Source organism: Barbus barbus, assembly GCF_936440315.1.
Source record: "Barbus barbus genome assembly, chromosome: 47".
Lineage (NCBI taxonomy): Eukaryota > Metazoa > Chordata > Actinopteri > Cypriniformes > Cyprinidae > Barbus > Barbus barbus.
The window spans coordinates 11,407,582-11,551,760 of NC_136725.1; the positions used below are offsets into that span (position 1 = coordinate 11,407,582).

The 144,179-nt window shown below is 36.9% G+C and overlaps 6 protein-coding genes across 7 annotated transcripts; 3 read left to right on the top strand and 3 right to left on the bottom strand.

Annotated features, from left to right (window-relative positions):
* Positions 1–9,738: 9,738 nt before the first annotated feature.
* On the bottom strand, positions 9,739–15,982 carry LOC306866189 (ras-related protein Rab-38-like). The gene is made up of 3 exons (XM_079411272.1): positions 15,732–15,982; positions 12,459–12,739; positions 9,739–11,540 (listed from the first exon to the last, which is right to left on the bottom strand). The coding sequence occupies exons 1-3, from the start codon at positions 15,940–15,942 to the stop codon at positions 11,388–11,390; spliced, it is 645 nt and encodes a 214-aa protein (XP_079267398.1). The 5' UTR covers positions 15,943–15,982; the 3' UTR covers positions 9,739–11,387.
* A 2,558-nt stretch (positions 15,983–18,540) lies between these two features.
* LOC306866185 (metabotropic glutamate receptor 5-like) lies at positions 18,541–39,795 on the bottom strand (the record flags this gene model as incomplete). Its single annotated transcript, XM_079411267.1, has 8 exons — positions 18,541–19,495; positions 21,219–22,158; positions 25,260–25,386; positions 26,302–26,470; positions 26,679–26,925; positions 28,447–28,682; positions 34,066–34,315; positions 39,111–39,795. 8 exons carry the CDS (start codon positions 39,793–39,795, stop codon positions 18,613–18,615), a joined length of 3,537 nt encoding a protein of 1,178 aa, XP_079267393.1. The 3' UTR covers positions 18,541–18,612.
* LOC306866188 (cysteine and histidine-rich domain-containing protein 1) lies at positions 39,792–50,868 on the bottom strand. Its single transcript, XM_079411271.1, has 13 exons — positions 50,673–50,868; positions 50,264–50,313; positions 50,096–50,152; positions 49,850–50,007; positions 49,534–49,637; positions 49,389–49,447; positions 49,219–49,289; positions 48,986–49,091; positions 48,623–48,742; positions 48,375–48,437; positions 47,901–48,026; positions 41,993–42,041; positions 39,792–39,849 (listed from the first exon to the last, which is right to left on the bottom strand). The coding sequence occupies exons 1-13, from the start codon at positions 50,734–50,736 to the stop codon at positions 39,809–39,811; spliced, it is 1,068 nt and encodes a 355-aa protein (XP_079267397.1). The 5' UTR covers positions 50,737–50,868; the 3' UTR covers positions 39,792–39,808.
* LOC306866187 (importin subunit alpha-5-like) lies at positions 41,761–46,278 on the top strand. Of its 2 annotated transcripts, XM_079411269.1 has the most exons (10): positions 41,761–42,065; positions 43,280–43,420; positions 43,492–43,577; positions 43,657–43,925; positions 44,079–44,161; positions 44,453–44,716; positions 44,787–45,020; positions 45,537–45,719; positions 45,853–45,999; positions 46,146–46,278. In XM_079411269.1, the coding sequence occupies exons 2-10, from the start codon at positions 43,283–43,285 to the stop codon at positions 46,233–46,235; spliced, it is 1,494 nt and encodes a 497-aa protein (XP_079267395.1). In that variant the 5' UTR covers positions 41,761–42,065; positions 43,280–43,282; the 3' UTR covers positions 46,236–46,278. The 2 variants fall into 2 exon arrangements, with proteins under 2 accessions (XP_079267395.1, XP_079267396.1); XM_079411270.1 differs by lacking the exon at positions 45,853–45,999 and having other exon boundaries at positions 41,973–42,065.
* Positions 50,869–51,350: 482 nt separating the features above from the next.
* LOC306866190 (protocadherin Fat 3-like) lies at positions 51,351–109,179 on the top strand (the record flags this gene model as incomplete). Its single annotated transcript, XM_079411273.1, has 31 exons — positions 51,351–51,413; positions 51,998–55,297; positions 61,073–61,390; positions 66,007–66,068; positions 69,466–69,780; positions 69,873–70,083; positions 70,620–70,691; positions 71,308–71,444; positions 71,886–72,161; positions 73,159–73,369; positions 73,580–77,674; positions 78,185–78,381; positions 78,547–78,700; positions 79,713–79,946; positions 80,268–80,660; positions 81,309–81,523; positions 81,809–81,946; positions 82,231–82,374; positions 83,919–84,116; positions 85,112–85,389; positions 86,553–87,094; positions 88,597–88,728; positions 89,170–89,327; positions 90,811–91,285; positions 91,413–91,566; positions 97,582–98,381; positions 99,934–100,035; positions 101,188–101,247; positions 106,209–106,247; positions 106,505–106,570; positions 108,617–109,179. Exons 2-31 carry the CDS (start codon positions 52,015–52,017, stop codon positions 109,177–109,179), a joined length of 14,022 nt encoding a protein of 4,673 aa, XP_079267399.1. The 5' UTR covers positions 51,351–51,413; positions 51,998–52,014.
* A 17,205-nt stretch (positions 109,180–126,384) lies between these two features.
* Positions 126,385–142,989, top strand: LOC306865410 (melatonin receptor type 1B-B-like; the record flags this gene model as incomplete). The annotated part of the gene is made up of 2 exons (XM_079409994.1): positions 126,385–126,580; positions 142,142–142,989. The coding sequence occupies 2 exons, from the start codon at positions 126,385–126,387 to the stop codon at positions 142,987–142,989; spliced, it is 1,044 nt and encodes a 347-aa protein (XP_079266120.1).
* Between the last annotated feature and the right edge of the window lie 1,190 nt (positions 142,990–144,179).

The window sequence follows — 144,179 nt, forward strand, 5'->3', positions numbered from 1 at the left end:
TTGATCAAGTTTGAAAACACTTTTAGCTTTTAGTATCTCTTATGAAGCTGCAAACTTTGAGAAAAATATTGTGAATGAATCAAAAGGCAAACGCTTTCAATCACTGCTCACCTCATCACTACTAAATATTTGATCAGCTCTCCGTAGCTTGTTCATCTCAGAGACTTCCAAATTCATTCTTTCTCTCTTTTAATTACACTCTCTTCCTATTAGACATGTCTGGAGGGCAAGGCCCAAGAGTGCCAAACAGAACAGAACGGGACACATTATGTCCTCTCTCATTCACTGGTGTTCTGTCTAATTACAGGAAAGAGCTGATTTCTACACCTCTGCTCTATATGCAGAATCCACTAAACCTAAACTGCAGACGGTTCTTGTTTCTCTCATAACCGTTTGGATGCAGACTGAGTCATTTTAGCTGTCTTCTGATCCCTCAGCAACCTAAACAGAGTTAAACATCACACATTTCCGCTGAATGGACCTCATAAACCTGCAACATAACCATAAAATCTAGGACAGAATGTCACCCCCACTGACTTTGTCTGGTGCCATGGAGTGGATGAAGAGGCCGAGGCAGACAGGAATGAGCTTATTGGAGCCAGTGAGTCACCAGAGCAGCCAATATAGGGCATTATCTCTGGCCATGACACTGTTATTGTGTTTTGTGGAAAAAGCTGCTCTTTTCTTGGTCACTTGGGTCTGACTGTAGTCTTACTGTCTCGGGTTCACAATCATGGGCTTTAGGCTAGTTTTGCTGCAGGACCTGGATTTTACACTGGACATTTAATGGTGGCAACAGAGTAAAACAATTTTGTCACACAAAGGTTAACAAAAATATCCTTTAAATCAAACATTTTGTTCATTTATGGGTCCAGAAATATGAGCCTTTTAATTAACCATGCATTATGTAAAAACATAGCAAAAGCTATCATAGCCTGTGCAAATCAATGGGGATATTTGTTGCTATGGCTTCATTTTTTGGTAAATTTGTTTAAATTTGATTATATATAAAATATTAAATAATTAATAAAATAATTAAAATAAAATGCAATCAATATAAAAATATTATTTATTTATAGTTTTATTTTATTTTAATTAATTAATTGGTTTCCAGAAAATAAATGGTCTGCCTGGCCACCTAATAATTTGAGTATTATTAATGCTATGGTATTTGTTAATATTTTGAATTGGCATTTATTTTTAATATTGATTTATTTTGTTTTAGTAATTTGATTTTATTTTTTAATTTGATTTTTTCAAATTTGTATTTATCTTTAATTCATATTTATTTGAGTTTTAGTAAGTTTAGTACTTAGTTTAGTAGAAAAAGTATTTCAGTTTTATTTTAATTTTTAACATATTCATAATTTATTTAATATATTTATTTAGTTGCCAATTGTCATTTAAGTTTTTACAATGCAATACAATAATTTTTAATAGTTTTTAGTTAACAAAAACAACAATGCCACCAGGTTTAGATCATTTTATTATTTCAGGTTGCAGTTTATATAGCAAGTTCAGTTTTATTTATTTTTTTACTACAGACATTCTTCCCTTAATCTAGTAGTACATGCAGAGCAGACTGGCCTCAAGAGCTGTTGTAATTCTCAACAGGCAGCCTATATTGGACAGATGTGCTCTCTGAGCTCTGACTGCGTGTGCAGGCATACTGTACCATCTGTACCTCATTTCACATGAATCTATATTCTATATTGAGCACTGGCTGCTCTTGATTCACTCTAGTCCGTTGAGAGTCCACTCTGGGGTCTATTTCAAATGTCCCACTTAATGATGGAAGGAGGTGTGCTAGTCTTGCCTAAAGGAAATGAGAGACCTGTCGATTGAAGAAAACGGCACACAATAGAGATCCCTGCAACTCTGTTGGATTGAAAATGATCAATGAGATTCAAAATATGAAGCATCATTTTGAAACCAAATCTGTCTTTTTTTCCGAACTAACAAAGGATATATAATCTTTGAAGTATATTTTGAAGGGCTTACCTAACACTGATAGATCTCATTCAGGAAAACAGAGGCATGTCACACACTTCAGCAATAAAGATTAGGTCTTCAATCAAGTCCTGTGCTCTGAGCGCTTGACTGATGTCACCACACATCCTCCAGCACTGCACTTTGTGTTAGCAGCGTGTTTTGACTGACATACATTTAGAGGGCTGTCAAACGCCTGTCACTTCAGACAGCAGACAGGAAGTGTTTTCATTGTTTCCTGAAATACTCCTGAAAGTTGATCCAATAACAGACACAACCTGCATCATGACTCCATTCATTTCCTCCTCATCTTTAAACAGAAAATTAAACTACAGTCATTTACGCAATAGGAGTGACTCACCAAGTTTATGAGAAGATTGACATTTTGACGCATTTGGAGATTGTACTAGATTTATAGATTTTCTGAAAAAATGGTTTGTGGGTGGTTGCTAGGGTGTTCTGAGTGGATTCTAGGATTGCCATGCTGTTGCCAGTGTGTTCTGTGTGGTTGCTAGGGTTTGTATATAGTTTTTCTGAGTGGATTCTAGAGTCACTATGTGGTTGCTAATGAGTTGTGGTCAAATAGTGGGGTTATTATGTGGTTGCTATGGTTGGTTTTAGTTTGCTAGGATGTTCTGCGTGGATTCTAGGGTTGCTATGCAGTTGTTAGGGTGTTATGAGCCACTGGTGGGATGGCTAGGGTTTTCTGAGATGGTTCTAGAGTCGCTATGTGGTTGCTAAGGTATTCTAAGTGGTTTCTAGGGTCACAATGTGGTTACTAAGGTGTTGTGGTCAAATGCTAGAGTTGCTATATTGTTGCTAGGACGTTCTAAGTGGTTGCCAGGGTTGCTCTTATGTTTCTAGGACATTCTGGGTTGATTCTATAGTTGCTATGCAGTTGTTAGGGTGGTATGAGTGGTTGCTAGGGTGTTCTTTGTGGTTGCTAGTGTTTGTATATGGTTGTTCTGAGTGAGTTCTAGAGTCGCTATGTGGTTGCTAATGTGTTGTGATCGAATGCTAGGTTTGTTATGCAGTTCCTGGTGGATTCTGAGGTTACTATGCAATTATTAGGGTGTTGTGAGTGGTTGCTGGGGTTGCTATGTGGTTGCTAGGAAGTTCTTTGTGGATTCTAGGGTTGTCATGCAGCTGTCAGTGTGGTTGTATATGGTTGCTCTGAGTGGATTCTAGAGTCGCTATGTGGTTACTAGGTTTGCTAGGATGTTCTGGGTGGATTTTATGGTTACTATATGGTTGTTGAGGTTGTGAGTGGCTGCTAAGGTTACTGTCCAATTGCTTGGGTTGCAAAGTGGTTGCTAGGTTGTTTTGAGCGGTAGCTAGGGTTGTTGCTAGGTGGTTGCTTTCTGAGTCAAGTAAAAGAATATCATGTAATTAATTAATTAATTAATGTTAGTTATCAGAAAATCCTGTTGATAACCCTGATAATGGAGTAAACACTGGAAGTCTAAGTTGAATCTCTTTAAAGAATGAATTTCTTTAAAAAGCATTTTTAAGCCATCAACCCTGCTCACATCTACCCACTAACTAGGTCAATGTGTTTTTCTTGCTAATACCAGTCAAAGCGATTAACTACTTTACAGAGAAACCGTCTGAGAAAAGAAGAGAATGGGCATCATAATGCACAATATCTGGCTCTTCTTAAACACCTAAACCCACACAGCTCTCATACATCTGGATAGCCAAGTGTTATGAAGTTCATAGATCAAAGCATCTTTTTAAAAGTAAATGAGCTCTTGTGTCTGTTATAATTTAATCTCAGCTGATCCAACAAGAGAGACCACAAACAAACATTAAACAATGATCAAATATCATATTCCTATTAGAGCAGTGCAAGTAGTGCAAATTGTCCCTTCGCGTGGAATTTGATTGACAGGCGTTCTGACCAATCATAACACTGAAATTGTCATTTTGTCCGACAAACAAATGAGACAGGAGAGTAGATTAACATGGCGTCTTTCTGTGGTTGAAATAAAATACATTCTGATCTTCTTTCATGTTTAACATACTTTAAGTAAATATGAAAAGACGATCGGTTTACGTGTGCCGCTTGAACCGAAGCGCTACAGCTATCTGTCACGACACATTACATTAGAGCCACAAGATGGCATTTATTGTTTGAATTTCTTTAAAAAATTACCAAATTTGAAAGCTAAGACTTTGTTTCATACCAGAAGTAAAAAATGCAAAAAAGGCATGAAGATCTGATGGTTGAAACGTTGTAATAAAAAATTTTATGGAGCAGTTATAGCAGTGTGTGGACATTACTTTTGTATTTTGCTTCATACCAGAAGTAACCTGCTCTGTCTTGTCTGTCGGCATGTTGTCAGTTTCTTCTTTGCTCCGCGGTCTTTTTTATTGTGAGAGAACATGATGTGCGCCGTGAGAGCAGCATGGCTTGTCGGACTTAGCAACAGTAACTAAGGAGGGTGGGTTTTTGCAAAGGGTCTGTATAGAATGGAGGAGGACTGCATACTGCACAGTGTACTACTGACTACTCTTTAAGAATAGTTTGAATTGTGATAAAATAATACATTGCTACATTGCTGTCACATGAACATTGTGTTTAAGTCATTGAGTAGTGTCAAGATGTATCATATGCATTATCATGATAATTATGGTTGTTCTTTATTTGTACAACAGTTTGTATAAAAATGACATTTTTGGCAGTATGAACAAATAATAGATCAATGAAAATTGACATTGGTTAATTTAGATTGCATTGTGGGTTTTAGTATTCCATGCGATGTTCAGATTTTAGCAAATGTGCAAGATCATCCAAGTTTTGTATGCATATAGAACATGTAGTACATAGTGCACTGCATACAGCAAAAATAGTGTGTGATGGAATGCTATTCTAAATATGATATCTTTCTATAGTTTCTCACACACAAAGTTTCTCCGTCCATGAAACCTCCTGTGAAACAGTCTATTTTCTCACATTTGCTGTGACACTGACTGATAAGATCGGGACACGAGATGAACTACAGTTGGATATGTGTTCTCTTTCTGTTAGTTTTAATCTTTTACCTATCTTTATCTCTCTGTCTGTCAACATTTTTCCTCTCACTGTGTGAGTGGTTTGAATTGCACTACTGACTACCAGATGGATGGCACTCCAGATATAAATGTACTTCAAGAAGTGAGAGAGACATTTTAGAAACTGCTGTGTCCATGCACATATTGCCATTTTTAAAGGCAAGATATCTCTATTTTTACACATATTTGTGTGTGTGTGACCCTGGACCACAAAACCAGTGTTAAGTGTCAATTTTTTTAAATTGAGATTTATACAATATCTGAAAGCTGAATAAATAAGCTTTCCATTGATGTATGGTTTGTTAGGATATGACAATATTTGTCTGAGATACAACTATTTGAAAATCTGGAACCTGAGTGTGCAAAAAAATCTAAATATTGAGAAAATCGCCTTTAAAATTGTCCAAATGAAGTTCTTAGCAATATTTACAGTAAGAAATTTACAAAATATCTTCATGGAACATGAGCTTTACTTAATATCCTAATAATTTTTGGCATAAAAGAAAAATGGATAATTTTGACCTATACAATGTATTGTTGGCTATTGCTACAAATATACCCCAGCGACTTAAGACTGGTTTTGTGGTCCAGGGTCACATATATATATTTGATATTATTAATAATATGTAATAACATAATGTATTCTATTTTAACATATTTTGCCCATATTTGGTCTTCCCGTTCCTGTCCTCGTTTCATGTCATCATTAGTTTGTTAGTCCCCACTTGTGTTATTAATGATCTAGTTTAGTCTCCCCTTCACCCTGTGTTTCTCTGCCTCTGTGTCCAGTCTGATCGTGATTCAGTGTTTATCTGTATCTCCAGCGATCCCTGAGTCTTTTGAAGAAGCTCCTTGCCTCCTCATTCCTGGCTCCTACGTGTGTTGTGACAGTATCGTTATTGTTACCTATTTTTTTTTCTCAAGAATTGTGAAAGATGTTTTAGGGCCTGTACTGCCCATTGTCTTTTTATATGCAATATTTATTAATTTATTCTTTTTCTTCTACCACAAAACTTGCTTCAGCATTTTTAAATCTTGATTTTTTTGTTGGAAAATCTTGCTTGATGTTTAGTCTGGTCCAATATCCAGTAATCTGCTCTAATCTGCTCTAATCTAATCTGTTCCTTATGTAATATAAGCACATCAAAATCTTATTTTCAGGCTGAAGCACTACATGAATGCGGAGAACTGAGACAAATCACAAACAAAAACACTAGTAATGTTTTTTTTTTGGCATCATAATAGCTACCATGTTTATTTTAGCAGTGCATTATTTCTTTGGATGTATCATGGCAGTACTATCACAATCCTTGAAGTGCCTTTGAGTACATCATGTCCTATACACGGTTTTGCCACAGTATGGGGAAAAGTCATGAGAAAGAAAGGGCTATTTCTATTGCTATAAGTCTGAACAATGCAAAGTATGTGAGTGGGAGGATGTTTATGTGTGCTCATCTCCATCTAACCGTTTGGGTGTGTATGTGTGAGTGAGTGAGTGAATGTTGCTCTATATGAGAGAGATTCAGCGGCTGTGTCAGGCTGTGTGGGTGTCTGTGTGTGGGATGCTCTCTCTTGCAAAGCTAATGTGAAGTGTTCAGAGAGCTCAAGAGAAGCGCATAGAGCTTTTAATAAACATAGGTAGCCATGCAAATGTCCACTCCCCCATAAACGCCACATTTAAAGCTCCTCTATTCTATTTCAATAGCACCACCCAAATGCCAATTATGTCATTAAACATCTTGTTTGATCTAAAAACGTCCTGTGCAGGATGTGCAAAATTTCACCCTTCCGACTCGATTTTCTGCTTTCATCTTTATCTCTACGTATCTGCGAGAGTTGCAGAAATCGACAAAGGCATGGGGATGTTTCAGCAAATTAATTCGGCTGTTTAATTAGACTGTTTTTGATGAAGTGCTGAGGAGGAATCTGCAGCTGGTGTCTGTCACAGTTAGAGAGGAGTAACACCCTCACTCCCTCCGTCACATTCACTCGTTTTCTCTCACCCACAATCCTTCTCATTCGCTCACTCGCTGGAATCCAAAACTTATAATGAGCAGTCTGCCTCCAAAGCTAGTTCCTGTGCATAAATTATTTTAGCATGATATTCTGCTGTTGAAATCACTGTAATAACGAAAGGAACTATTTTAGGCAGGCTAAATGTTTGGGAAGGACTTCAAATGTAACGTTTTACGACTTAAACAGCGCAATTATTATTGTTGCCTATTTAGAGTAAAATTTCTTCTTTAGTAGAATTACCTTGATAAGGTATTTTCATTTTCACTGTTCATGGAGACGTCTATTTGACATCTGCATTAGGCCTAGGCTACGTCTATAGGACGTTTCCTATCAGATGTCAAATAAATGTCTATTAGTTGTCTTTAAGATGTTTATGATTTAGAATGTATGTAAAACGGACATCTTACAGACATCTGTCAGATTTTTGTAAACAGCAGATGCTTTCCAGATCAAGTGATCTTTAACAGACATCTTGCAGACGTACGTGTGCTAGCTATAGCCTACGTAAATAACACTATAAGATTCCAGCGATAAGTAATCTGTCAAGCAGTTGATAAGTACAAAATCTAATTTGTAAATATTAAACAATTTTAACATTATTAAAAAAAGTGACTGAGTTACTTAACCAATAGCTACACCCGATTCACTAAACGAGTCACACTGTTTTTTGAGTGTGAATGGGATTTGGAGCCTCATGATTTAGGCTAATTGTCATACTCAATTATAATTACATTAAGTAGAGAAGCTTGATTCAGTGACTCATTTTGTGTTCATAACGGAAAAATACTGGCCTACTAAAGCAACAACAAACAAAGCGCTTTGCGTAAAGGCTTCTGAATGAATCTTTTTGGTTTATAAATTAAAACAGAGTCATCTAAGTCACCCTCCATTAACAACCAACCCCAACTCCCCTGTTTTGCTCCTTGGTGCAACGAGACGTTTTTGACATATGAGTTGTTATAACTTCAGAATCTGGGTGTAATTTTTGACAGGTCCATGTGTTTGAACAGTCATGTAAAATCTGTAGTTCGTTCATGTTTTTTCCATCTTAGGAACATTGCGAAGATCAGACCTATGGTTTCAAAAAAAGAGATGGAGATGCTTGTTCATGCATTTATGTCTGCACGGTTAGCAATATTCTGTACACTTGTTTGAACAAATCTTCTATGGATCGATTACAAGTTGTACAAAACGCGGCTGCAAGGCTTTTGACTAGGACCACAAGGAGGTCGCACATTACCCCTGTGCTTAAGGCCCTTCATTGGCTTCCCATTGGTTTTAGAGTGCATTTTAAACATTTGGTCATTACTTATAGAGCCCTGCATGGTCAGGCACCTTCTTATAACCATGATCTATTACATGCACACTCTCCTGGCCGGTCTTTGAGGTCTTCTGACATAGACCTTTTAACTATTCCCAGAACACGTCTTAAGACAAGGGATGACTGTGCTTTTTGTGTCATGGCTCCAAGGCTTTGGAACTCTCTCCCCTTGTCATTGAGAACTATGTGTTCTGTTGAAACTTTTAAAAAACAACTAAAGACATATCTTTTTTGGATAAGCTTTTAACTAACAATATGGTCTGGAAGCACATTTTTGTGATATTTGGTGGTATTTGTACAGCTGGTACTTTATCTTCTTTTGATTTTAATCGTTTATTGTAAAGCACATTGTGACTCCTTGTCTGTGAAAGGTGCTATATAAATACATTTTACTTATAACTTCAGAACACTAAACTGTCCAAAAATTAATCAAATATGCACAATTGACAGAATTTCTTTTTTCTTCTTCTTCCTCTGTTTTTTTTTTTTTGTAGACTTATGAATATGCCCAGCCACTGCAGCCAGTCAGGGTGACCTTGTTCCAGGACATTTTTTTTCAGGAGTTTTACTTTCAGAATAAATGCATCATCGTGACTAACAGCCCAAATAACAGCAACCAAATAACTCGCCAGTTTGGAGAGAAAAACGACATGTTTAGAATATCTCAGGCTAGTTTGAGAATGAGAACCTTACTTTTCATCTCACTCTCTCTCTCTCTCTTCTTGCTCAAGCTCTTATGTGGAGAGTAATGGCACTCATATGACTATGAGCAGGAGGCAGGCCTATGCGTTTTTCCAGCAATCTGTGGTAGTCAAATGTAATTCCTGTGAGAAAAGCAGATGCATGTAGTCCATTAATAGGACACAGAGGTTCTCATATCACTGTTTTCCTCATCCATGAACACCTTGTGCAGCACAAATAAACAAAACACACTTATTTGAGCCTCATTCTGAACGCATGTTTAAAAAAAAAAAGAAAAAAAAAGTGAGAGCTAGGCACATTATTAATTAAATCAGTGTGTTCTAAGTGAATTCTCTAAATTTTGGGCATCTATAAGTGTTTCAGTAGAGCAGATTTCCAGGAAGCTGGTATGAAGTGCCTCCTCGTGCTCTATAAGGAATCAAAACACAAAGATATAGCCTGCAGAGGCAAAAAAAAGTGGCATGCAGTTGTCATGGTGATAACAGAGTAGAATATAGTTGTAGAAAGAACTACAAGGCTGTTATTTGTCTAGCCTTCCCACAGTCCGTTATCCCACCTGAGAGATCACGTTTATGTTGTTATACACCCATTTAAATATAATTGGTGATGATAACTGTTATATTAGTAGTGCTAATCCTGCAAGAATGAAGTCAGTCAACAAAACAAAGGATTTTATTTTATTAAGCTACTCTAAATGTACACATTATATGCACATTTTTCATTGAATATTTGCCATAGCATAAAAATGTTTCTTTGTTACATTATATTGCAAAATCTTACAAAACAAAACAGACTTTCATATCTTGATGAAATAACTCACGGATACATATTCAACGATACAATACAATCCCATAACACAACACCTCCCACACAGACATATAATATATGAGAATAAAAACTCAGTGTTTGCAGCAGGTCCAGATGGATATGGAAAGGCAGTAGATCAATATACACATTAAAGGATTTGAATAAAGCACATGGTGATGTAGGGAATCATGGGAGATTTATATAATGTCAATGAGTCATACAGTGAATCACTGCAAAGGAGATGTGAGATGCAGAGAGTGAAATAGGAGAGGGATGAAAATGGAAGGATGGTAGTAGATAAGAAGTGCCAGGATGTTCAAGGAGACAGAGCGGATGAGGGAAGAGGTTGGCAGCTCTCTTTTTCAGATATAGTTTGAGAAATTGGTTTAGTGCAAACAATTAAGAGACATTTCACTTTAATTATAAATAGGTGTTATTGCAGAATGCATGTTCATATCCTGTAAATTAAAACCACAAAAAGCCCGTAAAGTAGTATTTATCTTAGCATGACAGTCCTTTAACACTGTCAATATGGTAAAATATGCATACTATAGAATATCATAGTAAACTGGTTTTAATGCTGGTTAAATGCCCTGTCCATTGGTTGTTGACTGGATGAAGGCAGACTGAATATTTAAATTAAAAATTTGCATGGATGAATTGTTCATAATAAGATCAATGCATTTAGAAAATATGTGAATTTTCATGGCAACTTTCACAAAATTAAAAATAAATTTATTTAAAAATTAAAATGAAATAAACAGCTTTTAAAATCAACTGCTGTCTCTTATGAGTAAACCAAAGCACAATATTGATGACTCCTACTGACTGACTGAATTTTGTCCACTCAAATGCTCTCTAGAGTGAATATTTCCCTCCCACTAACACTACCTGCCACCAATTAGCAAGTAGCAAATAACCGCCTGTTTCAAAAGTGAAAATGCATAACCCAAACGTAACACATCTTTAAAATGTTTAGTGACATTAGATCAGAAATATAGCTGAAATGCAGAAGCAAATCACTTCTGAAAGTATCTTGACAAGGGTGTTGCACATTAAAGACAGTCCAAAAAGTATAATGTTATTTTTCAAATAACACTGGGGTTATTAAAACTCAGTCCACCAGAAATAGTAACTATATTTTGATGTACATACTGATAAAACCTTTCTGTTTCTGAAAACATAATCAGCTGTCTGTGTCGGTCAGGAAGATGTTCTATAATCTCTCATCTTGTTCAGTCAAGCGTGCCAGTCCAGAACTCCCCAGGTTTTGTTAGACATAAATAACACAAAAAGACCAAAAAATGAAAGTGCAGCTTCAAACATAAATACATTTACTCTGTGTGCAAGCTCAAAGTGTCTGTAGTTTAATGCTGTAACTAACGGACAGATCTCTGTGGTGGTTGCGGCTCATCACTGGTTGACCACCAGGGTGTGAAGGTCATCCTCTTCAGTCCAAGGACCACCAATACTGCTGCCATAGATTGCTGCCACCTTCTCAGGGTTTGAAACATGCAGAACAGGTCATTTCTTTATCAGTGTGGAGCTGAGGAGAGATGGTATCTGGAACCACTGATTTCAAGATATCATTCTCAGTGGCAATTATGTGTTTCACAAGGAAGTTGGCAGCTTCATTAATGTTGATGTTTTCCTAAAAGTTAGAGAGAAGGAACATACATGAAACATTTTTTAGACAACCAGGTTTCAGATAGTTTGATTTGATCATTTGGAAATAAGACGCCATTGAACTTGACCTGTGAACAGTAATGAATTATTAAAACCATAAAAATGCTACTAGATGGAGGTTAATTTAAGTCTGCTTGGACAGTTCATTAAGGATGAATGGATAGAAGTGCTGAAATATATAAATAAATAAATCCCTTTGAAACCTCTCTATTGGATTTAATGAGAGCGTCCCGATGTACCAACAGTCCATTCTCCCGTTCCCCCTTAGCAACTGCTCTGCATGTGCGTGGCAGGTCTAATTAGCATGCAAATATTAATAACCTTCAATCAGAAGCTTTAATCAAGCACTAAAGGCTCTGACAATACAAGTTCTGTCAAAAGATATTTATTAGACCGCTGTCAGTGGGATAGAACAGCCATTTTATTATACATATAGGTGGTCCTTGCTAGTGGTAGCTACCATGTTGAGATCACACGACAAACAAAATAATCCTGATAGTGATCGGCTACAAACAAACTCTCCCAACACTTTTAGCTGCGGAACAAATTTATTAGACAATAGGTGTCCGTTTAAAATCTAAGATCTCTCTATAAATGATTACTATATTTACATACCAAGGAATTTACATGGCACTCCAAATAATACAAGTGTGCATATAAAAATCAAACAAACAAAACACAGTATTACCTTGATACCATGTCTTTTTAGTTTAATTCCTACATGAATGCACTAATTAGAGAATATACTACAATGGCATATCAATTTACCATGGTATTAGCATCTGAAACCATCACTATACTATGGTACTATAGGTCAATAGACAAATATTCTCTGTCATTACTGTTGCTTCATCTAAAATCATACCAAAATCTTATGCCTTACCTTAGCAGATGTCTCAAACCAGCCCACAAATCCATTCTCTTTGCAGTACTGGTCCATCTTCAGGCTGTTGTTAGTCAGAAAGTCTCTATTTTGGTCGCACTTATTAGCCAGGAGCACTGTGGCGATACTCTGGCCATTTGAAAGTGTTAATTTTGAGTCCAGATCCTCCTTCCATTTGGAGACAGCCTCAAACGTGGTGGGTCTGGAAACATCAAAAACAATGAACGCCCCCATGGCCTCCCGGTAATAAACCCGCGTCATGTTCCCGAACCGCTCCTGACCTTCCAGTGCAGATCGAGAGGGAGAAAAAAGGTATAAAAAAACTGAAAAAAGCACGACACAACAAGCCAAATACCACTACTATTTAAAGGTTTGCGGTTGGTAAGATTTTTTTTTTTTTTGTTTGAAAGTTTCTTATGTTCACCAAAGCTGAATTTGTTTGGTGGAAAATACAGTAAAAAAAAGTAATATTGTGAAATATTATTACAATTTTAAATAACTGTTTTAATATATTTAAAAAATCTATTCCTGTGATGGAAAAGCTGCATTTTCAGCTCTTCCAATTTTCAGTGTCACATGATCCTTCAGGAATTATTCTAATATGCTGATTTGGTGCTATGGAAATATTTCTTGTTATCTATGTTATAAACAGTTGTACTTTTTTCATAGTTTTTTAAGGATTCTTTGATGAAAAGAAAGACCAAATGAACAGCATTTATTTGAAATGAAAATCTTTACTGTCTTTCGATCAATTTAATGTGTTTTCACTGAATTAAAGTATTAATTTATTGAGAAAGTAAAAAAAAAAAAACGGCCAAAAACTTTTGAACACTATGCTGAATGCATAAATTGCTTATACATAGTAAGATATTTTAAGTAGCAGCTCATGGTCTCAAATTCAAGAGCCTGTGCTTGCAGGCTAAATAAACCTATCATTATTAGATTTAGTATAATGAATCTACTGGTGAAGAACACATGACTCTTTACAATTCTTTGTGCATGCACTTTCCTGCAATGCACATCGTTCTGACCGGTATCCACAGCAAACAGGAGTTGTTCTTATTCAATCGAATATGCTCGTTACGACTGACTTTTCCAGCAATTGGCACATTCCATCTGTGCACCTTTCTCTTGTCTGACTCTGAATGCAGCCACTCATCTGGGCTGCCAGCATTATAAAACATTCCCTAGGACAGCTGTTTCTCTCAGCTTGTTCTGTTATTTGTTCAAAATTAGAATCAGGAGATGTGTGTTGATCTCCGTGGGTCTGACAGCAGTCTGCTTCGCACTTGATGGACCATGAAACAAGAAATGCTGTATTGGTTTTGTTAATCCATATGGCCGTTTGAGATATTGCACAGGTGTTGTACAATGAAATATGAACAACGAATAAATCATCAATCAAGTCTAAATAATTCTTGCCTTTGCTTAATGTGTTTATGAACAAAATGCAATTTTCAGATTTGAATAAGAGTTTTTGCTGCTATCGATGACTGAATGGGAATGCCCATTCAGAAAGTGGTACAGTCACCTAACTTGACAAAATGTGCATGCATTTGATGAAAACTATTAGTCTCTAACAAGGAAAATGAACTCAGCATGTTTCACTTCATGAAACTGTAGGTCAGATGACTTCCTGGGCAGCAATGAGGTGTATATGAAGCTCACGAGGAGTTTATGATGATGCATGACTACTGAGTCATGTCAGGATGAGAGTTTAACAAAAAGCCAGTCCTAACGGGAACAGTATAGTAATGATGAAGAACAAACCCTTGAGGTCCTTAGTCCGGTTTAGACTTACTGTACTGCATTAGGCCTCATACACCTTATCCTAACTAGACTTCCTCAAAAAAGTTTTTGTTTTTGCTATTTAATTTATTAAAATTTGCTAAACACTAAAGTACCATTGTTACCACAGTTAGTTAACCTACTACAACTACAGTGATAGGCTACAAACAAACAATGACAGAAAGATTTAGCTTCATATACAGTAGCCTACAGTTTGAAGGCTATATACTAATTACTACAGTAGTAAGAATAACTCTGTCCCATGTTATTTTGGTGCAAACTGAAGTTACCATGGTATATACTTACGTTTATATAGCCTATTAAATAAACAAGTAAACATCTTAAAGAACTACATTGGTTTTCCATGTTGGCTATGTTTCTCAAAGTCTTTTTGTTTTTAAAATATGCTGATGTTTCGAGCAGGTGTGCTGTTTTAAAGTGAAATTTACCGAGGACTGAGAACAGTAATGCTGGAAATACACACTTCCCGAGATTTTCCGACAGTTTCATCCACGTGCTTCATCTCTCAATCTCGCTCACATGAGAGACCTTTCCAAGCGGGCACGCGGAAAACCAGTTCTCAGCGGCGCGTGCCCGACACGCGAGGAGCGAACAGGAACGAGCACAAGTTCATGGTTTGGGATATTTTGTCGCAGAACAGGATCAACTGACATTAACGACGTTAAGCCGTAATGGACTAATTTGATATTGACAAAGAGCTGCTTTTTACAGTTTCACGGATCTTCACCTTACAAAACCAGCCCTTAGGAAAATTAACCATGATTTTACTATAGTAAAAGTGTAGTAACCATGTCTATAGCGGAATGATTAACATTTGTATAACCATACTTTTATTACAAATACCATGGTTAAACCATGGTTAGTGTAACAAAATCATGGTTAGCTGCTGTTTTTTGTTTTGTTTTATTTGTAGTAAAACTATGGTTAATTTTCTTAAGGGAAAATAACTAATAATTTATCAACGTTACAAAACTTTCTCGATTTTTCCCTATAAAATGATAACGTTAACAATATTTTACCTTAAATTATTCCTTATTAAATTATATTACATAGAAAAAAAATAATTATAAGGTAGTCAAATTTGAACTTTTAATAATAAAACCTTGAAATTTCTTGTAAAATAGTCCTATACATTTTTAACCTATGACCTATAACTTACAGTAGCCCATTTTCCATTCAAATGACTAATATTTTTACAGTTTATGTCGTGTTATTAAAGACACTTGTGGCTAACCTCTCAGTTTTATTGTAGTAACTGTAACTATTACATTTTTGCTGAATCTATGGTTACCGTATTAACTGCTTTTAAGGAAAAATATACATGAATATTTAGTGACATTTCCATCAAGCGAATTAAGATGTGTTAAAAACAAAAGCACCTTTTGCATTTCAGCATATTTTTAATAAATGCTGACACGGATATGTCTTGGCTTTGACACACTGCTATAGCCTACTTTCTGTTACCTGCGATGTCCCACAGCTGCAGCCGGACCGTCTGTGAGTCCCAGTTCAGAACTTTGAGCGCAAAATCCACCCCGATGGTCGCTCTGTAGTTAGTGGAGTACGTCTGATGCACATACCGTTTGATGATGCTGGTCTTCCCTACTCCCAAATCACCGATGACAAGGATTTTGTACAAATGCTCTTTCCGATTGCTATGCATCGCTGAGGACATTTGTGTGTCCAGAGTTTATCGCACTAACTAGTCATCTGTCATTGAACTTAAACTGGCACCGCCCAGGGCGTGGGGACACTTGTGACCAGCTGTCGGACAAACTCTGTTTTAGTGCTCGTGCACTAAATATCCTGCCAATTCAGAGTTTGGCAAAGCTATCTATCTATCTATCTATCTATCTATCTATCTATCTATCTATCTATCTATCTATCTATCTATCTATCTATCTGTCTATCTGTCTATCTGGTGTTATGTAACTGTCTGTCACTATCTATCTATCTATCTATCTATCTATCTATCTATCTATCTATCTATCTATCTATCTATCTATCTATCTATCTATCTATCTATCTATCTATCTATCTATCTATCTATCTATCTATCTGTCTGTCTGTCTGTCTGTCTGTCTATCCTAACATAAAGAGAGAGAGAGAAGTACATAAAGGAGAGACTATAGAGGAGGTGTAAGTGCATTCCACACTTAATCATGGAAACTGTGAAAATAACACAACCACGCAAACTCCAGTCATGGTGCATAGCATCTCCAAAGACTTCATTTTGTGATTATATGTACCCACATTGAATATATATATATATATAAATAATGATTAAAGTAAAAACATTTGTAATTGAGTCCCCTTTTAATAACACTCAGGTAAAACCAATATTTTTACACGCTTTGAAGAGAAATAAAAAAGGCTTATCCACACCATAACTAAAACCTCGAAGTAACGGAATTATATTGCAAGCTACATTCATCCCACTGTCACAAAGCTTAATCCACTATGACCATCATATTGAATCAGCACAAATAGTTAGTAGAAAAATACATCACACGCACACACGGCTGAAACCTACATTCTATGAATGTCTTGTCAGAAAAGGCAAAGAGCGAAAAATGCAAAAGACTTTTAGAAAATGTACAAAAGTTCTCAAAAGAACATTAAGCACTTATTTCAGCTAATGGCACTGCTTTGCATGCAAACATGTGACCTTAGTACATTACACCTATTCAAGAAGAATATTGCACATTGATTAAAAGAATAGATGTCTGTTGGTAGGTACAATGTGCATTCCTACTAAGTCTAAACAGTTTAACTTAAATAAGTTCATAAAGTTCATACAAAAATCCTATCTTTAATTGGAGACTTTCATGTGGTTTATAGGCTTTATCAATGAAAACTGTAATGCCCTGTGTGTAAGAATCATGTCCACAGTGTAATAAGAATGTGAATTTTGTTTTTGGCTCATCTACTGTATGTATGCATTTGGAACAAAAGCCTGAGTGGATTAAACAAGGAAATGATTTGCAAATGGAATTATTATATTTTTGGAATCGGCCCTGCATTCATATATATTGCTTTATGTATAAATAATCTGTTAACTTACATAACTCTTCAAAAGTTTGGGGTCAGAAAGTTTAAAAACAAAAATGTTTTAGAAAGAAGTCTCTTATGCTCAACACGGCTGCATTTATTTGATGAAAATACATTAAAACAGCAACACTGAAATATTATTACGATTTCAAAAAACGGTTTCTATTTTAATATATTTTAAAATGTAGTTTATTCCTGTGATGGCAAAGCTGAATTACTTCTGAATTACCTTCAAAACATCATTGTAATATTCTAATTTGATGCTTAAAAAACCTTTCTTATTATTTTCAATGTTGAAAACAGTTGTGCTGCTTAATATGTTTGTGAAAACATTATTTTCAATATTATTTTGTTACTTTTGGTCAATTTAATGTATCCTTGCTGAGTAAAAGTATTAATTTCTTTCAAAAAATCTTGCTCACCCCAAACCTTTAAGTGGTAGAGTAAATAGTTGATTTTTATTGAATCTCCCATTAGTTTGTATCATTTTCTCAAATGCCATCTTTCAAATTAAAGTTAAAAATGTATTATTAAATACTTCAAGTAATACTGGGACATGTTCATATAAATAAATCCAGTCATCTGAAAGACATATTATCTATATTAAAGTGTTAGATTTGTTCCATATCTGAATAAACCTGCCCTTACCACTATTTGATTTATTATGAAAAATATAATAATAAATATTATTTTATATGATGTTATATAAAGTGGCAGAACATGCAACCTCTAAACTAGGGAAATAACAAAAATGAACAATATTTAAACAAACTACTTCGTGCTCAAAGGCTTCATTTGGTCCTACATTCAACCGTTTGCGTTTCCGTTGTATGTGAAGAACCGTGCAAGATGTTCAGGCATCTTGCTGACAGGCAACAAGAGAGATAAAAATGTCATCGCCTGAGGCAGGAGTTTTGTAATTTTTCCCACCTATGTAGATTGATGTTGTTGGAATGTTATTAAGTAGCTGTAAAGCCATGAAGTACACAAACTGACCAACATCAGAAACTTCTTGCCAAGAAGGACCATAAACTTGTCAAAGCGCTCTAGTGCACAAGAGCATATCAAGTACATCCTTAATTATCTGAAGAGCAGTTTGGTGAAGTGCCTTCCCCTACGCAGATCGGGATTTTGAGGACGGGCTGGATTCCAAGCACCATAAAACGCCCTCAGCGAGTGCTTCTATATTAAAAGTTTACACTCCTTGACTTTTACAGCTGGGTTTTGCAATCTAAGCAGATGCAGGATCTCAGTAGCTGCCTCTCGGTCTCCTTCCTGCGCTCCGAATAATCTCTCAGAGCGAAGAGGAGCTCTGGCTGTAGTGCCGAAGCATCAGCTGGTCGTATATCGGGGAGCAGGGCTCGCACAACGGCAGCTCCGAGGTTGGCGATGTGGGAGATTCGCTGATCGAGTCCACGGATGAGTCTCTAAACGGCGAAGGTGGTGTCAAGGCGCCCAAGTCCTCAAAATCAGTGGTCCTGACTGCACACGAAGAGTCGTAGGTGCTGTCAAAAAGGCTGGCAGGTGAAGCCCGGCTACTCCCACCGGCGATGATGCCCCCAGCGATGCCAACCGCGGAGCGAGGGTTGGTGTTCGCTGCGGCCACCACGTCTGCGTAGGTGGTGACGGTGGTTGGATGCGGCCTTTCTTGTGGGTGGAGACAGAAAGTAGGGGAGCAGGGTCTGGGGACCGGGGCAGTGGCGGCGTTTACGCCTGTTCCCGGCGGTGAACCGGGCAGCATCATGCTGTTGAGCTCACTGATGTTAGCCGTGAATCGACTGACCACACAGCTGATCTGATCCATGATGCAGGTCTGGGACGGGGCGCCGAGCTGCAGGCGCTCCGTCAGGTATGAGGGTATAGCCACTACTGGCGCGCGCTCTTCGTCCCGCTCTTCCATTTCCCGTCGCTGCATCGAAGGCCGCTGGCACACGGTCAGCAGCGGCGAAGGGGTCCGGGGGCAATAGGTTACAGGGTAGCGCTGTTTTTTTTGAGACCCGTCGTATGCCAGCTTCACCCCAGGGTCTGGAGGCCGATCACAGCCCTTTGAGAAGGGCTTAATAATGGCCGTCTGGTTGGCCTCTTCTTTTTTCTTAATGTGGATTGAGATCCGCTTCCACAGGTTTGGCCTGTAACTTCTCTCATTCTGTGCCCAGGTCACTGTTTTGCCATTGGAACTGTTTAAAGAAAACAGCAACGTGTATTTAAAAATCTGTATATAAATAAGTTATACAAACTATAGATTTTTATTAGTATTTTAATATATTTACACAGTCACACCCAAAATTATTCAGACGCCAGATATAATTTTTGATATTTTTTTACTAGTGGGTACAGTACACTATTGTTTTATTTATGTGAGGATTAACCTGACTATGTTTTGCTCAAGTGTTTTTTTCTTTAATTGCTAATGCGACCTTTTTACACCACAGACTGAACAAAATTAAGCATTGCTTGGCAATTGGTTGACCTAAATTAAAATCTAATTGTGTACTTAAATTTAACAGCTGACAGCTATTCAACCTATTTTATTACATACCTTTCTATCAAAGTTATCTGACATTATCAAGATGATATTTTATTGCCATTTTCTAAACTATAGCGAATAAACTGTGATAATGTGAGATAACATTACAAATATTATATATATATATATATATATATATATATATATATATTATTCATAATATGGGACTTTACCGACATGTCTATGAAACAAATTTGAGCTGATATGGCTACTGATAATAATCACTACAAGCTATAAGGAGATAATGTGGAAAAAAATAAGAGAAAATTGTTAATTGACTGCAAAACACCATTTAGATAAACACCCACATTACTACACAGTGTTTTATGTAACAATAAGAATGAATAGAGGGTTTTGTGCCTCTGCGTGATGATAATAAGTAACTTGATTGTCATGAAAATGATGCTAAAGTACATGCTAGCATATATCAATTGAATAACTATCTGCCTTTAAAACACATAAATTTAGACTACACTTATGGACTTTAGTATGGATTTATTCAGGCCACAGAATCACCTTTTTTAAAACGGTGAAGAGAGACCATCCTCACAATGCTGCTACACCCTTGCTGCCACATTACCCCTGTAATGTGTAACACTTACACCACAGCTTAAAGGCAAGAGAGATTAGATCCTGCTATTAGCCATTCCATTCCATCTATTCCAAGCACAATTACCACCCTCATCCAATCCTGTACGTCAGACAGGAAATCTCTAACTTCACTTCCCCTAATGCACCTGGGGACCCATCGACCCAAATGTGCGTAACTCCGTAGTTGCTCCAGGAATGATTCACAGGCATACAGGGTAATTGGTTGGGGCTTTTTTTTCTCTTTCGAGGGGAATATTGACAGGTTTTTTATGTGCTCTAAAATATGCTCAGTTGGGGAGTTGATTCATTTTCAGTCTAAACTCATTTTCATCCTCAAAAGAAACCTTTGGTTTATTGTAACCTCTCATACATTGACTAAAACGCTAATATTTTTGGTAATTGTAAAAAAACTGAAAAACCAAAACAAAACAATTAATGTGAAAAAAATTCTAAATAAATATTATAATATTAATAAATAAATATTAAAATATTTATATAATAATTAAAATAATAATATAATAAAATATTATACATATTAAAATATTAATAAATAAATATAAAAAATAAATATTAGATGAAAAAATAAACTACAAATTAATTACCTCTTAATAGTAATATTAAAAAAGAAAAACAAATAAAATTGACAAATGCATAACACATAACAAACTAACTAAAAATGCTAATTAAATGAAAATATAAAACATTTATATTAAACTGTAATAGTATCAATAAAAAATACTAAAATATAAATAAAAATCAAATAACACTGGCCTCATACTGACCTGACAGTGTCTGTGCCAGAGCCTCGTCGTCTGAACAGGTTAGCCAAGCTGCTAGACCGGCTAGCGGCTGAGGCAGCTTTCCCATCACCCACGTGCATCCTCACAACCGTCGATGTGGTGAAAGCACTGCGTACGTTCCTCTCAGGTTTGGCCAACATGATGTAGACTTTGGGCACAAACATGCAGCACAGCGCAGTGGTAGCACTGAGGCTAACGGAGAAACACATGGTGATTATCTTGTAGTTTGACCCAAAATAAATTGGCACGAAAGCCAGCCAGATAATGCAGGTGGTGTACATGGTGAACGCGATGTATTTGGCCTCGTTGAAATTGGCAGGGACGTTGCGGGTCTTAAACGCGTAGAAGGTGCAGCTGAGAATAAGCAGCCCGTTGTAGCCCAACGGCGCCACCACTCCAAGCGTGGTGGTGTTGCAGATGAGGTGCACCTCGCGTATGGACGGATAGTCGTAGATCACTTGTGGAGGTTCCATGATGAAGAGCGCCACGATTATGCCCAGCTGAATCAGGATCAGGATGAAGGCGATGACCAACTGGGCGCAGGCGCTCATGAAACGAGGCTTCTTGGTGCAGATCTTCTTCTTGCTGCCTGCAAGGATGCGAGCAATGCGGTTGGTCTTGGTGACCAGGGCCGAGTAGCTCATGGCCGGCGAGAGCCCAATTCCCAATCTCTGCAAGTAACAGTAGGCCACGTGCGGTTTGACGATGAGGCAGAACGTACACAGGTAGCCCAAACAGATGCCAGCCAGGATGATGAAGCACAGCTCCCTGCTGGAGGACTTCACCACCGGCGTATCATGGAACCTGATGAAGACTAAAGTGACGAAGATGGTGGCGAGCAGGCCGAGGCAGGCGAAGACCACGGCGGCGATTGGCTCAGGATCCCCCCACAGAAGGTACTGCACTGGGATTGGCTCACAGCCTGAGGGGCATGAATTAGAGACATAAATGTAATTAGTAGGGCTGATTTAACATGTTAACTGGAAAAAAAAATTAATGCATTAAAAGTACTTTGGAAGTGTAATAGGTTACATATTACAAGTTACCCTATTTAAAATGTAATAAGTAGTGTAACTATTTCAATTACTTTATTAAAGTAATGTAACTAATTAAATTTGATGACTTTCCTAAATTTCTCACAAATGTTTTTAACTGTTAAAGGCCCATTCACACCAAGGACGATAACTATAATGATAACGATAAAGATATACTTCTAAAAATCGTTCTCAATATTAAAAAATAGAAGAGTCCACACCACAACTATAACGATAAAGGCACAGAGAAACGATATCGTGGAAATCACTTTCAGAATGATTTTTTCCAGCTGATGACCCAATCAGAATCAATCTTGTTATAATGAGCTCGAGAATTTAAAACAGCAGACGCGCATGCGCTGAGAATAAACAGACGATAACGTTCGCTGGTGTGGACACTAATATCATTATCGTTATAGTTATCGTGTGAACGGGGCTTTAATCATTTGGAAACATTTAAAGCAGGCAGGGTTAACCGTACAGGAGTACTCAGCACTGATTACTGTCAGACATTCAAAATCCTTTTTCACTAGAATTAATATTATAATAATTTAATTTTAAAGCACAGTCAGCATAAAATTATACTTTAGCACCTATTTTTACATTGAGATTGTTCTGAGGTTAAATACTGATTTAAAATCATAATAAGAAAATTTTGCATAGCTATAACAGGAAAAACTGCCATCTAAGAATGCCTTTGAAAAAAACAGTTAATCTAAAAAAAAAAAGCATAAACCCAAATAGGAAATAAAACAGTCATTTGTCTTATTCTGTCTTAAACTCCTGAAACTCTGGTGTCTATTTTGAAGCAGTCAATGCAATTCGGGAAAAGAAATCAATCATATCTGTATGTGTGTGAAAATATTCAGTTTTAACCCCCTTTGCAGGTAACTGTAATTTAATAACACATTTTTGTCAGTAACTGTAACAGATTACAACTATATTTGTTTTGGGTAACACTTTATTTTAAGGTGTCCATGTTACACGTTACATGTACTTATTATGGTAATAACATTTAATTATGCATAATTACATGCAAGTAACCCCAAGCCCAATCCTAACCCTAACCCTATAGTAAGCACATGTCGTTAATTAACATTACTCAGTACTTAAATGTATAATTTAACACAGATAACACAGTAAAACTAGAGGCTGAATTACCTTACAACTTTATAAAACAAAAAAAGAAAATGTGCAAAAATAAACAAAACCATCCGTTCAACCAAGCGCCATGCATTATGCATTAGAGGCTGACAAACAAGTGCTGATATATTTAGCATGTGCGATTTGCATCAACAGACAGTGAATGAGGATGAAACTGAGTCTTGGTTTGGATAGCTTTTAATGAGGTTGGTCAAATGACACTGGAGGTTTGGTTTGTTTTTACAGGTCAGATTCACAAACTAGCAACACCAAGAGCTACTCTGGAAAGTGACGGTTCTGATTATCAAAGGCTTTTGTGAAAGTGCCTTTAGGGTAAGTGAGCGAACTCGGCAGCCATATTTGTAATGCCCCTGGGCAGCTATTTTTAGTCATGCTCTGAAATCTCTATAAACATTTGTCGAAATTACACTTCAATAACTTGTTTCAATCAGGAATAAAATATGATACCAGCTGCACCATAAGCTGTACTTCTTAAGCACTAAAAACAGCATTTTTGAGGCTGTTCCAGCTAAAAAAAACTGGCATTAATGCTCATATTTGAGTCTAAACATGAACATTTTACAATAAGGTTCAATTCATTAACATTAGTTTGAATCAACATAATTAGATTGAATTAAAAGAATTATGAATAATACACTCACAATGACCAAACATTTTTACAACATTTATTAGATCAGGGATTCCCAAACTTTTTGGCAGCTGAACCCCTTCGAAAAAAAATAAAAAATTCTTGAAGTATTTCAAAATATTTTCTTGAAGTACCCACTTATATTTTAAGTAAATATTTCAGTAATGTAACAACACATTTTCATGGTCAGAGTTCTCTGATGTAGTTTTTTTTTAATACATTTTTTTATTTTGTTTTTATTATTAATTAATAATTTCCATATTCATTTTACATTTTTATTATTTAATTAACTATAATATTTTCATTAAACCCACTTTTTGGAAACCAAGATTAACATAACATGTTAAATTATGAATGTACTGTTGTTTATTATTAATTCACATTCATTCATTTACTAATGTTAATTTATACAACTCAAAATGTTTAAACTATCTTAGCATATGTAGAAATTAACATTAATCAATATCAATAAATGTGTTTATTAATTACTAATATAGCTCATACTTCATGATATCTAATGCATTAACTAATGGTAAAGTATTGAGATTATTATGAAGTGCAGATTCTTTATATTCTCTTATATATAAGCATTAGCATATATGCAGATTTGTTGAACCAGCCTGAAAAATAAAAGTAAAAAAAAAATTAATTGGATGTTTTAAAAGTAATTTTAACATTTTAATTTCTCTGTTATGGAGTCTTTGTCTTTGTACAGTGAATAAATGCTGTAAACAATAGTATACAATCCAAAAACTACTAAATTAAAAAAGAACTGCAGGTACTCAAACTCAAAACCACCTGCTACTAAATGTCGAAAATGGGCATTAAGGCTCTGCTGCATGAACAGCAGAATGGCCTCGGCTCTCAGTAATGTACTACATGCTGAGAGACTGCTGCTTCAGGGCTTACGCTTGACAGCAATTCTGGAACATTCTGATGGGGACCCCCGCCAAGTCCAAATCTCTGTTTTTGGCATTAAGTTGCAATGGTCCAGATTCTCAAATAATGCTCTAAGAGATAAATGGGTCTCCAATGTTATTCTGTGACCCAGATACTTATATCACACACTGCTGTACGAGATGATAAGCTTATGTGGCTGGTCTGAGAAGTTTAGAATCATGGGTAAATGATGGCTTTGACTTCTGGATGAACTACAAGAAGAACTACATTTTGCTCTGAAGGTGGATGTAGATTCACCTGTGAGGTCATCTGTAGGCCAGAATCCAAGCTCACACATACGACAGGTGTATTCATCAAACACAAACTCGTTTTCTTTACACGGAGTGCAGGTCCAGCAACAGCTCACCTCACCTTTACGGATAACCTGAGGTGGTCAGAACAGAGAGGTCAAGTTATGTAAGTTATAGATTTCTGTGAAGAAAATACTTGCTCTCAAAGCCGCCACCACAATGCCAAACTGTTGTGGGTGGTTGCAGTGCACTGCTATGCGGTTGCTACAGTGTTCTAAGTGGTTTTTAGTGCATTGCTGCGTGGTTACTAAGGTGTTTTGAGTGGTTGCCATGTGGTTGCTAAGGTGTTGTGGGTGCTTAAAGTTCTACCTCCAAATTTATATTATAATCTGCTCTCTAAATATATGGCTTAGGCTCCTGTGTCAGCATAAATCAATGGGATATTAAAAAAATAAAAAATAAAGCAAGTAATACTATTATTCAGGAAGGATACATTAAAATGATAGTGATAGTAAGTAATAGCAAAGTCATTTATAATGTTACTAAAGATTTACATTATTGAAATAAATGCTGTTCTTTTGAACCTTCTATTCATTAAAGAATCCTGAAAAAAAAGTATAGTTTCCACAAAAATATTTAGCAGCTGAACTGTTCTCAACATTGTGTATTAGAAATGCATAATAGAAAAGAATGATTTCTGAAGGATCATGTGACACTGAAGACTGGAATAATGATGCTGAAAATTCAGCTTTGCATCAAGGAATAAATTACATTTTAAAATATAATAAATACAAAATAGTTTTTTTAATTTTAAAAAATATTTCACAATATTACTATTTTTCTGTATTTTTGATCAAATAATTGCAGCCTCTGTGAGCATAAAAGACTTTCAAAAACATAAAAAAATCTTACCAGCCCCAAACTTTTGAATGGTAGTGTACAATAAATATGCACATATACACTTAAATAAAACACATTTAATATAAAAACACATATACACTGACATTACACATTTTCTCCTCCAAAGATTCCTTTACTGTCTTTTTCACCTTTATCTGAGCTTTTTCACAGGGATCACTGCACACCGATCTTTTGATGGCACTGCTGTTGGCCCAAATCTCCTCGTCATCCATCTTCAGCCCTCTGTTGTCCCAGCTGCCCACATGGATGTAGCTATAGTCCTCCTCACTCATCTGTTTAAAGTTCATGATTTCATACCTTGAAAAACACACATAAAAGCACTGTTATGGGCATGAAACTTTTAACCCAGCATCATTCATGTTTTGCTTATAAAGCCATTCAGGCTGAAGGAAGGTATTTTTGAAAATCACAATGACATCAACTAGAGATTGTTTTCATTCTCTTTGAAAGGAGTTTAGAAGCACATTCTGACTTGTGTTTGGAGTAGAATATGAATGATTCCTACCTCCCTGGGGAGTCTCCGTTCTCATCAAACAGCACTACTTCTCCCGAGACGCCAGAGAAGTTTGTCCTCATGAGGAATTCTAAGAGTTTACCTCCATCAATCGGCCGCATGGCTTCACACAGGCCTGCGTAGCCAGGACACAAAGACTTCTGCATGGCATGTAGGCCATAAGCCATAGAGTAGATGGCATTGATCACAAAGCCCATCTTCGTGTCCTGAGCGTACTGGTGTCGGAGCGACTCTTTCTCTATGAGATGGTGTAGTGAAAACAAACAACAGAACAAACAATATATTGAGTTGTAAAGGCACTTTTTGTAATATCTATTCAGTGCTTTCATCTGCCACAGTAAAGTCTTTGTCCACATTATATTTTTGTTGATAGGTACATGATTAGATAGATGAATAAAAGGACGGATGGACAAATAGATGAAGTAGTGGAAGGACAAATGGATGGCTAGATGAATAAATGATGAATACTTGAATTAACAGATGAATTGATGAAAATGAAAGAGTGATAGATGGATGCATGAGCAGATGAAGCAGTGGAAGGACAAATGGAAGTATAATAGATTAATAGATTGACAGATTGATGATGTATATTTGAATGAATAGATGAAATCGTGGAATGAAAGATGGATGATGGATGAATAAAAGAATGAATAGATTAACTGATGGAATGAAAGATTTGGATGTATGGATGAATGGATGGATGGATTGTGGAAAGACAAATGGATGAATAGATGAAAGAATATTTTGACACATTATTGGATGGATGATCTATACATGACTGAATAGATGAAATGATGGAATGAAAGCTGGATGGATGGATGGTTGGTTGAAAAACAGACAAAGCATTGGAAGGATGGATGGATGGACGGGTGAATAGATGAAATAGCGGAAGGACAAATGGATGGATGGAGGGAAGGATGGGTGACTGGATGGATGGATGATGAATAGATGAATGAACAGATGAATTGATGGAATGAAAGATTTGGATGTATGGATGAATGGATGGATAGATAGTGGAAAGAGAAATGGATATATAGATAGATGAATATATTGACAGATTAATGGATGGATGATGTATACTGTACATGAATGAACAGATGAAATGATGGAATGAAAGACTGATGGATGGATGGATGGATGGATGAAAAACAGACAAAGTATTGGACAAATGGATATAAAGACGAACAGATCGACAGACTGATGGATGGATGATGAATAGTGGAATGAGAGATTGATGTATAGATATTTGGATGTATGGATGAATGGATGAAATAGTGGAAGGATGGATGAATATATGGACATTAATATATGGATGATGTATATACAGTATGAATGAATAGATTAAATAAGGTAATGAAAGATTGATGGATGGATGGATGGATGGATGGATGGATGAAAAAGAGAAAAAGTATTGGAAGGAAAAATGGATGTAAAGATGAACAGATCCACAGATTGATGGATGGATGATGTATAGAAGAATGAATAGATTAAGTGATGAAATTTTGGATTGATGGATAGTTGGATGGATGGATGAATGAGCAAATAAAACAGTGGAAGGATAGATGATTGAATGAATGAAGAACAGTTGAATGAATAGATAAGCTGATAGGTCGATGGACGGATGGATGGAGAGATGGACACACAGACAAAAAGATATAGAGAGAGGATGGATGAATTGATGAAAGGACAGATATCCAGGTAAACTGTCCCAAACTCATGTAAGCTGTGGTGAGTTCATGTGAGCACATCTTCCACTCACTGGTACAGGTCTTGTTGTATTTGGTGCTCTCTTGAGGATGTCCCTTCAGCCGGCATTGGAAGCGGTGCTGCCAGAACTCAGGGAACCAGGGGTTCCGGAGGTTCGTGTCCGGCTGCAGGTTCAGGTAGTAATCATCAAACCATGTAACGTAAGCAGACTGCAGCTTGATAGTGATTCCCCCTGCTGCCTCCCTCTGGAAGCCGTCAGTGACATCATAGCGGTCTGCCCAACCATCGCTGTAAAGTGTGCAAGAGACAAGTGAGTAATGAATGGCTTTTATATAGAACAAACCCCCTTGAGAGACAGTCAGGGAGCCTCCCGGTCCAAACTGACCCACATAACAGCAAAAGCCCAGTAGTTATGACCAGGTTACTCTATGAATTAGGTCTTGAGGACACAGCTGGCCAGTTTTCCATAGTGACAGATTCATAATAATTACAGATTCTCTCCATTAGATATATGTGCTCCAAATCTTCACCATTAAGCATCAAAGACAACAGACGAGTCGTACCTTCTCCTTTCATACAAACACAAGAAAAATAAACTACACTTTTCAGCATCCACTCCATCTATATGTTCTTGAACACTTCCTAAACTCATTGCGCTAAATGTTATACAACTCAGCAGTGTGTGGGCGGTATCATTTTTGTTCTCATGGTAGGTAAGGAGAGGCTTTCATAACTTGTCCTTGGAGGCAAAAGCAATGGAGGGAAGCAGAGAGGAGCATGTTAGTAGCAGCTTGAATCATCTCATGGAAAAGAGCTGAACAGCTCAGTAAACCCACACACTGACCCCAGCAGGTCAGCCTCCCTCTGCCCACTGTCGCTGCAGGAAAACTTAAAAAAAGACAACAAAAATACCAAAGCAAAGGCGCTGCTGCCTTTACCAAGATGTCTGACAGCATTTTAGAGCACATTAAAACATACCTCAAAATTAGGGTTGGCCGAATATTTGCTATATGCATTTGATTTTTTGACATTTACCAACAAGTAGGACATTTCTCTCTTGTTCTTTGTGTTATGAGTGCACTAAAAGAGAGATATTTTAACAGTGCATGTTATTTAAACCTCAATCGAAAATGTGCAGATTGAATTTGATTCATTATCAGTCATCTTTTGAACTGTTAGTTTAAATGAATAAGTTCAAAAATACTGATTCATTTATTTGTTTGTGTCGGCATGCAAAGATGTTTATGGAATAATTCAAATTTCAATGAAAGTTCCTCATATTGAATAAAAACCATAAATCCAGCCCAATGCAAACACAATAATAACATCACGAATATCATCAGAAGTCTGGAAAATGTTGAGAACTGTTTGCTTTTTTTGGTAAAATCTTATGTGCTTTATAGTGAAATAGTTACTATATGACTACCATTGGATTTCATAAATAGTCTTAAAAAATAAAAATAATACTTTTACCTGTGTAACAGATAATAATTATCAGTTTTGAAATTATTTTTTGTTTACACTTTACAATAAGGTTCCATTTGTTGACATTAGTTAACTACATTAAATAAATATGTGAACTAACAATAAAAAAACTTAAAAAGCATGTATTAATTGAAGTTAATATTAATTTAAACATTCACTAACACATTATTAAATTCAAAAGCTGTACTTGTTAATATTATTTAATTGACCTGAGCTAACATGAACTAACAAAGAACAGTTGGAATTTTATTAACTAATGTTAAATACTGTAACAAATGTGGTGCTCATTATTAGTTATTGTTAGTTAATGCAGTAACTAATGTAAAATAACTTATTACAAAGTGTTACCTTTTTTAATTCAACCAGATGTGGTCTGGTTTTATAGCATGAAAAATGACAAAATCTGTATTCAGAGAGAATTAAAAAAAAAATAGTAATAATAATTATATAATGTTTCTATGCTTTATAGCGTTTCACAAAAATAAAAATAAAAATATTTCTGTGGGTGTTTCACGTTTTGGAATCTACACAGATCACAGTTTTAATCTGTTAACAATAGGCCACAGAGGAATAACACACACACACACGTTTATGTGGGAAGCTGCTGTATTAAGGACAGAAAATAATATCAGATTTACACCAACAAATGCTGCAAAGAAGCTGCAAAGTGAAACTGATGATTAAATTAGGTTACCTTTTTATCCATCCCCAGCCCTCATCAGCAATAGATCAGCTCTGGTGCACACTTCACTGATGAACATTTTGACAGATAATACAACAGAATACAATAGTGTCCTCACACTCACTAGAGACAGATGGCTGGGCACAGTCTGCAAACTGCTCATTAGTAAATAACTGAAAGTCATTCAGTTGTGAAACGGAGGAGCCTAGACATCACTGTTTCCATGGCTGTCAATAGGCTGCTGAGTGGGGATGTTGACAAACAGCCTTTGATAACAATTGTTTTTGTAAGGATCAACTCATACTGTAGTCCCATTTGCCAATATGCCAATTTTTAATTTTTAATTTTTTTTTGCTAATATATATTTTACATAAATATATTTTCCATATGCTTTAGTTACTCGTATTTACTCCTATATTTGTTGGACATTTGTAAAATATATTTTTTTTATATTATTTTAATTTATATTGTCCAACTAAAAAAATTAATATTAATATTTTAATTTGGGAAATTTATTTTCATGCCCCTTGAAATACATTTTGTAATATATTTTGGCATTACAAACAAAATGTATTTTTAATTAGAAGATTACACTGGTTATAACCTATTTAGTATGTATTTTAAATATATTTTGGTAATAATATATTGGTAATTTTAACAAATTTTCATTGAATTGAATCAATGAATTAATGCTAAATAAAGCAAACATGCATGCACCAAATCAGAAAGCAACCAATATACCAAATAAAGCACATGGAGTTTTTTTGTTATTGTCTTGAGACAGTTTATCACTTTTGTAGCCACATAGAGATCAAGAAACTGGAACAGAGACACAGTGGCCATATTCTCACTGAACCAAAGAAAAAAACTCAACATTCGCTACCTTCCCTGGAGCTGGTGTCTGACACCTCATCAAACACACACACACACACACACACACACATACACACACACACACACACACAAACTCAGTCATCCACTCATGCACACGCAAACACATCTCACCCACACATACACACACACACACACACACACAGAGAAACACACACTGGCACCCCCATAAACATGGCATCTTCTCTCAGCACATCCAGGCTGTGTGGAATGCCCAGAGGCCCAGAATAAAGACCATGACACCATTTTCTGAAATAGATCCTCTTTAAATATTCAGAAACTACATAAATAAGCAAAATATAGGCCCCAACCACAGAGCAAATCTGTTAAACTTCACCAAAACATTGATTTTCCAGATGCATACTTCGATGTCATCTGATTCTAAAGTTATTAAAAAGAGCTGATCTCAAAATAATGGAGTTTGTTTGGGCATTGTAAAAATACCCCAAAAATCGGATAGAGTGCACTTCCAGAATTATTATTGGATATATGAACAGATTACATCAAAATTCTAAATCTCACAAAAATAATTATGCTTTAAAAAACATTTTCTCCCAAACATTTTGAAATATTATTGATGTTTTTCATTGAATATTATAAATAAACTGACAAACAAGCAAATAAATAAATAATGATGCACATCATGCTTTACATGCCATCAGCAAAAAATAAATAAATAAAAATGGTCTGTGGGCGTTTCACGTTTTGGAATCTACACGAATCACAGTTTTATTCTGTTAACAATTAACCCACAGAAAATGACACATGCACGTTTATGTGGGAGGCTACTATATTAAGGACAGAAAATAATAGCAGATTCATGCCAACAAATGCTATTTATTTGGCATATGTTTCAAAATATTTTGTTGAATAAAACCACTTAATTTACATATTGCTATTTTTAGGTTGCAACTGATATATTAGTAATTGTATTTTTTCCTCTCATTTCCATTTAGCAGAAGGTGAAGTCAATTTATTGTAAGCTCAAAAAAAGCAAAAAACGACACACTTCACCTCTAAAAGTTTATAAAACACGTCGACCAATGAGTGAACGTCTAATTATCCAACCGAAGAGCCCCTGAACAGAAGCAGAAATTGGAGGGATTATTCTTAGTTTAATATCTCAAAGACATAATACATTATTTCAGTCCGTAATATCCATAAGCGATTTATTAATAGAACAGCCAGAACTGAATTGGGGATGAAGCTAAAAATAGGTAATTTAGTTGTCACACTCCAGGAGATTAAAAATGGGAAGAATCATTTCTTACTTCATTTGACACTATGAATAGCACGTGCAAATTTTTCAAGATGTCGATGCCTAGTCAAACTCAAAATATTGTTCTCACAGGATCTGTCACATACAATAATTTTTTTGTCAGTCATTGAATGTTGAATTAGTAATCTTTCACAAATAACTGAAGCGTCTTTGATGTCTTTCTTCGATGAGAAGAGAACCTATTAGGTAAAGTTGACTTGTGTAAGAGTGTTTAAGAGACCATCTGTACTTGTAAAATCAGATCTAGCATTACAGAATTACTTCGGTGTGAATGAACCTCTCAAGTCCTCATTACAAAATCAAACAGGCTTACTCAAGACCTTATCATAACATGACTCAAGTGCCTATCACTGAAATAAACATAAATCACATACCTTGCTTCAGCAGTGGATGACTGTGATGGTGATGATGATGATGATGATGGTGATTGCAACATTTGTGGTGATAACAGACAGAAAGATGAGCCTTGCTTCCATGTTTTTGATCCATCTTGCTTTTGTCTCTCTCTCTCTCTCTCTCACACACACACACACACAAGCAAAGAGTTGCAGATGATGATCAACAGGTGTCGGTGGAAATTCAAAAGGAATCTTTGAAATACCTATAGAATTGGCTCATGGCATGACCCTATCTGACTCACAATCTCTCTGGAAAAAGCACTAAATGAACACAAGATAACATGCAGTAAAGATGCAGAAGATAGGGGTGACTGGGGCTAGTTGACACACTGGGAAGTCATCACATGAGGTACATCTCAGTAACTTTAAGGTTTTGAATTTGATTTGAATTTGAAACTTGAATCAAAATTAGTTTAAGTTGTAATAAGAGGCTGCACTGACCCCAGATTTTTGAATGGTAGTGTGAAAATAGTTTAATATACACCATATAATATGACAACATGCCCCAAGGAAACTTTTTCCTGGGCAATTACAGTGAAAAATTTTAATTGGATAGTCATGACTCTATGGTATGTGTCTAAACAGAATATAAAATTAAAGAACAAATATACTCCAAACAAATTGTACTCTTGAGAAATAGTCACTGGAGTAAAACATGTGGCAACTTCCCTCCGTCTCCTCTACAATATCTCCCAAGTATGCTAGTTGTTTTTTTTTCTGCTGCAGTAAGTGTTATAGATGTACAGTAAGCTTTTCTAAAACACCACCTACATTTTGAGGAAAAAAAAACAAGATTTGTTTTCCGAACCTGCCAAGAGTGCTTGCCATAGCTCACAGGCACCATTTCAGAAGTGTTTTCTTGCCATTGCTTTGATAAGAAATGTCTGCTAAAAATATAAATCCATGTGCATAGAGTTCATAGTTTGGGTAACTCACCTGCCAACCAACAGAAACTCTCCAACTAGGCGGCGGCGTCTCATGGCCATGAGGATGCCACGTACGGTCATGCCCTCGCAGAAACACGCCACCACGCGAGCTTTGGGCAGGTGACTCCTGAGCTTATCGAGAAGACGGTCGAAATTCTGTTCTCCAGCATTGCTGTAGATCTTGTCAGAATGGGCAATACAGATGCCCTCCTTTGCTGCCATGTCTTTGAAGGCCTCCATTCCACTCTCTCCGTAGTTCCCTGAAGATTGAGAAGTTGAATGAATTTTAAGCTTGAAGCATGTTCAAAAACTTTGGGCCATCACACCATCATATCAGTTTCAGTTTGTGGATATTTAAAGGATAAAATCATTATATTGCAGTATATTATATTATTATTTTAAAATTATATTGCCTATAAAGTATATTAATATGAAATATTATTTTATTATAAACATTTATTTAATAAAATAGTTATATCAAATAATTTATTGCTTTTAATATAAATTAGTACATATATATACATATATATATATATATATATATATATATATTAATATATATTGTACAGCTATAATGAAACTGTGACAGAAATGGCCATTACAAACGTCATTTTGATTGGTCCTCAAAACAATCCACAGTGAAATGTGATGCTTAACCTGTTAAACCCGTGCTGAAATGGCCTTGTTTAAATCTTCAGGAGAATATGAAAAGCTGTAGATGCTACATACAGTCAGGAACAGCACACATTTTAGATAACTCTCCCACATTTTATTCTCATCATTAGTTCTTGTGTTTACAAATAAAATCTATCCAACTTTCTCATCATTACCATGACCTGGGTAGGCCAGTTGGGGGGAGTTTGGTACAGTAGATTGAACACTAATTTCGAGGAATCATGGAAATTTTGATTTCTCATGAAATGACCTTGTACTACTGAACTAAAAGTAATTGAAATTGAAACTTCATATTTATGGCAAAGTCTCTGAAAATATAATTTATGTTCTATAAAAGTGCCCTTGTTCTGTGCTTTGTTTCCTGAATATGTTCAGTAAGAAATAAAAATAGATTTCACTTTTTCATGCTTTGAAAAACTAATGAAAAACAGGCCATGGTGCCCCTCTTTCACAAAGCGTCAGGGGTAAACTCCCCAAATTTACATAAAAATCAGGTCACCTACTTTTGTGTGAGGAATGTTCCCAGTCTTCACACATTTTATGAGGTGCGAATTTGATACAATTGCAAAGATGTCTTGATAAAGAGCAAACATACACCTTCATTTCACTCAAAAACAGTAAATCGACTTTCACCTATTTTTACAAATCAGTGCACAAGCATCCTAATTACACCCGAGATGATGCGTTATGATAATGGAGATTACAGGGATTAAAACAACATTCACAAGATCATTCAAGTGATGGAGCTTTGCTAAAAATATTAGGAGTGAGCGTAATAGTTAGCAGTCTGAACTCGTAACCTAAAGGTCGCAGGTTCAAATCTGGCTGAGGTGATATGTGAAACGTAAGGTCACTGAGATCCCCATCACCGTCACGTCCCAGAGGAAAACACTTAACCCCAGGTTTCTTTTAGCACTCCAGAGAGTAAGCAGTATCTGCAAGGTGAGAAATGTCCATTACTGTTCAGGAACTATACCATGAAAATATGGAGGGCTTTTGCTAAAAATGCAGCAGAAATTGGTCATTTCTTGTATGCAGTACATTTTCATGTAGTCATCATATATGTCTCAGTATTTTTATAATAACCATTCAAAAGTTTTGGGTCAGTAAGGTTTTAAAAAATAAATTAACACTTATATTCAGCAATTATGCATTAAATTGATAAAAAGTGACACAATTCCAATGTTACAAAAATTCAATTTTTAAATGTTTTTGCACTTTTTGTTCATCAATGAATCATGGTTTCTATAAAATAATTAAGTAACACAGCTGTTTGTTCATAATAATAAGAAATGTTTCTTGAGAAGCAAATCAGCATATAAGAATGATTTCTGAAGGATAATGTGACACTGAAGAGTGAAGTAATGATGCTGAAAATGACTTTGCAATCAAAAATATATTACAATAATATATCTTAATATTACAATAACATAATATATCTTAAATTATACTAAAACAGATGACAGTTACTTGAAATTGTAATAAAATGTCATAATATCACTGTTTACTCTAACACTAATACCACTTTTTTACAGCATTAGTAGGCATAAGAAATCTTAGCAAACCACAAACTAGTGTCTAAATTATAAAATGTGAAATATTAATATTAAATATTATTGTAACACTTTAAATACTTGTAAATAATGTTTAAAATATTATAAATTAAAAATATGATTTTGTTATTATTTAACTAACAGATGCAAATTACATCACCCTCCATTTTTCTGACCCTCCATTTTCTTAAAATTTAATGGAAAAACAAAAATACAAGGATCAAGTATTAGCAATGAATTTGGAGGATTCTGTGATGTTTTGTGCTTTGTCTTACTTTAGAACATCCTGAACGGTTTGCTAGAACTACAGAAATCAGTACGATGATACCAAAATAAAAAAAAGAAATAAAAAGAAAGAATGAGTATTGCCTTTACTGAGCAATATTTTTTATAGTTAGCATCCTTGTTTTGTATTTTCATTGTGTAAATAATCAAGGGATAATTAATCAAATATAAGAGCATAACCTATGCATAATTTGACTTGACTATCAAACACGTTTCATTCTTCATCTCTGTGAAGTCTTTGATTTGAGAAGTGTACTTCCAAATGCGCATAACTTCATCTCTAATCTCTCTCCTCAGGGAAGATCTTCTTCAAATCTTTCCCTCCATTCCTCTGTGCCAGTTCGGTGAATTAATTCCCTCGCTGCACTCAGACTTCACTAGAACCTTCTGTCTCAGATAAAAATGGATATATAATAAAAAAAAATAGAGTTACATAATATTTTACAGGCATTTCATCAATAAAGGGCAGAAAACAAGTGGTCCTGTAATTCAAAAGGTTGGTCACAAGAAGCAATAACAAATGTTATCTCATAATAACAGAGATATTCTGATGAACTCAACTTTTCTTTCCCTCCTACAGAGAGACAGACGCTGCAGCAGCGACAAGTCTTTAAACAGTGTGTTCACACACACAGGAAAATTCATTAAACGCCCACATAAACTGAAAACAGAGCTAAAGATGCAAATGATCATCATGATCACCTTTCACCTAATGATTTCTGTTTGTTCTATGGTCTAAAAACAAAAGCGCAGCAGCAATACAATACATGAGCATGTCTATTAACCATTCACTCTGTGTACGCTGTATGCAAAGCATCATGGGGTGTTTTCAAACATCAAAGACACTCTTGAACACGATGAAACAATAAATAGACAAATCTGCAGATAGGTATGATGCTGCTTGACAGATTGTCTGAATGGCCTTCGTTTGAAAGGAAACTTTTGCATTTCAATCCCTATAATAAAATATGTTTTTATAAAAAGACAGTAAACCTCGCTTTCATTATCATGCGTCTTCAGTAATTTCACTGGTTATTTTCAGGTTAAACTAGGGCGAAAACACCTGTTCACCTAATCAAATGTGACTACAAACATTTGTTCTATTTTATCAATAGAGCCCACAAATTACAAATGACATAGTATGATATAATACAAATGGAGCTACAGATGCCAGCAAATGAATCAATATTATGGAGTATTTCACGGCTCCTTGTTCTGTATGTGGGTGAAAACTGGGGTGGGCTCCATATTTAACTACCTGCTGGCAATTAACACCTGTCTGTGAGGTCATCAATCTTCCAAACCGCTTCAACAGTTTGTAACATTCAGAAAACAATGAAAGAGGGATAATATTTCATATTTAAGTAAAACTAAAACCATGAACAACATTTTTCATTCCTTGAAATAAAATAAACAGTAGATGAAATAAAATATATGTGATCTGGACCACAAAATCAGTCATCTGAAGATTTAGCTGAATAAATAAGCTTTCTGTTGATGTATGGTTTGTTAGGATCGGACAATATTTGGCTGAGATACAACTATTTGAAAATCTGGAATCTGAGAGTGCAAAAAAATCTAAATATTGAGAAAATCGCCTTTAAAGTTGTTCAAATGAAGTTCTTAGCAATGTATATTACTAATCAAAAATTACATTTTGATATATTTTCAGTAGGCAGTTTATAAAATATCTTCATGGAACATGATCTTTACTTAATATCCTAGTGGTTTTTGGCATAAAAGAAAAATTGATCATTTTGACCTATACAATGTTTTGTTGGCTATTGCTACAAATATACCCCAGCTACTTATGACTGCTTTTGTGGTCCAGGGTTACATATATATAAAACAACTATTTATAATATATACTGCCTGAGTTAGTAATATACAGTAAAGTTTGCACTCAGGTTACTATTTAATATCCGTTAGTTAAAACAAACTGTTTTGTTACTTGAAGTTAAGAAAATTAAAAATGATCAAATATACAATATATTATATAAGAAACTGCAATTAAATATATTATAAAACTTAACTCCCTTTAAAAGGATAAAAAGAGAGAGAAAAATGGTGTTAAATCTTTTGTCACCAAGTGTAATAAACAAGTACATAAAATGATTAGCAGATGCATGGATCTTGACTACAAGTGGCGCCTGCTGCATCAGAGACATAAACTCTTTATGAGGACTCCTTAAAAGACATTTCCCTCTATGAATAATAAAGAGATTTCGCTGTTTAGACCCAGATAAAGGTGAACCACAATCGACAGTGTGATACATTATCACCTAATAAAATCCCTCTGGAAAATCTCTCACTTTGAGAATGTGGAAGATTTAACACTTTAAATAATAGTTTACGTGCTCTTGGAGACTTTTGTGAAATACTAATGCGAGGAAGAAATTAAACCTCCAGAACTAAAAAATGAATAGGCTCAAAAGAAAAATAAAAGAGTTGCAGGGCAGATTTAGCACTTTTAAGAAGCATTGTGGAAAATCTCATAGTAACCGTAAAGAAAAATGCTTCCCCGAGGAAAGAGATCACGTACCTTCGGTGTGAATGGCAGATACGTAGGTCCAGTTGTATCTTTTGACGATGTCCACCATCGCTCTGGCCTGCTGGGCGTCAGAAGGCACCACCCTCATAAAGTACTTGTACAAAGACTTATCGCTGAGATCCATACTGGTTGCCGAATACGCAATCTGGGGAATGTTGAAGAGCTGAAGGAGATTCTGAACCTGGATGGCCACAGAACTGGATCCAGGTCCGATCAGGCCCACAATGGGCTTCTTCCCTTTCATGGGAGTCCCTCCACCTTCAGTTGTACACTTAGACATGCCTTCTTCCTCCTCGGCTGAGACTAGAGTGTCACGGATGAACTCGATGCTCTGCTCCAGAGCCACGGCCGAATGCCAACAGGAGTCTCTGATCTCGCAGCCCAGCGTGATGTTGGGTAGGATGTGTGGGTCCGCGTTGATGCGGTCCAGGGTGTGCATCATGGCCTCCACCCGCTGGATGCCATACTGCTCGCGTACAGCGCCGCACTTGCGCTCATGAACCTTGTCAGCCGGCGGCTGATGATGGACGGAGAAAAGAGCCCCGATGATGATGTCGCCGGGAATGTGTGCCAAGACGCGTCGCTCGCTGGCTTGGGCCTTTGCTAAAATGTCTGGCCGTGTAGGACCCAATCTATCTCCGAGCAGCACAAACACCAGCAAATGTAAAATCCCCATTTCCTCGGCCCTCTCAGATCAGAGTGTCGAATACTGGTAGGTCCCTCAGGGCATCTGAAAGAGTCACAAGAAGCAGAAATCTTCAGAACAATATCCCTGGAGATCATCAACCTCCCACTGAATCACAGAGGTGCATATTTGTGAGAGTCGTGATAAGGATGAGCTGTCGCCAGGGCAACGTCTTATTCTAAAGTCTGAGGATTTTTCTGCCTTCCTCAAAATATCTCAAGATCAGGAGGAAAACAAAGTTGAAACGCACATGAAGAGGTTCTGGTAGATCTCAGTAATGAGATGCATCATTAACAATGACCTGTTGGAAACAAAGAGCATGTAAATCTTTAAATATGTATTGATTCTGATTCATGTATTCGTTCAGAATCAAAACCTCAGAGATTTTCCACAACACCGAGACCCAGAGGATAATGATCTTATGCAGATTTGCAGCCAGTGAATATTTATATTGCCTCTTTAACCTCTTTTCATTACTGTAAATTAATTATTAACTTCAGGTCAATGCGTTACACAGTTTAGAGAAATAAATACAGAATTCCCAAGAATGATTTTTAGTTACTTACATGTGAGCCATTATATCATAAAACATATTGTGGTATTTCCTTCAGTTTACAGGGTCTGAGGGCTACATCTCATACCTTTACAGATCACTTAGGGAAATCCTACCATATGTCATGTCAAGAAAACACGGGAGAGGGATTTGGGGACTGTTTTTGATGTCTAACCACAATTTATAGTACTTTTTGTTGCAATAGACTGATAGAAACCAAGTGTATGAACACAGAACCTCACCTCTGTGCTCAAAATGCAGAGTTGGTATTGGTATATAGACACACTATTTATGTACTTCTACTGCTAGGTTTTTCTCTCTGATTTCAAAGAAACTACGATTAATTTTTAAACAGCAGCACTGTATATCTTCAGCTTTCCGACTGATTTCTTCTAACACAAAATTGTTGGACAAACTTATAAAGTGCATTCTGTTCAATTGGATCCGTGACAAACCACCAACAGTTACTCAACAGTACAGAGAAACGCATGCTGCATAGAAAGCTTGCTATAGTTGATGTACTTATTTTCTTTTTTTGTAGCTGCTGTAACTTACATGATTTTTTCTATGTGATTGTTCATTTAAACAAGTTAGAGACAAATTAATAACTGAAAACGGTGCCAAACATAAAAGTTACTAGATTCAAGAAGCATGCGCTGCTGTCTGAGCTCTCCGTGGTGCTGAAATACAGTCTGAAGCGTCAACCATAAACCAGTGAATTTGAATCAATGAATAATAATAATGTGGCGGAATAGCCCTTCATATTTTGCCATAACACCTACTTAAGAACGTGATGGACAAATAAAACATGACCGTTCAATATTAACAGAAACAATACCGTGAACTTAAGCGTGAGGCACTAGACCTCTGATGAAAAAGTGTTAAATAACATCATTAATAATAATAACAACAATGATAATATAACTCACCGTTCGGTCGTTAATTTGGTCCATTGCTCGTGTTCTCACAACAGAAGTGTCTCTGGGTGTATGAGCGCGTGCGATGCGCGTTCACTTCAGTGACAACTCTCGCGCGCGTCACGTGACTTATATTTATCTCATATTCATGCTCATATCTCATATTTACATCAGTAGAAATTTTTTATTATTATTGCATGCCCATAAACCTCTAAGATATGTTTTAAAAACGGCAAAGCTATTTATTTTTCAGTGGAGTATCCGTTCTTTGTGTTTCGTGAATTTCTCAACCGATTAGTTGAGGTAATTATTATTTTTTTTTAATTAAAGGTCAGAATGAAAAATTATGACAATCTGGTATTTCACTAACGAAAACACTTTAATTAGAATTCTTTCCCCCTGAGTATTTCTTTCAGTGAGAGCAACTGCAGAATTTCTGACCACTTATCTCAGTCACACGGGCACAGCGCCATCACCTGGTATATCAGAATATTAGATTCTTTATCACAGATCAGTGCTACTTCACACCTTTTTGTTTTACAACCTCTCAATCATTTAGTCTCACGTACCCCATCATCAACAAAAAAGCAGAAATAACTCATAACTTACAGGATATCATTTAGTTTTATCATTATTATAAATAAATTGCCCACTATTTAAATGATTCAGTTTTAAACCAAAACAATTGATAATATTGTGAGTGAAAAACAGACTTAACTCCTTGTAACTCCTTTTGAAGCTTTAGGATTGTGCCCAGACCATCTGAGCTGTAAAGAAGAGAGAAGCATAAGGTGAGAAATTGAAATATCTACTGCTGTATTTTACTACAGGTGTAACCCAGTTTTACATATTCATTTGTTCTTGTTTTTGTGAATTACTGCTATAAATCACCTTCACATATCTAGTCATACTACTCAGGCCTACATAAATTATTTAATCGTAAAATATGTAATGCTTGCAAAAATGTTTTTCTGAAGAAAATCCAACAGAGGCTGTGAATAGATGTGTTTTCAAACATTTATTATTAATAATATGCAATTTATATACAGGTTTAAGAGAAAGTTTTATAGATTTATTTTTGTGTGCATTTATATAAATATTTTTCATGTTTTATGTACTTTTCATTAAATGTTTTATATAATTTACATACTTTTAAATTAATGTTATTTTATAATATATATGAAAGTGATTACAAATGAACTGTTTACAATTAAATTAATCTGTAAGATCATACATGACATCAATACAGCTCCTCTGTATTTTACCATATTACTATTGGCCTCTAGATGGCAATAACATACTTTTTTAATTCGTAGAAAAAGAACATTTTAAAAAGGTAAAAATATTATTTTGCTCAGATTGTGGCATTAGCTGGTTATGCTGTAGTTGTGTGATCCAAAACATAAAACAACATTTTATTCACCTCTGGGCCAGTTGCGTAAACATAAGACTATGTTTAGTTTTAGTTAGCTAAGATAATCAGTCTCACTTTTCTGATTAAAATTGGGCCAGTCTACATTTTTGTAACTGACTTTAAACAGTTATGACCAGTCTAGATGAAACCAAAGATGGCTATCTTCAGACTAGTCTAAGCAGTTTATGCAACCGGCCCCTGGTGTGTGGCAAGGCTACAAATGAATATCACCTGCTTCTAATTCTGTTGGTCTATTTAATGCTCTTTGCAGTTGATTGCTTGTTATTGTAGTTGAGTCTGACATTGAAACATCGGTTTTGTATACTAACTCCTGCTCTCAGTTCTGTTTTATTGTTACCGCTTGATCTTAAAAACTCTTGTGTAAGTTTGTTGGCATTGATTAGCCTTTGGCTAGAGCATTAATCATCAAAATGCCTACTGAAAATCTGTCTGATAAACGCATGTCCAAGTTCAAAAATAAGGGCAAGGAACCAACGGTGAGCTGTGCATACATTCTGGCAATTTGCCTCCCTTTTAACTGTTCACACCTTAAAATCCATTAATGTCTTTACACCCTATCTGTGCTTGCAGAAAATGCGTGACCGCAGAATTGCAGAGTGCGTTGAGCTTCGAAAAGCTCAAAAGGTTGAAAGTATTATGAAGAGGAGAAATATTTCATCTGTGGGAGATGAGGAGCCTCTGTCACCTGAGTATTACGCTGACAACAAACAGGTGTTTGCTAGTTAAACCTTTAATTAGAATTTACATTTTTACAATATTCTTATAACTGTTTTTGTTTTAAGGTCATATCTGAAACCATTCAAGAAATTGTTGCCAATGTGAACAGTGACTGCCCAGAGAAGCAGAGACTAGGTTGTCAAGCAGCTAGGTACAGTAACCAGTCTTAACTTCATCAGTGATCTCAACTTCTTATAGAGCATTACCAACCTACAAATTGATTCCTACAGGAAGCTGCTTTCTCGGGAGAGGAACCCTCCCCTGAAGGAGGTCGTAGAAGCTGGACTTCTGACTCGCTTTGTGGAGTTTCTAGGAAGGAATGACGACCCCACACTGCAGTTTGAAGCTGCTTGGTCTCTCACTAATGTTGCATCTGGCACCTCCTGGCACACACAGCAGGTGGTAGAGCACGGGGCAGTGCCAGCCTTCATTGCGCTGCTGGCTTCACCTATGCTGAACATCAGTGAACAGGCTGTCTGGGCTCTAGGCAACATTGCAGGTGATTTATACTTTGAACTTCATCTGCATCCTAAAAGAAAGTGGCACATGTACTCTAATACTTGATGAAACTTGGGTACTTCAATGTTAAGAAGTGAAATGCTAGTTCTGAAGACCGAAAACTATTTTACAAAGTGTTCATTCACCCTTTTAGGTGATGGTCCATCTTATCGAGATGCGCTGATTGACTGTGGCATCATCCCTGCGCTGTTGGCACGGCTCACGCCAGATGCTCCTGTGAGTTTCTTCTGGACACCCCAAATCTTTGGATTTGCAAGTGCAAATGCACAGTGTAAAGGTCTCTGCACACGGAGTCCGAAATTTTTGCACTTTAAAAATATAACCACACGTTGTCAGTCACGTTTACACTGCCTCCGAAACTTTTGTCCGTCAATTCAGATCTGGTTCGATTTTCTGCGTTTTCGCATCCATAGCATTCATTTTGATAGGAAAGGATGGGGAATACGAAAACTCATGTGAGAACTTCAGGCTGTGTGTGCAATGACCTTAACCCTCAATGTTTTTCAGGTGGGGTACCTTCGCAATTTTACATGGACCCTGTCAAACCTTTGTAGGAACAAGAATCCCTTCCCTCGTTTCAGTGCGGTCCAACAAATGCTCCCCTCCATAATCCAACTACTCCACCATAGTGACAAATCCATCCTGTCTGATGCATGCTGGGCCATTTCGTACCTCACTGATGGACCCAACGAGCGGATTGATGTGGTCCTCAAGACTGGAATCCTTCCACGGTTGGTTGAGCTCTTGGGATTTGAGGAACTCGCTGTGGTGGTAAGTACCCTAGTGTGTTTAACTTTCTGGTGTTGAATTGCTTAAAAGGAGTTTCTCCAATATAATCTAGACCCCAGCCCTACGTTCGATTGGGAATATTGTGAGTGGTTCAGACCTGCAGACCCAAGCGGCCATCGACGCAGGCGTGTTGAGTGCTTTGCCCCAGCTGATGCGACACCCTAAGACCAGTGTTCAGAAGGAGGCAGCTTGGGCAGTGTCCAACATTGCAGCTGGACCCTGCCAACAGATCCAACAGCTCATCACGTGTGGATTGTTGGCTCCTCTAGTGGATCTCCTAAGGAATGTATGTCGTAACTGATGTTTTTTTGGCATGTTGAATGTCCTCTGCCCACACAGAGTTGCCTATAAAATGTTCTGGCTTGAATATGATGGTTTGCTTCTAAAGCTGGGCATAAAATCAGGCCAATTATACAAACCGCCCCTCCTGGGGCTTCTTGAAGTGTTACATTTCCAGTTGGCAAAAGTATACATTAACATGCTTTGTCAAATCTTTGGGGTAATTATATGGAAAAGAGTTCCAAATGGCTATACTGAATTTGGTCTTCTGCAAGAATTTGACTGTCTAATGTTTGCAGTTATCATAATTTCACTCCGATAATTGCTGCAATGGTAGTAAGATTTTTTTATTTTTTTTTGCATCGGTTTGTAAATGATGCTATTTGGGGTTCATAAATTGATGCCTACTTGGTAAACATAATGGGCAATGCATCTTCAAAGTCTACCCACTTTTCAGTGTTTGCTTGAAAAGGATCTGTGATGCATTGGGACACTATTTGTACCTCTTCATATGGTTATGCAGGGCGACTTCAAAACTCAGCGAGAGGCAGTATGGGCAGTGACCAACTACACAAGTGGTGGGACTGTGGACCAAGTTGTTCATCTGGTCAAGTGTGGTGCTTTAGAGGCCATCTTGAACTTGCTTCAAGTTAAAGACACCAAGACTGTCCTGGTCATCCTAGATGCCATAAATAACATCTTCTTGGTAAGTCAGGGTTTTTTTTTTCCCTTTTTTTTTTTTTTTTTTTTTTAAAAGGGAATATGTAAATCCTACTGCAACTCCCAGTGCTTGGTGTTGTGAGGGATATGCTAAAATATTAACTGTGTGCCTTCTGCAGGCTGCTGAGAAACTTGGGGAGGTGGATAAGCTTTGTTTGTTGGTGGAGGAAGTGGGAGGGCTGGATCGAATTGAGTTTCTTCAAAACCATGAGAACAATGCGGTTTATCGGGCAGCTCAAGCTCTTATTGAGAAGTATTTCAGTGAGGTGGGTATCTTAAAGGGATTTTAAGATGGGAAGTTTCTTGTCAATTACTTGTAATTTGTGTGGAAATGCACTTTGATCTTGTAAAACTGAAAAGATTGATCCGCTAACACCCCCCAACCAATCTGTATATTCCCATGCTCTCTCAGGATGGTGAAGATCAGTGTCTGACAACTGAAGCCACAGATGCAAACTTTGTCTTTGGAGCATCTGATGTCCAAAAGAGATTTGACTTCTGAGTTATTTTTATTAAAGCTTCAACTGAATAAATATTTTTGCAGTATGTTCTGGTCGATTTTTCTTTTTGTGCTTTGATTTCAGGGCAAGACGGCAGTTAAAATTTGTACAAAAGAATATATGCTGGCAAGGTAGCTTAGTTTGATAACACCAGAGCCACTGTAATGTGCCAAGTCTCATCACAAATGGCCTGTTCTGATGACTGTATATGGGTAACACTGGTTTTGTGCCATCATTATAGTGTGAAGATGGCTATAGAAATTATGACTAGTCAAACTCTCTGAATCTGTCAGTGGCTCACTCTCAGGGTTGTTACCACCACAGGAGTTTCTTTGAACTTAAACTTTGAAGAATGTGGGTAACGATTTCTAGAGATGCACCGATTGCAATTTTCTTGGCGGATTCAGGTTTTTTTTTTTTTTTTGGAAGTGACCTGCCGATACAGCTTTAAGAACTATAATTGACAGCATGTACAAACAAATCTATGCAAATTACATCGCGTTTGAGCAAAAACAGTTCATATTTTGTCTAAAGTCAAAGTTACTTAATTTTAACCTTGTTTATTTAAATACTATTGTATAAAATCAGTGTCAAGTTGCAATTGTGTTTGATATTCGGGGAAACATGGCCATATAATGTGCTCATCTAAATCATATATTGAATTTTTTTGTCTTCTACCGCAGTATGCATCTATAAATTTATGGGAGTTATTCTGTGTGCCGTCTCTCACACGCTCACTCGGGCTGTGCAAGCCTCATCTGGCACGACATAAATACATGATCAGTTGCTGTTTGCACTGAATACAATTAAAATTAGAATCTTTCTCACGCAAAACGACGCGTTTACACGCGAATGTGCGCGTGGCTGTGACGTCAAGGATCGGCGAGACGTGAGACTGACCGGCCAGTCACCGATCCAGGCCAGTCATGCGAAAAATTGGCCACCGGTCAATCGGTGCATCTCTAATAGTTTCTGTTCCCCACTGGCATCCATAGTACATTTACTTCGTTAGTAAAAAGGATTGTCGCTTTTGGGTGAACTCTCCTTTTTAACATGTGTTTGCCATTTCATCTAACAGCCAGTGATTCTCATTAGATTTTTATACTGGAGAAGCTGCAAAAGAATCTTACAATGCTGCTTTCCCCCCCAAAAAAATCAGCCCTCGTAAAAATCCTGGTCTGTTACAAGTAATTTTAAATTGGTAACTTGCAACCGTTTTACAGCATTTGTTTTGAAAGGCAAGTAATCTTTCACAAGAAAATATGGGCTTTCACCTTGATATCTTTGCAATTATGAACTCTTGCTCTGGATAAAATATTAATGAACACAGTTTCAATGACTATTTGCAGTGGCAAAAACAAAACAGTGGAATGTGAAATGCTCCATTTACTACGACTGCACACATTTTGGTCGGAATCAAAATATTGTATTAGAGTAACTTGGTTCTTTGAAAAACCCGCTAAACATGCCCCGTACAATAAATCTATAGTTTGACCTTGGACAAACACGAAGAGCTTTCAGAATTTATATAACACATTCATGCTTCATTATGTATCAAACCTTAGAACCAGAGAAAATGATTCCCACTCCTTTTCAGAGAATAGTAGTTCTCTTACAGTCTCAATTTATTCATCACATTCATCCTCACTGTCATCGTTTTCCTTTACTTTTTCCTTTGGTGGAGCTATTGGTGGAAGATCTAGTCGGGCCCATGACATTGGTTCTGCCTTCTTCAACACAACCTCAATTTTGGTAGCCATCATGTTCACCAAACTTTTACTTGCATCAATTACCTAAAGGGAAAAGCAAATGGAAAAGTCTTAAAACAATCAAATAATTTGATGCATTACTTTTATTGTGGTGCTGAAGTTTCTGTTAAAGCAATAAGCCTCAAAAAGCTGTTATTTACACTGATTTTAGAACAGCTAAGTGGTGGTGTTAGGAATGACGTGAAGTGGAAAGCCCCTACGACTGGAACTATATATTATATATTAACATATTAAATATGGTAATTTTAAAATACATTCTCATACCCAATTTAATAAGCAGATACAACTTTGGTAATGTTAGTGTCACATATTGTATACGCTTCAGCTTTAATGATAGAGTTTTATATAAGTACTTTAAAAGTCTATACTTACCCCCCACAAACTGATCTGTTGTTCAAATTCTTTCTCTCCTTCAAATATAATGTGGATTTTGAGCTGCAAGAAAAAAATACATTTTAAATTAGTGCTATGCAGAATCTTGCAAATAAATGTAAAATTATACAGTTAAATATTGAGTACAGGAGTTAGTAGTTAAAAAAAAAGAAAAAAAAAGTCACACCTATGAGACTTTCTATGTAATGTCAGCATAAAATCCAACAGAAATGACCTTGGTGCCTTACCACAGTGCTGTTCCCCTCCACTGAGCTCAACTCTGGTACTGAATTTTTGGCATAAATGGAAATGATGACCTGACTTCCTGTTTGGTGCCAATCAAACCTGCATGGCACAACCTTCTTTCCCTATGTACACACAGAAGAATGGCATCCTCTGCTTAAAATAGAATTTGCTTGTACATATACTCAACATTATGACCTTCAACAAATTATTTGTTCATTTGAAACTTGGATATTGGCCTGCAAAAGGCCAGATGCTCAAAAATAATTTATTGGACAGGATGTGAAAAAAATAAACTAAAAAAAAAAAAAAAATCCAATTAAAGTAATATAGTACTTTGACTTTTAAATCTCATGGTAGAAACTTACTGTATCTTTTTTCTTCCACTGATGCTTTCCTCGGGTACAGCCCTCTTGAGACAGAAACGTGTTGAAGTCTGAGGTTTTCCTCTTACAGCAGCTCCAATACTTCATCCTTTTATGAGGAAGGATAAAAAGAGGACTTAATTGCAGAATCCGTGGAGATATCTGAAATTTCTCCATTTACACTTTTCTAGTACTTTTTAGAAGCAGTATTAAGTTTTGATCTGGCGCTAATTTACCCTTCATGGAAGATAGGTACACCAGCATGATACAAACATGTCTCTTCATCACTGTCTGGTCCGCTGAACATCTGAGAAACAGAATAATGAGAATCCATTGTTTATTATAGACTAAAGAGAGTCAACGTGCCATGGATTCTAATCGGAGAAGCAGGCAGAGAGAACAGTACCTTACTGCAGCCTCCATTCTTACAGGACGTTCCTATCTTAATTTCATCACTATCCTCCTCTATAATACAAGAAAGAGAATAAAATGCATCAGAATAAAAGACAAATATAGAAAGGTGGGGAAAAGGATGGTTGGGCTATTCTTACCCTTTATCTCCTGTGCATTTTCCTCAGTTAATTTAAGGTTTTCTAAAGCCTGTTTGAGCGAAGGAGAGATCTTCAGTTGTAGAATGCAGAAAGGCTCATCTGGACTACAAAGACAATTAAAAAGGGCTGTTTTCAGTCATTTATCCTTAAGAGGTTGTAACATCAATGTGGGTTTTGGCTGGGTGAACTGTTAATGAGAAGAACTTGTTTTCTACAGTAGATTTAATGCTGCATTACTTTATCTTCTGAACATCTGAACTAATGAGCCAGAAAATACAAATAGGGAAGACCCTGTCCTCTTCAAGTGTGCTTTTACCTTGGTCGCTGAATAGACTCTAGAGGTTTTGGTGCTTGGGTGATGCATTCATTAAACTTTGGCTTCACATCATTCACGCTCTTGTCCACAGAGGACTTCACTTCTGGTTTAACAGGCTCAGAGGGCTTCTCCTGATTATGAGGGCCTTTTGTGCAACCCTAAAGATGCATAAAAGTGTTTTAAGACTCCATCCACAACTCTATCTATGAAAACGCTCATTCAGTCTCATCACATATGAGCACTCACAGCAATACTAAGGAAATCCGAAAAGTCGGTTGTTCGTCTCTTGCAGCAAGACCAACCCTGAGAAGTAATGAAAGACACAATTTAATGGGGGTTAACTCTGAGTAACATAACAATGGGACGGTTAAATTTGACATGAATAAGTAAACTGATCTTCTTGCATGTCCATACCTTCAATGCATCATGAAACACTGGCACTCCGGGGTGGTATGTGCAGGGGTCTATGGATAAGAAGAGATTGATAGCGTGAAATGTGACGTCAGAACAATAGTCACATGTCAGTGTAGATCAAGTCTGCTACTCCAACAAATGCCTTCTATAAACTTAATAATCATTTACTAAAACGGAGCTATTGATTAAGCATCATTCAAACGCTAATGACCAGCATTGTAGATGCCTCCTTAAATGAACATACCAAATGACTTTTAAATAAAATTAATATGGGACTCTTGAGAGACGGTCGTGTTTCGGTAATGGTACATGTATATCAATAAATGTTATTAAAGACAAAAGAGCTGCTTTGCATTTATCCGGCTATCTACCATAGCAATCTGGCTATCGTTTGTTTGTTAAGGCTTACCATTTGAATTCTTGTCGGGATCAAAACGTTGTCCACATCCCTTATTATAACACAGTACAGACATAATGTATGACAGAAATTAAACGTATATTGTACAACGTGGTCAAGAGAGAAAGATCCGAAGTCTTGACTAGCTTGCTACTGCTGCTTCCCGTCGTGAGGTCCCTTCCGGAAACTTTCGTCAATTTCCGTAAATGATCGTGCAACACTTCGGCTACAATCGTCTATTTTCGGAATGTCTCGGAATTAGTTGGAATGATGGGATCACAGAGTGAGAGATGGGATGCACCACCTAACGGAGTTGTGAATTAAAAACACAGACAATGCAGTGCATGAAAAGGAGCCCTGTTCAATTCTATTTCACGCCCTCACATAATTTTATTTATTTAATTTTTCGCGAAGAAAAAATCTAATTATCATGAATGTTATTTTTATGTTGCAATAATCCTAAATGCGTTTGGAAGGATATTCTAAAGAACATCAGTATTGTCTAATGTTTGTGTGAGATAAGGTTTAGATCATTTTGTTGCCACGGGACAGCAGCAACAACACCGGTTTCGTTTGCGCATTCACGGGATAACGTGCACTCGTGAGCGCGCTTTAGGAGGTGCGCGCTCCGCTGATTACAGTCAACTGTGAGTGGCACTGAGTCCTGTATGGCAAAGAAGTGAAGGGTGTAGTTTCACAAAGCGGGCTCTTGGATGTCTGCAGAGCAGAGATTTCTTTCTCCCTAAGCCAGAGGTAAGAGCTCATTCACATATTTTGATGCACTAATTATCGGAGAACAAGTGACTGCTCGGTCTCAGTAACAACATCCTTTACTAGAATCCACAGCGTTGAAAGTTTCCTTTGATTACAATCGCATTTTAATAGACTCGTGCGTCCATTAAAGAGAATCGGTTTTGTTTGACACGATCAAAGTTATTTACTTCAAATGCAATACAAAAATATAATGCGAAACTGTAGGTTATGTGTCATTTATTCACATTTTCTCTTGTTCCACTTTACTTTCAAGAACATTTGAATATTATTTGTTTTACCTGGATGTCACATATGGCTATTAACCCTCATTTTTGCTCTTCGTTGCTGTTATCAATCTTGCAGCGAGATTACCGTCTAACTCGCTTGTCAGTGTTTTGTGAAAGGGTATTATCGAGTCCATTGAGAACAGGGTCAGGTTTTTATTTATTTTTTGACAATTTAATCCAAACCAAGGGCTGCTTAATAAATAACTGCCTTCACATTTATGTGAGCAATAGGATGTCTTTGTGAGATGAATGCTCTAGATTGAAATGGTTTACTGCATATATATCTCTCTTTTGCAGGATAACTGGATGATGGCATGGCTATAAACAGCTGCCCTGAGGGGAGTATGAGGATCTGTCTCACTAGTTTCTCCTTATTGCTCCTCCACCTGCTTCCTTGTTTGGGGCAATTGCAGGAGCCAGGGTCCTCCTCCTTTCAATTTACTGCCTCAATCTACAATGCCACCATTTATGAGAACTCTGCAGCTCGGACATACATTAGGACTGAGGTTAAAATGGGGATTCCGCTATCTAAGTTTGGTCCTTTGGACATCAAATATTCCATTGAATCTGGAGACGATGAAGGGCTGTTTCAGGCTGAGGAATTTGTGTTGGGGGACTTTTGCTTTCTCCGCATACGGACTAATGGTGGGAGCGCTGCCATCCTGAACCGTGAAGTGCAGAATAATTATACATTAAACGTGAGGGCTTCTGGCAAAGGTGGGCTGGAGGCTTACATGACAGTTAACGTGCAAATTATGGACATGAATGACCTCCGACCTTTGTTCTCGCCCACTTCCTATGCCATTGATATTTCAGAAAGTTCTCCACTGGGATCAAGTGTGGCTCAGGTGACTGCCACTGACGCAGACATCGGCTCCAATGGCGAGTTTTACTATTTTTTCAAAGAAGACATGGAGGAGTTTGCTGTCCACCCAACCAGTGGGGTGGTATCGCTCACAGCCAAGCTAAATGCAGATAAGAACAACAGATTTGACCTTGAGGTTTTAGCAGTGGATCGTGGAATGAAGGTTTATGGGAACAGTGGTATTAGCAGTACAGCCAAACTAGTGATCAGTGTTGTGCGTATCAATGAGTTCGCTCCAACGCTGACTGCAGTCGCACGTTACCCTTTAATATTAGACAAAGAACCAGTTTACGCCATTGTTACTGTAGAAGATTTGGACGAGGGACCCAATGGAGAAATTGAATGGGTTGCCATCATTGCAGGTGACCCTCAGGAGCAGTTTGTCTTTGACAGAGCTCCACTTGGAAATGAATACAAGCTGAAGACATCTGAACCAGTCAACTGGGATAAATTTCCTTATGGTTGCAATCTCACTTTTCAAGCCAAAGACCGAGGAACACCACCAAGACTCTCCAACACTCAGTCTCTTCAACTCTTAGTGAAAAAACCACAGTCTGTGCAGGTGAGTTTCGAAAAAAAGATCTACAAAACCTCAATTATTGAGATTGCACCACCAGGGACCATAATAGAGACTGTGAGGATATCTCCAAGACCGCCAGTCGTCAGCTATGCTCTAAGTCTGACCTCAGATTCAATTTATTTTATCATTAATCCACTCACTGGTGTCATCTCAACAGTGCAACAGTTTACTACATTAAAACAGCAGCTATTCAATTTAGAGGTGATGGAGACAGTAAGTGGCATGACAGCAAAGGTGCAAATCACTGTTGAGGATGCTAACGACAACTACCCAGTGTTTACCAGCACATCTTATGAAGTCTCTATCAATGAGAGCGTCCCAATTGGCACTGTGATTCTCACTATATCAGCGGTGGATGATGATAAAGGTGATAATGGGTGCATAACATACAGCATAGCCAGCTTTCAGTCCCTTCCATTTATCATCAACCAAAATACAGGAGAGCTGACGACAGCCAAAGAACTGGATTTTGAATCGTCTTTGGAGATATACGTGTTCGCCGTCCGAGCCTCAGACTGGGGATCGCCTTACAGACGAGAAAGTGAAGTCAATGTCACGGTACAAGTTTTGAACATTAATGACAACCAACCTCTTTTTGAGCGTGTGTCATGTAAAGGTTCGATAGGACGCGATTTTCCTGTGGGTCAGACGATCATCATAATGTCTGCCATTGATATTGATGAGCTTGGGTTGGTTAAATATAAGATTCTGTCTGGAAATGAGCAAGATGTCTTCACTCTTAACCCGGACTCGGGGATGTTGTCATTAAAAAGACCCCTCTCTTCAATGAGTGTAAAAAATGAAGAGTTCAACTTGAAAATAGATGCATCAGATGGCGAACTGCTCTCCGCACCCACCTTTGTAAATATATCAGTGGTCAGAGGCAGAATGCCAGCAAGAAGTTTCAATTGTCGAGACACAAAAGTTGCACAGAAGTTAGCTGAGAAACTTCTGAAAAGAGCCACTGCCATTAGCAAATCCAAAGTGGAGGAAGGCTACACAGACCTATTTTCTGTCAACAGACAGACGCCTCAGTTTGAATCCTTTCCGTCCGACATTGTAGTTCGGGAGGACATGCCTGTGGGAGCCAGTGTCCTTCAAGTGAACACAAATGATGGTGACACAGGCTTCAATGGTCGCATTCTGCATGCCATATCAGATGGGAACATTGACAGCTGCTTCAATATTGGCATGGAAAGTGGCCTAATATACATCTATCAGCTACTAGACCGTGAACGATCAGATCGGTACCTTCTCAACATAACTATCTATGACTTGGGTGTTCCACAGAGATCCAGCTGGAGATTGCTGACAGTTATCATTGATGATGTGAATGATAATAGCCCAAAATTCTCCCTCGAGAGCTATACTGCCATTATACCAGAGAATGCAGCTATCGGCACGGAAGTGATCCAGGTCACAGCCTCAGATGAAGATCTTGGTCAGAACGGAGAAATCTTATACACCTTGTTAACAAACACCCCGTTATTTGCCATTAACAGCGAGACCGGCTTCGTTTATGTGTCTAGTCAGTTGGACAGGGAGTCTGTCTCGGATATCACCCTCAAAATTCAAGCCAGGGATAAGGCAGGAAGAGGGAATCAGATGTTCTCAGAGACAACACTGAGAGTCTACCTCGAGGATGTAAATGACTGTGCCCCAATGTTTATTCCTAGGAGCTACAGTTGTCGTGTGTTGGAGGACCTTCCTATAGGTGCAGTTATAGCTTGGCTGCAAACACAAGATCCTGACATTGGATCTGGAGGATGGGTGAGATACTCCCTGCCCAATGATTTCAATGGAACATTTAAGATCCATCCTGAAAGTGGTGCCATTAAGGTGACCAAAGACCTGGACTATGAGAAGCAACAATTTTACAATCTCTCGGTGGTTGCAGAGGACTTGGGTTTTCCAGTCAAGCTTCGCTCTGAGTCTTATCTTGAAGTGGAAGTCATTGACGTCAATGAGAACCTCATCGAGCCGTATTTCTCAGAATTTGCAGTGAGGGGCACTGTGAAGGAAAACTCTCGGCATGGAACAAGTGTCCTCCAGGTGACTGTGCAAGATGATGACAAAGGCAGAGATGGAGTGATCAGATACTCTATCAAAGCTAGAAGTGGTCTTGGAAGGTTCTCCATTGATGAAGAAACAGGTATCTATAGTTTGATTTTTTTTATGTGCCTTTTGGTTGTGCTGTCTGCTATTCTTTGTGTCTTTGAAGACTAACCAGTCCTGAGTCGATGCTTGCACAATAAAACAAAACCTGTGAAAATGGTTGTGAATTTATGCCCTAACATTTTACTGCAGTGTGCTGACTGAATGGTATTAAAAGGTCATGGTGACGTTATTTCTCTTGGCACTGAATTTGTGCTCTGGGTCTACAATTGCCTCTGAAATTGCCGCCACTGGAGAAGACCACTGACCTAGAAAGGTAGGACTTGACCTCTGTGTGGTTTGAAACAGTGTTCTTCTGTGATTTTCACAGTCTGTGATTTTCAAAATCTGTGAGATTTGATATTTGCAACACTGAAAAAATGCTTAGTTGCTTAATTACGACTTATGTGGTGTCAGCTTCACTATTAATTACAACTAATGACTATTGATTAGAGAACTACAACGGGCAGTAGGATGTAACTGTGGTCCTCCATTCACATGTCAGCTAATTAGTCTGAGCCTGTTAATCAGGCCCCTGTTTAAACTAAGCAAGTGCACGCTTGTGCCAGAACCTCAAATGAGCATGGAATTTCCACAGAGAATTGAATGCCCTACCAGCAGCAAAAGACAAGCTGTAGGGGAAGCGGATACATGAGAACAAGAGTTGTCTTTCATCTTCAAAATAAAACCTCTGAGACAAGTAAGGACAGTGGCATTGGCTCAGTACACCCACTACATATCCGCCTACCGAGATCCATTTAGCTGCCATGTTGCTTGGTGTGTTATGAGTCCTTGTCTTTGTCACTGGACTTTTGAGATGATTGAAAGTGGGCAGTTCATGTAATAGACTTCTAAACAAGCGGAAATCAAAGCCACTTGATCTTGGCCACCAGTTGAGACGTGTTGGGTTGAAGTTGTGTGTATGTAAAGTGATTCCTATATACGAAGTCTCATTGCTCAGATGCAAGAGTGAACTAAAAAGGCTGGTGGGATTTATGAAGGCCTTATCGGCAGAGCGCTCTGCTGCTTTGAGCAGGTATTGGTATTCCTGCCCACACTTTGGGAAATAAATCAGAGTGCTCTCTCACTCAGACGCCTGTCGAGAAACAAGTTCAGCTCTAATTTGCCTCTGAGATTTGGCCTCTTTTTCTCCAGAGTCAGGTTAAGTCCTTTATGTCAAAATCTCTGACACCTATGCAAAGGGCTGCTTGTGCTTCACATCCCCACACACTGCACAAGACTGATGTATTCTGTTTTTCTTTTTGAGAGATAACATATTTTTGGACCATAAGGGAGTCGAGGATCTTTACCACAAGCCCACTTCCTCTTACAGACTACTTTAGCTTTGATTGTAATTCAAGGGAGATATCAAGGGTTTTCCCATTGATGCCTGCATGGCATATAGAGGAAACTTCTCTCAGACCGTAACAAAGATGCAGATTTGGAGTAGAATGAAAGAGACAGGGAAAAGATTTATGCTGAAAGTGAAAAATGCCTTTTCAGCATGTTTAGGTGCAATGCTTGTGAACTCCAGATAATTCAAGATGCCTGGCATAAAAAGAACTGCCCTTGATCTTGTTTGTAGACATGAAGGATGAGTTGATGGCTTAGTTCTGCTTGATTATATTCTAAATTCAGGACAAACTATGAATATTTGATTGTTTACATCTTAAAATATGAACTACAGTTTTTCTCAAGGAATTTGAAATTAAAATGGTGACAACAAATGTTATGAATATTATAAAGTTGCATTATGGCTACCGTTTCACTTGCAGAAAAACATCTGCTATTAAACTAAATGGCATGCGTGTCAATGTGACTTGCATTTGAAATGGTTATTTTCTCTAATTTGCAAGTTCTTAGAGGATAATTGGGGCCTCTTTGTGATATTGCTAGCCACAAAACACATAATCATCCTTTTAAGTCTGGTGCAGTTGAAGGACACGGCACCGATTTTCTGCCTTCTAGCTCCATAAGCAGTCCTTGATGTTTATAATACACACCTGTTTGGTTGACTCTCATGAATAATGATAAATGCTAAAAGCAATGGCTTGTAAAGCTAAAGAGGCAGATGGATTTAGTGCTGCTTTCAATGACATGATCAGTGGTTTGAGATTCACAATCAACTGAAAGCCAATTGCAGCGTGTCAAATCGTTTGCATTGCTCTAGTCCCTTTCGCGACAGCAAATTAGTTTCTCGTGTTCAAATGCTTTACAAAATCAGGCACTTAGTGTAAATCTGTGTCTCTTTAATTTGAGCTGGGACAGTCCTCGTGTTTTGTAGAATTTCTGAGTCTCAGCGTCAGAACCTGTGGGACTCCATCAAAACAACCTCAGCTTCAAAGCTAGGATCTTTGAATCAAAACTGTGGAAAACATGTCTGAGTCTGTAGAGTCCTGTTCCAGACAGCAATGAAATCTTGTCACTTTTTTATGCCATCTGTCATATTTTTGACACGACTGATGTGGTTTCTCAGTATATGTATGTTTGTAGAGTGCTGTATTCTCAATGTGATCATTAATTACTTGTGTGACCTATACATTTACAGCAGTTTGGAATAAAGTTTTTTTTTTTTTTTTTTATATAATGAAAGTGTGTAATGTGATATGATGACATCAATTAACGTTTTGTTTCAGCACTGAGGTTATATAGTTATCTCATATATGGGTTTAAAAAGCGAACTTCATACATTTTTAACATCTTGGCGAATTTCAAAGGTTGTTTACTCCTGGAAAACTGTATGTAGGACATGCAATGTTTTCTATATTCCCCGAGTTGCAAGACGTGAATGTAATAAGAGTACTTTTGGCCGCATTTCAGTATTATTGCAGTATTAAAAAAAATCCAGCATGTTTAAAAGCAGAAGAAACGGCTCATTAGTGAACCTTCTCTCCATCCATCAAATTCAATTTAACTGGAACTATCTAGATTAATTGGTACACTTTTCATTTAACCCTCATTTTCTGTTTGGGTCTGAAAGGCTCCTATTTTTAGCCCAAACTGCTTATCATTTAAGTGCCAGGTTGATACTTGTTGACTTTTGCTAATCTTATGAGAACTGATCATAAAGAAACCTTTCAGCTTGATAACCTGCTTTAAATGGAGCAATCTTATTTAGTGCCTATCTGAAAGTCTTTATGCCTTAACGTTATTTATGACCTAAATTAAAGGTTTAATAATTTCTTTCCATTGGGTTTTGATTAGTCATTGGAAGACTGGAGGGATTGAAGACCGAAAAAGAGGTTAATTTCATTTCAATTTATTATTTTTACATGTAGCCTACATGACTTTAGACATACATTTAATACTGGTTTAGAGTTGCAAATTCACAAACTGCTCTTAATATGTCTCATATATATCTCATATTGCATGCTATTGTATTATATATGTGATGTTTTCACACAAAAATTTAAAATCAGGTTTCTTTTGTAATTTATTATGAATAAAATGAGATTGTATTGACACATGAGCAGCTGGCAAATGAGAGGTCCGCAACACAATCATGTAAACACATAAAAACTTTTTTTTGTGTGTTTTGAAGTGGTTTGATAATATAGTGCTGCAGGAAGGGGTGACAATTTTGTAGGCCAAAACCCAGAAATGAGTTAGCATTTTGGCACTTCCAATTCCATTGTCCTAAAGTCCTGAAGGGATTTTTGAACGGCTTTGTTTAAATGCCAGAAATAAGGTCTGTGGTTAATACAAGCTCGAGGTATTTTCACATTCTATGCTATGACTTCCAATACATTAGTAATACCCCTTGCGAGTTTTTATAGCACACTGGCATAGTTTGGGTCATAGGTCATAGTTTGGGCATATTTTATGCGAGTTGCTAGCTGTGGGCAAGCGCTCCCTCATTATAATCCAGATTCAACATTAGAATGCAGGTAAGAGCAAGTTTATGGGTGCATTCACCTGTTGTGAATCCGTCTGAAATTTTGCATGAGAACGAACACAAAATTATTAGTGAACGAGGCCAAAGTACTCTTTAAGACTTTGTTCGTCTGATTCATCTGTATGTTTTGTGGTCTCGCGCTCCCTTTAGCAGGTTGATTAAAAAGTAAAATAAGGGGAACTGGTTTTGTTTTTCTTTGAAGGTGTGTATTGTGAATATAGCAGATTTCCTTCAGGCAAACTGACCTGTCACGCTGTGTTAGCTCACTGAGCAACGATTCAGTCAGCTTCAGATGTCCCTGTTTAGTTTTCACCCATATCCTTTGTGTCTTTGTCCCCTCGGGTGTCCTACTTCTCAATGCTTTTAAGGTTTTAGTAAGAATCAGGGACCTGCATGCTGTGTGAGTACTCCTCTTTTTTTTCCCCAGCTTCTGCTGGCTGTGAGGGTCGGAATCCCCTCGGCTGAATCACTTCACGGATGGTTGGTTTTGTTCTGTGCCATGGTTGACCGATCGACTCATTGCATTGCATTGCATAGCCACGAAATGGGTCATTCTGTCAGCGACGCCCCTTCCTATCACTGATCGTATTTACATGTGCCCGTGATGCAATGTCGAAGTGCTCCTAATCACAGAATGGCAGAGCCAGCACTTTGGTCAGGAATGATTAGATGTGCTGTGCTGAAGACCTGAAGGTCATACAGTCTCTGAGTGGAGCTGTTGTACCCTGCGGTGGGATTCCCAGCCCATCTAAAGTTAGTGGTATGTCCAAGATGTCAGTTCGGATTGGACACCACCAGCTAAAAATCTGTCCGCTCAGCAAACATGTCCTCTGCAGAGTGTAACTGTATTACACCTAAAGTGTAAACCGACTGTTTGATACAATGTTATATAGAGGAGACCGGGGCTAGTTGTCACATTTCCATTTCAGTAGATTTCTCTTTCTTGTTGTCACACATCTCATGTATTTCATCACCACAGTATTTTTGTTTCTAACATACAAGATTACGGTTTACATTGTACAACTAGGGCTGAAAATAGTTTTAAGAGGATTTAATTTATTAGGATAAACAGAGGCATTAATTCTATTTAATTTATCATATATTAGAATTTATCACTAAATTAATGTATTAAATTGACAGCCCTATATATTATAATGCATAAATCTGTCATTTACACAAAATAAGCAAATCTTCAGGAAATACTACATTCACACAATATGTAAAAAGACTTTACTGTAAATTGTAGAAAACTATTTGTGACAACTAGCCCCTTTGACCCCTATAACAGTGATTTCTATGTAGTTCATTGCCACATTGAATAATTTATATGCATCTAATCGTTTCACAATTGAGTTGTGGGCAATAGATTGTAGTAAGAGAACGAACCTCTGCAAAAAAAGCATTTTCAGTGAATTGGTTTAGGTTGGTCTCAGGTGTTGTTGATAGTTGTGTAAATTTCCCTGGAGAAAATGTGAAGAGAAATTACACTTTTAGGCAGACCACACCAGCTCTAGTTTTGAAACACTCTGCTGAATTGACTCTGGTTTCTGGGAGTGTGTGTCTAAAAACATTAATCTTTCAGCCTGACTGTAATCTCCTCAAAATGTTAGGCACATTACAGTTTAATAAAGTTTGACACCAAAGTTTGACTCATGGTAGGGTTGGATGATTTTGATGTGTAGTTTAATCACAAACCAAGTTATGGATAGCTTGAAAAATAAGTGAATGTTCCCTGCAGCTCACTCAGGCCAGAGTGTTGATCGCGGTTGATGTGTCATAAAAAATGTCATAAAAACTCACAAAGTGTGTGAAGTAGTACTTGTTGAATTCATCAAACAGGTGATCGATATTAAATATGTTTTTTCTCTGTTCTTACAGGAATGATTTACACCACTGGCAGCCTGGACTGCGAGACTCAGGAGTCATACTGGCTAACGGTGTATGCAACGGACCGTGGCGTGGTGCCGCTCTCTGCCTCTATTGAGGTGTTTATCCAGGTGGAGGATATGAATGATAATGCACCTTTGACCTCTGAACCCGTATACCACCCGTACGTCATGGAGAACTCTCCCAAAGACGTGTCTGTGGTCCGGATCCAGGCCCAGGACCCAGACGTTACTGCCTCAGATAGCCGTCTCATGTATCGTATCACTGCTGGGAATCCTCAGAACTTCTTTTCCATTGATTCCAACACAGGTAATAAAAAAAACTTATTTTTTTTTTTTTTTTTTTTTTTTTGCTCTATGAAGAAACAGATATATTTTTCAGATACAGTGGTGTGAAAAAGTGTTGGCCCCCTTCCTGATTTTTTATTTTTTTGCATGTTTGTCACACTTTAATGTTTCAGATCATCAAACTAATTTAAATATTAATCAAAGATAACACAAGTAAACACAACATGCAGTTTTTAAATGAAGGGTTTTTTTTTATGAAGGGAAAACAAAATCCAAACCCACATGGCCCTGTGTGAAAAAGTGTTTGCCCCCCCCCCCCCGTTAAAACATAACTGTGGTTTATCACACCTGAGTTCAGTTTCTCTAGCCACACCCAGGCCTGATCACTGCCACACCTGTTCGCAATCAAGAAATCACTTAAATAGGACCTGACAAAGTGAAGTAGACCAAAAGATCCTCAAAAGCGACCCATTATGTTGAGATCCAAAGAAATTCAGGAACAAATGAGAAAGCAATTGAGATCTATCAGTCTGGAAAAGGTTATAAAGCCATTTCTAAAGCTTTGGGACTCCAGCGAACCACAGTGAGAGCCATTATCCACAAATGGCGAAAACATGGAACAGTGGTGAACCTTCCCAGGAGTGGCCGGCCGACCAAAATTACCCCAAGAGCGGGGTAAACACAAAAGACCCCACAACAATATCTAAAGAACTGCAGGCCTCACTTGCCTCAGTTAAGGTCAGTGTTCATGTCTCCACCATAAGAAAGAGACTGGGCATAAATGGTCTGCATGGTCTTTCCAAGACGAAAACCGCTGCTGAGCAAAAAGAACATAAAGGTTCGTCTCAGTTTTGCTAGAAAACATCTTGAAGATCCCCAAATCCCCAAAAAACTTTTGGGAAAATACTCTGTGGACTGACGAGACAGAAGTTGAACATTTTGGAAGGTGTGTGTCCCATTACATCTGGCGTAAAAGTAACACAGCATTTCAGAAAAAGAACATCATACCAACAGTGAAATATGGTGGTGGTAGTGTGATGGTCTGGGGCTGTTTTGCTGCTTCAGGACCTGGAAGACTTGCTGTGATAAATGGAACCATGAATTCAGCTGTCTACCAAAAAATCCTGAAGGACAATGTCCGGCCATCTGTTCGTGACCTCAAGCTGAAGCGAACTTGGGTTCTGCAGCAGGACAATGATCCAAAACACACCAGCAAATCCACCTCTGAATGGCTGAAGAAAAAGACTTGGAGTGGCCTAGTCAAAGTCCTGACCTGAATCCTATTGAGATGCTGTGGCATGACCTGAAAAAGGCGGTTCGTGCTCGAAAACCCTCCAATGTGGCTGAATTACAACAATTCTGCCAAGATGAGTGGGCCAAAATTCCTCCACAGCGCTGTAACGGACTCATTGCAAGTTATCGCAAACGCTTGATTGCAGTTGTTGCTGCTAAAGGTGGCCCAACCAGTTATTAGGTTTAGGGGGCAAGCACTTTTTCACACAGGGCCATGTGGGTTTGGATTTTGTTTTCCCTTCATAATAAAAAACTTCATTCAAAAACTGCATCTTGTGTTTACTTGTGTTATCTTTGATTAATATTTAAATTAGTTTGATGATCTGAAACATTAAAGTGTGACAAACATGCAAAAAATAAAAATCAGGAAGGGGGGCCAACACTTTGTCACACCATTGTATATTAGATTATATTTTTTAATATATTACCAAAGATGCAAACTGATTTAATTTTTTCCCAATTAATTACAGCTAAATTAGGCAAATCACATTGTCGCATATATATATGAATATTTGCTGGAAATTATAAAGATTTAAATTATAAAGGTAATTCAAAGATGAAAAACAAAATGTTTAATTATAGACTTGTTCATTTTAAATATACAAATAAAAACATAATATAAAAATACAAATGTAGTAACATACGTAAGATTATACTGCATACGTTTGTAATAAACATTTTTAATGAAATACACATCTAAAAAGTATTTGAAATACATTTGTTTCATGCTAAGTATACTACAAATACATTTACATACTTATGTACTTAATTTTTGTAGTTGTGTTTTAATTTTGCAGAAGTAGTGCTGAAGTCTAACTAAAGATATACTGAAGGAAATTTGTGTTAAAGTGGACCTATTGCAAGTAAAATATCTTGCATTTAAAGACTGATATTATTCAAATGTCATACAGTCTTCATCAATAGTGACATTAAAACATATTTTAGGCTTAATATTAAGAAATTTGCATTGTGCACAGTAGTACTCCAAATAAATTAATTAATTCATTTTTATATCAGTAAGTCTTGAGTGATATGTCAGTAATAGATTTGAACTAAAAATGTATTAAATATATTATTTGTTTTACTAGGGATATGAGATTATACTGCACAAATTAGTCACATTTTTAATATAAAAATAAGAATTTAGTATTATATGTGAGATTATGTGCATGCATTTGTAATTTGCAATTTGTATATAAAAACAAACATTTAGTCATATATATGAGATTACATTTAAAAAAATAAAACATTTGTAATATATTAAATTATACTGCATACATTTGTCATTTACATTTTTAACCTACAGAAAATAAGCAAATCTACAGAAAATAAATAATAAATAATTGATTTTCCTCTGAATATGAGCAAATAATATTTGATCATATTTTCCTTTGAAATTTCAGCGCACTGTCCCCCAGTCCAATCTCCCATCTTTCACAAGTACTACTAAACAAACTGAGCAGCACAGGCTGTAATCTGCTCAGCGTCGGGACATTCTAGTGTGAAGTGTTAACACACATGCCGAGCTCTGATCCCATGGCATGCTGGGTGCATGCTGCATTGCTGATTACACCGAGGTGCTGCTTTCCTTGTCATTTGAGAAGTGAGTCATGGGAGCTTATGTATGCAGCTGTAGTCAGTGAATTAATTAAACAATGTTTGGTTGCCAGCAGGAAAGCTTTTCATTCTACTATCGGCAAATCCCTTCAAGGCAGCATGTGGCACCACATATTTACACTGGAATACAGAGGTTTAAGCTCAATAAATCTTACTCAGTATATATAATGAGATGTGAGCGAGTGTTTCATGCAATGATATGTAGTGAGCAGAGAGGTAACACTGCATTTCACTCTATATGAAAGCTTTTGAGTGTTCAAGGATGAAATATATGAAATGTATGAAAAACAATGTGGAAGGAAATTAAATTATGGTCGAATCAACCCAAAAGTATCAAAGCTTGAACGTTTTATAGTTTGACCCTGGACTGCAGTCATAGATTCTACTTTAGCTTCAGCCGCTGCTGGGAAAAAGCCGTTGTAATTGCTCCCCACTTATCTAGCTCTCTTTTTGTGATTGTCTGTTGAACTCAGCCTAAGTGTTCAGATAAATTGCATTGCGAGCGCTTTTATAAAAACAAATGTGCTGTGACTAAGCCAGCAACCAATTACTGCACCCTGAAAATAGAGAGTGCATGTTTGATTATTAGTTTAGAGCACTTGCCTCTAATAGAGTCATATCTTATGCGATTTCTTTTCGTTACAAATGCCCTCCTGACAATATCTTTATACTTAAATGAATGGCTTATGAGTGAAAAATCCTTCTCTTATACTTTCCTTTTTGTGCTTTAGTCCCTCATCGCCTCTGTGAGTTCATAGCTTCTCTAATTTCTCTAATTGAGTCTCTCTGGATGACACACATAAGGGAATACTGTGGATTCCAGCAGTGCAATTCAACCTGTGCCATCAGGAGTACTTTTGTTGCCATGGTTATGTTTCACAGAGAATCGCTGGCTCAGAAAGCACATACAATAGATTTATGTTAGGTAAATAATGGGAACTTGCTGAAATGGTCACATTGTTCTACAAAATGATGAAATTTGCGGTATGTTTGTACAGAGTGTATATATATATATATATATATATATTTTTTTTAAAACATTCTCACGTATCACTTTGTTCGGTGGAAGTCAGAAGGAGAAATGCACTCTCAAGCTTCAAAAAGGATGGGAAAACACCAAAAGTATTATAAAAAGAACTATACCACTATAGTTTGCAAATATAAGTTACGCATTATTCAAACTTTTCTTTTCATGATCGAGGCAAAGTCATATGGGCTTTGAGTGAGATGAGGATGGGTAAGTATATTTTTGTTCTCTATTGCTTTTTGAAATTCTCAAGCCCTCTTCTCTACAGCTTGTCAGTATGTCCACAGCAGGAATTGTTGTCAAACCCATAGACCTGCTTAAACTTATTTACCTTCAGACTCCAGCATCCAGATGTCTTGTGCCTTAAGGAAGCATTCATATTCAGGAATGTCTTCCTGTTCTCAGTCTCTGCTGTTCTGTCTGCACTGAAGTGTTTCAAAGCCACTAGGGGTTTGAAAAATAACCCTATGCATTCACCACATACCATCTGTGGGTTTACGCCAAAGGCCTGTGTCATGAGCTGCTGTTTTTTCTGCAATAAACAAAGTGTTGTGTAAATTTATGCACCCTTGCTGACATGTTATTAATCATTGTCGAGTGGAGCGGCTTTCCATTCTGATTGTTGCAGCGCTTTCATTGCACAGTTGTCAAGGAAGTTTTCAGCTTATTCGAGTTTATAATTTTTAATACATGTTTTTCAGGACTCATCACCACGACGTCAAGGAAACTGGACAGAGAGCAACAAGCAGAGCACTTCCTAGAGGTAGTGAATACTTCTTGACCTGTGCCTTAAAAGAGTAATTGAAGCGAGAAAAGAAAAACTGCCATTATTAATGATGCTTTCCATTTGAAGTTCAGTTTGGGATATTCCATTTTGATATCACTGTCTTAAGATATTTAAAAAATTTATTTATTCCTGTGATGACAAAGCTGTTCAGTGTCACATGATCTTTCAGAAATTATTCTAATATGCTGGTTTGGTGCTTAAGAATAATTTCTTATTATTATCAAAACAGTTGTGTTGATTAATATATTTGCATTTTGCTTTCAAGCTTAAAAAAAGACAAAAGACTTAAAGCTCTTATCAAAAGACAATCTACATTACATGTTAAGACCGATGACGTCAAACAGTTGGATTTGAATGTGAATATGAAATTGAATGGAGGGAACGATTTACAGTCAAAAATGACTTATTGAAATATATAGAAATATTGTAAGACTTCAGAAGACTTGGAATATGTAGAGTTGCATACATAGGGGTGGGTGATTTTATATCACAATATGAGCAATTTCATTTCACGGTACTGATATATATCACAATATAGTAATTTTTGCTTTAAATCAAAATGATTGATCCCATAGAAATGTCATAATTCCTGCCACCAGTATCTGTATATAAAAAAACTAAAACTAGTCAAAAAAAAAAAAAAAAAAAAAAAATCTCAAGCTCTCTCATGTCTATCGGTATATCGCCCACCCCTGGTATGCTATATTTTATGGTGTATTTATGGTTTGTACTGTTTGGAGTTTGACAGCCATGAACTTTCATTGTATGGAAAAGAGGAGCATGTTCATTCTTTATATTTCCTCTTTTATATTAAATTTAAAAGTTTTTATTTTTAGGTGAACTATCCCTTTAAGAGCAAACGCATTTATTAATCGATTCTCAAGGGCAGTTTTATTAGTTTATAAAATGAAGTCATGTAATAGTCATAAGTGACACAACTATGATGTAACTCCTGTACAAAGCAGGCTAAAATGATTACCCATCAACAGCCTCAAAAATTTTATTGATTATCATACATGATACACACTGACTTATTTATTGATCTGTTTCAGGAGCACATTTGTCTGTCCGATTAAATAGTGAGATGCTACCAGTAACCTACTGAATTAATTTGAATATAAGGAGAATCAGTTGTAGTATCGAGTGAGGAATGGATTTACACATGTAAAGGCAACAGTGTTTCCATGTGCTTTTTAATTTCAAATGTCTTATAATTAGGTGCAGTACAGCAAACAAAATTTGCATTGAGTGACAGAGAGGATAAAGCCAGAGCTTACTGACCAAGGACTCTTATTTAACACCAAAACACGTGCAGATGTGCACATTTTCATACAGTCTGGTGAGCAGCTCTTAAATTTCTGATCAGTCAATGAGGGCAGTACAGTAGCACTGATCAATGGGATGGGTGTGGCTCCCCGTGATCCCTGCTCTACATGGACCGAGCGGAATGAGGGCCATTGATTTTTGTGTTCACTAAATGATGATGCACTCTGCAGCAGACTTCAAGTTTCAAAGTTCATATGTTACATCTAGTGCCTCAAGGTGCCTGCTTTGACAGCCGCCCAGGCATCAGCGTCTCCAGCGTGTGGCGCTGATGGCGGATGGTGGCCATTAAAGATTTAGTTCGTATTGGCTTTCATGATCCGCTGCTTCTGAGTTTTGCTGTGGTGTAAAATGCCCCTGGCCCCAATTTTGTAGCCACTGTCAGATCAAGTTCTGGGAATATTCAGTGGAGCTCCATGAAGAAGAGTGAGATCAGTTGGCTTATTGTGTTGTTTTCTAAAGAACACATTGTATTGATGTATATTTCTATTCATTTATTATAAATAGAGGATGAGTAGGGACAGTTTTGTTTATAGGTATTTTAGTCTTTTATTAGTGCTTGCAAACGATTAATCGCAATTAATCGCATCCAAATTAAGTTTTTGTTTACATAATATATGTGTGTGTACTGTGTATATTTATTATGTATGTATAAATACACACACGTATTTACATGCATATATTTATATTCATATAATTTAATTTATATATTAATATTTCATATACAAACATAACATATTTTTCTTAAATATATACATGCATATGTGTCTATTTATTTATATATATATATATATATATATATATGTGTGTGTATATGTATATATATATATATATGTATATGTATATATATATGTGTGTGTGTAATAAATATACACAGTACACACACATATATTATGTAAACAAAAACTTAATTTGGATGCGATTAATAATTTTGACAGCACTTGTCTTTTTTTATTTATCTGGAGAACAGAGAGAGAGATGTAGAGTTGCTGTGAAGTTGCTAAGGTGTGTGAATAGTTTTTGGCTCATTGCTGTGGGGTTTCTAGGGTAGTTGCTAAATGGTCACATACTGGCCCAAGTCAAAAGAGCCCATCTTCAAGGCCCTAGATATGGCTGGAGTCTCACTCCTTTAATGTAAATCTGATATATATATTTTAATGTCTGCTTGCCAGAAATCTGGTTGATTGCTTAACTTCAGCTTTCATTTATGTCAGTACAGATGGCATGGGATGATTTACAAGATTTAAAGAACAGAAGTAAAATATACTCTCAAATGTGCAATATGTTATGGTGAAGTATTTTGGTTTGATTGTATAAAAATTAAAAGGTACTTGTGCAAATTAATAGATGCAAATCAAATACTAATTCACAAGTTTGAAGTCTCTCATGCTTACCAAGACTGAAAAAAATATTACTACAATTAAAAATAATGATTTCTATTTTAATATATTTTAAAATGTAGTATTTTCCTCTGATGGCAAAGCTGAATTTTCAATACTCCAGTCTTCAGTCAGTGTCACATGGTCTTTCAGAAATCATTCTAATATACAGACTAGCTACTCAAGGAACATTTCTTATTGTCAGTATTGAAAACAGTTGTGCTGCTTCATATTTTTGTAGAATCCATAATGTGTTTGAATAACAATTAGTAAAAAGAACAACATATATGTGGAATAGAAACCTTTTGTAACATTATAAATGTCTTAGTCTTATTAGATCAATTTAACTTACCGTATTTGAAGAAAATATTCATTTATTTCAAATAAAAATCTTACTAACCCCAAACGTTTGAAGGGTAGTACATGTAATTTGGGTATAGTATATATAAGAAGTATATATTATACATACAGGTCATGAAGACATGAGTAAAAAGATATCGCATGAATGAAGATACAACGAGGAAACGTTTGTATAGAGTAAAAAACTCCATTTGCAGCTTCCTTGACCTGGTAATATTGGATATTGCCACTGAAATGAAAATATACTGCCTATTTTTTCTTCAGAAGCTGTGGATTTTCCCCATAATTTGGTTTATATGTGTTTTATCTAGGTTACAGTTATGGATGGAGGAGGGATCTTCAGGCAGTCCACTGTCTGGGTGATAGTGCATGTTCAAGATGAGAATGACAATACGCCTGAATTCAAAGAGTCTGTGTACCGCATCAGCCTTCCGGAGCGGGACCGTAACAAACGCGGTGATCCTGTCTACAGAGCCTTCGCTTACGATCGAGATGAAGGGTCCAATGCAGATCTCACTTACAGCATCGTGGATGGAAATGACGATGGCAAATTTGTAATCGATGCCAAGACAGCCATGGTGTCTTCCAGAAAGATGGTGACAGCTGGTGGCTATGATATACTCACGGTAAAGTGTCAGACAGATGGGCACTTCAGTGGATATTAAAGAAAGTTGTTTCATCATAACGTTTTCAGATTTTTTACTTCATATTTTCTCAGATAAAAGCCATTGACAATGGGACCCCTCAGAAGTGGTCGACTGCCCGTTTGCATGTTGAATGGATTCGGAAGCCCATGCCTTCTCCACTAGCCATGCGATTTACCGCAGCCGTTTACAACTTCACAGTGGCGGAAAATGCCAAAGTGTACGAGTCAGTTGGAGTGGTTTCTGTTTGGCAGACAGAAACTCCTTTATGGTTCGACATCATTGGTGAGCATAAATAATGCAGCAGCTTCAGTCATAAATTAAGTCGGGATGCAAATTTTTATGTCCCTGATATTACTGATGTTACTGTCTGCTTTGGACGAATTGCTTGTGTTGTAGCATTCCTCAGTTGCTTCACATAAAACCATGCGGGTAAATGTCATTTAAAGGAGTGGATATCTGTGGTAAACTATTCTGACAATGATTTACTCCGTTTGCTTGTTGCTTACAGCTCTTCTATATATTTATCATTTGCACCTATACTTTCTACTCAACAGAAGATTCATGGATGGTTAAGTAAAATATGCAAAGAGGGTCATTTTGATTAAACCCTCTCAGTATTTGGGATTTCGCTGAGCATTGCAGACGTTGTCTCACATGTTGGAATTGCTCGTGTAAATTTTAGTTGGAAAACTCCTGAAAGAATTAGCATTTAAAAATAGTTGTTTTTGAATTTGTCTAGCTTAATATGAGCTTGTGACTTCAATGTCAGTTTTTTGTTTTCTTTTTCTCTCTGTTTATCTGTATCTGTTTCTGAGAAGGTGGAAGAACGTCCCGGGAGATGTTTTATATCCCACAGAGCTCCTGTGGTGGAAACTGTTCATCTGACAGTGGTAGGCTAACTGTCAGTATTTTGTAGTTATTTTCCTAAGCGTGAAGGGTTGGCTGGTTTATCTGATACTTTTAGATACTCGCTTTAAAAACTCCATTTGCTGCTGGGCAAACGTGAAGCGCTCAATCCTGTAAACACTTTGAGTGCTGAGATACCTTCCAGACTTTGGGTCTTCTGATCTCACTTAAGTGCAGTGGAAATTGAGTGGAATTGGAACAGATGCATGCAATGCATACTAAAGATGCTCAGAAAGTTTGCCCTTATCCATCAGAATGGACCTGAATTAATGATTTGAGAATCTGCCGTGAAGAGGCCTGAACTTCACACAGATGTATGTGGGAGTCGAAGATAAGAGACCTGAGGCTGATGGGAAAGATCCCAACATAAAGAGGTTGATGTTTCGAAAGCTGTGAAACTTTGATGAATCACTGTGAAACATACAAAATGTATTACTCTCAGATGTGCCAAACTGCATGACAGTTCGATTGGTAGTGCTGTTTACCTTGATCCTTTCCTGCTAAACCTTTACCTCTTCATTGGATTTATAAGTGCATGCAAAGCATTTTCTATCACTTCTCATTTTTCAGTTCATGCTAACTGATTTCTTGGTGTAATAGGTAACTATGATGGTCCGTTTGATATTCAGAGAGGGATGGGGAGCATAGTAATAGCCAGACCTCTAGATGCAGAGACACAGTCGCTATACAACATGACGGTGCAGGTGACAGATGGGACAAACACCGCTACTACACAGGTAGGTGTATTTTTAGTTATGCAAACCTCTTGGAAACTTTTCCTAACAGATGTTACAAGACTGCTAACTTTGCCAGAAACTTTGCAAAACGAATATTCCTGGCAGCTGTGGTTGAAATATCCAAGAGAGAAAATTCTGTAAGATTTTAAGCAGTATGCCAGCTTTTATCTAATTTTATCAATACAAGTTTGCTGTGTGAAAGAGATATCTAAATAATCTTCACTGAAAATGTCTTCAGATATGCCAGGGGCTGCGGAGTATTCCAGTGTCCCAGAAACCTACATTGTATTGTCACTCTAGCATGTGCGTTTTCTGTTTCTTAATTAAGCTGTTTTGACATAAGTGCCCATTGCAACAGTGTAGATTACTCATGCATCTGTTTAACTGAGATTGAATGTCTCTGTGAAAAGCTAAAAATGACTCTGTCTGCTGTATCTACAGATTTACATAAAGGTTTTGGACAGCAATGACAACAGTCCTATTTTCTCCGAGCATACATATGAAGTCTTGGTGTCTGAGGATACGCCAGCCGACACTGAGGTCTTGCGTGTCCGAGCCAGGGACAAGGATGAACGGGCAAAGTTGAGCTATTCCATCCATGGCAGCGTTGATCCGGCGAGCATGCGGATGTTTAGGATCAATCCCGGTACTGGTGTCATGTACACAGCAGATCGACTGGACCATGAGACCCGCAATCAGCACATCCTTACTATTATGGTGAGAATCAGCATTTGCATTATTAAATGTTTACTATGATTAGTGATTTCAAAGCTGAAACAGACCATTTCACATGTCATACAGTGGGGTCCAAAGGTCTGAGATCACTAATGAAAATGCTTCACAATTTGCATTTTTCTAATTTAATAAGATAATAAAAATAATTATATTATAATTATAATAAAGAATAATTATAAATATTTTTAAATAATACTTAATTTATAATAATTTAATTACATTTTCATTTCATTAAAATATATAAATTAAATTATTAAATAAAAATTAGTGCTGTCAAACGATTAATCGTGAGTAAGCGCATCCAAAATAAAACTTTTTGTTTATGTAATATGTTTGTGTATTGTGTATATTTATTATTTATATATATATATATATATATATATATGTAAATATTTTCTAAATATATACTGTTTCTAGCATGTGTGTGTGTGTATATATATATGTAGATGTAGATGTAGATGTAGATGTAGATGTAGATGTAGATATAGATAGATAGATAGATAGATAGATAGATAGATAGATAGATAGATATAGATATACACAGTACATTTACACACTTGTATTATGTAAACAAAAACTTTTATTTTGGATGTGATTACTCGCCGTTAAGCATTTGACTGCAGTTATAAAAAATATATAAATGGTATTGTCAACACCATAAATTTATAAATAATTTAAATGTTCACAATGTATTTTTAAATGGTTCAAAATTCAAAGCTTTATATTTGTTTCCAGATTTTTTTTTTAGATCAATGTGGACTCTTAAACCCCACTGTATCTTTACTGTATATAGTATTTTAAATAATCATAAATATAGCCCAGCATACCAGATTTTTTATACCAGACAATTTACATTTTTAACTGCTCCTTTCTGTTTTTTTTTTTCTCTTTTTAATTGTTTCCTCACAAATCTTTTCCATGCAAAATCTTAGTTTTTCTCCTCAGGTCTGTTGCCCTGTCTCTCCTCTTCTTTTTTTAGGTGAAAGATCAAGAATTTCCCTATTATAGAGACCTGGCACGGATTATTGTGACCTTGGAGGATGCCAATGACCAGCCTCCTTTTTTTACTCGCACTATTTATGACAGTACAGTGTTTGAGTCGGCCCCTCTAGGAACGTCAGCTTTGCAGGTGATCGCACTAGACAGAGACTCAGGGAGAAACGGGGAGATCGTTTACTCAATTGATGCAGGTAAACACGCTCTTGAATTTATTATGCTCCCTGATAACATTTCTATTGTTCAGCTGTTTTGAGTAAAACTGATTGTCTGTTCCACAGAGTGTGATGCATTAGCTCATTCTTTTAACCTGTCATGAATCTTAAGATTTATATTTGATGTATCCTTTACCCGACATGCCCCATTTCATCATGAACTGACAGATACGTGTCATTTTTTCACAGGAAACACTGGTGGCATATTTGGAATAGATCCATTATCTGGCATCATTTCAGTAGCCAGAGAGCTGGACCTTACCACTGTGGGTTTTTATACCCTTACTGTCAGAGCCACAGATGGAGGTACTCCAGCATTAAGTAGCACCACTACTGCTAGGATCACCATCTCTCTGTCTGATTTCTCCAGTCCAAAGTTTGCCCAACAAGAATACCAGGCTGAGATCTCTGAGAATGTGGCTATTGGGACTTTTGTCATATTGGTCTGTGCAATTAGCCGAACCACACTGATTTATGACATTATACAAGGAAATGATGAAAGGAGGTTTAAAATAAACCGTTACACAGGTGTCATCACAACACAAAAGAATTTTGACTTTGAGATGACCTCTTCATATATGCTGGTGATCCAGGCTGTAAACATGGCTGGGATTGCCTCCAGTGTCACTGTCTGCATCCAAGTGGTTGATGAAAATGATAATCCTCCAATTTTTCAGGAGCTCACATATATAGGGACCATCAGTGAGGAGGCCCCCATCAATAGTGTGGTGATAAGTGAGGACAGAAAGCCCCTGGTAATTGAAGCCACAGATTCTGACAAGAATCACAATGCTCTCCTGGTCTTCCAGATTGTGGAGGACACAGCGAAATTGTTCTTTACTGTGGACTCAGGAACAGGCTCCGTCAGAAGTATAGCTAAACTGGACTATGAAACATTCAGTTCTTTTTATTTTTCTGTTAACGTGAGGGACAGTGGCAGGCCTCAGCTGACAGCAGAGAAGCCAGCCAAGGTCCTAATCAGGGTTGTGAACATCAATGACTCTCCCCCTCAGTTCTCACAAGAAGCTTATGACACTGTTTTGCTTCTTCCAACATACGTTGGGGTTGAGGTTCTGAGAGTAGAAGCCACTGATCCAGACATGACCACTGATCTGATGTATTCCCTGGCTGATAGCAACTTGGAGCACTTTGAAATGGACTCATCATCGGGCATACTCACGGTCAAAAACAATAAACTCTCCAAAGACCGCTATCGTTTCAATGTCAAAGTGTCAGACGGGCGGTACTTTTGCACAGCACTCGTGACTGTGTTAGTTAGGGAGGCTATGGACAGTGGCCTCCTCTTTAGTCAAACCACATACTTCTCCTCTGTATTGGAGAACAGTGTGAACATTACCACTGTGAGCATTGTAAATGCTGTAGGAAACCGCTTAAATGAACCACTAAAGTACACGCTTTTGAATGCAGGGACATGCTTTACAATTCGTACCACATCAGGAGTCATTCAAACCACAGGAGTCCCTTTCGATCGAGAACAACAGGAACTGTATGAGCTGGTGGTTGAGGCGAGTAGAGAATACGACCAGCTGCGAGTTGCTAGAGTAACCGTCAGAGTAGAAGTTGAAGATGTTAACGACAATGCCCCTGAGTTTCTAGGCCTTCCATATTATGCGGCTGTGCAGGTTGATGCAGAACCTGGCTCATCCATCTTCCAGGTGTCTGCGACAGATTTGGACAAAGGGATAAATGGAGCTGTGTATTATGAGCTTAACGAGGACCATCCACATTTTGAGGTGAATAAGCTCACCGGGGAGCTTACTCTTAAAAGGGCCTTTGATGCAGACTTGTCCAATGTTGAATATCCCCTGGTCGTCCTTGCTCGTGATGCAGGCTACCCCTCCCTCTTCACTGTTGTTGAGCTTCCAGTTACAGTTGTGAACAAGGCCATGCCTGTTTTTGACAAGTCATTTTATGGCATATCAGTTAGAGAGGATATTGCAGTGTCAACTCCCATATTATGCATAAATGCCACCAGCCCAGAGGGCCAAAACATTATATACACTATTGTGGAAGGGGATCCTTCCTTCCAATTTGACATTGGCTTTGACAGTGGTGTGATTAATGTCATATATCCTTTAGACTATGAAACCACACCCTACTACAGGCTAACCATCAGGTCTACAGACACACTCACTGGAGCCAGATCCGAAGTAGATGTGGACATAGTTGTGGTGGATGTAAACGACAATGCCCCTGCATTTCGTAATGCATCATACACCACCACTTTGCCAGAAAACTCAATGATTGGGTCTAGCGTGATACAGCTTTGGGCGACAGACAAGGATTCAGAAAAAAACAGTGTAATTAGCTATCAAATCCTCTCTGATGGATTTAACAGCACAGATTACTTTCACATTGACAGCACTAGTGGACTAGTGTTAACAGCCCGTCTTCTGGACTACGAACTTACACCGAGCTGTAGCTTTATCGTTAGGGCAACAGACAACGGTTCCCCATCCCAGAGCAGTGAGGTCACCGTCACCGTCTTAGTGAGTGACGTGAATGACAACCCACCATCCTTCAGCCAACCACTTTACCAAGCTTTTGTGAGCGAACTGGCTCCCAGAGGGCACATTGTGACATGTGTTCAAGCTTCTGATGCAGACAGCTCAGATGCCGAGAGATTGAAGTACAGCATACTCTCTGGAGATGAGAAAATGAACTTCATAATAGACTCTCGGACAGGTGTCATTTACTTGTCCAGCCAGCGCAGACAGGGGATACGGCCAGCATACAACCTCAATGTGTCTGTATCAGATGGGGTCTTCACCAACACTGCACAGGTGAACATTCGAGTCATGGGGGCCAACCTTTACAGCCCTGTCTTTAGTCAAAGGTTCTACTTGGCGGAGGTCCGCGAGAATGTCCCAGCAGGTACCAAAGTCATTCAGGTGCGTGCCACAGATGAGGACTCAGGGATTTTTGGTCAGATCATGTATTCCTTTATCAATGACCTTGGAAAGACTCAGTTTTACATTGGAGCCGATGGCCTGATAACTACAGCTCAGAAACTCGACAGAGAGAACCCAATAAACAGAGACATTGTGCTAACTGTTATGGCGCTCGATGGTGGGGGAAGAGCATCCTTCTGCACCGTTAGGGTAATTCTTGCTGACGAAAATGATAATGCGCCACGTTTCAGGGCTATGGAGTATAGAGTTAGCATAAAGGCTAATGTGCCAATGGGATCGCTGGTGACTCAAATCCAGGCTCAGGACCCAGATTCTGGCGATAATGGCAGAGTTAGCTACTCGCTGTACAGTGAGGCAAGGCTTCCTCTAGTGGATGTGCTGGAGATTGAGCCTGACAGTGGTTGGATGGTCACAAAGGGAAGCATGGCGCATCTGAGAGGAACAGTTCTCTCCTTTTTTGTCAAAGCTACTGACGGAGGTGTTCCAGCCAAACATTCCCTTGTGTCTGCTTTTATTCATGTCTTACCACCTGATGCAAATGTGCCCTCCTTCACCCAACCCCAGTACTCCTACACAGTGCCAGAGGACACACCTGTTGGGACAGTCTTGGGATCAGTGTACTTAAGTCCTGGTCAAACTGCTTTCTTTTCTGTGGTAAATGGAGAGACTGGGGAGAGTAACCAGGGTGGGACATTTTTGGTTGAGAGAGAAACTGGACTTCTAAAGCTTGTTAACCCCCTTGATTATGAACTCATCAACATTTACCGTTTCAAAGTTGCAGCCACCATGAGACAGGCACTGGTTGAGTCCATGTCTGTAGTGGATGTAGAAGTCAAGGTGCTGGATGTGAATGACAACAAACCGTTATTCGAAACCAGCTCTTATGTGGCCATGGTTATGGAAGGTATGCCTAGGGGTACACGGGTTATCCAGGTACGAGCTCTCGACCCTGATTGGGGCTCTAATGGACAGGTTAATTACAGCCTTGGACCAACCCTAAACCAAGAGCAGGACAAAGCTAGTGGATCTAAATCTGCCGCTGGTGCCATGTTTGTTATTGACAGCAAGACTGGTTGGATCACCTCTCTCGGTGACCTGGATCATGAGATGTGCCCATCTTACACCTTCAGCGTGGTGGCGTCTGATCTAGGTGAGGGTGTCTCGCTTTCCTCCACAGCGGTAGTGACCGTTGCAATCGCAGACGTTAATGACAACCCCCCTACCTTCGAGAGAGAGTACTACAGAGGTGCTGTGCGAGAGAGTGACCCACTGGGAGAAGTGGTTTCGGTGCTGAGCACTCGTGACGGGGACAGCTCTGATCAGAATCGGCTTGTCAGCTTCCATATCACAGGTGTGTATTAAAGTAGGCCACTGGAGGATGATTTATGGCTCACAGAGGCTCTCCGGAAAGATAATCACATTGAAAGGGTTTAATTTAATGAACTAAGTGTACAAAAGCTATATGAGTAAAGAGCCATCTGCTTTATGTGTCACATTACTTTGTTTAAAGCCCATCTGGGGATGTGAACAGATTGTTAGAATTAAGCTCAGTTTATGGTTTCCAATAACTTGGGATACAATATATACCCTCTCCAAAAGTGTCCCTAAGTGTTCTGGTTCACTTAACATGCTATTAGAGTTTGATATGTGTTAGCACATTTTAATTTAATGTGTTCAATACAGTTTATGAAATATATGCATATTGTTTTATACTACATAAAGAACAATAACACCTTACAGCATATAAACTCTGTAATGTGTTTATGGAAATAATGGTTTGGTCTCTGTGCAGGCCATCACAGAGTTTCACAAATCTACCTTGCTCATTTATATCTATTCTGTTGCCATCTTTTTGACTCAGGAGGAAACCCCAAGGGGGTATTTGCACTGGCTCCTGTTCAGGGGGAGTGGAAGGTCTTCGTGAAGCGGCCTTTGGACAGAGAGGAGCAGGATCGATACCTGCTCAATATCACAGCCAGCGACGGCCTGTTTGTAACCCGCATAGGCGTGGAGGTCACTGTCATGGATGCCAATGACAACAGCCCCATCTGCAATCAGGTCTAAGCAATTGATTTAGGCTGCCATTTGTCATCTCATACAGCCCAAGTTAACAACTACCATGTTTAATGCTTGCATACTGATGTATGTAAATGAAGTTTTGGTATGCAAAAGTATTAAGAATTCAATATACTCTCTGAATATATTTTCATCATTATTTTTTAGGCGCAATATGAGGCCTCATTTCCAGAAGATGTGCCTATTAATACTGCTATTCTGACAGTTGGAGCAACAGACTTGGACAGTGGCGTCAATGCAGAAATTCAGTATTCTCTGTTTGGCATTGGCGTTGAAGATTTTTACATGGATGCAAATACTGGTATTTCTGTACAAATTCCTTTTGACGTGTGCTTTTATACTTTTGATGCTTTTGATTTTTCATTTTCTTAAGGCTTGAATGAATACACTACATGATTTTGTCCAGACTTTTTCCCTAAAAAAACATTAATACATACACTTCCTCATAACATTACAAATTGCAACAATAGAGCTTCATATTTAATCCAGCCGCTTATAAAATCTGTAAGTAATACAAAAGAATTCTTAATAAAATTCAAACTGCAAATATGAATGGCTTCTGGTTCTAAGGTAAACTTATATTTATTGGTCAAACACTTAATACTTCTAAGCGGTCTACCAGAAGGCATTGTCTCAAAGTGCAAGGGGTGCGTGTCATTATTCATCATGATACACTTAGCTTTCCTTATTACTTGCTGCCCATAAAATTCAGTTAGGCTCCGCAGTGACACAACAGTTTGAGCAAGTTCTAACAATATTTTGGTTCTAACTTTTGTTTTTGTTATATTTAGTCTCAGCTATGCTTTGGAGAGTGTTTGAAATTGACAGTATTACCTAGATTACATATGGCATGATTATTTTATGTCTGAGGATATCAAACATGTTTGATATTTTGAGAAGATTAGACATTTTATGCATGAGTTTGTTTGAGTCTGCAGTGATTTGCGAGTATGGCAGTGAATGCTCTTTGCTTTAGTGTATGAATCCTGTTTTTTCTCTGTAACCACGTGTTAAAAAGTTGTGTAGTGTATTCCAGCCTTCAATTTATTTTAATAAATTGAATATTTTTAGGTTTTCAGATATCTTTAATACAAGTTTGCCTGTTTTCCCAGATTGAAAGCAAAGTTGACAGTATCTTTAGATAGATGACAGTAATTAATTCATTGACGTCATAAGTCTTCATTGAATGAAACATTTATGACAGATAAATATTTAGCACCATCATCTATCAGTTAAATGCAGCTTTGGCCCATGGTTCTGAAATCCATCCTGTGAGTCTTTGCACTTCTCTTCTGTCTCTCTGTTGGTGCCAGGTGAACTGAAGACGGCTTCTTTATTGGACCGTGAGAGAACTGCAGGTTATAAGTTGATAGCACAGGCTACAGATGGAGGAGGGCTGTTCTGTCGCTCTGAAATTTCTCTGACCATTCTGGATGTTAATGATAATGCACCATCATTTGCCTTCACACGGTTCATGGCGAGTGTATATGAGAATGCGGCACCCAAGGCCTTGCTCACACGCCTTCGGGCTAATGATCCAGATGAAGGTAAGTATTTCACACGTGTAACGTTTAGGTTCAACTTTATATGAGTGTATAAGAGGTCCTGTAACTGCCTTTTTCCTTCACCACTTCATTTGAAATAGTCCTGCAATGTGATTTTAAAAACTATAAATATCAGCTCATAAAAAAAACATAATTATTTTTAAAAAAGTGCAAAATAATGCTTTTAAGGCCATACTTTTTACTTTTTTTTCAAATGATCAAAGTTTCTTTTCGGATCATAAAACTTTGGAAACATCACCATTGCATGTCTAATGTATTTTTTATTTTAGCAAAATTATAGTCCAAAAATATGCCCTCTCCCAGGTCTAAACAGGAAGATCGTTTACTCGCTTGTTGACTCTGCTGGTGGCATGTTCTCCACTGACCCATCCTCTGGTGTTGTGATCCTGGAGAAGCCTCTGGATCGAGAGGTGCAAGATTCGTATCAGATCAGGATCAAGGCTACCGACCGAGCAGGGGGCGATGGCTCGCTCTCCACCGAGGTGGACCTCACCATCATGGTTCTGGACGTGAACGACAACCCACCTGTGTTTCAAAAGAAAGATTACGTGGTCACAGTGCCTGAAGATGTTGCTGTAGGAACAGAAGTTCTGCGAGTCTTTGCCACGAGTAGTGACATTGGAGTAAATGCAGAAATCTATTATAGATTCTTGTCGGGAAATGAGCTGGGGAAGTTTTCCATTGATGATTTAACAGGCAAGGCAGAGAGACGCACGTTTTCTGCATATATAAAATGTGTTTCTGGTCTAACAATGTTTTGCTAGAGTTCTTCTGGGAACTCACTTGTGATTAATACAGACAAAGGCTTATTGTCAGTCCATTTATCGTTGCTTTTTCACGAATCATTGAAAGAAATGTAAGAAAGTCTACTGACTGTAGACAAGACATTATGCTTTGATAAATTGTGTCTGTTAAAACCGCACAATATAAGTGCAGCGAATGGGAAAATTAGTTATGAATGCTCCACAAAACTCTAATAACAGTGCTTAACATGCAGAAAACATGTGAACGGTTATTGAGAGCATTCTTTGTCTCCTAAAAAGATGTGGCCAGTCAGTGGAAACGCTGAAATATTGCCTCATTTTTACAGTTATATCATTTCCCATGCATTCAATTTTGACAAAAGCGTAAAGTGCTTTAGTCTAAACCCGTACTTTGAAAGAATTAAGCTCTTGAAGGCACAGCTGGAAAGTATTTTCTTTTGGCTATTGTGCATGAACTAAATATTCAGGCTTTTAATGCATCCCAAGGAGCCTTTGTATTGCGAGTTACATAACTGTGTTGTCTGTCATATTCATATAAATTAATTGGCTTTACTCTGACTCATATCTCGCATGATTTCAGGCATCATTTCTGTGGCAGATGATCTCGACTATGAGCTCTGCAAGGATTTTTTCCTGAAAGTCGAGGCCTTTGATGGTGGAACGCCTCCCTTGAGAGTCACGATAATAGTGACCATAGAGCTTCTGGATGTCAATGATAACTCGCCTTCATTCAGCGAAGACATCTACAATGTTCTGATCAGTGAGGACGTAGCCATCGGAGAGACGGTCACGAGGGTAAAGTTCTGTCATTAGCCGAGCCACTTCATTGACATTTAATTAGCCGCAGACATAATTTCAATTTCACAGCTAGCATATAATTAAGCTTATTGCTCACATAAATCCCCTTAATGAACTTACATTAGTTATTCATTTGCACTGTGTACTTGAGCTGTAATATAATTTACCGTAGGAGGGTGTAATTTGCTTCATGATCCGTATAAATTCAGGGAGTTTTAGCCCCTTTGCTCTCAAATACACTAAAATTTCTAAGTTTTTTTTATCTGTGTTTGTTATGTGCAGCTGTTTGCAGAAGACCTGGACAGTCAGATCAATGGGAGAATCACTTATTCCATTCTGAAGGGGGACCGTGAAAATCAGTTTTGGATCGACCCTGTCACTGGGCTTCTCAAAGTTAACAAGGCACTGGACAGAGAGACGGTTAGTCCTTGGAATGAGCTCGGTTACTTCTGCTAATGAATCTTGACATCCTTGCGCTGTGGCTCTTCTAGACACTCTCCTGAGATATTGCATGATTTTGGCCAATTATCTTTAAATCAGCCGTAAAGTCTTTAATTAGGCTATGTAGGGCTGAAATTGAGGCTTTTAAGTGACTGTGGGTGAGCGAACAGTCCTGTTCTTTTTAAAAATAGACATTTATCGAGAGTTGAGTCATTTTGAACTGTTTTTGCCTGACATTTATCCTCCTGTCTCGGTTGCTTAAGGTCTCCAGCTACTCATTGTCTGTGCAAGCGTTTGACAGCGGGTCACCTGCCAAGTCAACCACTGTGAATGTCAATATCGAGATTGCCGATGTGAACGACAACCCGCCGATCTTCTCTCCCGCTAATGCTTCAGCTGTTATTCAGGTGTGAGAGACAGTTTTAACTCTTTTGTTTGCAACAGTAGACATTGTCACATACCTATATGCAACATGTTACTGTTGCTTGTGCTTAGAGTTAGGGATATATTCACAAGATATATAATGTAGTTTTTTTTTATGTAGTTTATCAGGAATGCGTCATTAGATTGGATTTAATCTACATGATTGTTAGGATGGAGATGTTTTAATTTATAGTATAGTATAATAGCAAAAAAGGTTTTAAAATTTGTACGTTTAATTCTTTTTTTTTTTGTGAATCTGCCATTTTTGGTTCCATTTATTCAGAACTTGAAATATTCCAAGTGTGATATTTTAAATGTATTTAAATGCTTTAGTAAAATACACACTGCCGTTTGGGGCTGGTAAGATTTTTGAAAGCTCTTGAAAGAAGTGTTGAATGGCCAAAGAAGAATTTATTGATCAATAATACAGTAAAAAACATTAAATAAAACATTAATATTGGGAAATATTATTAATTTAAAATAACTTTTCTATTAAAAAAAAATCTAATGTATAATTTATTCCTGTGATTCCAAAGCTGAATTTTCAGCTGCATTGCTCCAGTCTTCAGTGTCACATGATGCTTTAGTAATCATTCTAATATGCTGATTTGATGCTCAAGAAGCATTTCTTATCATCAATGTTGAAACAGTTGTGCTGCTTAGTTTTTTTTTTTTTGTGTGTAATTCATGTTCATGATTATTTGATTTAAAAGAGAGAAAGTTCAAAAGAACAGCATTTATTTGAAATACAATTTTTTATTTTTTTTTGTAATATTTAAATGTCTCTCTTCTAACTTTTTTTTAAACGGTTTAATGCACCCTTGAATAAAAGGTTTAATTTCTTAAAAAAAAAACTTGCTGACCCCTAAACCTTTGATCAAGTGTGTTGGTTAATATTGCAGTTTATAACTATTAAATGGAACACCATTAAAAATGGAAACTAAGTTTTTTATTGTTATATTGTATGTATTGCTCTTATCATTTAGCACTTATTTGGTTAAAAATAAGGGTACTTTTTAAAAAAAAATCACCCTTTCAAGCCATTTTGGTGCATATACATAAATATTGAGTTATATTGTAAAAAGGCAGAAAAATATTGAAATACAGTTCCCCTACTTGCATTTCAGCACGTAACTCATCTCCCTATGGAAATTAATTGTACTGCTTGTTGAGGAGAGGTGTGCTGTGACTTATGATCTACCCCTACCGGATGATAAAGTGTCTCAGAAATCTCATAGACTTACTCTAAAGGAAGTACCTGAGCAATATATATGGACTGGAATGTCATATAAATTTAGGGTGGGCGTTTTGACTAGGTCTAGGATACAGCCACCTAGCAATTACCCTGGACACTCAATAAATTCATACCAACAGCCAGGAAACCAGCAACTGCACACTAGCAATATAGTATAGTATAGACTTTTGTATGGTCAAGCATCATTCACATTTTCTTCAGAAAACATAAAAATCTTGACCTTTTTTTGATTTCAAAATTACTATCTTAATTCTATTTTCTTTTTTTCTGAAGTTGAACAAGCCTGCAGGAACTACAATCCTCTCACTATCAGTTTCTGATAAGGACTCTTCTAGAAATGGAGCACCTTTTGAGTTTCGCATTGTGTCTGGAAATGAGGGCAATGCTTTCAGTCTGGACCAGAATGGAGAATTACGGACAAGCCGAGTATTTGGTCCTGATGCAACACGAGAGTATACGCTTGAGATACAGGTTAGTGCAACAGCTCAAAAAAGTGAAATGTCAGTTAAAAGTGAATTCAGAATTACAGAATTCTCATGCAGGTGTTTCTTCAACTGTGAGCACTTCTGACCACTTCAGAAAGAAATGTCTGACGACTTTAATATATATATTAAATAATTTAAATAACAAAATGAAGCAAAATTTGCTCAAATTGTCATTTTTTAATAAATAACCATATTCTGTTCCCAAGTTAAATTTACTTTGATTTCTCTCTTTGTCACATATCACAGGTCCCATATTTCATATCAAGTATTTATAAAAATTTATAAAATTAGTTATTTAACTCCTTGTTTGATTATCAAAGGTTTAAATACAATTCATATTTTTTAATGCTGTCAAATGATAAATTGCGGTTAATCCAAAATAAAAAGTTTTTGTTTACATAATAAATATACACAGTATACACACATTATGTATATAAAAATACAAACACATGCATGTATATATTTAAGAAAAATGTTGTTTGTTTATATATATATATATATATATATGTATATACATGTAAATAATTTCAAGATATATATACTGTATGTGTGTGTATTTATATATACATAATAAATATACACAGTACACATACATATATTATGTAAAACTTTTATTTTGGATGCGATTGATCGTTTGACAGCACTAATATTTTTATGATGGATTTTTATATTTTATGACAAAAGTCTGGGTTTAGGACCAGGATAAAACAATAAAAGTTCCCTTTGGAAAATAAAATAAATTAATTAAATATTTATATAAATAGACAAAAGGTTCTTGCGCAACTTTCATTCAACTTTCATATAACAGAAAGAGACATCTGTTTTAATAAAAATCAACCTCTGGAATATAAAAGTGCCTGTAGATGAAGAAACGCCCATGTAGCTGCTCTGACATTTCTGACGGATTGAATTCATTTCTTTAGTTTGATGAAGCTTTAAATTGTTATAATTTTACATTGTGATCTTGTTCTTGTCAACAAGGCTCGTGACTCAGGGAAGCCTCGTCTGTCCTCCACATCCTTTGTGTTTGTGCGTGTCATCGGAGACAGCCTCTTCAAACCTGTGGCCTTCCCACTGGAAATCAACATTGTCATGGCAGCAGATGTGTTTCCTGGCGGGATTATAGGGAAGATCTATGCCACAGACCGAGACGAGAATGATGTTCTGTCTTTCAGTCAGAGATCACAAACAAAGAGTCTTTTCAAAATCAACAGACAGGACGGGAAGATTGTGGCACTAAATGGCCTGGAGCCTGGAAGGTGAAATAAATGAAAATTAAATTTGAAATGTGTATTTCTTTAATTATGGACTATTTTGGCCTGTGGACCTTAATATAAACATAATTTCCCTAAAACTCTCTTTCACACTTTCACTGTTTTATTTAAATAATTTAGTTAGCATTAGGACGCATTGGACATTATAGTCTATTTTATTTTGTGTATGTATTTATTTTCTATTATTATTGCTTTAAGACTAGCATTTATGTATCCGAAATAAAGACAAGTAATCATTTTCAGACTATAAATAAAAAAATATATAAAAACTATTCAGTGGAAAAAAGCTATTGATGCATTTGTGGTGGAGGAAATGACAGCTGTGGCACAGACAGTAATTGTTTAATTTGGTGTAAATAATTTTCACTATAAAAGTTTATTTTACTCAGTTTAGACTATTAACATTTTTAAAAATGAATAAATGATTTTCTAGAAGCAGAAAACAATAAATCTAGACGTAAAAAGCATTTGAAAAATAGCATTTCATAAAATTTTCATAAATAAGCATTTTCATAAAATTATGGAAGCTTATTTATACCACAGAATTTAAAATAAATGAATAAATGTATTACGACTTAAATTTATATCTGACAATTCTGATTTTCTTTATCGCACTTCTGAGTAAAAGTCAGAATTGCAGAATTAACATCTAGCAATTCTGACAAAGATTGCATGATATTAAATTGATATTTTAGGATAAATTGGGAATCGTATAATTAAAAAGTCACAATTACCTTTTTAAAATTTTTATTCCTTGGGAGAAACAAGCTTGTTAATTCTTCTTCTTTTTTTTGTCAGCATTGCAACTTCTCAGAATTGAGAGAAAACGTCTTTAATTCCATCACAGAAATAAGCTTTCAGACATGACATAAAAATAAATAAATTAATAATAAATCCACATAAAAGTGCTGGTAACTTAAAAATAAATTGCTTGAATGTCATGTCTATTTTGAAATGATCTCTCTTTTTCATTGCAATATATTGCAGATATATAATAATCTGCAATTAGCAGATTCAGATATACATGACAATTTTGATACTATTGGCTCACCAATATATATTTCTGTATGTGATTTTGTGCTTGTTGTGCTCGCTGCATATTTGCATAGCTGCTTAATGATCAGTAATATATTTGAATTTTTTTTCAGATACTCCCTAAATGCTACGGTCAGCGATGGGAGGTTTTCTGTGATGGTGGGTGTTAGTGTCCAGGTGGAGCAAGCCACGGAGGAGATGGTGCAGAATGCAGTGACTCTGCGTTTCCAAGACCTGTCCCCTGAGGATTTTGTGGGTGTGTACATGGAAGAGCTGAAGAAGGTGCTCCGTACCTCACTGGATGGTGACGGGACAGGTGTTATTGACGGACCAGACCCTCTTCACATCCTGGGAGTGCAGCCACTGAGTCGCTCCAGTCAGCTGGAGGTGCTCCTTGCCGTGGAGACACTAGATGGGGGTTATATGGGTCCAGGAGAGCTGGCTCTCAAGCTGGAGGAGGTGAAGGGTTTCCTAAAGGGAGCACTGAGGGTGGTCAGTGTCCTGGATCAGAGCTGCTCAGGAGAGCTTGAGTGCGGGGAGAGAGTCTGTGAGCTCATCCTCAGTCTCGACCCCATCGGCTTGGTCACCTACACCACCTCCAGAGTGAGCTTTGTGTCTCCACGCTTCAGCAGGAAAGAGATGTGCACGTGTCCAGGTTAGCGATTTGATTCAGCGAAAACGGATTCAGATTTATCCAGGGTTGCCAGATCTCAAATATTTGGCATGAGACACACGCTTTCAGGTTCTCATGCTAACCTTAATAAATCTCATGGCAAATAACAAGAAAATGCTAAATGTGCTTGACTTGCATTTATATTCTTTATTCTGTAAAAGTGATGACTTCAAAGTCAGGCGCATATTTCCATTTAACAAAACATAAGAGCAAGCGAATAGCAGCTAACTTTAAATACATATCAAGCAGAGAATGTACAACAGAAAAATGAGCGATAGTTTAGATAAATATATGAGAAATTTCATCAAATGTTGTTGAACATCAAAGTTACGTAATTTACATAAGAAAGTATGTTTTATAGGAACAGTAACTATAATGGAATCTTAACTGTCATGTTGTGTTCTGGTCATTTATTTGTCCTGGAGAGGATTTTGTTTTTCCCAAAAATGCTAGTTAATTTTATTGCATTAGACTAAAACCTACTGACTTTGCTCCCACTGGGTATAAGAACTTCTTCTATTTTTTGGGATAATTTTTGTACTTTTTTGAGGATTTTTTTTTTTCCTCCACCTAGTTACATTTTTGGCATATTGCACATGAAGAGTTCATTTGCAAAAACAGATAATTCCGTTTTTAACAATTTTTAAAAATCATGTTTCATTGTACATTCCAATTAATCTCAGTCAGACTGCAGTTGGGTTATTTTGATTAGGCTAAAAAGTACAGTTAACTAACAATAAAAACATGATGATATAATAAAAAAATTAGATTTTTGAAGTTTTCAAAAAACGGGTTTTATCTGTTTTTGCAACTAAACTCTTCATATACATTTCTTGTTGTGCTATAATATTACCTAATATTGGATTCTGTCTTTTCAACTTGTTTTCTTTCAATCAGTTTGAGTAAATATTGACCAAATTATCCAGAAATGATGCTTTTTTCACTCAAAATCGGAGGTGCATAAGTTCAGATCAATGAAGTTAATGACCAATCACTTCCAAAAATAAATAAAAAAACCAGTGTTAACAAAAGAAAACAATTTGACAAAAAGATTGAATCCAATATTTGGTTATAATATGGCATAATGAGAGATTTACAAGCAATTTTTAAAAGGCATTTTTTTTTTTTTTAAATAGGAGCGTTGTTGTTGTTGTTATTATTACTTGCTGGTGCCCCTCTAAAACATTAGGTAGGTAAACGGCAGTATTGAAAATTTTAAAACTGTACTACAGTTAACCTTAAGTATTAAGATAAAATAAAAAATGAATTGTTGCTTCCTCAAAACCTCAAATAGGTGCCTGTATAATTGATCTGCCCATTCCATCAAAATCTCACTTCAGCTAGGTAACCAAAGTTGGCAACCCTGTTTATTGTAGGATGCCTTTCATATTATGTATTATTTATCCTGGTTGATTAAATTCAAACAGTAGCTTGAGTGGCAGAATTTCCATTTGCTTGCTTTCTAAATTTTGTACCCACTGCAGGAGGAATATGTCCATCTTCTTTGGAGCTCTGTGATGGCCAGACATGTCCATCTGACATGCAGTGTGTGCGCAGCGGCCCTGCAGCACCATCTCTCTGCCAATGTCTGCCTGACACGCTGGACAAGTGCGAAGGTTAGATCAAATAGGCTTTTCACGCTGCTCCTTTTAAACCCTGGCTTAAGGCCATGTATAATGTTGGGTAAAGCAACGTTTCATATTTCAAAAAGGGGTTTGCAACAGGTTGTGAGCTGGTATATATTCAAATGCTTTTTCATGTTTGATTGCAGCATATGAGGGAAGATGTAAAAAATAATGTTTTTACATTAACAAGATTGTCTCTAAAGACAAAAAAAAAACACTTGATATGGTTGGCAAAAGTTACGCAAACATTCATATCCCTTCAAATAACTGTCCTGAGGGTGTGTCAAACATATATATTTAAATGCCATTTCTTCGTACTTGATTGAGGCCAAACACTTCTGCGAATATCTTTTGTGAAAGTGTGTATAAATAGCAGATTTTGATATATGGTGTTAGCCCTTGACTGACTGATTTCTGTACCTGTGCTGGCAGGCCAAACATCTCTGAGCTTTGCAGGGAACAGTTACATCAAATACAGAGTGACGGACAGTGATGGGAGCGGAGACATGAAGCTGGGCTTGAGAATCAGAACGCTGCACAGCCAAGGAGTCATCATGTACACACGTGCTGACCCCTGCACATTGCTCAAGGTCAGATGGATACAGATATATGATTTAAACTATTATTTTCTACATTATTACATTAGATTATATACACATTATTAAGCACAATTATATTATCGTTCAGTTGGTAGGAATTTTGTTTTGGTTTTGAAAGAAGTCTCTTGTGCTCACCAAGGATTATTTATTACAATTTAAAATAAGTGTATTCTATTATATTTTATGCAATTTATTCCTGTGATGCAAAGCTGAATTTTGATCATCATTACGCCAGTCTTCAGTGTCACATGATCCTTCAGAAATCATTCTACTATTAAATCTATAAATCTACAGAATGTCACATTTTATTATTGGGTGATTCAACACATAGATGTTTTACCAGCTAAGAAGTTCAGCACTTTTAGAGTTTCATCCCTCTATCTGATGTGAGCATAAGTATTGGACAGTTGCCTCACAGGTCTTTCTAAGTGATCAGCTGTGTCCTGTTGCATTAATTCTTCAGATATTAAAAGCAGGGAATGTGTTGTATCAGTTATATCCATTACTTCTGTATTCTGAATCTGGCATTCAATGATGACTCACACAAACCAGGATGAAGATGAGGGAGCTGACTTTGAGAGAAAAGCAAGTAATTTGGATGCTAAAAGAAAAGAGGAAGTCAATTAGAGCTATAGCAAAAACAAAGGGCATGGAGAAATCAAGAGTTTGGAAAAAGAGTTGTAAAAGACGTGTCTGTCAAATCACCAACAACTTCCAGAAAGCTGTGGTGATGCTCTGACAATTTACTGTCCTCAGGAGACTTTGACACAGAATTACAGATGCTACACAGCAAGATACAAACCTCTGACCAGCACCAAAAATAGAAAGGCAAGATTAGAGTTTGCAAAAAAGCACAAAGGTGAGCCAGAAGAGTTTTGGAACTGTGTTTATAGACTGATGAGACCAAGATGAACCTTTATATTTATATATAATTTTTATTTTTTTTTGCAAACTGTTTTAGGATCTTTGAACAGTGATTTCAAAAAAGCATTTATGCATTTTAAATTGATGTATCCTAAATAAAAGAATATATTTTTTTTCTTAAAAAAAAAAAAAAAAAAGGATAAAAAAATTAAATTAGAATTAAATTTTGTTTTACTAACCTGAACTATTACATGGCAGTGCATCTATAGATGTATGTCATATTTAAACATTTTGGGGGGCATTATTATGTACACGTCATTGTAGGTACTTAAAATGTTGATTTCATAAACAAAAATAATTTTTTACTGGCTTTCTGTACCAAATACAATAATGACATGGTTCACAATATTTAAATAATACACAATATTATGTTAAAAAAAAAAGTTAAAAAAATTAAATAAATTATATATATATATATATATATATATATATATATATATATATATATATATATATATATATATATATATATATATATATATATATATACATTTTATTTTATAGTATAAAAAAAAGATTGTGGTTGTATGTTTGTTTGTTTTTTTTTCAGATAGAGGAAGGACGTCTGTGGTTCCAGATGGACTGTGACAACAGACTGGACATCCTGGGTATCTCAGGGCGTCCAATCAATGATGGGTCCTGGCACGCCGTGACCCTGGAGCTCACCAGTAACTACACTCTTCTTTCGCTGGACGACAGCTATGTGGAGCGCCGGCGTTCCGCACGGGCCCCTGTCCGCATCTGGCCCCAGGCCGCAGATGGATCACTGTTCTTTGGAGCTCAGGTGTTGCACGGACCAGTGGGCAGAGGCGGCCAGAGGCCCCCACGGGCGCAAGAAGGCTTCCAGGGGTGCCTCGGGTCCATCATGCTCAACGGGAATGAACTCCCTCTTCAGAATAAGAGGAGTCGGTATGCAGAGGTAGCTGGGCTGAGTGAAGTGAAGCTGGGATGTGTTTTATACCCTGATCCGTGCCTCGGAGGACCGTGCCAGAATGGAGCTTCTTGTACAAAGCTGCCCTCTGGTGGTGAGAAATAGAAAGCGCATATAACCATCAATACATCAATAACGGTCAGTTGTTCAGATTATAGTCCTAGCTCTGTATAAGCTAGTCTTGTCTTAGAAGTCTTGTTTCTCTTTGAATTTGTCCCCAGACTTCTCATGCAGCTGCCTGCCACAGTTCACAGGGCCGCGCTGTGAGCTGGAGGTGACGTCCTGTGTGCCCTCACCTTGTCAGAACGGGGGTGATTGTAAGGCTGTGGGAAATACCTTCCTCTGCGGTTGCCTCAAAGGCTTCACGGGACTCATGTGAGACATTTTATTTCCTTATATACTATTTGTAGGATTTACATTTAATCTTGCATACATTTCAGACCTTGTGTTAACTTTTAAGATGCACAGATTGGTAGTAAGTGAGACAAATAATAACACATAAGATATAAAGTAAAAATGTAAAATTCTCTAGAAGGACTACACTGTAAACAGTAGGTACTATTATTTTAGTAATTTTCATGTGAAAAATATAAATGTATGTAATATATTGTATGTAATTTACTCTTAAAGTGTATATATATATATATATATATATATATATATATATATATATATATATATATATATATATATATATATATATATACACACACACACACACATACATACACACACACACCCACCCACACACACACACCCACCCACACACTTCTGAAAGTTACAGTCTCTTCTGAAAGTCATTACACTTAGCATTCACCTGCTGTTTTCCATCTCAGACCTTGATTGTTTGAACTGCTGGTTGAATATATGCGTGACACTGGAAAATAGGTATGTTGTTTGCTTGTGTTAATTAGGCCTTTCTCACTAATTACTAAAATCGTTTAATAAATAAAGAACAGATTTTAGAGCAATCCATCAAAAATCCCATTAAGGCTTCTCTAATGATTAGTTTTTTCAATGCGAGATGAGGTCAAGTCAAGTCACCTATATTTATATAGCGCTTTTAACAATACAGATTGTGTCAAAGCACTTTACAGTATCAAATTGGAGGATAGAGTGTCAGTAATGTATAAAAATAAGATTAAATACTCAATTTTCAGTTAAAGGCATTTCATTATTGAATTCAGTGATGTCATTGTCTAGCTCAGTATCTGTGAAATCAAATTGACGATAATCGCTAGAAATCAAGTGTCCCCAACTGAGCAAGCTAGAGGCGACAGCAGCAAGGAACCAAAACTCCCTCTGTGACAGACTGGAGAAGAAACCGTGGGAGAAACCAGGCTCAGTCGGGGGGGCCATTTCTCCTCTGGCCAGAGTTGGAGTTATTTCTCCACTAGAGGATGCTGTTGTTTCTTTTTCGAGGCGAACCTAAACCTACTTGAACAACTGACCAAGAAAAGTGGGATACTGGGACCTGTGCCCTTTTCCTCTCTGTCCTTTTATGTGGTGGGGAGAAAGTAATGGAAATCTAATTGCTTTATATAACTACTATATAACTACTCTCTCTGCTTTACCAGGTGTGTCATTACGTTACGCAATACAAACAACCCTCTCATTATGCTCTCTTATGCTCGCTTGAGAGATTCGTTGAACTTTCTCATACTCGAGTACGTATAAAGAGTTCTCTGAGCAACAGATCATCACATATTTGCTGTTTGCAGCACAGAGGGGAATTCAGCTAACTGTGAAAATTTATGAATCTTAAAAGCCATCAAGAAACCTCTTTCTCTCTGCTTCTGAGAACTAATTAGAAAATGAGAGAAACACCAAGGCTGTGTTTAGAATAACAATATTCTTTTTATTCCTGCAGTTTATAGTGTGGGATAGTGATTAGTGCGTCAGCAAGGGTGCATTAAATTGATTAAAAGTGATAGCAAAGTCATAGTTTTTATTAAAGATAAATGCTGTTCTTTGAATAATGAAAAATCCTGAAAAAAGTATCACAATTTGCACAAAAATATTAAGCAGCACAACTTTTTTCAACATTAGAAATTTTGTTTTTCTCTTTTTTTTTTTCCTTTATTACTTTTTATTGCATTTTAACAATACACATGTACATATAAATTTCCATGTAACAGAGAAAACACACACGAAAAAAGAAAAAGCTTCTCAGTATTTTACATTAATATACCTTATCAACTTTTTTTTTTTTTTAGTCTTCTATCAACACATTTCCAACTCCACCCCATTTTAAAAACAATTTGAAAGGTCCCCAAACTCCATCAAAAATTATGTATTTATCTCTTAATATGTAAGTTATTATTATTAACTTTTCAATTAACATATTTGTTACCATTTCTTTTAGCCATCGTCCTATATTTGGTGCATATATACTTTTCCAATTTAAAGAAATAAGTTGTTTCGCTTGAAGAATACATATTTTTATAAATATATACTCTGTCTTTTTTAACTTGATCTCCTTGGGATATAAATTAAATAAAAAGATTAAAGGTGACATCAACCATTTATATTGTAGCAGTTTCAGTCGTGTGTTCATTGTTAGGGATTGAGCTTCCTTGCATGCTTCCATTCAGTTCTCCATCTGAATATCGTCCTTAGATCCGATCTCCAAGCTTCCAATTTACTGTTTGAAGAGTCCTTTGAACCTGACACCAGCATATTATATAATGAAGAAATTAAACCTTTACTATAAGAGTGACATAAGAGTATTGTTAACATATAGATCTGCTATCTTTCGAATGCCCTTGTCAGCCCAAATCTTGAAACCTGCGTCTAATCTGCTTGGTTTCAATTTTTCATTGCCCCAAATGGGACTAAAACAAGATAAAGGGTAGAAGGCACCTAGATATTTTTTCACATCAAACCATACGGTAATCATATTTATAACTATAGGATTGGAAACTTTTTTTTAAGATCTTTCAATTCTGAGGAATATAAATACAAATTTAAAGGCAGGCCAGACTTAATGGCAGCCGATTCCATATCCACCCAAGACGGGCAGGCCTGAGATAAAAAATAAAACATAATTGTACTACGTTGCACAGCCCAATAATACCAATGAAAATTAGGACACTGTAGACCTCCTCTATCATATGGCAAATATAGAAGTGTCAGACGGGGTCTGGAACATCTGTTATTCCAAATGAATTTGGTGAACATTATTTTAAGTCGTTGAAATAGATGTTTAGGGGGAGGCAGAGGAATGTTCTGGAAAAAATATAAACATTTTGGCAAAATATTCATTTTTAAAACATTTATTCGACCAATTAAAGATTGGGTAAGGACATCCATCTTTCTATAGAGCTACTGACATTTTCAAGAAGTGGATCATAATTTACTTGCACAACATCTAGTTTTGGTACGATTTTTATACCCAAATATGTAAAATGGTCAACTATTATTGAAGGTTGCAACACAATTACTAGGTTGCTGTCTGTCAATCTCATTTAGATATAGAATAGAAATTTTAGAATTGTTAATTTTGTATCCAGAAATTTTTCCAAATATACCAATAAGATCTAATAACGCAGGTATTGCTGTACCAAGATGCTTTAGGAAAAGAATGACATCATCAGCGAATAACGCAATTTTATGCTCTATCTGTCCAATCTTAATGCCTGTTAATTCCACATGTTTTTTTACTGCTATTGCAAAAGGCTTGATGGAGATGGCAAAAAGAAGAGGAGAAAGGGAAAACCTTGCCTACATCCTCTTGATACGCTAAATGGTTTTGAAACAATATTATTAGTCAACACTTCTGCTGTAGAACTATTATAAAGTAATCTAACCCACCTATAGTACCTTTCACCAAAACCAAATTTGACCAATAAATCAAACAAATAAGGCCATTCAACCCGATCGAAAGCCTTTTCGGCGTCCAATGATATTAGAGCAGGATCTCGTTCACCCCTCTGTTCATAAAGAATATTTAGGACTCTTCGAACATTGTGAAATCCTTGCCTACGTTTAGGACTCTTCGAACATTGTGAAATCCTGGCCTACGTTGTATAAAACCATTTTGATCTTCTCCTATTAAATTTGACAGTGTACCTTCTAACCGATTTCCCCAGTAGTGTCCATACTACTGTGTTTGACCCCCCCCCCCCCCCCCACACTCCGTATATGGTGCTGATTGGTCCATACACCCGTGAGGAACTATCAGGTACTTCTGCGTCTATATTTATCATCACAACCCTATTTGTAACATTACTCTCACCAATTATATTAAATTATGACTGCATTTTTTTCACACTTCCAGAGAACAATAATACCTGAACATATTATTTTACAAATTGGTCTCGATTCATTATCGAGTCCCCACAACAAAAGGGATAATTTATGGTGTATGATTGGAGTTATATTAAACCTACATTCAGGTTTTTAATAGTCCAGATGGATTGAGCCCACCTTTATTCTGTGTCTAATTCTTCAATGAAGCTTTCGACCGCCGCCGGTGTGTCAGACGCCCTTGATTTCTCCTGGTGAGTAAGAAGTATTTCTGTATCTATATATTCCTGTATTTCCCGATTCCTCTCTCTCGCAGATTCTGTCTCACTCCATCATAAGCTCTTCGTTTCCTGTGAACTTCAGCCGAAACATCTGGCTGAAAGCGAAGACTGTGTTCCTTGTATGAAATCACCCCCTTGGACCTGGCCACTCTAAGCACCTGCTCTTTTTGTTTGAAGTTTAGGAACTTCACTATTAGTGTTCTTGGTGGTGTACTGGCATCTCGTCTTGTGTTCTGAATATCCTTGTTTCTTTGTGGGCCCACTCTATGTGCACGCTCCAAAACTAACATGTCCATTTCCAATATTTCTGGAATCCAGGCCTCTAAAAACGCACACACATCGCTTCCTTCTTTTTCTGGCAAACCCACCAACCTGAGGGTTGTTCCGTCTTTTTCTGTTTTCCATGTCGTCAACCTTTTCTGTCAGTTTTTTAACTTGTGATTCAAGGGAGATTCCACGAGCACTAAGTTGAACGAGTTCATCTTCCGCTCCAGAAATGCGTTCCTCGGCCTCCTTCACGCGTTCCTTTACCTCTTTGATGGCTGACATAACATCGTCAATTTTACTCGTAACTCGTTTGTCCATTTCTTTAATGGCTTGTAACACATCTGCATTGCTGGGGTTCAACTCCTTTAGTAGATTCTCTGTCGTCATCTTCCTCTACCTCTTTTAGTTCGTCTGCATAGTCAGAATCCTGCGACATCTCTTGAGCCTCATTATTCACTTTTTCTTGAGTTCTGTTCTTCTTTTTCAGTGCCATTTCGGTTGTTAGACTTTTGTGCATTAAAAAGCAAAGAATATCAAAATTTTAAGTGAGCTTGAAGGATTTATATTCAAAATTATACGAGGGTCGTTAACTCTCGTCTTCTCAGTACCACTCCATAACCGGAAGTTTTAGAAATGATTTATAATGAGCATCTTAGAATGATTTCTTGAGGATCATGTGACACTGAAGACTGGAGTAATGACTGCTGAAAACTCATCTTTGCTTCATATAATAAATTACATTTAAAAAAATATTGTATTTGAAAATGTGTACTGTCAAAGAAGATTCTACATCTGATGAAGAATCTAAGCATACTAAAAGTATATGTAATATGATTTCAATCTGGTCATACCACATCTTGCATGTTGCCCTCCACCATTTATGAATATAACGAAGGCTCTCCTATGGCCTCATGTGATAGCAAGAGTATCCATTGGATGCACATTTCAGAGTCTCAGCAGACGCAGTATGTCGTCCATCATCAAATGTTCTAGAAATGCGAACGTAATCATGAAACGTACTGCTTTGCTTTTACTTAATAGTTGGGACTGTATCCAGATATTGTGTCCCACAATGCATTTGACTTGTGATGAATGAACCTTTCACTCTCTGACTTATTTGATGGGACTGACAAATATTAAACTGAAAAATTGACACAAAATTGAACTGAAAAAGGCTAAATAACTGTTTGTTTTTCAAAGCATGAAACATTGCATTTTTAAAAGAAAATTCCACCAAAAGTTAAAATTCTGTCAAATATCTCACAATAGGCTCAACAAATAAAACAGTGTCTGAAGGTGCATGTAAGAAAATACTTTTTAGACGATAAACTATAATTTCTGTATAATGTGTTCATTTTGTATGGTTTTTGAAGCTTCACATTTCAGGTTAACTATCAACTTCCATTATATGGTATCACAGAAGTTGGTCACTTTTTAAAAAAATCTTAATTTGTGTGCATCTAAAAAAATTCAAATATATCTGGGATGGTTTCTGGGTGAATAAATGTTAATTTTTTAGCTGGAGTATCCCTTTAAATAATAGTATGCAGTATATACTGTACTGTAGTAAATAAGTCAATCCTTCTGTCCACAGATGCGACGAGGATGTGAACGAGTGTGAGAGAGAGGAGTGTGAGAATGGAGGGGCATGTGTGAACACATTCGGAGCCTTCTACTGTAACTGCACCATGGGTTTCGAGGGTCAGTTCTGTGGCCAGCCATCTCTGGACGGCCCAGACACTCAAGCTGAGGATCTGTCATACGTCGGGCCAGGAGAGATCATTGGCATTGGCGTGTTGCTCTTTGTGGTGTTAGTCCTGCTGACCCTGCTAGCCGCATTCCGCAAAAAAGTCCTCCGGAAGGACTGGAGCCGCGGGGAGGCGGTGGGCATCTCCACAGAGACCAACTACATGCTGCATAAGACGGGAATGGGAGCCGAGGGCATCGAGTTCAAAGCTGTACGGGTCAGTGGCGAGTGTCGCGCCAGCCTCTACCGGAACGACAGCACAGGAGGGCCGCCGCAGGTCATGGTGCGCCCCACAGCCTACACGCTTCCCCACTGCCAGGGAATCCCTCGAGGGGAAATGGAAAAGATGGAGGGCGGGCAGGCCACCCTCTCCTGCCCTCCGCAGATGAGCACCTTTCAGGCAGATCCGCCACACATCCTCGGGATGCCGCGGAGAGGTGTGGCCGTCTGCAGCGTGGCGCCCAATCTTCCTCCGTCTATGTCCCCGAACCCGTCAGAACGCAACCCAATCCGCAAGCCTCCGTGGGAAGAGGAAGATGAGGAAGAGAACGACGATGAGGACAATGCTATGGAGCATCAAGTCCAAGCTCTGGAGTGGGAAGACAGGGGTTATCAGGCAGACGGCGAGGAAGCATACAGAGCCGAGGGTAATGAATTGGCGCACACACTTTCTACTCATCCCAGATCAAACGGAGGATAACAAAATGGCAGCGTTTCAGTGTGATTCCGTAACTCCCCGTGGCCAATTAAATGCCAGTCTTTGTCTGGATAAGATTAAACATATGCACCACGGGCTCCATTTGGAAAATCCATCTTACAATAATGTGTGATGGAGTGTAATTACCTTAGAGACAACACGAGGGGTTTCACACAAACGGAGAAAGTAGTGTTTAGAGTGAATCCTCAAGATTCAAACAGAAACATCCATCCACATTGTGATAAATGCTCTGCATAATGCGTTAATCACAATAATGTATATTAAAAAACTGGATTTTAATCTAATCTCCCTTCACAAGTTTCTTCTTTATGATTTCATAGTCAACATTCTTGTGATTTTTCATATCTCGAAAATTGACCAGGGACTCAAAAATTGTTTCACACCAAACCAGATTATAGTAATCAGAACCATCTGCTGCGCTGTATTGTAGCACAAAATAAACAGGAGCCTTTCCAACAGGAGCCTTTCTCCTCATAAAATATTTAACAGTCTGGCCATGTAGGTTGGCAGCTAGTACATATGTGAAGGTGATTATTACACTTCCGCTTGTGGAAATGTAAGCCTATGTAATTTTTCTCTTCGATTTGTGTTCTGAAGTGGATGACCTTGGTCTTGTTAGTGTTCTCTTCAAGCAGAAACTCATTTGTCATGGACTGGTTGTTAGCTTTTGTGGTGCATTGTCTGGGATAAATATATAGGATGGATATTATTGCTCTTTCACTTTAGCAGATTTGAAAGATTTTTATGCTGTAGAGAGTATTAAGCTGTAAATGTGGTTTTGTTTGTGCGAATATGCATTTCTGGTTTTTGGATATTAGATGTCTGTTTAGTGAATGCAGTTCAGACTCATATATTTTCACTGGCTTAAAAATATTTTTTAGTTCATTCAGAATTGACCATAAAGACTCAAACATATTAAACAACACAACTGTTTTCAGTGGTGAAAAATAATAAGAAATGCTTCTTCAGCAGCAAAGCAGCATATTAGACAGATTTCTGAAGGATCATGTGACAGTGGAGACTGGAATTATGGCTGCTGGAAATTAAGCTTTGCCATCATAGGAATAAATTATGAATTAAAGAATGTTAAAAGACAGTTATTTTATTACTGTATATTTAAACAGTATATATTTTTTAATAATAACGGTTATTTAGTTATTTTAAAATAACATTTCACATTTACTTATTACTATATTGTTTTTGCTGTATTTTTCAATAAATTAATGCAGCCTTAGTGAGCTTCTTTTCAAAGACATAAACATTTTAAATGGTATGGCATCTAAACGGTAGTGAAAATGTAAAACATATATATATATATATATATATATATATATATATATATATATATATATATATATATATATATATGCCCAGCTGTGTGTACTGCATGTGAGATTGTATAGTGTGAATGTATAGCGCAGCTGTATGCATTTGCATGTGTGTGGGTCTGTATAAGAATCCGCTATTGTATTCATCTGCAGAAGCTGGAAATGCACCAGAAGAGGTCACCTGCTTCTCCGACAGCAGCACGAGCGAGGCGCACTCCCTCAGGTCCTTCCAGTCCGATTCCTGCGATGACAACGGTGAGAAACATGCACGGCAAAGCCCAAAGTCCTTAACATACCCTCCAAACAACCTCCAAAAACTTTCTCTGCTCAAAGAATATTCAAAAAGTTTAAATATGGAAAAGTTCAGCAAACGGTTCTTCAGTTGGACTTTGTTTTAACCATTACTGTAACCATACATACACATTTCCCAATCCCTTATAGTCCCACAAAAATCCTTAGGCCAAGACTGCAATTTTTGAATAAACCACAGAGCAATTAGATAACATACTGAATGAAAACTAGGTGTTGAAGTTTTCTCACTTCTTGTTACATAAGCCTGGTCTCTTAGCACTCATTAGCTCTTTGTATTAGTCAGTCTTGATATGCTTAACTGTGCTGTCAGTTGATTAAAAGAACTGTATATATCACTTTCTGAATATAAAATAGCCACTATATAGATTAATAACAGATGGTTTTCAATGACTAACAGGAACAGTGTGAAGTTTATCGTTTAGTCCCTGGTTTGATTCACTCATGCAAAAACAGCAGTAAACCACTTTGCAACAGAGAGAGTCTGTACCTGAGAACTTACATAATACATCGATCCAGTTTCAGATTCTTATGCTTCGTGAGGTTAGTTTATAATTTTTTATGAAGGTTTTGGACAGACTGACATTTAACTCCAATTTGAGTCACTTCCTGCATTTATATATTAAAAACACACACATGCAACATTATCACATTAACCTATACATACACTCTCACGCACCCACCTGAATTATAATGACCTAATCTCAGGCAGAGGTAACTGATTATTCCATTCACCTAATTAAGATAACTTGCATTCTCTGATCTTTCCAAAAAGAAATCATGAGGATTAGTAATAACCCTACCCTGCTTTAACAAAGTGACAGCCTGAATAGGTCAGAGCAGTAATTACAATCCATCTGCCTTTGATATGCTCTCCAAACGCCATTGCTCTCATGAATCAGTAGTGTAGTATCACTTCGGCTGTACAAAATAGATGGCAGACTGACACATCAGAGATGTGCTAGAGGATTACAAATGGGTCATAGTGATTTATATAAATGCTTATGTAAAGTTTTCATTGAGTGCTTGATGTTTGTTTGAAGTGTTTGATCATTGATTCAATTGTTGCCTGACATTTTACACTTGTTCATGCCCTAGCCTCCATAGTGACGGTGATACGACTGGTGAACAATGCAGTAGACACCATTGAAAATGAAGGTATGAGTCAATTTCCATTTATGACTCATTAAATGAGTTGTGTGGCTTTTACTTCGTCATGTACTACTAAATGTTGACAAAATTAACTTTATTTTTCACTTCATAATTTTGCCCAGTCTCCCTCTCCCTTTCTTTCTTTATTTATTCTCAAATATTATTCTTTATTTTCTGCATTATTCTTATGTCTGTCTGTCTCTCTCTTTCTTTCTTTGTTTGTTTATTTATTAATTGTTTTAAATGAGTATTATTCTTTATTTTCTGCATTATTATTATTTCTGTCTGTCTGTCTATCAATCTATGTCTGTCTGTCTGTCGCTCTTTCTTTTAGTAAGTTTTGAATTAATTTCAAAACGATTGAACAAATTATTCCTTATTTTAATTACTTTTTAAATAATTTTTTATAATATTATGACATTTTTTCTCTCTTTTTCTATCTAGATGCAACTTTTGATTTTAACAATGTATTATTAAATGTTGAAATTAACTTAATCAGTTTTAATTAATTCATGTTACTGATGTTTACTAATATCAACAAATGAAACCTTATTGTTAACTGTTACCAAATATTCTTTATTCTTAGTTTTATTTCATTTTTAATTAAAAGATATTTAATAATAATTAAAAAAATATTATCATGTTATAGCCATCATTGCAAGATAAAGCCAACAAGTCATCAGGACACCGATGCGAAGCAGAACTTCCTGCTGGCTTAGATGGCTTCTAGGCAAATAAATAAATAAATGCATGTGAAATATCGATTTGAGGTGAAAGTATTTTATTGTGTGAGAAGAAAGGTATAGAGTGATACTAGAGACTGCAAGAAAATCGGTTACCTGGATACATCAGTCAATTACACTGCTTAGCATCATTATAGAAGAAAAACTGACCAGAGAATGCTGCAACTGACAGAATGAAATATAGAGCTGTAGAGTCAAGTAGAGTGCCATGTAGTAATATTTTATAGTATTATTCAGTTTAAATGTTAGAGGGATAAACCACACTGCATGAAAAGGTAAAGGTGAAATCCCAGAGTGCAGGAACTGAAGTGTCCATTCATGCAGGAGTTCAGTCCACACTGGACAAAGTAGGATTAGAGCCGTTAATTAAACTGCACAACTCTGGACTCGAATAAAACCAGGGTTTAGATTCGCTCTTTAATCACTCACATACACCTAATCCAATTGCATTGAAAACCTGAACTATTGAACTAGGCTTTAGTTGGTGAAGAACAGTATCCCTGTACTCCATGACTCAGCTGCAGTGACCTGTTTTTAAGGCGCACCAGTACCAGTCTCTAATTAAACCTGCCCTAGACTAAAGCTGTTTCCAATCAGTGCGAAAACAAGCTGTTTGCTTGAAAGTCTCACACGCTATGGTAATTTTTGCTGTCTGAGGAGTTCTCAGCTCCACCTTCTTTCTCAGAGGTCTGGATGAAAGTGGACTGTTTTTGTTGGTTATGCTAAACAGCACAATGTGATTTATCCAAGTAGGACATGTTCCTGGATTAACAACATTTTTGGGTCTTGGACCAGCATTCTTAAACTTTCAGTTGTTGCCTTGAGAAAATAGATCTGTTATTACTCATTATTATTTATTATCTTATTTATTACTATTGTTTTAATTACTATTTCTAAATAGCTTTCGTGTAACCTAATGTATTCAGGTTGATTTAAGTTATAATAAGTATGCGTATATGTATTTTAAAGTGCCCTTATTATAGGTTATGAAAGGTTCATATTTTGGTTTTGGGAGTCCCCGACAACGTGAAATGCATGCAAGGTCAAAAAACACTTTCATTGTCTTATAATATGCATTTAATTTGACCTTATTTGCTCAACGACTCCCAAACAATTGTTTAATGATTAATTTTTCCAAACCCCTCCTTTGCGTGACGCTAATCTGCGGTGATTGGTCCGATTGGTCTCATTTCCATTTCATCATGCCTGTAATGCCTGATAAAGCAGCGTTTGTGAGCGCAGTGCTGCTTTGTGTAAAGCGTTACAAGGAAACCATTATTTTACTGCTCCAAAAGTGGCACCTAGAGGCAAAGAATGAATTTGCATTTTCATTCAGACCTACACAAAAATACCAACGAGTGGGTGGGCAATATGCAAATGTTTAGTGTAAACGGCTTAGGATTCGTTTCAAAAATGACTGGTTTCAACGATTCAGAGTTGACTCTTTCTTTTGAGAGACACCGGCTGTGTTCGAAATGCCATACTATCATACCACTCTTACTATTTCTGCAGCATGCAGTATGTATGCATGGGATACCCAGATGAACTACTATTTTTGCCAGAATCTGCTAAATATAACTCAAGTACACTGAAATCAGTACAGAAGCTGTGTGTGGCATACTGTCATACAACTCCTACTATACTGCAGTATGCTTTGTGAATACTGTGAATAGTATGTGAATTTTTTGTATGCATGGAATGCCCGGATTACCTGCTACATTTGCTGAAATTTGATGTATGCATCTGAAGACACTGCGTGGGATATTGTTTCACAGAACGCAACGCGCTACATGTGACCTTTCATCTTCAAAAGCATGAGTGAACTGGAGGCGGGGAATAGTAATTATATTACACTTGTATGTACGTATATTCATATACATGTAAACTACAAACTATCGCTGTGCATCTAAAAACAATATCATTTGTAGGACATAAATGGTACTTTAATCTCTACGGCATTTTTACGATCAAGTCAAATGACGTCACCTTTATCTCTATAGCGCTTTTGAAGTGGATCATAAAAGGTAATCAAAGTTGTCCTAACACAAGAACGCATTTTGGTTTTAGGGCAACTTTGACGAAAGGTTTTGATCCATTTCAATGGCTACTGTACAACATGTTGTTTCAAAGATATTAAATAATAATATTAATGTAGTTATATAATATATAAATAAAATGTATATTTTAGTTATGCAAGCAGAATTAAATTCCTCTGTCAAGCAGCTCTAAAAAGAAATGGAGTGTTTTAACTCAAAGGAGAAATTGGAGAAGGGTCTGGCTGCAGACTTGCACTTGCACTCTCAGTACTTGTCTGGAGCCAGACCCTATTGGGAAATTGACCAATTTGTTGTCAGAGGCTATTTACATGAACTCCGCCCACCAATGCCTGGCTGCGATAAACAATACTGCAAAAGACACGCGTTTCTGTAGAATCAGTGGCGCAGTGAGTAAAAGACTCGATGTGTGTGCTGTTAATGCGAGCGATCCAAGTTTGATTCTGCCTTGTCAAACTTGTGCAACTCCTTTTCCCATCACATATCCGATCAGAAATATCATAGTCATTTATTTTCAATAAATCTTTCTTTTTATTTTAAATGTGGAAATTAAACGTCTCATTAATAATACAGTGTGCTTAGCTGTAGGTAGGTTTTTGTCCCAATAAAGTGGCGTTCATCAAATAAAATTTATGATAATTTACACTCAATGTTATTGCATACTGTTTTATAATGTATACAGTACTGAAGTACAAACATCTGCCACCTAACTACTATTTATACACCTGTTGCTAAAGAAAATGTTGCTATTTTAGTGTAAACAGAAATGAACATTATTTACACTGTGTAACTAGAATATATCACTTTTTTCAATTAGTGTAACTGCTAAAAATATCATTGCTCAGTTAAAGACAGCTCATTCAGTTCAGTCCAATAGCCTATGTAAAGTTCTTTAGTTATGAAATGTTTAATTGGGCAATATAGCATTGTTTACTAATATGAAGCCTTATTAACAAGCCTTTGTAAAAGAATAGTTCGCACATTTGTTTGTAAGGTAACAACCTTGACAGCTGTGCTGAATTAATATTCAGTGTTTGTCATGTGACAAATAAGCATACTACTCTGAAACATTTGTTGTATATTGTATACTGTTTCACACACTATTCTTTAAAAAATAGTAGGCAGTCATCACTGTGTACTGGGCAGTAAGCAGTAAGCAAGTATGCCATTTCAAACACAGCCAGTATATTTATACACTGTGCACTTTCAGATTTCAAACTTTGCCGGATGTTTTCATTCACTTAGAGCAGTGTTGCCCACTGCATGAAAGGTCATTTTCAAAAATCCATAATAGGGGCACTTTAAAGGGCACTTTAAATGTATAAATGTAATACAATTTATATCTTACAAATATATTTTTAAATATTAGTTTAATTATTTAAATTTTAAATATAATCTAACTTTATAACTATATTATAAATATTATATAAATATAATACATTTAAATATTTTTACATTAATTAAATATTAATTAGCTTAAATTTATAAAAATACATTTTAATTAATTAACTGCCTCTTAACTCTTACTGTTTATTCTATTCATTTCTATTATATTCATTACTATTTCTAAACTGGAGTAACCTAATGTAGTCGGGTTGATTTAAGTGATATTAAATAATATAAAGTCTAAGTGTGTATTTTAAATGTATAAGTTTAATATAATTTATATTTTACAAATATAATTTTTTATAATCTAATTTTGATATTAATTTTTAAATATATTTATATATATTTTTTTAAATAATCAAATAGTAATTATTTATTTTTAGTGGAATTTTACTGTACATTTTCAGCTGTTTTTTGTTATTTTAGTTGCTAAATTTTCATTATTAAGATTTATAAAAATATAATAATTAATATAAACAACATATATTTTAAATGTATACATTTAATGCAATTTATATCTCACAAATGCATTTTAATATCAAATTTAAATATGCTTTTATTATTAATCAAATATGAATTATTTATAATTTTTTAATTCAAATAAAAAGTTTAATTTAACTAATACTGGTAATGACTGAGTAATCATAATTTGCAGTAGTTATATACTGCTAAAATCTGATTCATTTATACAACATGTTTTTACAACAAGGATGTTGAGTAGGTCACATTAAACTAGCTAAACATAAGCAGTGATACATGATGTGTTTTCCTCTTCTCCTAACAGTTGCGGGTCTGGGTAACATGCAGCCTTACAGTACCACCTGTGAGTCCTCTTTATGTTTGGTTTATTGTTCTATTTTACTTTAATATCTGTTCCTCTTTTTCACTTGGTCAGACACATTTCTAAACCTTTACATGCATCCCATATTAAAACATTCCATCTTTAATATTTCATCAACATGAACAAGTTTATTGTTCTGGCTGTTTTGTTTTTGATTTGGCTCTTCTTTATTTGTTTCCACCTCATAACTCATTAAAATGCTCCACCTGAAACATTTTCCATTTTATGTCTCCACACAGCAAGCCCACACCTCCACTGTGAGGATGAGATATGCGTGGAATTCGTCAAAGAGTATTTTATGAATTGTAAGAGCTTATATCTTCATTAACCGTACTAAACTAGAGATCTTGTGTAGAGAAAAAAAACAGAAAGCCAAGCCCTGATCCCAGCTGAACTCCTCTGGTGTGTGCAGAATTATTAGCCAGGTTTTCCTTTACAGATAAAATGAGCCAAAAAAAAGAGATTGAACTGGAAAATAAAAGTAAAATAATTATTAAATGCCCATAGAAGGATGCAATACTAATGCAATAATAGAATTAGCGAAGTTAAGGCATGACCATTGGGCAGCGAAATGCTCAATGGGTCAGCACAGAACTGAAACCAACCTTATTCTTATTAAGTGAAGGACATTTCAAATAATTTTTTTGCCCAAGCAAAGTCTCTGAGAACCTGACACATTCCACTTCTGGAAACTCCAGGAAGGTTGCAGTTCTGGAAAATGATGGTGCTGGAGACTAAATGGTTCCTGATGGATTCTCACCTAATTCTTCACATTAATTCTCAATTCTTTTGCAGTTAATGTGTCTTTTCTTCTCCACCTGTTTTTTCTGACCGTGCTGACCCAATGAGCATTTCGCTGCCCAATGGTCATGCCTTAACTTTGCTAATTCTATTATTGCATTAGCATTGCATCCTTCTCATGTGCATTTATTATTTTATTCTTGAGTTCAATCTATTTTTTGTCTCATTTTATCTGTAAAAGAAAACATGCCTAATAATTCTGCACACCTGAAATGAGTTTGACTTTCAGCCTTCATGGACAATTATATATAACTTATAAATGATTAAATACAAAATCAATAGTAGTTATTAAGATTGATGTGGTTTGGAATTGGTAAAATGTTCTTGGAAAAAAAATATGACTAGCAAAACAACTTGCCTAATAATTCTGCACACTGTGTGTGTGTATGTGTATATGTGTGTGTGTGTGTGTGTGTGTGTGTGTATATGTATATGTATATATATATATATATATATATATATATATATATATATATATATATATATATATATATATATGTGTATATATATATATATGTGTATATGTATATATGTATGTGTAAAATACATAGTACATTTTTTATCTTTTTTTTATTTAAAGCTCACTTGAGATCAACTCAAGTAAGTTCAGTGCTCAATTGTTAATAATAGTTCTTATTATTCTTATTGTTGTTTGTGTGTGGATAATGTGATACATTTTTGATCAATTTAATGTGACTTTGCTGACTAATTAACATTAACTTCTCAAAAATAAAATAAATAAATGTCACCCTGGACCACAAAACCAGTCATAAGGGTTATTTTTTTTTTTTATTGAGATTTATACATCATCTGAAATAAATAAGCTGAATAAATAAGCTTTCCATTGATGTATGGTTTGTTAGGATTGGACAATATTTGGCTGAGATTCAACTATTTAAGAATCTGGAATCTGAGAGTGCAAAAAAAAAAAAAAAAAATTGAAGAAATCGCCTTTGAAGTTGTTCAAATGAAGTTCTTAGCAATATATAATACTAATCAAAAATTAAGTTTTGATATACTTACAGTAGGAAATTTACAAAATGTCTTCATGGAATATGATCTTTACTTAATGTCCTAATGATTTTAGGCATAAAAGAAAAATCTAAAATTTTGACCCATACAATGTATTTTTGGCTATTGCTACAAATATACCCCAGCGACTTAAGACTGGTTTTGTGGTCCAGGGTCACAAATAATACTACTACTAATAATAATAATAATAATAATAAATAAAATTAGCTAATCATAAAATAATAATAAGAATACAGTACAATAAAGATATAGTATAAAAAAACAACACAAGTACAAGTTGAGCAGAAAAAAACTTTTCAACATTGATGTTTCTTAAACACCAAATCTGCCTATTAGAATGATTTCTGAAGGGGCATGTGATGCTGAAGACTGGAGTAATGACTGCTGAAATGATGTAAAAATGATGTATAAAAATATATAAAGTCATACATAGTCATTTACACGCGACATATAAATTCACATGCAATGAAAGTTGCATATGCTCAGGCACTTTTTGATACTCTGCATGTATTTTCCAGCCTACAAATGGCAAACCTCGGAGTGGCTTGACACGTGTCTCCCAGGACTGGAATCACCGCCTCGAGACCAGACCCCTACACCGCCACCTCCACCCCTTCCTGCTCCTCCACCTCCCCTGACCCCTACACGGCTAGGAGGCACCCCTATCCGCCTGGGCGGCAGCGTGCGGTTGGATGGCAGCACCCTGTCGCTGCAGACTGGCTACCCGTTACGACGATACCAGGGCCAGAGAGATTTCCGAACGTCTCTAACCCTGGATGACAACAACTCACCTGTATACGAAGAATACCGTCACCCGGATCACTACGACAACGCCTCTACTGTTCACCCGCTGGGTTTTAGCGAGGGCCGATCCAGACCCGACTATCATCACTCCAGCCAGTACCTGCTCTCTCACCCTCCCCTACTGGCCTGGGAGGAGCGTCCGCGTGTCTGGGAGGACACGCACCCCTTCGGCAGCCAGCAGGAGATCGACAGACTGGGCAGGATTTCGCTTCGGGCCCAACGCTTGCGTAGTCAGAGCCCAAAGACTTCTTTGTCTGGCATGAGAGAGTATTATTGACCATTAACTGGACAAAGAGTCCTTAATTATACTGGATGCTTGTGATCATGCATCTGAGGACTCGGCCTGGAAATGTCAGGACTCTCACAGCCTCAATCATGCTGTACACTAGTGATTATTCTTCATGTACTTCAGCAAAGGAATAGTTCAGCCAAAAATGAGAGTTGTCATCATTTACTTACCCTCATGTCATTCCAACTTATGCAATTTGCTGGTGTCGAACACAAAAGAAGATATTTTGAAATGTTTTTCTCTATACAATGAGGAAATAAAGTCTAAAACATTTGGATTAGAGGTCCAAAATGCAATGGATCACGTGATTTTAGAGACATTCTTCAAAATATCTTCTTTTGTTTTTCCTGAAGAAAGTCCTACAGGTTTGGAACCATGTAAAGGTGAGTACATTTTCATTTTTGGGTGAACTATCCTTTAACTAGATGTGTGTGAGAACATTCTTAACTCATACTTTTCCATGAGCGCATCTGAAAAACACGGTGATAGTGGGTTTGTGTAGGTATGCAACTGTGTTTATTGAGAAACCACATATTTTATTGATGGAATCCATATACAGCAGTGGTTCTCAACCAGGGGCCAACCAATAATAAAAAAAAAACATGATTACTACAGTTTTGGAAAACATGGATACATGAGGCTATTTTAAGTATTATTTCTTGACCTGGAAAACTAAATTGATGGAAATTATAACAATAAATGTTTAAAATGCCATGAAATAATTATTTTATCAGGTAGAAATTGAAAAACTGGATATAAAGTCTTGGGGCCTTTGAATATTGCTGTGGACAATGCTGGAACATGTAGTCAAATGCTGCTGATATTTATGACTAAAGAGGACCGAATCTTCCAAAAATGTCATTGGACAGCCAGTGTTTCGCTATGACAACAGTCTTGAAGAACAGAGGAAACCTGTTTCATTCCATGGACTATATAGAAGCTGTGGAGAAAAAGAAGTTCATGTAATTACATTTTTGTTGAAGCTTCAAGGTTAGTAAGGCTCTAATGTATGCATACACAAAATGATTCCAGAAATGAAAGCACACAGGTGCGTTTTACATAAATGTAGAGCTGTTTGTATACATGACAAGTACATATTAATCTCTCATCACACAGCTGGCATTTAAGTGTTTTGCTGTTTATGCTGCCGTTTTTGTGATTTTGATTTAGTTTAGGAGGGAGCGATTTTGACACTTCAGAAACATCTGTTAATGGTTTAGAATGTTATAGATTTACTGTATATTGAAGAAAAAAGTTCTCATTAAGGTTGCTTTGAGGTTGTGGCTACAAAAGGGATTTTATTTTCACACTATGCTTATTATATATCTGTTTTCCTTAATCCCCATTAGTAATTGCCCATATAATATATATATACAGTATAAAAATCATACTGAAAATCTAAATCTGAAATTTTTCTTGGATTATGACAGTTATTTTGTTTGTCCTTGATAAATATTTTAGATATTTTTAATACCTCATTTTAGTGATCATGCATAGACTTATGGAATAATTATTATTATTTTTATTTTTGTATTGTTTTTCTAGCGCCTTTGTAGAGTCCAGGGTCATTTTACAAGGCATGATAAAAAAACAGGAAAAAGCATGAAGAATGTTTTATTTAATTTTATATTTAGTTTGTTTCTGTAAACAAACCAGAGAATATTTTACTAAAGCAATATATCTGATTATTTTAATGGTTTTCAGGATGACCCTGTGGGACAGAAGTTCTGATGATCTTTGTTGTGCTCATACATGTTAATATTGTCCATTTAATGTGTAGAAATCACCTTGTATGTATGAATAAAATGCATTGTCCAGTGTAAAATAAAAAAGAACTACAGCTACCATATCATCTTTACATTGATTTAACAAGGATTGCTGAGTATATCTCAATAGTAAAGATGTTTTGGCACAAATGCTCATCTTTTCATGGCTATAAGATTGTCATATTTATGGAATTCTTCTAAGAGAGAAGCTTCTGTTCTCTGAAAAAACACTGCACTCAGTTACTTTATGCAAATTTTGTGATTTTACAATTGATGAAAATTTCTACTCTTATTAAAATCCTCCTGACTGACACTTAATTGAACAGTTAGACTGACGTTATCACACATAATGAGCTAAACAAATCTTTGTTCAAGCCAATCTTCCCTGTGCACAACAGAAAGCCACAAGAGTATAGTTGAAGATAACGGTGTTATACACAATGTTCCAGTTTTTTATGAGTAGTTACACCATTGTTTGTGTTCCATCTTTTGTGGAAGAAGTGCACAAAAGGCCACTCTTGTTGAACACAAACAATTTAAGACACTCCAGAATTTCCAAATGCATTATATGTGCATTTAAAGAGACAACTGCACATGAGACATCACAATCCGATTGCATGATCCAAAGCTTGTTTATGGGCAAGGTTCCAGGAATCCGGCTTATATGATCGAAACATAATGACGCTTTCATTATTTCTGGGCCTTTTCACTTTGTTGTATGGGGACTTCTCCAAGAATACATTGGTTTCATCAGAAATTAGGTCTTGTAGACACCCTGTGTTTCTGTCCTTTTACGCTCTGGGTGTATCAGTGAGCATGACCACTTTTTCTTTTCAAGTTTGAAAGTGTGCTGTTCAAAACTGCAGTAAAATATATTTAGTGCAGAGTTTATGTCCCGGTTTCACAGACAGAGCTTAGACTAAGCCAGGCTTAGTCCATAGTTCAATTAGGGCATTTAAGTAATTTTTATTAACATACAAAAAAAACATTACTGGTGTGCATCTAAAGACAAAACAAAGGCACTGATATATTTTAAGATCAGTCAGTGCAAGTTTATTTCAGTTGAAACAGCTCAGATTTACATTTTAGTCTAGGACTAGGCTTAAGCCTTGTCTGTGAAACTGGGGGTATATCTAGCAATTCTGACTTTTTTGGTTCTGCCATAGAATACATTTTTAAAAAAAAAAGTTCTCTCAATTGTGAGCTTATAGCTCACAATCTGACGTTTCATTTCAGAATTGTCTTGCAAATCTTAAAATTGTGAAATATAAACTCTGACTTGTGTGAGAAAAGTCAGAATGGTAAAATAAGTGACCTTTTTTATCTTATGGTTGAAACAAGCTTCCATAATTTTAATGTTCTGGCAAATAACTGGCTATTTCATATGATTTTATATCCGACCTGCTGTTGGCGGTGCTTACATTTTTTTTAAATCATACATATCCGTTCTAATCACATTGTACGAAATTATATGAAATCGCCACCTCATAAAATAGTCAGGTTTTATAATGAGATTGGGTTGGATACTTTTGTTTTATCGGACAAATCGGCAAATTCACAATAACATCACAAAAACGCTTCATTAAAAATTTTGTGTTTCATTTCCACCTTTTCACAATAGGCTATCTCTGTTTCGTCTCTTTCACTAGTCAATTTCACTGCTTTCCAAAATTATGCCAATCACATTCCAGCACTGAAGACTGGTGGGTAATTAAGCCTAAGCACAGTGGATCCACAAGGTCAAACCGCCACAATCTCACAGCTGCGTCGACTTCCACTAAATCAAACGTGCAAAGCAAATAATTTACGAGGAAATGAAACTAGTCATAATCCCTCTGAATTAATACTGGTGTTTACATCTTTAAATATACTCAACCACTAGAGAATCCACACTCCTCCAGTACCACTTCCTTTGACTTTTAAAACAAGTGAGAGCAAGCTGTTGGACTGACAGAAAGATGGTTATATAAGGAGTGGGGGAGAGATGCTGGATTATCGTTCCCCTGTTTCTGCTCAGAGACATGAGAGAGTTAGGAGTGATTATACCCACACAGTCTGCTGAATAATACCCAGATTAGACACTAACCAGGCCTCATCTCCACGCAAAACATCTGCCTTTGCCTCCAGACAGATACACACACACACACACACACACACGCGTGCTCTGGCACCATGGATGTTCAACACACCGCTTTGGAACAGATGCTGCTGGTACACGTCACAAGTTTATAACACCATGTGCCAGAAACAGAGACGTACCGAAAACAGAGGCATGTTTACAGAGCATTCAGCTGTGCCAAATTTTCCCTTTTTGTCTTTTGCTGACACATGTAGCTAGAGAAAATCTTCCCAGACTGTTTTAATGGGTAAATTGTTAATTTTATGAGGGGATAATTGGGAAAAGTTTCTACATTTCAGACGACAACAACAAAACTTGAGGAAACTTAAGACAAAGTCAATGTGAATATGCTTATTTTGGAAGGCTAATTACTTTATGATTGTTAGGGTGAGAAGAAGGATTCAGAGATTAACTATTTGGTTGGTTGTCATTGGCTACCTCTGGCTGCATCCCTTACGAAAATTAACCATGGTAAAATTAACCATAGTAAAAGTGTAGTAACCATGTTTTTTTGGTGTATTTGGTGTATAACCACAGTTTTACTACAAAGACATGGTTAAGCTATGGTCAGCGTAGCAAAACCATGGTTAATGTTCGTAATGATTTCCTCGTTCGAATTATGAATATTGGTTAAGTGAATGAAATTAAATATAGCATTTTATATTTAATATAACTCCGCTGAAATAAATACAGTTAGGCTTGAATATAGACTGGTACATTTTATTTAAAAATTGTCTCATTCACTAATAGTGCGTATATGAATTGGTAAAAGAAAATTTTATGAACATGATTTAACAGTAACTTTCTTATTAAAATGTATTCTAAATTTACGAAAGATGTAGTAAACACACATATTCAAAGTCCACACACTGTCTGTCCTTATAATCGTGTTACAAAATGTCATTTTAAATATACAGTAGGCTATACTGTTAAAAGTAAGAAAAGGGCTCGAGCTGAGGTTTCTCTGTATAACACAGCAGATATGTATATGCACAGCTGGCTAATGAGATGCCGGTAACCTGAATGAATGAATAGATGCATTTCTGTAGCGCTTTGTGTATTGCTGTACACCCAAAGCGCTTTACAATCATGAGGGGGGGTTTCTGCTCAACCACCACCAGTGTGCAGCATCCACTTGGATGGTGCGACGGCAGCCACACTACAACGGCGCCAGTGCGCTCACCACACACCAGCTACAGGTGGAGAGGAGAGAAAGTCAAAGAGCCAATCAAGTGTATGGGGATTATTAGGAGGCCATGATAGACAAGGGCCAGTAGAGGGAATTTGGCCAGGACACCGGGGTTACACCCCTACTCTTTACGAGAAGTGCAATGGGATTTTTAATGACCACAGAGAGTCAGGACCTCGGTTTAACGTCTCATCCAAAAGACAGCTGTTACATTTCTTCCCCGTCTGGGAAAAGAAATGTAACAAGGCTTTTAGTGGAGGTCATCACTCCTGTCCCAGCCAGCAATCACCACACGGGTTTGAGATATAACAATTGACTTCTTTTTATTGACGCTTCATAAAAGAGGAAGCAAGAACCTTCAAGATGGGACCAGGCCAAAACAACAAACAAAAGAAGTTTAAATGGGGGAGGATCAAACTATCTTACCTGAATAAAGAAAAAGCAAATAAACAACATAACTTTACCTCACTCCCTATCTGACCAAAAACAGGAGAAAACACAATTAGCAAAAGAAAATGGCGTCCACCTCTTCCAAAATTAAATACAGACAAAGAAACGTGGATAATATAGTTCAACAGAGTCAGATTAGATTGGTTAACAAAAAAAAAACTACTTAGTAACACAAACCCAGGCTTTAGGCCCTCACAACAGTCAACCAACACACACAGGCTCAACAATCATATGCTCGGGCAGGAGGAAGGACTCCACTTCCTGGCTTTCTACCTCAGCTTTATCCACCTGCTCCCGTCTTATCAACCAATCAGGTCACCTCCAGAGCTTGGTTTTTAATTAGGCACAGCTGACACTCATACCTGTCTGAAGGGACGACAGAGAGGGGAAAAAAACAACCAGAGAGGGAGTACAAAACACAATGCAAAACAGAAAAAAACTAAGTACAACCACCTTGCACCAAATAAATAAGTGGACCACATACATCTCATGTGTAGACAGGGAATTAAAAAAATACGTGGGACGTAACACAGTGCTCTTTTTTTTGACAGCATAGTGTCCCCGTCACTATACCGGGGCGTTAGGACCCACACAGACCACAGGGTGAGCACCCCCTGTTGGCCTCACTAACACCTCTTCCAACAGCAACCTAGTTTTCCCAGGAGGTCTCCCATCCAGGTACTGACCAGGCTCAACCCTGCTTAGCTTCAGTGGGCAACCGGTCTTGGGCTGCAGGGTGATCTGGCTGTGGCGATCTGGCTGTGGTAATCTGGGTCTGTATATAGGGTATTTATTGTGTTTGACCTGGTTTTGAGGGTGAGTGACACACTTGACATTGCTAGAGGTTTTTGCTGCAAGCTTATCTTTACATAACGGCATATGCTTGCCGATAGTGGCAGAAGGCTGTGGGGGAAAGCCCGAATATAGAGATATACACATACAGTATATATTTTCCAAATATTTACATTTATACAATTATATATTCATATTCTTATATTATATATAAATATATTTAATATACAAACATAACTGTTATGTAATATCTATTTGTTTCAACTTATCGTCAGCTCATTAATAATTCCTCAGACAAAGAAAAAGAGCACCTTGTTGAAATAAAGGCATGCTTGAGGCTAGTTTGGATTATGTTGTTCTGTTATTCTTTGTTTTGTACTTTCTGTCTGATAGGCTTTTAGCTTGGAGCCATGTTCCAGCTTGTAAATAACTTCAGCTATTCAAACGAATCCAAACGACTCCATGGTGTCCTTAAATCACCAAAGTAAGATACATGGCAATTATCTAATCCAGGCATAATCATATTTGCATTTGTTTGTTTTATGCATATTTTATTTCTGACTAACACAAAGCCTGCAGTATGTGTTACACACTAATTGACAAGACGGGTCCAGTAAAGCACAGTAACGTTTTATGATAAGATGTACGCATTCACTTGTTTGTTCACATAAAAAGGATCTTTTTTGAACAGCACTTTTGACAAAAAGCCTAGAGATTGCAGAGAAAAAATGAATAGGATCCCATTACCTTCCACAAAGCGTCGTCCTGACTTGCTCTTCATGGCTAGGTTTGGGTTACGGATTCATAAGAAAAAACTGCACTGCAAGGATTCAGAGTCTGTGACACCAATTTCCCATTTTTCCCCCTGAATCTGCCTGTTTAGTCAGCCTATCTATAAATAAGTGGCAGGTTATTAGTGTCACTCATGGATTTCCTACATACTGCTGTTTACCTCAAAGGTACGACAGCTCTAAGCTCATAGAACATGAGGGTCAAGATCTGAATTCAGTTCTAACACTTTGGCTTCATTCCAAAATATAGCTAATTACCTTGCTTTCTACTGCCTAAGGCAGCATCCTAGCTGAAATGGAACTTCATATAAGACTCTTTTTGAGCAAACTACATAAGCAATTCACTTGAAGTGCACAGGAGTTTCTACTGATTCAGTGGAATTTGACAAGTATAGTGACACAAATCTTTTTGCACTGAGCTTGTCACAGTGAATTATGGGTTTGCTTACTCAATGACAATTCATTTGCCTTACAGTTTGGCGAAAAAGTCTAAAAGGCATGCAGTATAAAGCTTCATTTCTACACGTTTTATAACATGTTTTTGCATTTAAAATCGTAAGACACAGTGCAGTGGAATAGAAGAAAATTTTAAAGCACCACATGAGCACAATGGTCAAACATGTCCAACTAGCACGCCTACATAGAGAATCAGAAAAACACAAGGTGCAGGGTAATGGAATTTAAAAAATCACATGGTCCAGAGACACATTTTTAGAAGTTGAAATTTTAACTTAAACACAGCATTTTTGTAACATGAGACATGCAAAAATCACGAGTGCCATCAAACGTGTTTGCATAGAAAAGCTGCATAGTACAATGCAAAACCACAAAATGCAGGCAAGTGGAATTAAAGAAAAAGCAAGGTCTAAATATATATATATATGTATATTTTTTTTAAGTGAACTTATTTTAATTTAAGTACCCTGCTTTTAGAATGCTGTCATGCGCAAGATGGTACTTAAGGCACAAGACCCCAGCACAGTGGTCAAATCTGTCCATCTGGTGCATGTTTACTGTACATAGAAAAACAATAGAAAGCCTAAAAACAATTGAAACTCCTGTGTATAATGTATTTAAAACAGCCTTTGCAAGGGGAGATATAAAATTCTCTTTGGAAAAAAATTCTGTCTTTTTTTTTTGTTGGAATAATTAGTGTAAATGGGATCAGAGCACATGTTTTCTGCTCTTTGGTTTAAGTCCTCTACAGATAGCAGTCTTCTCATTAAACTGATCTCCTGCAGTGATGGAGATCCATGTACCAGTGTGATTCGGCTTGAGAACACTGAGTCTAATCATCCCTGTTATCCAACACATTTCCTCAGTCTCTAGGGTTTGTGCTTATAAACAATTGATGATTATACTGGATAAAAAACATAGGTATTGCAGCCAACATTTGGTGCTTATGTGATAAAACGCTTAATTAATACATTACAATGTGGAAAAAGTCTCCAACAGATGCTTGTGGTGAGTTGAAAGGCACAGCACTGTTGCAAAACACAGCAGAAACTGTTGCTTCATAATATGTTATGCCTGCAAATTTCATATATAAGAGTTACCTTGTTTTCTCTATTTTAACAGCTTGTGAAGACTGAAATATAGAGCACAGTTCAGACACTCTTCCAGCTTCCCACGTTTTCTTTGAATATACCATTGCCAAGCAGTGCCAATTCAAGTCTTTATGATACTTTGTAGTGGGAATAAAGAAAAATACCCTAAGGATATTTTCAACAGACCCAAGTGTCCATGGGCGAGAAGGCTTAGATCAATGCAGAATAATTACACATGCTTCTGTCCAGTATTACTGAACTCAGTAGTGTTAGAGAGGGACAGAGGGAAATAATATTCTTTTGTAAAGTGGTACTGTAAATTAACACTATTAAGGCCTATTTACACCAAGAATGATAATTATAAAGATAACTATATTAGTGTATTCTAAGCATACAATGCAGTGATGTCATCTGTCACTTTAAATGCTCAAGCTCTTCAAAGCAGAAATGATTCCAAATGGCTGTCAATGTTTTTATCATTCATCATTTTTGTGCTGTTATGGTTATAGTTGTGGTGTGCTATCTGCTGCTAGATTTAGGATGTACTCACACTCTGATCCATGCTTGAGCGCGATTGACCCTCAAAGTCCAGTTAATTTCACAAGTCTGACTGCTCTGTACCGTTTCCTGTGCGGCTCATTTAACCATGCCCTGGCCCGCTTGAAGAGGTGGCTCTGGTGCTGTACACATTTTTTGTACGTGCTATTTGTATGCGCTATGCATTATGACAGAAAAAATATTTATTACTACTTGGATATCACACTTTTCAATTAATTTAATTTTGAGTACATTTAGATTTATAATGGGTCTGGTTCTCATCTTATTGATTAACGGGTATTGTAGTTTGTGAGTAAAGCTGCAAATTCCACCATTAACCTCAGTTGCCTCTGTAATAATCTTCTGATATCTGTCTGTTAGTGAAAAGACAATCACACTTGGCCTTTAGTACAAGGTAACTGTGCCTAGCGTGAGTATGCCTTTAGAACAATTTATACATATATATAAATATCATTATAAAATAAATGTTTTTCTCTAATTCACCTTGGCCACAATTAATGTCACCCTTTTATTCAATACTTTTTGAAACCTCCATTTGCCAGTTTAACAGCTCAAAATTTTCTCCTATAATGCCTGATGAGGTTAGAAAACACCTGACAAGAGATCAGAGACCATTCCTTCATCCAGAATCTCTCCAGACCCTTTAGATTCCCAGCTTCATGTTGGTGTTTCTTCTCTTCAGTTCACCCGACTCATTTTCTGTAGGGTTCAGGCCAGAAGACTAGAATGGCCATAGCAGAAGCTTGTTTTTGTGGTCAGTGACCCATTTTTGTGTTGTTTTGAGGTTTGAGGATTATTGTCTCGTTGGAAGATCCAAACATGGCCCATTATAAGATTTCTAACAGAGTCAGTCACTTGTTGATTTTTTATCTGTTGGTATTTGATAGAATCCATGATGCCATGTGTCTGAACAAGATGTCCAGGAGCTCCAGCAGAAATATAGGCACACAACATCAAAACTACAGCAGTATATTTCATTGAACACATGGGGTACTTTTTATCCCATGTGTTCACCAAACCCATCTTGAGTGTTTGCTGCTAAAAAGCTAATTTTTTAGTTGCATCTGACCATAGAAGCAAGTTCCAGTCGTGTCTGATAACTGAATATGCTGGAGTTTGTTTTTGGATGAGCTAGGATAATTTTTCTTGAAACCCTCCCAAACAACATGTGGTGATGTAGATGCTGTTTGACACATTATTTTTAAGGTTTTCTGACACCGAGACTCTACTATTTTCTGCAATTCTCCAGCTGTGGTCCTTGGAGAGTGTTTAGCTACTCAAACTCTCCTTCTCACCGTGCATTAGGATGATATAGACACACGTCCTCTTCCAGGCAGTTTCATAACATTTTCTGTTGATTGGAAATTCTTAATTATTGCCCTGATGGTGGAAATGGGAATTTTCTCTGCTCTAGGTCTTTTCTTAAAGCCACTTCACTAATTTGTGAACCTTAATCATCTTTTGCTGCACATCAGAAATATATTCTTTGTTTTTTCTCATTGTGATGGATGATTAAGGGAATTTGGGCTTTGTTTCCCTCCTATTTATATTTCTGTGAAACAGGAAGCCATGGCTAACAATACTGACTAGTTCTAATGTTCCCCTTGCTAGTGCTCTTTTTTTCCCCTTCATGCTATTGCTAACTAAATGCAAATCTGAATGGTTTTCCATTTTAACCTTAATCAACAAGTACAACCGACCATGACATCCTCACCTTATCTTATGCTGCCTTCACAGGCTATCCCAATTGTTTATTTTTATTTATTTATTTATTTAATTTTATTATTATTATTTTTTTGTAAATATGACTTTTCTAGTTGGAAATTGGACGTGAATGCCTTTGTCATATTTTCTACTTTCTACTATAATTTTTATACCCAAGTTTCTGAGTTGTGCAGACCATAAACTTTAAATATGGTGAAGGGGAAAACATTTGCTGCTGGGACAGGTATGCTTTTTTTCTCACAGAATCAAGATCACCTTTCTTTAATGTTAAAGTTATGCACATAGTAGTGCAATAACCATTTCAAGCATTTTGTATGTTTTATACACAGCAAAACAGCATGTTTTTGACTGAAAATCCAGAATCATCAACAAGCTAACTATAAAGATCTGTGATTGTTTATATAGTTGTCAACGAATGGGATGCTACATATCTACGAATTTAAGGTTTTAATAAGATTTTCCCAGGAAACCTGGCATCCTCCACAATTCCTGTTCTTTCCAACAGCAAATCACTTGAATGTGACAAGCTTGTAATCAGGACTTCTGAAATTTGAAGTAGGAAATTTTGATAGCAATCAAAGGCAGTATTATTCCTTCTTTCCTTACAGGAATCCAGAAAATGTCATTACCCAATTCTAGATGGAGTCATACAGCTGCAGTTCATGTGAATGAAAGTGGCATGTCTGAACTAGTTGATACAGGAAATCAGCAGTCTAATAAAGAGTATATGTATTTGAAATACATGTATTTGAAATATTGCCCATCCCTGTGTGTCAGACTGTCATGCTTGTTAGTGATATTCTATACTGCTTAAATAACAGCTAAAAATTAAACAAGTATGATTCAACCCAAAGATGCCACAAATGGCAGTTGCTCGGCTGCAGGACATTTGGAATTGGAAAAGCTGGAGCCTCTGGAGTATTTGTCACATTACTGATCACTATAAAGGTAGCAAACAGGGAAAAGTATTACACTTTCAAGAGCCTTAAAAACATTTGTCACTGGTACAACAGCTTCTATAATATAATAAAGTACCTGCAGTCTGTTTAGTCAGAAAACATGGTAGTTTTTGAATAGCTGTCAATGTAGAAACATGCTATTTTCCTTCACAACTGTGTTGTTCTGGGGCCTCATTTATAAAATGTTGCGCAGAAACTATCCTAAATTTGATCTTGCGATCATCTCTCGATTATGCATACGTGTGATTCATAGAATGAACGTACGAACAGAAAACAGAAAATCGCAAATGATCTTGAATTTGCAGGCAACTACATGATTTCAGCTCTCTGGCTTGTAAACGACTCCTAATTAATGTCATTAACATAATATAAGTTCACCAATCATCATAATTTAGAACAGCAAGCTGCAAGAACAGCTTACATTTTCAAAAACCTGCAGTAGCCTACTCCAACAAGAAAAAGTGTGTATGTCTGCTCAGACCCTGACATGACGCCAAGCACTTTTCCACGTCAAAGACAGTATTTATAAATATGAGCACAGGTGTGGATTTAAACGTGCGCACACTTTAAGATCAAATCTGTGCATAGGCACACTTTATAAATGAGGCCCCTGGTATCTACCAGCAGGTTGATTTGACTCGCATTGCCAGAAATCATCAATTCTGTGGACATATTCAAAGTCCCCTTTAAGGAAAGTCACTTCACTTGGTGGCTATATTTGCAATACCTTCAGGAAGCTATTTTGGACATGCAAGACCAATGATCTACATGGGGAAATAACAAAGTCTCAAAAACTCCTAGTCAAACTCAGTTACAAAATCTCATATTAACTGTGTATATTTATGTTGGTCCAGCCAATGCGCATGTATAGTCCCAAGTGCTTATCTGTAGAAACTGAAGATTCTGACTTTTATAATGCAGGACTTGTTCCTCCATGTTTCACGATGCACTTTCTCCCATTTATTGTAATGTGAGTGAGCCATCTTGGTATATACACAGACTTTGACGTCTCTATTCATTGGTGGCGATGTTGATATGTGTCCCAATTATTCAATGTGGAGACTTGATCTCATGAGAAAATGCAACTATTTTATGAGCTGACTATTTTTAATGAATTCTTGCAATTTGATTAGTACGAAAACGCAAAATTTTAGGATAAAAAGTAAGTATTAAGGTCCACCCATAAACCCACTGATGACCCTAAGCATCTGTGGGGAGTAAGCAGATCAAATTAGCCAGAAATTCACTAAAACATAGTCACAAATTGCCACGAGACTGTGTTGGCATCTTGTATTGCAATTTCAATTTCAATTTCATCGTTTGATACCAGTTAATAACATCATTTTAAAAAAGCTATTTCACATAGTGTTTTAAAAAAAATCAACTACATAATGCAATACTTTATTGCTATTTTCTGGCTTCCCGGTGTGTTAATTGTTCAATGGAATGGAGGGAAATCTTACTCTGTGATGACAAACAAAGCGCGTCGCTGGGATCCTGCAGTGTTTCGACGCTCGTTGCTGAGGCAGCTCTTGAGAATCAATAAAGCGCTGCAGTGATAACTGTTTTTGTAGGCTAGTGTAGAAGTTAGCATCACCCTGGTTCACCTCAGGGGAAAAAAAGTTTGCAGAAAATGAGCTCTGTAAGCAACAAAGTTTGATTTTTACATTTTGTTAATTCTGATAACCTTTTATGAATTTTGAATACAATCGCTGACAACACTTTCAGTCTCTTTTTTTTTACATTTTCCCTGAATGTTTCAGGTTTTCAAAAGCACATTTATAAACATGACAAATCTTTAAAAGCAGACAAGGGAGTAGATTTGTTTACCTGTTCGGCAAGTCCCAGATAACCTCTTAGTCCCATTTAACCACTTGTTAGCAAGCACCTATTACAAGACGAATAAGAGCTTTAAAAATCACATGATAGTTTGTCGCAGAATAAAACAAGAAAACATCTTGAGCTTGTGTTAACTGCAGACCTTGCATCAGGCATTTAAACAAAAAACAAATTGACATCTGGACAAAGGAACCAGAAGTGCTAAAAGTGCTAAGTGCTAAAATTCATTTGCGGGGTTTGGACTGCAAAATAAGTCATCCCTGTAGCACTCTTGGGCAGGTGTTTTGTGGGTGAGGTCAGAACTGAGGTGGTGGGAGGATTAGTCTTGAAAATGTTGTGATTTTCATGATTCATGTATTTGTCCACTGATCCTTAACTGACTTCTTCACTTAAGAGTAAAATTATACTTGATGTTGTCTTCACAAGTCATTGAAATACAAAATGACTTCACAAGTAAAGGAGTGCAAAAGTAAATTGAGTACAAAAACAGCCTCAGGTTTTTTGGTGTAAAAATCATATTAAATTGCTATGAATTATTACCCAGCTGAACTATTCGCAGCAATCAGTGCATTTGTGAGTGTGTGATTCATTACAACATGACTTGTATATATATTTTAAACATTTTTATGGACCTCTTTCTTAAATATTATAAATCAATAAGCTTTTTCCCCATGCAATACTTCCATCAACATAATACAAATACATTCAACCGACTAATGATGATGCTGAAATAAAATGCACCTGCCCTACTGTTGCTATAGTTACAAAAATAACTTGAACCCCTATATAATTGACTACAGGTTTTATTTTTAAAAGCGAGCTGTTATTTCAGTCTTGTTCAGTTTTCTGATTGGTAATCACTGTTGTAACTTTTTCAGTGCGTTTTATTCTACGTGTTAGAGTACATTTTAGCAGACAACATTCAGTAAACAACACTCAGTTCAATATATTTTTTTTTCATATAGCTGAATTGAATTTATTTATTAGATAGAAAGCAGTTTTAGAGATATATGCTATTTTGACATGGTATTTTTTCACGTACCCTATTTATAAATTTTACCCATTTAGGCAATATTATGACTTGTTTGTGGGTCTTTTTTGTTTTAAAGTCCTTTGTGGGGTTAAAATTTTTTAATTTGCACCTTGACCTCATGTGTTGTTGGCTATACTTTAATGCACGTGCTTTTAAAGGTTTATTTCACTTTCAGAATAAAAATGTCATGATAATTTATTCACTCTCATGTCATCCAAGATGTTCATGTCTTTCTTTCTTCAGTCGAAAAGAAATTAAAGTTTTTGAGGAAAACATTCCAGATTTTTTCTCCATATAGTGGACTTCAATGGGAGCCAATGGGTTGAAGGTCCAAACTGAAGTTTCAATGCAGCTTCAAAGGGCACGATCCCAGCTGAGGAATAAGGGTCTTATCTAGTGAAACGATTGGTCGTTTTCCAAAAAAAAACAACAACAACAACTTTTTAACCACAAATGCTCACCCTGCTCTAGCTCTGTGATGTGTGTCGCGCCTTACATAATCATGTTAGAAAGGTCACGTGTGGTTTGTTCTTCTGTGTACTACCAGTTCAAAAGGGAGGGTCTCCTGCAAATGCATATTAATAGCACTATTTTTTGTGTGTGGTTTGCGTGTAATTAATACGCAAACTCTAAAAAATGCTGGGTTAAATACAACCCAGTGCTGGGTAAATATTGGACAGAATACATGCTGGGTTGTTTTCAACCAACAGTTGAGTTAAATGTTTAACTGAACCTTCTGGGCAGTAAACCAACCACTGGGTCTAAACAACTCAATCGCTGGGTTCGTCCATATTTTACCCAACGCTGGGTTGTATTTAACCCAGCATTTTTTAGAGTGCAGAAACTGACTTTGGTGTGCATACACACGTGTATGACGTGCATATAATATGCAGATTATTGTGTGCAGATGATTCACTCTTTGTTGGCGTGCATATAATACGCACCTAGCCCACACCTACCAATTGCGTATCATATGCACAACAAAGTCCATTTTTGCAAACAAATAGTACGCAAATAGAAAATCGTGCCATTGAAACGCACATTCATGAGATCAGGTTAGAAAAACACATCTTTCAAAATCTAATTTTCTCCTCCAACATCATTGTTTGACCTTTTTTTGGTAAAGGCCATTAGACTTTCTTTGCACGTTCGCTTTGAAAACATTGGGTCGGTACTTCCACCTACATCACGGATGAGCATTTGTGGTTAAAGTATATACATTTTATTTATTTATTTATTTTAGAAAATGGCTGATCGTTTCCCTACATAAGACATTTATTTCTTGGCTGAGATCATGTAGAGCCCTTTGATGCTGCATACAAACTGAAATTTGGACTTTCAACACTTTAGCTCACATTGAAGTTCACTATATGGAGAAAAATCATGGAATGTTTACCTCAAAAACTTCAATTTCTCGTCAACTGAATAAAGACATACACATCTTGGATGACATGGGGTACATTATCAAGAAATATTCATTCTGGAAGTGAACTAATCTTTAAAATATTTAATTCAACATTTTGATGAAACTGCTCTATGTTCTATATCAGTAGCCTCCAGTATTTTAAATGTCATATATAATTGTGCTTTATTTATTAAAAAACTGGATTGTAAAATTTTAATTTTATACGAAATTCGTACTGTTCATTTACCATCTTGAGCATGCAACTTTTTTTGGACTAACCTCATGCTGAATCCATCCTATTTTTAAATAATAAAATTCATTGTGATGTCACCACATTTAGTAGCCTACATTTTGGTTACCTGACAAAACACGCTTTTTTTTTTTTACACACACAAGGTGTAAGCACCCACCCTTGTGCCTCGGATAGAAGCGCTCAGGGTTTATGACAACTCCAGCGCAAATAAAAGACGTGCTGTGCTGTGCATGGTTTGTCTCAGCTCATGAGCCAATCATCTGGCCAGATTCCGCTCTGATCGCGCGCTGGATTTACAATTCCGAGCAGCTGCTTTAAAAAATAACTTGGAGAGAACGTAACGATCGCCATGGGGCAACACGGCGCTAGCAGTTTTAAGGTGAGGGGGAAGAAAGCTGAATATTCGAGCTAGAAAAAACAACTGAACTACAAGACAGAAAAGAGTTTGAGGTGCTGAAAAGATGTTGACACGGACTCTGTCTCGTATCTCTGGAGAGAGGGATGAGAGGAGAGCGGATCAACCAGAGGCGACAGAGATTTTTGGCTCAACTGTTCACAACTTCTGCTGAAAGCCATCTGGAATGGCTCGCTTTTTACAAGTATGGAAAATAGAAACAGAAAGAAATCATACAATATGTTCGAGTACAAACGCTTTTTGTTTAATATGCGCGGTACAGTACATTCTTAATTTTTTTTTTCTCCTTACTTCCTCAGGTCGCGTGAATAACTTTTAACAAACCAAACCTCGGAGAACAAGTTGGTCCGGGATGCCAGACAATATCGCTTTTCTGAAGAACAGCACAGATTTGGGGCACGTCGGTCGCGCGTTGGGTTCGAGCGCGCGCCCCGCCTGGGCAATAGCGGTGCTGGCCAGCGTGCTGATCTTCACCACTGTGGTGGATGTTTTGGGTAACCTGTTAGTCATAATTTCGGTGTTCAGGAATCGGAAACTGAGAAATGCTGGTGAGCTTTCATTTATCTTTCTAGGCTACGCGCACTACATTCGCGCGCTGTTCATTGATGTAGCGCTTCACGTGCCATTAATATTGAATGGGGATACAGATAATGAATAATGTAATGAATGAGGTAATTAGTCGACTTGTTTCCCCTTTACTTGACAAGAATCTCATTTGACATGCTGCCTTAAGTGTAAATTATACATGGTGAAAAAACTTATTCTACTCTCTAGCATATGCCTGTGTGCTTTAAGGGTTTTAGTTAAATGTAAACTGTTCATACTGTTCATACCAACATCGTAGTGTTTATGTAGTGTCGGTGAAGGATTACTTTATAGCAATAACAAGAAAATGTCTTGAAATAGGCAAACATCTTATATAACCATTCATCCAAATAGCAAACGTCAGATTTTTACAAAAATAAAGTAGACAAATTAACGAACAGCTAAAAGTTTGTTTGAATTAAAATGCCACATTTTAGTACTGAATATGTTCATGCATACCAATAGTGAGGCTTCCAGCAACCATATGAATATTTTTGTCACTCACAAGCTCGTTTTTGTGGAGAAAATTCTTGTTTCACCATTTTTTTTTAAGTCTGAGCTTTTGGTAGTGTTAAGTTCACTTCACCTTGACCATGTCATGAAAAATTTACTGCAGCTTATCGCTCTCAGCAGTATGGGCTTCAAAGACTTTCGACTGTAGTTTGGCATAATTGGATGTGTACATCAGTGAAAATCTGGCACCCTCCAGAGCCCTATTAGACCCTTTGTTTAATTGTAAATGGGTGTGTTTGATGTTTTTAAATTGATGTTAAATCTAATTACCCACTTGAATGACCCCTAACAACACATTGTGTTTTCACACATAATCCTGCCTAAAAAGTGTTTTTGGGAACAACTGTTGAACTATGATATCACGCTGTTGTTGGACTTACTATGTGTGACACTGAGGGGTTCAGAGGATGACAGATTTCATCTCTTTCAGTGCCTGTGACAATGTGTGTACGTATGCTTGTGTGTGTTTGTGGGGTTGTTCCACACACTGCTGATGCAATTGAGTGGGACTGCATTCAGAACCCCTTGACAGTTTGTGGATCTGCGGGGACATAAGTGTGGAGAGCGCTCACATAAGAGCGCACTTCAAAGCTCATGCTTTTTCACATTGAGCAAGAGCCAGACCTGTCTGCTTCAAAGGCGCACTTGCGGTCTTATATCACCCTCTGTCTGATAGACACTCCTGACTCTCTCTGCCTTCCCCCTCCAAAGCAATTCGAGCACATGGAGGTGGCATCAACAGCTCATTAGATTGAGCATGAATTCTGTCAAATTTTGTGCGTGCCCCCCCCCCCCTCCAATGGCCGTAGCGACTGCTTCTGTCTTCTCGCCTCTCGCCTGAGTGGATTTTCTGTGAAGGAGGAGAATTTATTCCTTCGTCTTTCAGCTCTTTGTCATTACCAGGGTCAATCAGGCATCTCACGCAAGCAATAACACTGTCACTAACACCCAAAGAAGCATTAAAGCAGCATGGAACGCCTCATGGATCTTTAGTGGTGGGGGCTGTGTGAACTAACAAGGGCAGAGAGCTGAGAAACGACAGAAACTGAAAGCCTCGCTCTCCAAACAAGTGTATTTGGAAGTAAAATCGTACGTTCCCAGAATCGCGTTTGCAGATTCACCGCGTAATCACCCCGTGTGAAGCACAGCCATAAAAGATTTATGACTGGTAAAAAGTCTTTTACGATAACGAAGCACATTCTGATGAGAGGGTGTGTATGAAAGAGACTGCATAAAAAGACTATTTTCTCCATGTATTTTGCTTCTCTGTTCATGTTATGTAGAACAGATGCCATGCTTTATTAGTCAGACTTCCATGTCGAGTTCACATTTGAGGAATAGTTTGTCTAGAAATTTAAATTTGCTGAAAATGGACTCATCTTTAGGCTATTCAAAATGTATATTCATCCAATCAGATTTGGATAAATTTATCATTACATCACTTTGGCTCCTCTGCAGTAAATGGGTGCCGTCGGAATTAGAGTCAAAACAGCTGATAAAAGCATCACAACAGTCCACATCGAATCAACATAAAGGGAAAACTTCAGGTTTGTACTAAATAAATTAATTATTAAGATGTTTTAACTTCAAGACCATTGCTTCTGTCTAAAATATGAGTCCTCTATCCATAATATTGTTGCTCCAGTCATAAAGTTGTCTCATCTGAGTCAGGAGAGAAATATGCACAAGCACCGTTCACAACTAAAACATCCAAATTGGTGGATTTTGAGAGGACAACATGGAATGGACTTTTATTGTGGATTATGGAAAAACACACTTTTAGTTGATAATTGGGTGAAGTCATATGCATACTTGTGGAATATTGTGATGTTTTTATCAGCTGTTTGGCCTCTTATTCTGACGGCACCCATTCACTACAGAGGTGAGCAAGTGATTTAATGTGAAATTTCTCCAAATCTGTTCCCTGTTTCCTCAATTTTATCTATGCCCTGAGTGTGAATATATTTTCAGCTAAATTTTGGGTGAATTATTTATTTTACCAATACTCCAACAGCTGTCAGTTGAAGGCATATGGCAGCCAGGGCTTCTGGAGTATCATTGTCCGTTGGCCCCTCTCCCTTGCACTGTCCCCTGTGTGGTTATGTAATAGTGTTTCTAGAAAGGGGGTGAGTGCCAAGTGAAGTCCTCCTGCTGTCAGATTCCTGGCTGGCCCTGCTGTGCCACATGAGTATGGACGTTACATTGGTCAGCACGACCATCAGCACGTGTTTGTGTGCACTGATGTATGTGTGTGGTGAAAATGGCTTTGTAAACCACAGGAGACCATAAAAATGAGTTGAGACAGACAGAGTGTTCCTGTCCTGTGATTAGGGAAGTTTAGTCTTGTAATTTTGCTTTAGGTCAGATAAGATAAAACATTAGTGGGCTTGAAGCCAAGACTTTGGAGAAGATTAGTGACTGGTAAATGACTGTGACTGGCATGGCATTAGCTGTGAGAGATGTGATGCTCAAATTCATATTCATGGAAAACTGTCAGCATTAACTCACCCTGACATTGTCTCACAGTACTATAACTTACATTAATATGTGGAGAGCAGAAGGTTCATTAAACATTACAAGCAACATAATGTTCCTGGTCACTTTAAATATTCATTGTGTAGAAAAGAGCAGCATGAACATTATTCAAAATCCTGTTTTTGCTTTCAACAAAAAATAGGTTTGATTCAACATAAGGAGGATGTTTTTCATTTATGAGTAAACTATTGCTTTAAGACATCTTTGGAGAAATATTCTGTTTGATTCTTGTTCTGTTTGTGTTCTAGGGGAATTTTGTGCACTCTTGCTTTTCTCTCTGCCTCGTGGCTATCCATGATTAAACTTAAATGGGGTCAGTGTCCATCCGCAGAGTTGTCAAAGCCTTCCCATATAAGGGGTATCTGGTTTTGCTCTCTCTCTTTGAGAGTGCGATTTTGAATGTCTCCTTGATTTTTCTCGTCTCGGCTTTTGAGCCTTGTGAAAGTGAACTGCTGTCCTCACCACCTGCCGGGGTGTTCATGTCCTGCACAAGAGCGGAAACACCTCTGTCTCTCACACAAACAGACACATGCAGGGAGACCAAGAAAATTAACACCAATAGCAAAATGGATGGGTTTTTGTTTGTCTGACATTTAGAGGAAGCAGGAAATAAAGGAAAAACAGAGGCATTCAAAGAAAGACCGCCACCAGCAACATTAGCAGTTGGCTACAAAAGACAGGCAAGATAATGTGACTCCATAGCATGCTTCTGACCCAGTTCAGCACCATGGACAGCAATGGATCAGTCATTCAAATCCAAATCCTTTCTATATCTGTTTTGAATGCATTGTAGTCATTTAGAAGAATCTTATGTAACTGTCATGTCGGACCCTTGAGCAATTCCGTTAGGAAGTGGGTTTGGGCTGGAGCGTTGTGGATTTGATGCACATTGCAGATTAAAGTCTGTGTGAACAGTGTTCAGAGAAAATTGCATTTTGAGCTTTATAACTTGGAAAAAAAATGATATACTTGAGTTGCAGTTTGAATTACATTTATAAAATAGTGTACCAGACTTACATAAATAATCTTTTTTTTTTCTCAAGGTCAGACATTTAATTATAACATATTTACATAGTAGCAAAAAAATAGCCGAATATTAGCAGAATGTCTAACAGGAAATAAAGATAAGGTTGAGGATGTTACATTTTGATATTTATTGACCATGCATCTTTGAAAATTTTTGATTATTATACAAAAATTCAGGACAGGATGGTTCTAATGAAACCAGTCCACAAAATATTACAGAACTGTATATGATGTCACTTTTCATTAAGAAAACATTATCAATGTTTTCTTACAACATTTTAACTAGAGGAAGGAAAATAAAGAAGAAATATTTGGTGTAATTATTAATGAATTGATTTTTTATGTCTGAAGTCAAATAGGACCTAGAGACATAGAGACAGTAGTGAAATGATTTAAAATCAAACATTTTCAGTTAATATTATAATAAACAATATTTGATAAATAATCTTTTATCTTAAACATTGAGTGAAATATTTTGCTCATTATATTTGATCAAATGCTTTGTTCAAAAGTTTGTGTTTAGTAAGATTATTTTTAATTAGATTTTAATATTTTTATTCTGTAAGGACATTCGTTTGATTATACAGCACACCTTTAATGCCTTTTTCAATGTTTTAAAAGATTTCTACTTCAAATAAATGCAGTTCTTTTTAATTTTATGATCATCAAGGTATACAGAAAAAAAAAAAAATAAATATGGCTTCCACAATAATATTAAGCAGCATACCTGGTTTTAGCATTGATTATGAGAATAATAAGAAATGTTTTTGAGCATCAAATCAGCATATTCGAATGATTTCTGAAGGATCACATGACACTGAAGACTGGAGTAATGGTTGCTTAAAATCCAGCTTTGCCATAACAGGAATATGTAAATGAAAATGTACTTTATCACATGATTTACAGAGTAAATGTTATTTTTTTTTATTACACTCCCTGTGAAAAGGGCTTATATCTTCCTTATTGGATTTGACTTGTTTTGCCAAAAGGTTCTGAATATCTCATAATTCTGTTCAATCCATTCAGCCTGGTTGAGCTACAGTGGCACTAGAAGAGCCTGTCACAAGTGAATTCGCCAAAGTAATGGAACTTTGCTGGTGTCCTTTGTTCCTTCTTTCACTTTTCTTTTTTTTTCACTTTTCTTTCCCTCACTGATATACCAGCAAGTGTCATTGCCCAGGGAGGCATTTGAAATTTAACAGGTAGAAAAAGAAAATCTCTACCGAAGCATTTGTATTTAGTTCTTGTTTCGCTCTACCGCAGGTTCAAATAGGAGACAGAGTTTCAGGTTTACTTAATGATAGGTTCACAGCAGTAACTGTTTGTCTCCGCCTGTCTGTTTTTTTGAAAGATGCTTGGATTTGAATGCATGAAACAAAAATATTTCCACCCTTTCTGTTTCTGTCCAATTTAACAGATTCTCAGTGGACCATGATGTTGTTGTCTCAGGATGTATCATTCGGGAGACACTTTAAAGCAAAGGTCTTGCAGTTGGATAGTTGCAGTGACGATAACAGTTGTCCTGGAACCACTCACAATCTTGTTTAATGCTTTTTTCCCTCCTCCCTCTTTCAACCAAAATTATTAGTATTTTTTTGTGTGGAAATGTCGTAAAAATATATAATAAAATGTAAAATTACACTGAACAAAATTAAATCTGAAGGTTTTCGTAGCTCTGCAAATTTTACTTTGCTCTCTAGGCAAAGTTCTCTTTTACATGCTGCATGCTGACTGTACCTTGGCACAAGATAAAACAGCAAAACCCTGGACAGGCAGGCTGAGGCATCACCATGATCTTCAAGCCCATCTTTCCTGATTTCACAAACCAGAGTCCCAGCAAAAAAAGTGCTGCGTGTCAAGATTTTTGAGATCCATTTATGTATGCATACATTGAGGCATTATCTGATCACTTTAGTTTAATGAAATCCATCGTTCTACACCCTACAACCAGTGATAATAATGCAAAGCTCTGGACTGAGTCATTTGATCATTGGGAATTGTGGGCTGAGGCGCACAATCTGAATTTCATGAACCCCAATTTTGATCTGATCAAAGATTGCATGCCTCAAGCATTTTAAACCCTTTAAAGCTATACTTCAACATCAGCATGAAATAAAAATCCACACTGTTCAGAAAAAAGAGAAAAATTAAGCAAACTCAATGTAACATATATCATCCTACCAAAGCTTTCAACACAGCCTAAGTTGAACTTTTGTGCCGTTTACACTGCTGTTACATAACACAATCTGACACATTTTATTTACATTACTCCATGACTCATCTGATTCACTTTGAAGGAGTCAAAGGTCAGCATGTTGACATTTTGACAGAGGCCTTCAACGAGGATACTGTATGGCTGTTCAGAGGGCTGAATGATGTAATAGTGTTTGGCTGGAAGGAACGCTGAGGTTCAGAGTGGGCTGACTGATCGCAGGGTGGATTGTAGAGAAGCCGGTGTGGTTTCACATAGGTGGGATATAGTCTTTTTCGATTTGTGTTGGCAGAATGACGTGAAACTCAAGCAGCAGTTATCCTTTAAGAGAAAAACATAAAATTCCAGAGCAGAAAGGGCAAGCTTTTGTATTTGACGGGAGCTTTTTGTATAGTACTTATAGTTCACCTAAAAATTAAAATTCTGTCATTAATTACTTACTCTCATGTCATTCCAAACCCATAAGACCTTTGCTGCTCTTAAAGTGACAGCGGGCTATATTCCTGCTGCCGACTGTGAGCTGTGAAACAACAAAAGACAAAGACAAAATCACTCACTGCTCTTCACAGAAGGTCTTTTGTAGCTTTAATAAGAAACAAAGGAAGTTTAATTCTTACAGTGAAGACTATGCTGTTTTATTTTACATTTGATTATTCAATTTCTATAGGCTAACTGAATACTTTAGACTTGCATAAAAAAATTGTTTATATGGCCCACTAATAATCATTAATCATTAAATAATCTTGATTACAATATTGACCAAAAATAATCGTGATTATGATTTTTGTCATAATCAAGCAGCCCTATTTTTGATGAAATTCAAGACCTTTCTGACCCTGCATAGACAGTAACGCAACTACCACATTCAAGGCCCAGAAAGGTAGTAAGGGCATTGTTAAAATAGTCCATGTGACACCAGTGGTTCAATCGTAATTTTATGAAGCTACAAGAATACGATTTGTGCGCAAAGTAAACAAAAATGACGACTTTATTAAATTATTTCTCTTTTGTGACAGAAGATGCACGTTACACGCAAGTAACCCAATAATAATAATAATAATTCCACTACAGTTCTTTCATGTCAGATCATGTCAATAAATGTATTTTATTAATTGGTCATGAAATAAGCAGAATGTTGTAGGGGTATTACAGGACATTACATTCTTTGGAAGTGAAGGCAGCTGTTTGAAGCTGCAGTGGCCATGGCTCAAGGGCACAATAATAGTGCTTGTCATTTGGTGCTACTGAGAGTGCATGCTTCCGGGTACCAATTAAGATTAGCCCTTGGTGCTGCTCTATTTGGGCCTCAGTGCAGTTTTTCATCATTTCTAGTTCTCATATCCCCAAGGACTGGACCCCTGCCACAATTTGCAATCCGTAAAAATACAACAAAAACATGTCACCATCCTCATCTGCATATCCCAAAAGTTGCAATAGCCTATAACGAGATTTCCATATTTTACCTAGTATGAAATGACCTTGTGAATATATCAGTCAAAAGGAACAGAAAAGTGGTTCCTCAGTAATTTGCCTTGACCTGAGTGCTTCACCCTGCTGAATGTTGTAATATATAAATGAAAATTGAATTGTCGGAGTGAGTAAAATACGCAACAGGGTTAATATCGATAAGTGTTTTAACCTTTCAGGATCAAGGTTTATACTTTGAACATTTAAACTACACTTTTAATGCTAAGCTCGTCACTGATAAAAAACCTTTGAAATGACAAAAGGCTGTGATCAAAGACAGGTCATTTTTTTCTCTCTTGAATCAGGAAGTAATCTTTGAGTAATACAGCAATACAGCAACAAATCATTCTTGTTGCATACTGCACTGAACCAATATTTAATTTTTCAAGAGCTCACCCACTAACATCTAAATTGAAACAATGTTATATATAAATATATATTTAAAATTGTTTTTATCTATTTTATTTTTAATGTATTACACATACTTATGACAAATGAAAACTGTAGGTAATCCAGGTTTGAATTTGGTCTGCATCGTGCCTCATCCTGTCTTTATTACAGGATATAATATATCAATAATAATAATATATCAATAATGATAAACATATAATAGTATGTATATACAGCATGCATATAGTAAAGAACCAAACATATCAGTAATATAATTGCTGTAAATTATATTGTCAACACTGAGGCTCTAAATTCATTTTCTGTAAGATTTAATCTTCATCTGAATTTTTTTTTTGTCTTGATCCTTAATCATATGCAGTTGAGGGGTCTCCATGTGCTATCAGCTTTTATCAATTATGAGTAGCAGCGCAGATGCTGTGCTAATGAGCACATAAATTAGGCTGCATGTGAAGTTCCTCAAGGTCATCCTCCTCCATTAGTAATTACACTTTTTGAACTTAAGTGGAATTGAGCTCGAAGTGAACAATAAGCCACGCTCAGCAAGAACAAGGGCTTCCATCAGAGGTTCAATTTCCTCTAATTACGCATGGATCACCTTTCACTATCTGAAACACCAAGAAGTTTTATTTTGTGCAAAATCATTCCCATGAGAGGAACATGAAATGAGTCAGAGCACAAGTCAATCCTTCTCACAATCCTTCCAATTAGCTTTCTTGTATAACATCTGGAATAATACACTATACCTTTCTAAAGTTTGGGGTCAGAAAGATGCGTTAAATTCATCAAACGTGACTATAGAATAGATTGTTACAAAATATTTATATTTCAAATAAATGCTGTTCTTGACTTTTATTAATCAAAGAATCATGAAACATGCATATCATTCCACAAAAATATTAAGCAGCACAACTATTTGCAAAGTTATCAGTAATAATAACAATTGTTTCTTGAGCTTCAAATCAGGAAATTAGAATGATTTGAAGGATCATGTTACATCAAACACTGGACTAATGATGCTGAAAATTATACTTTGTCATCGCTGGAATAAATTTCATTTTAAAATATGTAAAATAGAAAGCAGTTATTTTAAATTGTAATAATATTTCATAATATTAAAATGTTTATTGAATTTTTGATCAAATGAATGCACCCTTGGGGAGCATAAGACACTTAAAACTAGGGCTGAGCGATTAATTGCATTTGCGATAATATCGCGATATGAAAAAACGTGATCTTTCAACCGCAGAGGCTGCGATTACACTCTGTCACATGACACACGAGAGTAAAGAGGTGTTCGACTTGAAGATCGATCGGTGTATGACATCAAAGTACGGCGAGAGAAAGCATAAGGAGACATCCGCTCTCTTATAGCTCGCAGTATTTGATGACACACAGCGATCGGTCTAGCTGCGCTGCTTCAAGTCCAACATGGGGCATCCAAGTTATTTGACATATTTGAACATAAAAAAAAAAAAAAGTAACAATAGTTACTTTCCCTGGTAATTAGTTTCTTTTATAATGATGTAACTCAGTTACTGTGCCCAAAACTGCAAACTATACAATGATTTATTACTTGTCTTTATTGCATAATACAGAATATAAAAAGCTTTAAAAAATAATCGCATATTAAATCGCAGTCGCAATATTGGTAAAAAAAATTAGATTATTAAAAAGCAATTAGATTATTTTCCAAAATCGTTCAGCCCTGCTTGAAACAAGTTAAAACATTAAAAACTTTTGTATGTTAGTGTATATTTAGCGTGTTTGACTTCAGCACCATGGACAGAGTAAGGAAGCAGTTAAAATATAAAGTCTTACTATATATCAGCATGGATTTCTGCTGATGTTTTGGCTTCATTTTCTGTCTACATTCTCTAGATATACTGACCTTGTAAAGAAAAGGTCAAATAGCCATTTAAATGAAAGGACCCACTAGTGCACCATACTGACTCTCATTTACTTTTATTCTGTTAATCTGTGCGGTCATTCATTCCCAAGAGACCCTGGACCTCACTGCATGCACTACCTGGACACAATGAAAGATTTCCTCAGAAATCCTTAGAAAATGCAGGGTCAAGATGTATTATTGTGCTTGGCATGGCTTTACAAAATTGCAAAGGTTGTCCAGATCCGCAAGGAAAAGCAAAAAAGGCCACCTGTCTTGTGGGCATGTTGGAGATGCCCACATGCCAACATTCCCTATGTGTCTTACAGCTGTAGCTCTTCTTTTTTTCCCTTAAAGAACAGTTCACCCAAAATAGAAAATTTACTGAAACATTTACTCACCCTCAGGCCATCCAAGATGCAGATTAGTTTGTTTCTTCAAATCTTGTTTCAGAACAGATTTGGCGAAATTTAGCATTAGATCACTTGCTTAGCAAAGGATCATATGCAGTGAATGGGTGCCGTCAGAATGAGAGTCCAAACAGCTGATAAAAACATCACAATAATCCACAACACGACTCCAGTCCATTAATTAACATACTGTGAAGTGAAAAGCTGCATGTTTGTAAGAAACAAATCTATCATCATATAGCATTTTAACTTTAAACTGTCACTTCTAGCCAAAATGTCAGCCCATAATCTATAATAATGCTTCCTCCAGTAAAAAAGTCCATCCCCTATTGTGCATATTTCTCTCCTAATTCAGATGCAACAACTTTTTCACTGGAGAAAGCAATATTATTTTAAAACACTGGATTTGTTTATAACAAAAATATGCAGCTTTTCATTTCACAAGACGATAATTGATGGACTAGAGTCATGTGAATTACTTGTGGATTATTGTGATGTTTTGAGCTCTGTTTGAACTTTCATTCTGACGATGGCACCCATTCGCTGCAAAGGATCCATTGGTGAGCAAGTGATGTAATGCTAAATTTCTCCTGATCTGTTCTGATGGATAAAAAAAACTAATCTTGGATGGCCTATGTGTGAGTAAAGTTTTTAAGAAAACTTTAATTTTTAGGTGAAGTTTTCCTTTACAAGCATATGAATGTCACATTTTTAGATATGAAGAGGAAGAGTGAGATAAGAAAGGCAAGGACAAGAAGATGTCTTAGTTATTTCCTATTTAAAATAGTTGCAATGTAAAGGAAAACCTCACAGAAGAAGCTGGGGAAAAGTTCTGGAGGGAGAACAGGAGGCAAGGGTTCTTATTCCATGTCTAAGGCTCATTATAAAATCACTTGAACAGGGTCAGACCGGGTTATGAAACCCTCAGAGTACAGTATAAAATGATACGTGCATGCCATGCTCACCTGTCAAAGACTTTAAATACGAGTATCAGACAATATTCCCAATAGTCCTGGAAAACCTGAAATTATCAGGAAATTTTAGACGATCTCTATCATGTAGGTTTGCCATACTTTTTTTTTTTTTTTTTTTTGTGAAGTGCAGGTCTGAAAGCCTCCATCAGCTACAATCATGACAATTTTTTGGTCAAAAGGTGTGGAAACCTGTGACGTGCATGATCTTAAATGTGGTAAGTTGTATGAGCACAGCTGAATGTCATTTTAGATTTCTTTCTATTCCTACTTCAACTAGACTTTATTCACGTCACGTGCAGGTATTCACGTCAGACTAGATTGCTGTGTTTCCCTCTGTCACACTCACACACACACACACACACACACACACACACACACACACACACACACACACATATTAATCAAACACAGGCTCATTACTCAATAGGTTCTCATTGAGTGCGTTTACATGGACCCTCTTAATGCGATTATAATGAGATTTTGACAATATTGCGATTAATCTTTACCTCATGTAAACGCAATACCTCAAATTAAATAATGCGATTAAGCTCATAATCGCAGCAAACATAATCGTATTAACATAGGTGGCGTACGCCAATTTTAATCGGAATATACAGTCATGTAAACACCTTAATCGCAGTACTGCTCTGACCAAAGTGCACATGCACTTGTGAAATACATGAATAACGTGACACGCACCTGTAATAATACGGAGATTATGCTGCATTCACGTGCTATCGAAATTATCATACGAGTGTCCTAGTCGGAAATTGGCCATATAAGGCCTCTCTAAGGCCGTTCATGTGCAATTTCCGACTAGGAAACTCATATTTACGATAAATCCGATAGCACGTGAATGCAGCATAAGAAACGATGGCGGGGAAGAAAGCATCACATTCTGGGGAAAACATAACTCGCTGCCACCAGTCTCTGTTCCATACCCTCATCCAGAAACGGCGAGTAGAACGCGACGGCAGCGATCACGTTTCTATGGCGCCGAAAAAGCGTGTATACAGCCATACAAAATCAGCATGCATTAAATGTCAATAAATTAAAACAGCGGCCAGTAACACACCTGCTCTTTCTGAGTCCATCATTTGTGCTGTCCAGTGGGGTATGTGAATAATGGCAGTAAAAAAAATTACCACAATTCTTAGCGAGTAATAAGAATAACGGAAATTGCATGTAAACGGGAGTAAGAGCATTGCTCTTGACATGTAAACATCAAAATGCGATTAAGTCCTTACTCTGATTATTGGAAATAATCATATTATTTGTGCACATGTAAACGTAGTCATTGTCAGCATTTGTAGTTGTCATATTTTGATATTTAAGACAGAGTGAGTTGGAGCTTGCAAAAAATGCTGTGTAGCCTACACAATATATTATAATTCATTTTATTATTATTCTGTATTGTAGATCTGCAATTACTGTTCTTGCACAGTGGGCAGCATTTATGTATTTAGCTTTGTCTGAAACCACATCAATATTCTGCATAATTGTCTCTTTATAATGCTTAAATATGCAGAGATGAGTTATATAAAGGTAAATAAATAAATATGAATTCAGACAGGAGCTTTTATTATGACCAAAGGCATTACTAAAAAATAACCTTTTGTAAGAGGATTATATAGTGGAGTTCACACATTAAGTGGCTTAAGCGATTAAAAAAATATGCATGTTACACACAGGTTAATTTCTTCACATGTGAAGACAAAAATGCCATTTATACCAGCTGACATTGTGCGTTATTTCACGATACATTCATCTACAGAGCAGCGCTATGGCCTTGAATGTGCTTCATCTCTGGTTGAATTATAGTGGGGATAAACGTCTAAAGAAAAGAGAAGAAAGCTCAGAGAAGAAAGGTTGGGCTCAGGTAGGTCAGGGTAATTGTGTTTATCATTTCATAGACTCTAGCTTTATCCTCTGAATAAAGCTAAGAAAAGGGAATATCTGAAAAGAGTAAAGTCAGTGTCGTTTCAACATGACAGACTGAAAGAGTTTTTAGGTTTTTTAAAGGCCACCGTGATGAACAGCATATATTATAATATTGGGTTATGATCTCTCTAATGTCATGCTGAGAAGTTCCAGGAATACTTTTGAACATTTGCTGAAAAGGATGGGGAAAAAACAGCTTTCCCCCCTTCTAATTTTTTTATTTGTATATGCATTGCTGTTGGTGACAGAATCCAAGTGAAATGTTATGCTTCTCTTTCAACAGGAAAATCTGATTAATGGGGGTCCTTATGTTTATGGCCTTCACGTTTCATCCAGAGTCTTAGGGCTGGGAGGGGGAAAAACACTGACTGAATGTTAAAAAGCTGTAGGTGATGAGGGGAAAATGTATGCCTTATTGAAGCTGTTCACCACTCATGCCTTTGACACAATCATTTCTTATTCTTTTAAATGTGAGTCTCTTGAAACTTGGCAAGAATATGTCAAGATCACATTTCACTCCAAAAAGAAAAATAAGAATATTGTGCATAAAGAAATTGAATCTTAGTTTTAGCACCATAAAGATTATTTTTTTATTAAGCAAAGTTATTATAATTAAGCACATATTTCCCAAAGTAATACAAAGCAAATGTTTACGGCGTAGCAAATTTAATGTATTTTACAGTTGTAGACCATGTAAGTTTTATGCTGCTTTTAAATAAAAATTGTATTAGTATTAGTATTAATATTTTGTATGTGTTTGTGTGTGTGTATATATAAAATTCAAGAAATCTTATTGATCCTGAAATAGACTTGTTATTTTATGCTAAATACATTTTTCACTTTTATTTTTGGGGTAAAATGTGAGCTGGACATGTTTTTGTGAGATTCAACTTTCCACTTCCTTCCACTTTCATTATACTGATGGGAAATCAACTGGAAAAACACAAAAAATACACTTTAAATATAGCTGAATGCAGATATTTGCTAGTAACACGAATAAAGGGCTATCTGGACTATTTAGATGACTCAGTCGGGCTGTGAACAGTGACTGTTTAACATGAGAAAGTGAGTAAATGGATTGGTCGACATAACAGAACTTTTAACACAGCAGACCATGCATGAGATTAATCTGAGAGGGCAGAGGCTAGAAGAGAGCGCATTGTTTTACAGAGCGATGTGTTTTCTGTTGTCACAGTGTAATCAAAGGCTTCACACTCCCGGGAGATCCTGCTTTTGAAGTTGATGTGATTCATTCTTTGTCTTTTCTTTTCACTCTGTAGCTTTGTCAGTCTTGATTCTTGTTTCCTCTCTTATTTGCTCGCTGGTTCTCAGCTTGTCGTTAACATGAGTTTAGCCCTATTCAATTTAAAAGGCATAAAACATGATTGGAAGTGCAAAGGCAGGAAGCATTTATGCCATCATGCTGATAGCACGCGCACAGATGAGACCTGAACAGCACACGTTGATATCGGTGTTTAAACTAAAGTCATGTAAGCTTGGCCAGTTTAAGCATTTAAGAGCCAGAGGACGCGAGCTCGCGCGCGCAGTGAGAAGATCTGTGCGTGCGCTCATCAGAAGCGCGCAAACTCGCGTCTCGAAATATGAAGCTCTCGCTGAAGTATTGTGTTTGAATGGACAAATTCAAACAAAAATTCTGTCAAAATGCCCGTATTGGTATAGCATATCCTATAGCAGACATAGCCGGCTGAGCGTACAGTATCAGTGCATAGGATCTATCTATCTATCTATAGGTATATATATATAAACATAATATTTATAAATTCATTGATTTATTCACGTAATAATACAATCTTTTGACATGGCAGAGTCAATTTGTAAAAAAAATTAAAAATAAAAAAATAAAATAAATATTAATTTTATTCAAATAATACAACCTAGGTCTTGAACCCTAATCAAACACACCTGAACCAGCTAATCAAACTCTTCAGGATCACTTGAAAAATCACAGGCCAGGTGAGCTGAAATAGGTTGGAAATAAACAGAACAGAGGCACCAGGAGCAGGTATAGGTAATAAATTTTTTCGATTTTGCCACAGTAGGCATAACAAACAGTGCTATCACATCGACATCAATCTGTGCTCGTAGAAATTAGATTATTAACAAGTCCTCTTTCTCTCTGTTTCGCACAGGCAACGTGTTTGTTGTCAGTTTGGCCTTCGCTGACCTGGTGGTGGCTTTCTATCCCTACCCGCTGGTCTTGTACGCGATCTTCCATGACGGCTGGTCTCTGGGGGAAACCCAGTGTAAAATCAGTGGATTCCTAATGGGCCTGAGTGTGATCGGCTCGGTTTTCAACATCACTGGCATCGCCATCAACCGTTACTGCTACATCTGTCACAGTTTTGCCTACGGACGTCTCTACAGCTTCCATAACACACTGCTGTTAGTGGCCCTGATCTGGGCGCTCACTGTGCTCGCCATTCTTCCCAACTTCTTTGTGGGTTCGCTGAGTTACGACCCCCGCGTTTACTCCTGCACCTTCACGCAGACTGCCAGCAGCTCCTACACTGTGGTGGTGGTGGTGGTTCACTTCCTGGTGCCCATCGCGGTGGTGACCTTCTGCTACCTGAGGATTTGGGTTCTGGTGATACAGGTGAGGAGGAAGGTGAAGAGCGAGGAACGCTCAAGGGTGAGGCCCAGCGACGTGCGCAACTTCGTCACCATGTTCGTGGTGTTCGTTTTATTTGCAATCTGCTGGGCTCCGCTCAATCTAATCGGTCTCGTGGTGGCCATCGACCCAGAGGCCATGGCTCCACGTATTCCAGAGTGGCTCTTTGTGGTCAGCTACTTTATGGCCTATTTCAACAGTTGCCTCAATGCGATCATTTACGGACTCCTCAATCGGAACTTCCGAAAGGAGTATGTGCGGATCATGACGTCAGTGTGGATTCCTCGGAGGTTTGTGACTGAGACTTCCAGGGCTGCCACAGATGGGATGAGGAGCAAACCCTCACCAGCCATCAACAACAACGAGTGACTTTTGTTTTCAGCCAATCGCTGTTCAGAAGGAAACGTCATGGATGCATGAAGCAAATTAATATGCTTTGAACTGTGAACACTTGACTTTTTTAATGCTACAAAACCATTATGTACAACTCAGGGTGCTTGTTTTATTTTCAACCTAGGCTCGTTGGAAATTTGTGAGTGTCTAAATTTCTGCAAAACCTGAAACGTGTTGCAATGGGTACATTTCACTGAAATTTTCAGGTGACACGTCTACAAACAGTGATATAAGCCATTTCATTTTTTTCTCCATTGGAGCTGCAGTTTTATTAAACAGTACAGCACAATAAAAATGACACTCCCGTGTGTACGAAATAGTTGCAAAATGATATTGCATTGCTTGTAGTATGTTTCACAGCAGTTTCAAAGCAAAATATCTAGTGTCTAACAAGTTTAATTTTCTCTGAAACAGCTGAACATGAATGAGCTAATGCTTTATTACATTGTTTTTAACACAGCAATTCAGAAATTAAATGTTGGGTGAAAATGCTCCATTGCATTTGAAATTAATTTACCACCTACACTAAACCCTACCAACAGTGTAAAGAAAAGCAAATGTCAGGTAAAAACATTTCCTGAAGCAACCGTGCCATTTTAGCTTCAAAACGTTGAGCTCTTTTGTGGAATGTCATGACTTGTGGTTTACAGGACTCGTACCAGAATACTCTGCATCGCAAATGCAATGCTGTACCTACCGAGCAAGTTTACTATGTCGGAGAAACCATTAAAATTGAGCAAATTATGTGATGCAAATGTTAAAACGTATTAGTTTACAAATCATGCAGTATGATAAAACTGTTTTGAGGCCATTGCATAGTATTGTGGAAGGAACCATGCAAAAACAAACCTTTTATTCATCAATAATCTGCCCCATAATCATAATTTATGTGAAAAGCAAAGAAAGTTATTATTTTACTGTCTCTAGTGTTCACTTCACCTGGAAACTGCAGCGAATTGTATTATGTATATAGATATGAAATGTAGGCAGTTCCAGTGAGCCTTGGTTGTATATTTTTGATGTTGTGATCCATTTCAGAACATTATTATTATTATTATTATTAAGAATAATAAGAAATATTTAACTCACAATTTATATAGAAAATTAAACAAAGTAAATTTTAAATCCATGTATTTATGGACTGTTTATGATCCATGACTATTTAT

Coding starts and splice junctions, on each gene's coding strand:
- LOC306866189 (XM_079411272.1), bottom strand. CDS start 15,942: ATGTCCTCAGCGATGCATAGCAATCGGAAAGAGCATTTGTACAAAATC. Junction 12,740..15,731: donor GCAGCTGTGGGACATCGCAG/GTAACAGAAAGT, acceptor CTGCACTGGAAG/GTCAGGAGCGGTTCGGGAAC. Junction 11,541..12,458: donor GGTTTGAGACATCTGCTAAG/GTAAGGCATAAG, acceptor TCTAACTTTTAG/GAAAACATCAACATTAATGA.
- LOC306866187 (XM_079411269.1), top strand. CDS start 43,283: ATGCGTGACCGCAGAATTGCAGAGTGCGTTGAGCTTCGAAAAGCTCAA. Junction 43,578..43,656: donor CTAGGTTGTCAAGCAGCTAG/GTACAGTAACCA, acceptor TGATTCCTACAG/GAAGCTGCTTTCTCGGGAGA. Junction 44,162..44,452: donor GGCTCACGCCAGATGCTCCT/GTGAGTTTCTTC, acceptor AATGTTTTTCAG/GTGGGGTACCTTCGCAATTT.
- LOC306866188 (XM_079411271.1), bottom strand. CDS start 50,736: ATGTCTGTACTGTGTTATAATAAGGGATGTGGACAACGTTTTGATCCC. Junction 49,638..49,849: donor GAGTCTATTCAGCGACCAAG/GTAAAAGCACAC, acceptor TTGTCTTTGTAG/TCCAGATGAGCCTTTCTGCA. Junction 48,438..48,622: donor TGGAGGGGAACAGCACTGTG/GTAAGGCACCAA, acceptor TTTTTCTTGCAG/CTCAAAATCCACATTATATT.